At 38.7% G+C, this 144,179-nt stretch overlaps 5 protein-coding genes across 17 annotated transcripts; 2 read left to right on the plus strand and 3 right to left on the minus strand.

Annotated features, from left to right (window-relative positions):
- Nucleotides 1-3,454: 3,454 nt before the first annotated feature.
- picalmb (phosphatidylinositol binding clathrin assembly protein b) lies at nt 3,455-22,945 on the plus strand. 13 transcript variants are annotated; one of them, XM_062418825.1, is made up of 23 exons: nt 3,456-4,299; nt 9,181-9,323; nt 9,441-9,516; nt 9,597-9,699; nt 10,257-10,350; nt 10,534-10,645; nt 10,760-10,866; nt 10,969-11,010; nt 12,579-12,664; nt 12,823-12,946; nt 13,065-13,198; nt 14,121-14,221; nt 14,377-14,529; nt 14,929-15,012; nt 16,233-16,325; nt 16,556-16,666; nt 18,192-18,308; nt 18,399-18,429; nt 18,547-18,646; nt 18,802-18,861; nt 20,021-20,125; nt 20,506-20,611; nt 21,531-22,945. In XM_062418825.1, exons 1-22 carry the CDS (start codon nt 4,170-4,172, stop codon nt 20,596-20,598), a joined length of 2,199 nt encoding a protein of 732 aa, XP_062274809.1. In that variant the 5' UTR covers nt 3,456-4,169; the 3' UTR covers nt 20,599-20,611; nt 21,531-22,945. The 13 variants fall into 13 exon arrangements, with proteins under 13 accessions (XP_062274797.1, XP_062274798.1, XP_062274809.1 ...); XM_062418813.1 differs by lacking the exon at nt 14,929-15,012 and having other exon boundaries at nt 3,455-4,299; nt 12,823-12,961; XM_062418814.1 differs by lacking the exons at nt 14,929-15,012; nt 21,531-22,945 and having other exon boundaries at nt 3,455-4,299; nt 9,441-9,504; nt 12,823-12,961; nt 20,021-20,173; nt 20,410-20,594.
- A 20,959-nt stretch (nt 22,946-43,904) lies between these two features.
- Nucleotides 43,905-46,402, minus strand: si:dkey-4p15.5 (zona pellucida-like domain-containing protein 1). The gene is made up of 9 exons (XM_062419860.1): nt 46,303-46,402; nt 45,988-46,214; nt 45,650-45,834; nt 45,460-45,532; nt 45,278-45,375; nt 45,113-45,193; nt 44,843-45,014; nt 44,649-44,751; nt 43,905-44,041 (listed from the first exon to the last, which is right to left on the minus strand). The coding sequence occupies exons 1-9, from the start codon at nt 46,400-46,402 to the stop codon at nt 43,905-43,907; spliced, it is 1,176 nt and encodes a 391-aa protein (XP_062275844.1).
- Nucleotides 46,403-54,341: 7,939 nt separating this feature from the next.
- On the plus strand, nt 54,342-60,560 carry hspa8b (heat shock protein family A (Hsp70) member 8b). The gene is made up of 9 exons (XM_062419535.1): nt 54,342-54,460; nt 56,533-56,742; nt 57,034-57,239; nt 57,536-57,688; nt 57,913-58,468; nt 58,553-58,755; nt 58,838-59,036; nt 59,125-59,357; nt 59,475-60,560. Exons 2-9 carry the CDS (start codon nt 56,538-56,540, stop codon nt 59,670-59,672), a joined length of 1,953 nt encoding a protein of 650 aa, XP_062275519.1. The 5' UTR covers nt 54,342-54,460; nt 56,533-56,537; the 3' UTR covers nt 59,673-60,560.
- A 543-nt stretch (nt 60,561-61,103) lies between these two features.
- On the minus strand, nt 61,104-62,363 carry lim2.3 (lens intrinsic membrane protein 2.3). Its single transcript, XM_062419464.1, has 4 exons — nt 62,189-62,363; nt 61,466-61,615; nt 61,251-61,385; nt 61,104-61,165 (listed from the first exon to the last, which is right to left on the minus strand). The coding sequence occupies exons 1-4, from the start codon at nt 62,361-62,363 to the stop codon at nt 61,104-61,106; spliced, it is 522 nt and encodes a 173-aa protein (XP_062275448.1).
- Nucleotides 62,364-67,623: 5,260 nt separating this feature from the next.
- On the minus strand, nt 67,624-115,787 carry zgc:77784 (uncharacterized protein LOC402947 homolog). Its single transcript, XM_062419862.1, has 26 exons — nt 115,733-115,787; nt 107,434-107,760; nt 96,672-96,829; nt 95,154-95,274; nt 94,936-95,074; nt 92,809-92,936; nt 90,357-90,481; nt 87,546-87,717; nt 86,904-87,109; nt 84,838-84,919; nt 84,517-84,685; nt 80,887-81,053; nt 80,443-80,564; nt 80,017-80,233; nt 79,435-79,553; nt 77,090-77,267; nt 76,254-76,472; nt 75,145-75,187; nt 74,914-75,050; nt 74,531-74,818; nt 73,353-73,491; nt 72,364-72,695; nt 69,695-69,811; nt 69,165-69,344; nt 68,689-68,813; nt 67,624-67,635 (listed from the first exon to the last, which is right to left on the minus strand). The coding sequence occupies exons 1-26, from the start codon at nt 115,785-115,787 to the stop codon at nt 67,624-67,626; spliced, it is 4,077 nt and encodes a 1,358-aa protein (XP_062275846.1).
- Nucleotides 115,788-144,179: the final 28,392 nt, after the last annotated feature.

Here is a 144,179-nt window from a genome sequence, read left to right on the forward strand (position 1 = left end):
TGGCCTCACGTGTCAGACTCAGATCCGGACTGGAAAACATACAGGCTCCCGCTGGCCCTGAGAAACACAGCTGGCTGCAGGTGTTTGCGATTTAACTGCAGCTCACCTGCCCCTCTGATGAGGTAGGGCTGAAATCAAATATGAAGCAGACAAGTGGCATTCAGAGCAAACAGGATCAGATGGCGACATACACATGAAATGAATACATATGGTGAACCCATTATCATCTAGCTTATTTTACAAATCCCACCCTACAAATGACCTATTTAGCCAATGTATAGCCATGTGCTCTACTTCTGTGATTGTGTTTCAGTCACACGACTTTCTTTAAGATGTAAAGGTATACTGGAAATCATACACGAAAACAAATCACACCCCCAAAACAATGTGTATCTTGATTTTCTTTATAGACCAGTTTCTCTTATACAACACCTGTTAATTTCCCATTCAAGTCACAAAGTGATGCATTGGAAGCTACCTTATTTCACCATATGTTCAACCAGTTGTTATGTGGCAGGAAATCGTTCTTTAATCCTTCATCATAGCACCGAGCATCTCTGGGGAACTCAACAGTCGTCTCCTGAGCTTTGTGAATGTTTCCTGCAGGTCGTTGCGCTCAGAGACTATTTATGGCCCAGGACCAACCGCCACTCTTAGATCTGCCTGATAGAGCCATCTCTATCTGATCAAACTGAAACATCCAGACTCAACAAACAGACATGTACATCGCACAATCTGGGCTGCATCAAAAAACCCGTGAGAGCGTAGCTGTAATCTGACGCTCCAGTTTTAACACAAGCAGGAAAGTGAAGCCCTCATCAAAGACCCTGCTGTGATTTGATCCTCAGTGAGTTATGTTTCCAGAAACCTCATTTTACCACAACAACACGACAAACGCATAAAGTATTTGGGTAAAAATATATTTGTAGTACAGATGAAGCAGAGCATTTTTACACTATGTAATGCCATTAATAACTTTGATTTGTAGAGAAAATGATTTATTTCTCAATGTGATATCTTCTGATGATTTGAAAAGCGAGGAGATGTTTGATGTCTCTATCTTTTGTTGGGCTGGAAGCATGCGTAAATTCCCAGGTCAAGAAGGAAAAACCGCAGGCTGACTGATTGTTTATGTATGAAACATTACCCCTCTATTAGGAGGAAAACATGTGAGGAGCACTTCTTTTCTTTAACATGACCTTGTCAAGGTATTTATATCTTTCATACTGCTCTTATATCCACATGCACACTGTGTTTACCTGAACTGGGGAATAAAAAAGTAGACACAGAATGAGGCCAATTTATTTGTTTGTGGGGAGTCATAAAAAACTTAAATCAAAACATTAATTTAAAAAAGATCTTTTATGAGGCAAAAGAATCAGGCCAACATCTGATGTGTTGCTGTTTGCAAATAAAAAAAAGATTAAGTCCGTTATCATGATTTAAAACGGCTTTTAATTAATATTTATGCAGCAAAATAAAATCTTCAATTTAAGTTGTTTTGAAAACTGACAGGAAAAAGTGGATGATTTAGATCCAAATTTGACTTAATTATTTACAGAGGAACTTTTTTTTCGGGATGTCTGAATTTAGATACTGTTTCATTAGTGTATCAAAATTTAGGCTGATAATCAAATTTACAAGTGAGAAATTCAATATTCTTCATGTTTGGAGATAATCGTGGCACTATGCTGCCCCCCTGTGCTCTCTGTGTCACATTGCTTAACAGCTGCAGCCTCGTTCTGCTCTTCTTTCCAATTAAATTGCTGCTGGTGAGGAGAAAGTTAGTGCCAAAACAGGAACTGTCTCTAAAATATTTAAATATATAAATAGGTGTGTAAATATGTTACACTTTAGACCCTCAAGCCTTGGCAGTTTATTAAAATTTTGAATTCATTTTTTGCATCCTAATGAGACTACAATGTGTGTGCGGATTCAAAGAGAGACATCAGGTGAATATTTTAGGCCTCAACTCAATATTTTCTAGAAAATCAGGGTCCCTTGAACATCAGTAGTTGCTTTAAAGAAACAAGACTATAAACAGGAAAATGTTGTAATCAAAATCAGACTTTCTTTGATGAATGAAATTACTTTGCTGCAAAACTAATTAACACATTCAAATTAAGCATTTCTTGATATCCTCTTTGGATATAGCGGGATTCACAATCATACTACTACTACAACCATAGGTTTATATTTTAAAGACTTACTGCATAAGATGTCTCAATATACTATAACTTTCTATTAATATACACCACATATCTACAACAAACTCACAGAAAACTTAAGGTCAGTACCAACTTCTTTTAAATTAATCTTTTGTTTGCCTCAGTGTTGTTTTAAATTACATGTTCAAATATTCATTAATATGTTGCACTGAACTGTAGCTGTATTATAATTTTAGCCCCACTAATGTGACTGATTTCAATTTTCTTATTTTATACTACTTTATGTTTTATTTATTGCCTTGAATTTTATAGCTTGTCATTATGCTTTTTTATTACTTACATAATGCATTTTGAATTTGCCCTCTGGTCAAAAGCTGCTATACAGATAAACTTTCCTTAATTGAAAAAGAAGACTTGCTTTTCAACTTCTATAGGAGAGTTTTAGTTTGCTTCATACAGGGATAGTGGTCATTATTTCAGCTGCCACTTGATAATTTGGGTGAATTTAGGACGTATGGATAAAAAAAGAAAATTAAATCCAAAAAAAAAAATGCCATCATATAGGGTGGATTAAGGTAATGTGGGACATTAACTAATGTGGGACAACTTTTTCTATTCAGTTATTCTAAAGCTAACCAGTATATGCAAACTGTGTAAGTTATATTGTTTAACATTATACAGGCTACCAGTTTTTTTTTAACTATCTGATGCAGAAAGCAAAATATAACGTAGGCCAACAAAATTAAATGACCAAATATGAGTATACACATTTCAGAAAGTTTTGACAGATAAGGCTGCTTTGTATAAATTAAAAGTATTTCTAAGCCTAAAAAAAAGTGTCCCAGATTCAAAATCTACTAATTCTGAAATGATTTGATGCGAGGAATATTAATATATGTGCCATTTTCCTTTTGAGTACAATAAAAATTGTCTTGACTTTACAAGGAAACATCTCAGGGATTTCATAATGATATTAGGTGGATTAGGTGTATTGGATTCATATGGAAATATGGTGAACAAGTCCGAATTGCAAAAAGTGTCCCACATTACCCTGATCCACCCTAAGGTCACTATTTCACCACATATGAGCTATTCCCTGTAAAATTAAAATTAAAATGAGAAAAATGAAGTGCTCATTCCTGCACTGTCAGGCCTGTTGCAGCCTGCTCTCATTTCCATGTGTCCACTCCTCAATCAATACAGGCTTCATGCTCTCATCCAGGCCTCTGGCACTCCTGTGATTGAGCATTTGTGTGTGTGTTTTTTTTTCTTCTTTTTCTCCTCCTCCTCCTCAGCTCCACACTGCGGTCAGCTACACCTGCGCCACAACCAGCAGGCCTTATGGGAAGTCATCGGTGTAACATCTGATTCAGGGGTCTGCAGGGCAGTGTTGAGACAATTTTTTCAACCCCCCCCCCCTTTCAAAACAGAGCAGGCCCGCCATTTCCTCCCCTCCTCATTCAGTGGTCTTTTTTCTTCTTCTTCTTCTTTCATAGCGCTTTTTTAAAGAAGGCGAGCAGCGGCGACGGCTGGTAGGCAGCGGGGATCCGGTGTAGCCACGTCGGGATGAGAGCGACACACAAGCCCCGGTTGGATGAGTCAGCGAGTGGACCTTACAACCACCGCAAACCATACATCTGAAGCAGAATCAAGAAACAGACATTACTAAAAGACATATATTTTCTTTTATTATTATTGTTGTTATTGTCAGATTCCTCTCCTGTTTATTCCGCCCTCCCCTGGTCCAAGTCTGCCATAGCCTAGTTGTATGTGTGTGTGTGTGTGTGTGTGTGTGTGTGTTTTTTTTTTTTTTTTATTTCCACTAAAAAAAAAAGAAGAAGCAGGGGGGGGGGGCCCAGCAAGGTTGTGGACGAGGTGGATGTTTTACTTATTTTTTTAAAGTATTTTTAAAAAAAAGCTCCCACATCCGAAGATAAACCACAGACGAGCCTACATTAGTACAAAGTCTTTTGTTGCAGTCTGTTCAGTGAGGGAGCGAAGATGTCGGGGCAGAGCATCACGGACCGGATCACTGCAGCCCAGCACAGTGTGACGGGATCCGCTGTGTCCAAAACAGTATGCAAGGCCACCACTCACGAAATAATGGGCCCGAAAAAGAAACATTTGGACTGTGAGTATGTTTTTAAACCGAGTGAAATCACTACTACTACTCCTCCTCCTCCTGCTGCTGCTGCTCAGCTACACAAGGCCTCAAAAGCCTCTCAGGCTAGCTCCTATGCTAACAGCTAACTTCTTGCTCATGTCAAGGAGATTATTTTATTTATCATTTAACATCGAGGACAGGCCTTGTTAACGCGCCTCTACGCACTATTGAGGGGTTGTTAAAGATGTAGCAATCTTTTAATAACACATGCAGATGTTTTTTTATGTTAGTTTGTATCATTAGCTTGCTGTCAAACTAGCTAGTGTCTTTATGTTTGTCATATTGAATGGCAGCTTTAGCTTAATGTGAAGCCTGTGTGGTAACTAATGTGGATATGTATATATATATTTATGGAGCTAGTGTCTTAACAGGAGAGCCTTTAAAAATAATACTACACATGATAAATCAGTGTGCACAAGTGGGCCCCTGTACTCACAGGCCCTGAGTTAACATTGACAGGAATGCTTGCAATCATCTCCCATCTTGGTGCACCTGCAGCAGGACAAGTGTCTGAGTGTTTTCAGCAGCCTCATAATGAAGTGATGGAGTAATGTGATGCTTGCCTCGCTTCAGACACAATGAGGTGACACTGTAAAAGCTGGGTAAACATTACAGTATAGTGTCTGTTTGTCTGATTATGGAGGCTTTTATTTCAGGCACTAGTAGGAGTTTTCTCTTGTTCTCATTCAGGGTACCAGCCTGAGTGTAATGCTGCTCTGTATACACCCCTGACGTCAGCATAAGGGCTTAAATCCTGGTGTGATCGTAGTCTTGATGCACTCAGAGGAGTCACTGTGTGTCTGTGCTTGAGAGACGCAGCAGTAGATTTTCTCCACATCGATCTTGCTACTTGAAGATGCATGATGGCTGTAATGAAAGTGGTTTTATTCAGGGCCTGCGTCATCATAAGAGTTCAGTGAGAGTCCAGGAACGGGGTGCATGCTATAATTTAGCTGTCTGTAATGTTTCAGGTTGTCTCTCCTGCAATGATAATGATATAATGACTTGTAGTGAACATTTTGGCCTGAAGTTGCAGGTTCCACACCTGTTGGGCCGCTCAGGCGACTCCCCCGAGGTGAGATGAGTGAAAGTTGTGTGGAGTGAGACTCAAGAAGAGAGGAGCCTGCTGTATGTACACGAAGATAGTAACGCTTGTTTAGTGTGGAAAAACGGAGGAGGCTTGACTAGATGAAGCGGGCACAGCAGCAAGTTTCTTTATCATAAGTTTAGATCGATTCTTTGTGACAACTTAATGTAAGACTCCATAATATATAATGTAAGGACTGTTTTTGTGACTTTTATACTTTTTATTAAAGAGTTGACAGGAAATAAAAGGAGAGAGAAATGGAGAATGACATCCGGCAAAAGGCCCTTGATTTAATCTCTACTTGAGAATTTTGAGAAAGTGTTGGCTATGAAAGAATACACAATTAGGGCTGGTTATTAGTTGAAATGTCTGCTACCAATGCTGATACAATATCTGAGTTTCAGTCCCCATAACAAAACAACACTTACTTTGAGAAATATAAATGTATTTTTTAATAACAATTGAGACTGTTTCAAAGTCTGATGCTGTCAAACAACAAGTGACAAGAAAAAGAGGAAGAAACTTTTCTAAAGTTGGGATTGAAATTAGTAACATTTTTGTTACAGATAAAGTACACAAGACTAGTTTTCGGTGCTTTAGATTTTCTCGATACGCTCTGCTCCAGAAGATTTTAGTCAGGATCATGACAGTTTTAAGGTTTGACACACAATGTAATGTAATGGTAAGGGCTCTGTAATAAATCAGTGTTTAATGCATTTAGAGGCGTAACTTACAGTTATTGTCTTGTTAGCTGTAAATAATGAGACATGGTTGTTTTATCATTTTGTAAGAGATTAAGTTGATGTCTTTAAATGTCTTATTTGAGAAGATAAATAAAGCAAAGAAAAGAAAACACTTTCTCACAAGAAGAAGCTGAAGCCAGACAGTGTTTGGCTTTTCTGCTTGAAAAGTTCCTTCTGTGATGAAGCGATTATCAAAACAGCTGCAGATAAACTTTTTGTCCATCGATTAATTGACTAATTGTTCCAGCTCTATTTAAAAATGTTCGATACTAGTGCTTAAATGATACTTTGTTTTGGTACCAATACAAAACGATTATTTTTGATGTTGTCTTACTTTGAGAAATATATTAAGTTTTCTACAAAACTCCTTTTTTCTAATTGAATAAAATTTCTCAAATGTTAACATCTGTTCAAATACAAGCAAATGTATGAGAATTTGGCCTAAAATACATTAAAATGGGACACATTTGATTTAAAATAAGGATCAATATGATGAAAGACCAGACATTAGATGCCTGCTTTGGGTCGTGACCTTTTTTTAAACTCAAACAGAGCAGTGCTGAGGTTTGATTATCGTTTTGATCATTTACAATATACTGCCATACCTGAAATTTAAGCAGTGTTGTATCATGACAATATGATAACTTACAAAGTGATACTGTATTTTTAAAAAGTCATTTTTAACTAAATTAAACAATAACAAAACTAGTTTCTGACACTAGTTTTCCATGTGTGAACACTTTGTCTTCTGTGCATTGAAACACAAAATATTTGTTAACATTAAAAACATTTAGAACATCTTAACATATCATTGGTATTATCCTGATTAATTGATTGATTGTAATTTATATAGATTTTACCATGTAGCTCAGCTGCCATGGTAACGGCTGAATTTTGTCACACACAGTACAGCAGCATCCTGCATCGTCATGGCTGTCACATGAATGCATTTGTGTGCCATGAATTAATTAGATTAGGAAACAGTAATGTCAGCCACTGCGAATATTTAGCAGGCTGATTGTGACATGACAGAGCTGTCAGTTCATCCTCCTCCCCCGTATTCTTCCTCTTCTTCCTCCTCCTACCCTGTGCTCGTCTCCTCTATGTTGTCGTCATCGTCGTTGTTGTCTTCCTCTCTGGGCAGAGCAGCCACCCATGCTAACTGCTGCTGCTGCTTCTCTGGAAGGTTATCCTGTCCTACTTAGAGTCCCCCTCCTTTGAAAAGTCAAATATAGGACAGAAAGGGAGGCCCAATTACCCAGTCAGAGAGATGACTGCTGTGAATGGCAGGGTCATCAGCACCAATGCGCTAACTTCGTTCAATGAGCACATGGGTGCAGAATGAATGTATGAGCTGTGTGAAGAGGCAGAAGAAGTGGGACAGCACAGAACATGTGTGCTTTACAGCTTCATCCACTTCTCTTCATGTTGGTCACTTACAGCTGGGATTTCTCATCCAATTAATAATCATTATGAACAATATGAGTTTCTACCTAGACAGCAGTTATCCCTGATTATAACAGGGCGAAAATAGGAACGATTTTAAAAATCTTTATATAAAACATTCATATTTAATATTTTATTAGCCTTTTTGAACAGAATAATTGCATTGTTATAACTCAGGTTGTTTTCATGGGACAGGAAGGTTTCCAGCTGTTGTGGACAGAAGAGGTGGTCTGTACCTCAATTTAAAATCCATTTTCTCCATTTCTGAGGGCTTTAAAAGTATTTTCCACTCAAACCTTTTCAGTGATCTCTTGAATGAACCTGGGAAAAAACCTCCATTTCAAAATCAGGTTTGAGATCGAGAAGCTGTCTGTGTGGGACATTTTGGGGATTTGTTGATGCTGCTCACAGATTTCCAAATTGAACACGATGTAACCTGCTGTGGAGGACACACGAGCATGAGTCACATCAGCTTTTGGCTCAATAATTTATTTGGGTATCGCATCTGTGGTCACTTTTCTCTTTTATTTGTAGTAGGCAGCAGCAGGTGTTTGTCTGCTCACCAGCTCAACATGAGGCTTGTTTGACATTAAATTCACCTAACACGGTGTTATCTGTGACTAACAGCATCTTTGTTGATGAAAGCAGGTTTCTGAATTAAGTTTAAGATGTTTATCAGCATAGAAAATAAACACACCGATCTGCAATACTCTGTCACATCTTCAGAGACCTTCTTTCAGTTCATTTTAAGGAAGCACACCTGCAATAATGTACTAACAAAATCAGATATCACAGTGCTTTTTACTTAAAAGCTCAATATCCTCAATGTGATGCTGTTTTGATTATGACTGTTCGTTTCATGCAGTATTTGATCTGAACTGGTGGGTGATTTAATCTCAGGTTTAATTTAAGAAAAAGATAAGTAATGTAGAGGTTTTAAAAAGATGCATAACTGGAGATTTTCTTCATGAGAACCTTTTAAAAAAACAAGAAGATATAGAAATACCCAAATATCTTCTTTTTCATAAATAGCGACTAACAATTATCTTCTCAACAGGTCGATTAGTGTTCATCAGAAAATTGTGAAAAATGTTTCCTGAAGCCTAACATGATGTCCTCAAATGTCTCATATTATCCACAAACTGAAGCTACTCAGTTTACTCTCATAGTGGACAAAAATCCCTGAAAGTATTCAGGAGACAAGCTGGAAACAGAGAATTTAGACATTTTTCTTTAAAAAAAGCAAACTTAAAATGACTCATTGATTATCAAAATAGTTGGCGTTTAATTTGCTAGTTGGTTAGTTATTGATTAATCATCTAATCACTGCAGCTCGTATTATATTGGTGTTCTTTCAGCCCTGATAAAGGTAAAAAATAGTAGCTGAAAATGTTAAAGAAATCAATTATGTAATTCTTCTGTAATGTAATAATGATGGATGTAAATGTCAGCCAGGGACAATTTACACATCACCACATTGCAGAAGATTCTTGATTTTGATTGGTTCTCATAAATAAACTGCTTTATGATGATCAGCTGGACATTTTATGAACGTGTCATGTTTCTCTTCAGATTTGATTCACTGCACCAACGAGATGAACGTGAACATTCCCCAACTGGCTGACTCGCTGTTTGAAAGAACCACCAACACCAGCTGGGTGGTTGTGTTTAAGTCGCTTATCACCACACACCATCTCATGGTTTACGGCAACGAGGTGAGACACACTATCTCATTATCATCTAACAACACAAGAAACTGGTTAGACAGCAAATTTATAGCAGATTATTTAATACCTTGGTTGTGTTTGTCTATTTTTTCCCCCCTCATGCAGCGTTTTGTCCAGTACTTGGCTTCAAGGAATACACTATTCAACCTCAGCAATTTTTTGGACAAAAGTGGGTTACAAGGTACCATTATTTCATACTTTTATTTCAATTATATTGTTAGAAATGATGTATGCTAATGATGCTACTGCCTTTTTTCCTAGGTTATGACATGTCCACATTTATCAGGAGGTATAGTCGATACCTCAACGAGAAAGCTGTTTCATACAGACAGGTTGCCTTTGACTTCACGAAAGTTAAGCGAGGGTAAGAACAGAAAATTTTGTATTCTACAATATTAAATCTTTAAATGTCCTGTTTTGATGGTTTTATATTTTGTTAAAGAATATTTGCGCCTTAGGCTTATTATTGAGTTATATCTCAACTATTTTTATTATTAATCAGCCAATGTTTAGTTTGAGCAATTGTTGAAAAATACACATCATAAGAACCTTGTGATGTGTTTTGTCAATTTGCAAAGCAATAAAACAGAGAGAAACAGTAAATGTTCCCAATTAAAGAAGCTGGAAAAAGTCAGTAATTGCATTTTTCCATGATGAATGACTTAAATGATTGATTATAGAGCCTTGCTTTGTGAAAAAACAAACATAAAAAGTTCAAATATTCCACGCTGATATAATTTCAGGCTGCAATTTTGGTGATTTTTAAGGTTTAACCTGAAAAGAAACTCAATCACTTTAAAGCAGGAGTCCGTCTGTTTATCATTTTTCAGGAGCTGCACTGCCTGCTTATTATCCTCTGTCCATCCCCTCTCATCCATCTTTCCCCTCTCCTGCTCTGACTCTCTCCATGTGTCCACACAGAGTGGACGGCGTAATGAGGACCATGAATACAGAGAAGCTGCTCAAGACCATCCCCATTATTCAGAACCAGATGGACGCCCTCCTCGATTTCAATGTGAGTTTGGGGTGAAGCCTCCTGTAGCTCCGCTGCCTGTGTAGTAAAAATCACTGAAGCTGCTGCATGCTGAGAACAAAGGGAGAAGCATTGTCTTAGTTCACCTACGCTGCTTTTGTACGTCAACAAATTGAAGATAAATGTCGAGCTTGTGTGCAGACTGGGCTGTTTGCTTTCCCTCAGGTCAATGCCAACGAGCTGACTAATGGAGTCATCAACGCAGCCTTCATGCTCCTCTTCAAAGACTCCATCAGACTCTTTGCTGCTTATAACGAAGGCATTATCAACTTGCTTGGTGAGATCTTCAAGGACCACTTTCACTTTAACCTTCTCTTTGATTTTGTGCCCTTTTATATTTTGTGATTGGTCATTCAGAATTTAATCGCTGTATTGATTTGTCACCAAACAGAGAAATACTTTGACATGAAGAAGACCCAGTGTAAAGAAGGTCTGGACATTTACAAAAAGTTTCTTACCCGAATGACCCGGATATCAGAGTTCCTCAAAGTAGCAGAGGTAAAAACCACTGAAGATTTATCTTTCCTTCTGAGATGCACCTGTCGTCTGTCAGGAATGCAGAGAAAAGATTGTAACCCGTTTGTCTTTCTCATCTAACAGCAGGTGGGCATCGATCGAGGAGACATTCCAGACCTTTCTCAGGTAAGCACCGACCCTCGAAAGCGTTCAGAAAAAACAGGCTATCAGTAGCTTTTCCTTCTTTCTTTCTCTTATTTCCAGCTCTAACTGCTTTTTTCTTCTATCAGCGTTGTCTTTTGCTGCCTTTACACTGCATGGTACAGCTCAACTCGACTTGACTCTACTTGCTTGGAACCGTTCTTTTTTTTTTTTTTACGGTTTTCCATGGGTGAAAGTTGTACATAGACTTGGTATCATCTTTATCAAGGTGCCAAGCGAGCTGAGCCAATACTAACCATAGCGGCCACAAAATGTGTCTCCTTGCTGTGACAAACAGCCACATACTGAGAATCAAAAACCACCATCCTTTCGATATCCTCCATTATTTTTGTGTGCGTTGCGTTGAAGATGATGTCACAGCAGTTTCACATGGTGTGACCATGACGACCAGTTTCTTTGAGGGTGTACTATCTGTATAGGGCTGTGTGATATGACCAAAATCTCATATCTCAATAATGATATGTATCAAAATCCAGAAATGTACCTAGTACCAAAAGCAAGTAGCGTCAAAGAGAGTCGAGCTGAGCCAGTACCATGTAGTGGAAATGCGGTTTAGTCCAACTACAGTACACAACACACCCAACACAAATGTTCTTTAAAACGAGACACTGCATGATTTCCTTATTGAGCGCATGTTGCCAGAGGAGATGGTCTTTTCCTGTTTCTTGTTCTTTTCCTCCTTCCTTTCTTCTTCTTCTCTTTGCTCCTTCTTCTTACCTACTTCTTCTACAGTAAATAAAGGTGTCAAGTCCACACTAAGAGTTTTAAAAGTGTGATTGCAGTGCACTCACAGTACATCTGCACAGTGATAGCTTAAAGCACAAGCCATTGTGCTGTACTTATTCAACAAGTATTTTACCCCAGAAACCTGCAGCAAAAAATCCATCCCCCTCTCTGACTGTCACCACCTTTATATTCTGTATTTTCCCCTTATCTTTCCACTTTAGTTCACAGTTTGTGTAAGTACTATCATTTCACTCTTCTTGTATGTCCGTGACTTGCTTCAGTGTTGTCTTTTTGCATGCTTCTGCTCTGACTCTTGTCTCCTACATCGTGGTGAAAAACAGTTGAAGGAAAAAACACTCGCTGTGGTAAATTCTGTTTCACTTTCGTCCCGTTGAGGTGTTAACCAGTGTAGCTTCATGTGAAAATGGCTGCCCCGTTGTGCTTAGACACAGCCGGTTCAACAACAGCCCAGGTTGTTGAAAGTGCTGTGAATGCTGTCCGTCATCCCACACAGATTTTACTCTCATCCTAAGTAGCTTTTTGGCTGGAATGCAGTCATTGATCAGTGGTGGGTAATTAATAGTCCAAAATTGGTAGATGGTCTGCACATGTGTAGTAAAAATTAATATATATATATGAATTATGAATTGGCTGTAGGTTTTTATAGTGTGGTGTATTTTGTGGTGTGTAGTATTTTCTTTTCTAGCTTGGTTGCCCACCACTGTCCTTTATGGTCTCGTTGTCCATTCAGACTTCATTTTCTGTGCCTCTGCAACATGCTGACTGTGTGCTTTCTATCACGGCAGGCTCCCAGTAGCCTTCTTGAAGCTCTGGAGCAGCACTTGGCCTCTTTAGAGGGCAAGAAGGTCAAAGACTCCACTGCAGCCAGCAGGTACGTTAATCCTCCCGTTGCTATTTTATGCTGGAATCTCTCGCAACTCCTCTCACATTTTCCTGGAGTCTCACAGCATCCCTTTCCTTCTGTCTTCTTTCTGGAAGATATGAAGCTTTATTAGATTTATCCGGTGTGAATTTGTTTCCTTTCTGCAGGGCCAGCACTTTGTCAAATGCAGTGTCGTCGCTGGCAAGCACGGGGATGTCTTTCACTAAAGTGGATGAGCGGGAGAAGCAGGCGGCTCTCGAAGAGGAACAGGCCCGACTCAAAGCTCTGAAGGTGGTTTTGCTTTATGTAAAAAGAAACTCTTACGCATACCTTAACACATGTTAAACAAAGATTTTCGCAGTGTGTCTGTTGCTGTTATGTTTGAACTGGACTCTCCTAACTTGCTCAGGAACAGCGGCTCAAGGAGCTCTCCAAAAGGCCCTCCTTCGCTACCACTGATACATCGCCGGTCTCCACCACCGGGGGCACTATCAGCACAGCACCAGCCATTGACCTCTTCTCCACACCAAGCTGCTCTAATGGGTACTGCCTGGATTTACAAAATCCAACATAAAACATGTTTAGTGTTGAGATGATGGACAAAAGCAATGAAAATGCTCTCGTTTTTTAAGATCTCAACGATTGTTAACTGCATTTTTTACTTTCTTCGGAGCTGAAACAAATTCAGTCGAGTAGTCAATCAAGAGAAAATCACCTTTTTAAACTAGATTGATAATCAACTCATCATTTCAGCTGACTTTCAAGCAAAAATGCCAAAACATTTTCTTAAAGCAACTCTTTAAATGTGACAATTTGTTGCTTTTCTGGATCATAAATCATTTATATTTTTGTTTTTTTTAATGGTTGGATCTATTTTTAGGGCCACTACAAGCAATTATTTTCATTAAGGATAAAGGGAACCCATTCCTTTTTTGATTAATCCATTAATTGCTTTGTCTGCTCTCTATAGTTTCTTATATTTTGGGTTAGAATGTTTTAGAGCCCATGGTGATTTCTTCAGATGACTTGTTTTTTACAATCAATATTTGAAAGAAATTCGGTTTACCATCATGTACGATACAGAAAAGCTTAAAATCTTCATTTTTGAAGCTTCAAACGGCAAATGTTTGGAATTTTGGCGTAAAAGAATTACTTAAAAGATTATTTGATTGTTTCTTAACCAACTAATTGTTACTGTTCTAGATATTTGTATGTACTCAACAATTAATGAAGAAAATAGGGAAATTTCTAAGATGTTTTGGGCATTCATTTATACATATTTCCCCAAAATTCAGATTGATATAATTGGTATTTTTGGAAACGTTGAGATCTCTGCTAGAATTTGGTTTTTAACAATTTTTGGTTTATAATACTGTGAAATCTCTTTAATCCCTTTTCAAAGTTTATGAATAATGATTGCATGAGAACAATGAAGTTTAAAAAGATGCTTTTTCTCTGTCTGCAGTGCCGTGAAGATGGAGAGCGACCTCTTTGACTTGCAGTCAACTTTCCAGCCGTCCATGCAGTCCGACTCAACAGGGCTTCCAGTGGCGACAGCGTGGGCAGGTAAAGAGCTGCCTACTCAACACCAACAACCAACATCTGTTTCTGGACTTTTGGGACCTGTTCTGCATGCTCTTTTTTTTTTTTTTTTTCGAAGTCTGATGCCCTCCTCTTCCTTTCCACTCTTTTTTCTGTCTCTCTTTCCTCTGCCTGCGTAGATCCTTTCACCTCTGCTGAAGCTGGAGATGATTCCATGCCAAACCTTAACCCTTTCCTCTCAAAAATCGTTGTTGATGCCACTCACTTACCTGTCGTGTCTTCAGAAGGTGTTAGCTTTTCCTCTAGGACATCTGGTCATGAAATGTTTGGTGGTAACGACTCATTTTTCTTTGTATCTCCTCAAAAGTCTTGTCGCGCTTCTTGCTCATTTTCTCTGTACAAGCATGACTATCTGGCATGTTTACTGTGCTGCTGTAGTTTAAATGTTAATTAGCTGTCTAACGTGTAAAGTATCTTTCTTCTCTTGTCTTGTCTGTACACTGCGCCTCATTGCAGTCCATACCAAGCTCAAATTGTTTATTAGTGAAAGCACCTCCTCATTTCTCTTATTTAGCAAACCAGAATCCTTCATGTCCCCCTATAGAGGCCATATGCCCATTTGCTCTCATCCCCTCTTTAAATAAACAGTTTGGTTCTGTGATGTGACATGCCGTAGAGCTTTTAAGTTGAAACCTGTGTTTCTTTTACCAACACTATGTTTGATTCTCCAGATCGTTACAATCCCTTTATTGACACAAACTCATCCGTTTCAACCAATTACAAACGCACAGTGCGGATAGAACACTCCATCTCAGGTACTACGATGGCTCACCATCCCAGCCTATGTTTCCTGAGCCCTGGAAAACATAGGACCCTATGCAATACCCTGAGGGCCCTTTTTTGAGATTTATATTAGAAATGTAGACATAAATGATTTTTAGAGGTATAGTTTGATATATTGGGGAAACAGGCTTATTTGCTTTCTTACCAAGAGTTTGATGATGATTGATACAGCTGTTGTGTTTGTATTGGTAAATATGAAGCTACAGCCAGCAGGCAGTTAGCTTAGCTTAGCTCAAAGACTGGAAACAGCAGAAAAACAACTAGCTTGGCTCTGTCCAAGGGTAACAAAATCTTCTTACTAGCACCAATAATGCTCACTAATTAACACATTACTGGAGTTATGTGCCGGACTATTTCATCCAGTAAAGGCGTTACTGGTCCCAACTAAGGAATAATCTGGCATATAACGCCTCGTAACATTGTGGTTTTACTCTTCAGTTGCTTGTAGGCAGAATGTTTTTACATTTGGACAGAACCAAGCTAACTATTTCTTTGTGTTCTCATGCTATGCTAAGCTAACTATCCACTACTGGTAGCTTTGTATTAGAGCTGCAACGAATAGTCGATTAATAATTTAGTCAATCAACAAAAGATTAATAGACAACTATTTTGATAATCCGATAATTGTAATTTTTGGTCAAAAAGTTTACTTGTTTCAGCTACTCAAATTTGATGATTTATTGCTTTTCTTTGTCATTTATTTTAGTAAATTGATTTTCTTAGTGTTTTGGGCTACAGGTCAAAGTAAGACATTTAAAAACTTATAAACTAAGCTAAAAACAGGCATTTTTCACTTTTATTTTATATATATATTTATAAATAAAACTATTAATCAACAAGTTAATCTTAATCGATAATGACAATATTCACTAATTGCAGATCTACCTTGAATTTATCATGCAGACATGAGAGTGGTATTGATTTTCTCATAATGTTGAACTTTTCCTCTAATCCCCTCTTCTTGGTTACTTAAATACTGTTTTGAAATATTTTATCCTAATACAAATTCCTAAATTTGACTTTAGAATTAAGCACTATAAAAAGTGTTATACATGTTGGCGTATCTTTTTTTCTTGCCTGTATTTCTGTCATTTTCCACCTGTCTCTCTGGCCTGGCCCTGAAACGCCTTTTCCATTTGCTCTTTTTCTTCCTGTTTTTCTCTTTGTGTTCCTGCTTCCTGTGGTGTGTCAGACTCCTTCTGTGGTCCAGTGTCCATTGCCCAGCACCTCCCACATCAGGCGTCCTACCCCACTGAGCCCTCTACTGTAGCAGGTCTATTCAGAGGTAGAGTACTGAAGGCTCTCCCCGGCACATTCAGCAGTAGATCATTACTAGTTTTATATCCTGTAGATAAAGTTGTGGTATTCCACTCTCTGTTCAGGTATCCAGTGACTGATATATGATCACTGTACTTATCGGTCAGTGTAGAAACCAAAAAGCTATAGCAGCGTCCCAAATTCATGAGAAATGATTCCTGTAAGTGTAGCTGTCTTATTTTTCATCTCTTTCTGAAGGATACTCAACACCACAGGGCCCTCCGCAGCAGTCAGCAGGGGGACTCCAAGTGGACTTTGAGTCAGTTTTTGGAACCAAAGCTACAGGCATCAACAGCCTCAATTCTGAAGGTGAGAATGAAACACTTTTGTGTACACGTGCAGGTGAACGCACCACACCTGTGCAGTAGGTTTTAGTAAGGTGGACGTGCTTAATTACAGTTTGCACATGACGAATCAAAAGCAACACAAAACTAAGTCAAACAAAAGTCACTAAGCTGAGAAAAGGAGTCACGCAGAAAAGAAGGCAAACGAGAAGAGTTGGATGGACTGAAAAGCATTCTTAGGATGGTCCACTAATTTTTCAACTCATTACTGCTGCTTTTGTCCAAGAGAAACACTGCAGGTGACCAGTAGCTACGACTGATTGAAGAAATACCAGGAAATCATGACATTAGTCACACAATAAGCATATTGTTTGTCTCAGAGAACAGGGCTGGTCCTGACGTCAGATATAGCTGAAACACCTGCAACAGAGGTCCAGCACGATCTTGCATGTTCTCCAGAGACTATTTATACCACACGCTGTCAGTATCTGCAAGCATCCTAAAGAACAGAAAGTCATTAAATCTTCGTCTCTGACAAAAAAGGACAAAAAATGGACATCAAACCATACTTACTAAAATTGGTTCATAATTTCTTTAAAACAATGAGTCCCCAGCTCTTTAACCACAGCTCTCGGAACGTGCTCTTAGTTGTTTATTTGAGAGGTTGGCACAAATTTTGGGTAACATTTAGCACTTGTTCCTATTTAGTTTGAATGCACTTACTGTTACTTTGCACTTAAAGTCACTTTGGACTTTAATATTATTTAACCTTTTCAATTCAATTTTCATTTAATTTTCTTGTTATTGTAAGGCAAGGCAAGGCAGCTTTATTTATGAAGCGCATTTCATACACGATGGCAACACAATGTGCTTTACATAAAACAAACATTTAAAAGTAAGAATTGGAAATAAAAAAACATAAAAACATGCAATTTGAGAAATAAAAATGAAACCCAATAATAGTGAAAACATGGAAATTCAAATTTTTTCGACCACACGGACAACCACCTAACACTATCTCTTCCATAGATCCTTATCAGATTGTGGCAGTCTTATTCTGTCCTCTTTCAGATTCTCAAACTGATTTATAGAAGAAGAAAAAACAAGGGAAACTGCAAATTATCTCATCTAACTAACATAATTTGTTCTTGTTTTTATAGGTCTTGAGGAATGAGACTATTTAACTTGTTAAGCCTGATGTTTTTTTGCAGTTTAGTATCACTTTATTCAAGTTAACAGCTCTTAATGCAGAAAGAGACAGCCCGGTCACATCTCCATCCATCTCTCTATCTTTATTTCCTGTCATCTGTCTATTCTTTACTGATGTGGAAAAAATTGATTAGTTAGTTAGTTATTGACAACGTTTAATATATTTGTAAAGTGCAGACAGTCAAAGACAGAAAGATTAAGTCCCGGGCTTATTTCCATCTTTGTCATTGTAAAACTAAACAGACAAAATACACAATAATTTGTAAAAACGATGTTACAAACTTACATTTTTGAACAGGTTCATTACGTGTTCTGAGTTAAACCTTTGTATGATTCGTCAGATATTGCTGGAGGCATCCTGAAACCGACTCTTGCCGGATCCAACCTGCTGTCCAATCAGCAGCCAGAGAAGCTGGTGTCAGATGACCTTGACTCCTCACTGGCCAACCTTGTCGGCAGTAAGTAATTAAAACTGCACTAATTAAAGCTCGTGTTTATAAAGCACAAAATGTTTCAAGGCAGAAATCTAATACCCAATTTTCTTTCAGACCTCGGCATTGGAAACGGCACGATGAAAAAGTAAGTGTGACGCGTTTGTGTCTTTAAGCGGTTGCTCCGCTGTACAGAAACAGCAGCAGCTCTGTGCTCTCAGGGCAGTTACAAGCTGGTGCTAACATCAGCTGTCTTAATTTATAGTGACATCCACTGGAGTCAGCCGGGGGAGAAGAGGATGACCGGCGGCACCAACTGGCAGCCAAAGGCAGCGCCGTCCACGACCTGGAACCCCGTCTCCATGGTGACACACACAGACTTTTAACTGTAGTGCTCATGCTGTCTGCCTCTGCTGTGTTGCTGCCTTCTCTATACGCTCATATTTTACAAACAAATAACTACTGTGATGTTTATTGTTCTATGTTTTTTTTATTGACTCGCTTTTCTGTGTCTCCACAGCCATCGTCAATCATGGCCTTCCCTGCCACCACACCCACAGGCATGATGGGATATGGCATGGTCAGTATTACCTTACTGCAAACATATAAAATGTACTTCCTGCTCTGTACATATTTGTGTTAAAGTCAAAAAATGAATCAGAAACTGAATGTTGTTGAAGAGGGTTGTGTTAGGTGAAAGTCTTTTATTTTTTACCTGCTTGTTAGGATTTAGAGTTAATTAAATACACATAAACTGGGTCAAGTGAGCTGCTGTGTTACTGTTATGAATATTTTTCTCAGCTTTATAAATAAAGTAAAGACTGGAGAATTTGTTTTATTTAAAGCACCCTCAATAATAAATACTAAATTTTACTGGTAGGGACAAGGTTGTTTTTATTAGGGCTGGGCAATATGAACAAAATCAAATATCACAATATTTTTGAGCAAATATCTTTATCTGTATAGTGGCAATATTGTAGGGATTACTGTTGGTGCTTTCACAAAACTTTGCACAATGAGAAATTTTTGATAAATAATCATCAGTAATGAGGATATAATGATGAGGCGGGTAAATGCAAATAATAAAACAACTGTAACAGCAGCCTTTAAAATCAGGAAAAGACAACACTTGTATATTAGGATATGATAATATCATGATATTACATCCAAAATCTAAAACGATATTTAGTCTCATATCAAGGTAGTGATGTATCAATATATTGCCTAACCCTAGTTTTATGGTTAAGAAAATTAACTTTTTTTATAACCAGTATTTTGAGGCCATAGTTTATCTAGCCCTGGTCTGGTCATCTTATTGCCTCACTCCTGGTGGTATAACATTGTAACAGTCCCTTATACCACTTAAATGATGTTGAATTAAAGCCATTCTGTGTAGTTTGACGCCCCCATTGCTCAGACACCAGTTCAAGCAGACTCGTTTGATTTATCAGTAAATTGATCAGCAGAAAATGAATCTGCAATAATTCTGAGTAATGCCCAAATTTCACAGCTTCCCTTTTTACACTGACGAAACAGGCGATTTAAATATGTTAACTTGTGCTCTGATAACATTATGAAACTGACTCATTTAGCTGTTTTACTGCTACATTTTACTATTATTCATTTTACAGACCACACAATTAATGAAAAATTTAGAAAATAATCAGCAGATCTATTGATAATGAAATAGTTCTCAGTCGCTGCCCTGTTACTGAACATTTCTGTGCAACAAACTGCAGCCTCCACAAATGGGCTCCATGGGGATGATGAATCCACCCACCATGATGTACACCCAGCCTGTGATGAGGCCACCCAACCCCTTCGGCTCTGTGTCTAGTGCTCAGGTGGGTGTGCAGCAGTCTGACCACTGCACGGAGCTGATGCACGACAAAGTCAGTATCTATTTGCACAGTTATCAGGTTGAGTAAATAGGTGTATCCATTGTTCTGTGACGTGAACCATAGTTAGTCACTGTGTAAGCCTTGTTGTCAGTGTGAATACTGTGATGATGACAGTTTTAACAATGGACCCTTCACTCTGTTGAGCAGAAAGGGACAAAACTGTGAATCATCTCCCTTGTTTTTCCCCAACAACTCCTTTTTATTAACCCTTCTTTCATACATCACAGCTTCTCCAAACTAATCTCATCCCTCCTCCAGTCTCTGTACTGACTCTCTGACTTCTCCTCTGGTCCTCCTACTTCCTGTATTTCTTCCTGTATTAGCCCTCCGCAGCCTCTAGTCCTTCCAGCCAGAGTCCTCTCCGAGCCCCTGGACAGGACCCGTTTGCACACCTCTCTCTCAAGGATTTCTTGTAGAGCATCTCTTTAGGTACAGCATGCTCTTTGCTTGTGGATGCACCTGCATGCCCTGCATGCTCACTGTTAATACCCTTTTGTGTGTTGTTTATCTTTTACCATTAGCATACTTTGTCATCTCCATCTGATTAGATGCTACACGTGTTTTTCTCGGTTATTGTTGTATCTTAAACTTTGTTCAACAAAGTTGTTTGTTTGTTTTGAAGGATTTATCTTGACTTTAACATAGCCAAGCACATTTTGACCCTTTGCTCTTTCACTGTCATCACATATTTCTCAAACCTGTTTTCTCTGAACTTTCTAGCCATTGCTGAATTGACCGTTCACTAAACCCCATCAACCTTTGTTGCTGTTGCCACATTTGTTTGTAATGTTTGTTTATATAGCAGTGGACTCCGTTTCCTCAAAAAAAAAAACCTTATGAATGTATGAAGAGGTCTTAAATTGAATGCACAGTCTTAAATATATAATTTTGGATTGGCAGTTTGCAGCATCGTAGCTTTAACACAGTCACTTCAAGGAATTAATCATTTTTAATCAGTTACTTAATCTATCCATTTTGTCTTCCTTATTGAGGACCAGGTCACATTATTTTAATTTACTATATCCTTACAAATTATTATTGTTATAGTTATATACTGCTAAGTACAGAAAAAATGTGATGTAACGACTATAAGTAGTAAGCTAATTAGCCAGATATGCTGTCTCTTGCAGCTTAATTAAAGCAGATGAACACACTTCTTTATCTACTCTAAACTTTTGCTCGTCTTTTTATTACGGAAAGTCTAAAAAAAGAAAAAGAAAAAGATGCCAGCGTGACAGCCTGTGGAGAAAAAGGGTTTGAGTGAACAGTCAAAAATGGACGTAATGATTTTTTATACTCATATTCATGTTAACCTTTCACTAATGTTGTCTGTTGTCTTTTTTTGCAGATGCAGTTCATGTAATTTGAAGGAAGTGTCTCTCGGAAGATGAAGCACTTAGCAGCAAAGCTTTGTCCTCGTTGCAGTCTTAACTCTTCAGAGAAACATTCACACACCCTCCAAATACAGACATGTCAAGAACACAACGGTGCAGCGACTGTCAGAAACCATGGTAACCATGTCCAAATGACGTTTGGCGATAGCTCACACCCATTATTCTGTAATTTGTCCGAGACGTCGAGTGATGCTGCTGTCTAACCCCCTTAAGAGGATTCCTTATCCAATTTACAGTATAATCTGTAAAGCTAGTTATGGGTGCTGAGAAACTTTGATGTTATGTATTTGGAAATACTGTGGTTGGATGTAAAGGCTTGATGTTGAGCGGGCAGGGGGGTGGAAAAAAAAGGAGAGCAGTCCTTCCCTTTCTTGATCCGGTCATCTGTCATCCATTCCCTACAGTTATTTAACTGTCACTAAGTAGTGATGCTAATGACGTTTACACCTGTTTAGTTTTTGTCTTTTTTACCGTGTTTACAGTAGACATTCCTTGTGTGTTGTTTGTATTTATTTATGATTATTGGTTTAAGATTGGGGGGGAAAAATATTGTAAAATCTACAGTACATTGAACACCTGTGGGAGTGCTTCAGCGTTAAACAAGGATCTCAGACTATCATTAAGAGGTAGAGTGAAAAATAGCTATTATATAAATTACACCTATTAAGCGGAATGATAGAGCACTAAATATTCTCCGAGTTTTGTGTTAAGAACATTTTTTACTAGATGAAAGATTTCACAATATCCATTGTACTTAAAGTGCAGGGGTTAGAGTATGGTCAGTTAACAGTATATAGTCGATTCTGTGCCTAGGGTTTTGCAATGGAACAGTTTCCTGTCTAGTTGAAAAACACTTCATCCACAATTCTGAAGCGTCGCACTCGGTGGTGGGCTCCATTTGCTTTAAGCTTGGCATGCCATTGACTCACTGACCGTATTCAAGGCTGCCTTTACTCTGAATGTGAAAGAGTTGTCTTCATGTTGCACACATCTTTCCACACTACAGATCCTCAGTGGGAGGGGTGGGGGTTGGGTGTCTGCTTGTTGGTTAGCTGTCGCTACACTAATGGAGGGAAAAAGGGTCACAGATTTGATGTAAATTAATTGTATAAAAGATCCAGAGGATCAGGGTGGAGTGGAGGAGCACTGTTGATCGGTGCTCTGTGTATATAAAAACTGACTGTTCTTTGAGTGCAAAGGTGAAAGATGTATGAAATATGAAAGCAATTCAATCAAATTTGACTCTACCTAAGTTTAATTCAGGATATTCTCTGCGTTTGTCTCCGCAGATATTTTCTTTATGTAATTAGAACGTGTAGCAGACAATGACTGAAGTCTTTTCTTTCTTTTACAAATAAAGAGCAGCTTCCACAAACTTTTTCTTGTCACAGTGAATGGTGAATGGTTCAGTCAAGTTTATACAACATAGAGCTATGTTGATAACTGAATATCATTTAATCGTGTCCATGAAAAATGAAGATTTGCTAGCAGCTTCTCAAATGTGAGTAAACTGAATATGTTTTGATTTTTGGGTGTTGATCAGACCAAAAAGCATTTGAAGACATCTGGGCAAATGAACTAAAATGGGCATTTTCAATTATTTTCAGATTTTTTATAGACAATATTATCAAGAAAACATGCAAATTATTCTGTCAAAAAAGAATTGTTAGTTGCAGCTCTATAACTTGCGGTAATTTTACCCGAGCGAGACAGTAAACAATTACTCAATAGACGTAAATAATTAAATGAAATTTGCCCTGAATGTATGTGGGGGATAGAAATGCCTGATCGCTCCCAAGATAAATCTGTCTTGGGAGCCACCTGTTCAATCTTTGTAGTATTGTTGGAATAATACATGGATCCTGATTTGTGTAGTAATTTATTATGGAGTCATTATATGTACTTTCTAGTTAAAATATCTAAAATGATGTTACAATAAAAACCTATGCCTGGCCAGATTTTAAAACAGTCTAAGCATGAGGTGATAAAGTATCCTTAAGGAACCTGTCATGTCAGCTGGTATTATGCTTTAGTGGTGCATGACAAACCAATGCTGAATGTGGTATTTTTGAGGGCTGGTCAGTAGGAAAAGTTATAACACAACAGGATGATATACGGTTATAAATATGTGTAAGAATGGTGTCATATATAGAAAGGGATATAACATATGTAGTGTAGAAAATATAGTGTCAAGCACTAATTAAAGCACCAAAAATGATTGTTATGGGAAACACACACTTAAGTGGGAATCATCTGTCACCTAATAGGGTGACATGTATTGCAGTGAGTAGTGTTAAAGTTCTCCATTGTAAAATTATAAAATAATAATATTACACATGGAGATCATGATTTGAGTCACCAGCATCTGCCACTGAAGTATGGTTTCCAGCTATTTCTATTTCTGCTCTTGCTGCTTTGATCCACAACAAACCAGCAGGACATCAGGTGTAAATGGGCATCAGAGTCACAGTGTGAATACAGTCTGTCTACTCCAAACACCTTTAAGGCCTTTAAACTGTAGCACACAGGGGAAAATAGCAGTACTGTGGTTATGTAATTGCCGTTGGAAAAACACCTCAGCTCCTCTTGGCTTGATGCCTGTAGGGGATGATCCACACCCTTTTGTCAAACAGATATATGTGGAAAGTGAGGACATCTGCTGGACGTTGCCGGCTATTACAGCACAGTTGGTTAAACACGCCCTGAGAATTTACTTGGGTTTCATATGATTCATAACTTTTAATCTCTCAACAGCAGCGCAAACACTTGCCTGAGATCTAGAGATGTAATATAGAGGAAAAAAACAGCTTTCAAATGCTCAGCTGGCTGCTAATGTCAGGACCTTCCCATCCTCACAGCCTGAGTCCGCCCTCCTCCTCTCACCTCCTGTCCGAGGAGTCAAGCACAAGCAGCAGCGGCAGCAGACCCGTGGAGGAGGTAAAAAAAAAAAAAAAAAAAAAAAACGTTATTTCGCCTTGTGCGTTTTTCTTTAACCGACACAACAAGAGTGGAGTTAAAGTTTAGGTGGAGCCTGCAGGTGTCCTGTAAGTGTTCAGGTAGGTGACATTTCAAATACTTGTGACCATAAAGTAAGTGATGCCTCCAGGAAAAAGAAAGTTGTCTCCCAGCTACTGAGAGTAAGGTATGAAGGAACGAACAGGCGCTAAAGGTAAACTTCACTTGTCACTTGTGTTTAAGTTTGTTTGTATTTTAATTTATCTTGAACAGGAGCATACAAACTAGGTAGCTTTAGATCACAAATACTCAAAAAAATGGCATTAGGCACATGATTCAACTATTTCTAACCATAACTTTTGGCAATTCATTGTTTGGGCTCCATTCAGCTCTTATAATTTAAGAAACCTATTTGAAATAGTGAAATTCTGTACAATGGGATTCTTCTAAAGCCAAACTTAACAGTGGTAGACACAATGATCAAATAAATTAAAATGTAATCCTGTTTGTCAAACAGAGGATAACAATTTACAGACAAGAGAACATCTCAAGTCATGTGTCCTCAAGCTTGTTTACTTTTATCTCAGATTCTGCTGCCACGCAAACACACAGACATTTTTGCTATAAGTAGAAAGTTATTTTTTCTCTGCAGAGCTGTATTATTTTGAAGTCAGAGTTGATCTGCCACTCTTACCTGCAGTGTCAACAACCAGTTTCCTTAATATGTTAAAGAAGCACTCAGGATACAGTTCAATACTTGTAACTAGAGCTGGGTGATATGGACAAAATCAAATATCACAATATTTCTGACCAAGTAACTCAATATCTATATTGCAACAGTGTTGTAAGGATGACCATTGGTGCTTTCACCAAACGTCTATCCAATGAGATTTTGAATAAATACTCACATGGATATAATGAGTAAGTGGGTAAATGCAAATAATAGAACAGCTAGAAGAAAATTACTTTACTTTAATATAATGCAGCCTTCGAAACTAGAACATATTTGTAAAGATGATATCAAGTCTCTTATCACAATATCTATATAATGTCGATATATCGCCCAGCCCTACTTGACAGTGTAACACAGATGCAGAAGATAATAGTACCTTTTCAATCATTACTTGGAGGAATTGTTGGCACTGGTTCAAGTACTGCAGATGTTACTCCTTTAGATGAATATGCTGGGTGCCAAAGTATTCATTATCCATAATCAGGAGCATGTTGTGTCGAAGTCACTGCTTTTTTTTAACCTCATTTGAGAAAGCTAATGGTACAACTTACCAAACAACATTTAAAAGACTTCCTGAAAGGTTTACAGAAACTTTAACAAAGGCACAGTCATAAAATATAGTGAAATATGGGAACAATGAGCAGAGCAATGGCTGTTATGGGTGTGACGGTGTTAATTTGTTACCACGTGATTTGTCTGACAGTGACAGACCCAGCTGGAGGTTGCTCCCTGCTGCCAAGCGTTTCCACACCTGCCCACCGAGAGAAGCAGGAGGAGACACCATGATTGACCTGAGCCACCTGACGGAGGAGGAGCAGGGGGTTATAATGGCCGTGCTTAGGAGGGACGCTGACCTGAAGAAGGCAGAGGAGGAGAGAGTCAGGTAGACATATCTACATCTGTCAGTCCTGTTTTAGTGAAAAAATAAACCATGACAACCTAGAACAATATTTAAGGCATTGCTGTGGAGATTTTCATGTTTCAAACTTTACAGCATTCAGCTTGAGTTACTTTACATGAGCCAAAAAATGTTTTGCAACATTTAAACTAATGTCATGTCATTGAGCTAATGTCATTTTATTGATTCAATAAGCGCTCCCAAGTCCTTTCCATCGCCTGTTTTGTGAGAGGAGGCCTTTGTGGGACAGTAAACATACTGGTGAAAATGATGATAATAGTCTGGCCATAATAGAATAACACAATAACAGCTCGGCCGGATACAGACGCTGCCTCCATCGCTGGGAAGCCTCAACGTGAGAGTAGCAATTAGATTACAGCCAAGTTGCAGTCCACACGAGGAAAAGGATCATGCTGGTCTGACAGGACAGAAATAGAAACCCTCAGAGGCACAATGATGAGAGACACCTCACCTGTGAAGAGTCTGATGAACAGTTTAATTTGGCAAGTATTGTATCCCGATACTGCCTCTTTAGAGCTTCGAATTGAAGAAAATTAAAGTCAGCTGCTTCTAAGCTCTCCGTTGAAGCAATGGGAGGTGTCAAACATTCCTCACAGTGTATGTTCAGGGCATGTTAAGACAAACAAGTGCTCTCGTATCTTTTCTGACCTCTCCCATATGCAATGAAACAAAAGGAGAAACTTCTTCATCACCCCCATGGAGCCATGGTGCAACAGTACAGGTCAACTGCAGCAATAACAACAACAAAAAACAGACGTGCCCTCTTTGAAGATGTGCTACACTGTGCTACGCTCTCAAAAGTCAAGAATGCCATGAAACACTGTGCTTTTCATTGTGAGTTTAATGGAATTGGTGGGCAGACTTTTTTATCAGCAAGGAGGTTGAATGCTCGCTGTGTCTCGAGTGGTCTGGTGTAAAAGGATTAAGCCAACAGCCTGTAATAATGTGCTACCCCTTTTTCCACATGACCGCTGTGGTTTCAAGAGGAAAGATGGGTTGGATTGGTCATTTTCAGGCGAGGGGATTTTTTTTTTCTCTCTGTGATTCAATTTGAACTTGATAGAGATGTTTTGCAAATTCTTTCCTTTTAGTTAGACCATGTGCACTGTTATATAAGACTCATAATAAAGCAATAAAGAGTAGAAATAAAAAAATTACATGATGTACTGATGATAAACAATTTTAGAGTTCATAAAGTTTCTCGGTAGATTAAATGATAGGTTCAAGGATGGCTTTTTTCCTAAATGAATAGTAAGGTGCCCGTATGAACACTGACACATTTCTCCTGTTCATACTGACCATTAGAAGTTCCCTTTATAATGTGCTTACATTGTAAATGATGGGGGACAAAATCCACAGTCCTCCCACTGTGCAAAAGTGTATTTAAAAGTTTATTTGGAGCTAATATGAGGCTTCTTCAAATAAGTCAAATCATGTCAATATCTTTCAAAGTTTCTGTCTTTTTAACGCCAAAGTCCCTCTTTTTGTTACAATCCTCTTACTTCAGTACAACAGGGAAACAATGTCCATCAAGACACATTAATACACATAATTTAAGAGTTACAAGGACTGGATTTTGTCCCACATCACCTGCAATGTAAGCATGTTTGGAGGGGATCTTCTAATGGTCAGTATGAACAAAAGGAATGATTAAAGCAAGCAAAAATTAAATGTTCATATGGGCACATTACCACACTACAGAGTGAATTTTAAAATTAAAAAAATTAATAGATTTAAAGAAAAGTTTGACTCCTAAGAACTTCTCAGGTGTGATGTATCACAGTTTTGAGGCTCTGATATCCTTGATGGACTACACCATGTACATCCATTTAGCATTTAGTAATTTCCAACCTAAATGAAACTATGTCCGTTTGAGCAGAAATCCATTGATAGATTTCATTTGTGCACATGACTGAAACTACTTTAAATCACCCTAAGAGTTATTCTTCTTTATCTGCCTGCAGTGATGCTAAAACTGAATTAAAATGGTGTCAGATTCTCCATTCAGTTCAGCTTAATGTAAGCGCCTTTGTTTTTGTTCACTTAGAAGAGAGTATCTTTTTGTGTCTTCGTAGCCTCTAGGCTGGAGAGGTACAATATCCTGTGTGATTGTGATATACTGTTCATAACTTCAATTCAGTATGAAATGGCATTCATATTAACATATATCACAAAAGGACTATGGATGACTTTAAAGGGAAACCTCTTGACTTAATCCTTAGTCTCCTTTGTGTTTTTCACACTAGGAAACTAGAGACGCTACAGAACAGTGACTCACAACCAGACAGCCATCTGAAGTATTTGACCGGAGAGTGGTTTTATGAGGCCAAGTCTCGCAGACACATGGACAAGATCCACGGCTCAGAAATCATCCTTGCCTCAATGAAACAGAAGAAAGCTGGTGGTTTAGGTGTGTTCATGCTATATTATAATGCAGCTCCCATGATCTGTACATTACTCTGTGATTGATTCTCATAGCGCTGTGCTAACCTTGTGCTGTGTAAATGTTAGATTTAAACATTGGTTTTACCCCAAGCAAACATTGTATCATTACATGTAGACAATAGACATGTGTGGAATCACAAAAATCACTGTACAATAACTGATACAAAAGTATAACTTTCTGATTTCCCTTATTAAGATCTGCATAATGAACACTATGTGACTGAATCAAGGACTAATCTATGGAGTGCAGAGGTCACAAATAGGGCTAGGAAATAATACTGTTGTACCAAACTAGAAACTTTAATTCCATATTGTTGTGTTGACAAACTTGTGTTTAATCAGTTCATTTCAACTTTCTGCTGCAGAAGGATCTCTTAGAATTGAAAGATCCAAGACACCCAGCAGTCGAGGTTCAGATACCGTCGCTCCACCGAAACCTGCCAGATGTTTGGAGGCAGTACAGCCGCAGGAGACAAAGTACACTATCCATCTATCTATCTATCTATCTATCTATCTATCTATCTATCTATCTATCTATCTATCTATCTATCCATCTATCCATCTATCCATCTATCCATCTATCCATCTATCCATCTATCCATCTATCCATCTATCCATCTATCCATCTATCTATCCTTCACTTTCTTATTTTCATGCCCTTAAATAGCCTGACAGAGACATCCCACAGTGTTGACTCTCAGTTGTAAACAAGGAGATTTCTCAAGAGAATTCTCCAGATGTAGTCTGACTGGGCCATTAACATCATACATTTCCACACAGACTGTTTAATTTTACAGCTGTCTGCTTTTCTCAATTTTGGCCAAATTACATTAAATGACTCTTGATCAGTTTGAAATGTTGGTGCAACTTCACTCTCTCACTCTGTCTGTCTGTGTGTGCTGTCTTGTGACTCAACATGTGTCAACAAAGGCGGTGCTAGGGTACATGTCTGTTTCATAGCCCAGCAGCAGCTACCGGCTCACAGCACTGCAGGATGTGGTCTGAATAGGGCCAGTCTGACTTAAGAAGGAAATACAGACCAGTTTGGCAAAGTGTTTAACTCAATAGCGCTCTCAGCATAATCACTCCAAATGAGAAGTTGCTGTCAGTCTCAGGGTTGTTTCTGGGATTTTTCCACCAGTAACTCCTCAACTATGGTGTTTTTTTTAAAGTTATTTGACAATTATCGACACATTCTGAAAATCTATACATTTTAAAATGTTGCAATTTGGAAGCTGCTTTATTGTCTATTAGACTTAAACTTTGGGAAACAACACAACATGTACAGCTAAGTAACTTTGGGCCACAGCTGACACACATTTAACGTACTCTTTATAAGAGCACAGTCAATATTTGATTTGGCAAGGCTTTACTTTGTGCACAAGGTTACACATGTCTAACACACAGCACACTCAAGCTTGTTAGAGCCTAAAATCTTATGTAGCCTTTATTTTATTAACATGTATTTTAGATGCAAGTCAGAAAACTTGATACTGTTAAATAAACATTGTGAGTTTATCAAACAGGAGTTCCTCCAGTATTTAGTTTGGTTTGGTTGGTTAGACATCCCTCTCTTTGATATTAGTATTATTTACGAGTCAGCAAACCCCAGTCACGCACACTACAGTATATGTTTCAGCAAAACTCCCACTCACTGTTGAGGTACTTGGAGTTTTGTGATGGGCGGGTCATGTTCAAATACACATCATAAGTTGCATTGTTTTTATTTTTCCCACAGTAATGCGGAGAAAGAGAATCTGAACTCAGCAGTCTGCTCTCCAAGAACGGTAGGCATATGTGTTAGAAAACAAACTGTTTCAGTTTTTCTCTTTTTACAGCGATATCAGAGCTGTTCTAACTTTTTTTTTTTTTTTTTTTAAAGCCAAGGCACAACCCGTTCAACCGTGCTTCCCTCATTGTTGTGGAATCACCTGAAAATACAGAGGTGTCATCAAAGAGACGAGACCAGGAGTCCTCAGAGACAGGTGTGAATCAACATGTCAAGCAGACATACGCATCTGTAAGGCACATGATAGTGATAGTAGTGCAGTATAAGATCCGTGATGGCACAATGTCATCAGTGCATCAGACTGACCCTATCATGTTTTTCTGTTTCTGTCAGAGCCCGGACGTCCGCTGAAATATCACCCAGCTGGTGAAACCAATCAGACTTCAGGTGGCTCCATCACATCGGAGGGCTCCTCTGTAGGTTTTAGGCCTGTGCCCAAGAAGAGGACATTTCTCTCAAGACGAGCATGCAGCCAGTCAGAAAGCAATGGTTCAGACCCTCAGGTAGGGTCAATGGGGATCGTCCCTGCCCCAAGACGGAGCCTCCAGCGGGGATCTAGTGGAAGCTCAAACCAGTCCTACCTGAAGGGCCTAGATGAAGTGCCCCAGAAAGGTGCAGCTGCAGTTTCTAATCAAGTTTCTCAGTCTGCTCAGCCATCAAACTCTGCAGATGAAAACCCCTGGCAGCCACAAGTTTTGTCTAATTCTAGTCTGGAGAGAGACAGAAACCCATCCTCTATAACCAGAGACAGGTCATTGGAAAATACCTCTTACAACTCTTACCCAGTATCCTCAATTAAACTCCCTCATCCCTCTACTGCTACTCATGACGTGAGCAATTTTAGACCAGCCACGTACACCAGAGCCGACACATCAGTCGACAGAGAGATCCCACAGAAGAGTGAAGACAGAGACAAACAGACCCAAAGAGAACATGCAGTGGAGAACACTGTCACCCTACCCAACATCAGCATTCAGGATTCAGACTTCAGCAGCAGTGTGGGAACAGCAATGAGGCAGGAGGAGCTGAGTTTGACCCACAGCACTGTGGGTAAGTTCAGTAACAAGAAGTACCTCTCCTTAGTTAATTGTATGTTTTAGCCACAGTTTTAATGCCAACTGAGGCAGTGCTTCCTAATAATTTTGGCATATGGAGCCTGAAAATGAAGGAATGGCTACCTGTTTTGACTTGGAAGCAGTTCAACCTATAACAGTGATATTTTCAACTTCTTTCGTTTGAAGGCCTTAGGAGATGACAGTATGCAGTGTTTCACAAAAAACAAATATTAATATAAAATATATAAATATATTTGAGAAATTCAAAAAAGGAGTGACAAAATTGACAGATTTGTGTTCTCTCTTCTTCATTTAGTTATCTGGTGACTTTTATGTATAAATAAATGAATGAATGAATGAATGAGTTTGAATGTGAAAGGTCATTGCATTTAGGTAGGCACCCAATAAAAAAGGTCCCATAAATGTCAATACCTATTTAGGAAAAGCTACAATTGAATGAGATTAGTGAAAAAATACTTAATTCATTTTCTAGTTGAGAGATGAAGCAAACTTGCAGCAGGTGGTAGTTTCTTATTATATTCAGAAATGTATTTAATTCACTCTCCATACCTTTGTTTACAGATGCAGATCCTCCAATATCTTACAATCTCAACTTCATTGATAAGTCTGTACAGGAAGCACAGAAGAAATCAAACCAGACACATGTGTTCAAATTATCCACTCAGACTTGCAGCCCTGCTGGTGATGAGGAGGACTCCATTTCGAAGGTGCTGGACTGGTTCAATCGCAGCACAGGCAACGATGATTGGCTAAATGCAGGAGATGTAACCAAGGCCGCAAAGAGCTCTGACAGATATCAGGTAGAAACTAACACATTAAGAAGTGAAGATTCATTAAGAAAAGGTGAAGGGGATATTATAAATGATAGAAAGAAGGAAACACTAGAAACAAAGAGAAGTCCCTTACAAAAGCAGACTCATGAGTCTAAAGAGTTAAAAGCAACCGACAGAGCAGAAAACAAGGAGCCGACAGAAACACAAGAAGATGTGAAGAAGGATATCAGAGAAAGAATGCGGTCACAGGAAGTGAAAGATAAAGAAGAGGAAAGCGAACCACCAACAATCTCTCATCTGAAGTCATTCTGGGAGAAAAGCAATGCAGGTCCTAAAATACTTATCAGTAAATCAAACTCAACAGGCAACAAAGAACAGAAAGCTGCTCAGCTCTCAGTGGGGAAAGAGGAGGAGAAAGCGAATAAACCGAATAGAGTGACTGATACACCCTCCACTCCTAGAATATACAATGGGAAGGGAATCTATGATAAGTACGACCCAAATGATGGGGGTGAAAGAGAAGAACAGCCAGTTGTCAGTCTACAGAAAGATATCGGGGACAGTGAACGTGTTAATGTAAATAATAACCAGCTCTTACACAGTGTCCACATGGGGACACAACAGATTCCTGTAAGTCAAAGGAGCAATAATGACCAAACATACAGCATAGATTATTTAAAGTTACCAGCTAGTCCCCAAGTAGCTGACAGAAGAGGTTCAGAGACTGAAATCTTAAGTGTTACCAGACTCAGTCCACAGCGACAGACACCCAACCAGTCCAAACTGAGTCCAGAGTCTGAGAGCATCTCTGCAGTCAAACCAAATCCACAACCTGACAGTATTTTCCAGTCTAGAGAAACCTCACTGCAGGAAGAGCTGTCAAAGTCTAGTCCTGTGTCTCAGCTGGATACAGATCTCCAAACAAGGGACAATCCAGACTCTGAGAAGCTGTCCAAAAATAGCCCGAATGTGGACTGCAAGCAAGATGGGAATGATATACAAATCACCCCTAAAATAGAACTGCGCAGAGGTTCAGTTGATGAATTTAGGATGAAGGACAGTGAGGACAAAAATGTGCAATCAAGCACGTCTCCTAAAAGAAAAGAGGATGCATCTAGTAAAGACAGAACTAACAGTCCCCATTTACATAGAAAGGGTGTTCCTCATCAGGAAAGCACTGCAGAGAGGATAAAGCAGCTCAAATCTTTCTGGGAGCAGGAGAGGAACAAGCCAATGTTTTATACCGGTAAGCCGAAAGCTCTTGGGGATGGTAAAGTCGGTCGTGGTGCCAACCTGGCAAAGCTGAATAAAAGATTTACAAAGTCAGAATACGACCTGAGGTCAATTGGAAATGATTCAGGCAGTGATGACGAAGACTCTGATAGAAATCACCCCAATTTTAATTTCAATCAGAGAATGGAAAAGTCGTCCCCAAGTCTCGGCACAAGCCGAAAACAATTTAACACTCTACGCGAGTTCTGGGACGAGGCTACTTCCGATTCCAGGGGATCATTTTCCTTTGAAAAACCCAAAAGCCCCAAAAGGAAAGAGCAAATAAGTGCCCAGCATCCATCTCAGGAGTTAAAGTTTGGAGACCCTGAGCTTTATCGCTTATCCTCAGCAAAATCACCTCATGACAAAAGATCAGCAAATGACAGCAAAAGCAACTTGTCTAATTATGTGACAGCTGAGTTGGGCCAGCAGAGAGAATCCAAACGGAGTTCAAAAGACTCAAACAGAGAGGAAAAAGCCACAAAACCACAAAGTAATCTGGGAAAAGATAGTCGCTCTCCCAAGAGTAGAAGAGACAGCTTTAGCAATTCAATCGGTCGTGTAAATTCTTTGCGTCGTGCCACCAGCATGTTTGCTCTCAGTGCTCCCGAAGAAAAAGATCAGGGGCAGCTAAAAATTGATGTAAGCCCTGTCCATTCACAGAGCAGGAAGCTGAGTGTAGACTGGATACAGACCAGGAGGCTGAATGCAGAAAAAGGTGCTGGGCCGAGGAGAACATCTGAGGACAGTGAATTTCTGGTTCCACGTGCACGGGCATTTGTTCCCAGAGACTACCGGCATTACCTGGGGATGACAGATAAGACAAGTGTGCACACCTCTCTCGCCCCAGCTGTGAAGGACGAGGGGTCAGAGGGTAAAACCGGGTATGAATTTGACCTTGGGGGGCCAGTGAGGACCAGCACCCCGGTGAGCTCCGAGGAGCGTTACGGCAGGAGGAGCAGCAAGACGAGTCAGCGCCCCCTGTGGACAAACTACAGCAGTTCGGATGCAGGTCAGGAGTCGTCTATGAGCAGCACTTCAGAAACCTGGTCCATGTCGAGGAACAGTTCAAACCGTGAGAACCAACTTCAGTTTGGTTTTTTTGTTTGGTTTTTTTCCCCCCGTTTTTTTTAACAGTGTCACACAAAGACTTGAGTTTGTTTTTACTGTAACTCTAAGATTCAAAAACACAATTTACATCTGCACGATATTCTATCATGATATGCTATAACATAAATGCTATATGTTAAAGCTAGTTTTCAAACTGCAAATTTTCATCCAAACGTCATATATATATATATATATATATATATATATATATATATATATATATCTTTATACATACGATTAAACTTGAATCAAAAAAACTTTAACATTATATATGTATATAACTTTTTTTTAAAATTCTCACATATCAGACAACATATATGCTGCCACTGATGTAATTGGGATAGACCAATATTGGCAGATAATATCTCAGCTCTAGTTTTATTTATCTTGAAGTATTATGATACTGTATATCACAGAATGATATTATAAAATCTGGGTACAAATGAAACAAAAATAGAATAAAAGGTTTGCAAAGCATGAAGTAATTGCTAATAACATCATGAGATCTACATCTCTACCTGACCATTAAACACAAATAATTTTCCTCGTTTGAACAATAATTTTAAGATAGTTCAAGCGTCTGCTGTTTGCATACTCCTGGAGAATTGTGATCACGCTGTTGGATCCAGCAGTATCCTTGGTATCATGTCCGTGTTTCTGTTATCTGTGTTGGCACAAGCAAATCTCTGTAAACACTGAGTGTACCTGCAGTCAGCTGCCCATGTTTAGTTTGTGGGCTGGCCGATACATAGTTATGACTTGACTGTCACCACCCCACTGTTGCTCTAGAGACAGTTTCACCCTAGCTTTCTTTCACAGTAGTACTTTCACAGAAGCAGGGATGATACATATTGGTCATGCACAGTATTAGTATACAAGTTAATGGCTACACGAATTAGAGACTTGTGTCCAATAACATGCAGTATATCAGTAAGGATTTAGACAAAACCAGTTCCTATGTTCTGCTTGAAATACCTGGACATGCACTCGTTTCACTTGTTTTCATTTAATACAGTTTGTGAATTTGTCATTAACTCAATTTACACGGCTTAACTTCAAAATTTGGATATCTCTTTGTGTGTTTTGAGTGCAGGTGTACACACACCAGCTCCGGTGTGACACAGTGTGGTTGAAAATGCCAACCCTCTGCTCTGATGTGAGCAAGTAAAAGATAAACAAGGGTTCAGTGTTCATTGATACACTGTTTGTACAATATCATTATTTATTGCAATTTCAATGGGTCTGAAAACCAAGTCAAGCATGAAAATATGTCACGTCGCCAGCTAACGAATGCAGACAGGACATGCCCGTTATGACAGTAATTACAGTTTTGTTTTCCAACACATAGGTGAAAATGATGATGATAACCAAAACCCTGTTAGGAAAGCATTGCGGCGAGCAGAAGCACGGCCTAAAAATCTGGCTAAAAGTATGGAGGACATCACAACATCCTTATCTCCACGTGAGCATTTTTTTACAACCTCCAAGTCAAATTTTCCCCAAATGAATACATTTTTGGTGACTGTGGTTCCTTTGTATATCTCTCACAGGACAAGAAAGACGACAGGATCCAACTGTTGAGACGAGGCGCAGTAGTGATGGTAAAAATCTGCCTGATTTGTGTCATTACATATATTTGATCAAACATGGTGGTACATTAGTCTGGATTTTGTATCTTTTAGCTTCATCCATCACGACGCCCTCCTCATCCTTATATTCGGATCCAGACCACCTGAAGAAGATGAGCAAATCAGTTCCTTCATTTTTGCAGAAGGAGGTAAAACCATCACTGCATCTTTAAGTCCAGTTGTTCAATGCCTGCTCGGCCTTCCAGTGCACAGAGCTTTCTGTGCTTACTGTCTGTGTTGCAGGATGACGGTAGAGATACTGACTCCACCTGCGAGGACAGTGACCACCAAGGAAGATTAACGATGGGCAGATCAATGACTAACCTCACCAGCTCGTCAGGCATGGCGTCTGTGTCTTCTGTATGTTCACACACAAGCAGCATGACTCACTTATGTATGAGCACACTTCCCACACAAATATTGATCAATCAAACTCCACCACTCATTAGCTTAGTATAAGTAGGTCATTGTTAGGGATTAGTACCAACCCATCATTTGTTTCCATGTTAACAGTGTGTCATTAAACAAACCACAAATTGTTCAATTAACTTTTTTTGTGCTCCTAGCTGAGCGGAAGTGTGATGACTATGTACAGCGGGGACTTTGGGAATGTGGAGGTTCAGGGAAACATCCAGTTCTCCATCAACTATGTGCAGCGGCTCAGAGAGTTCCACATCTTTGTGGCCGAGTGCCGAGACTTGGCTGCAGTCGACCCAAAGAGGGGCCGCTCGGATCCGTGAGTACTGTGCTGATGAAATACACACAGAACAAATTCTAGGATTACCATTTTTATGCTGTTTGGATTCAATTCGTTGATACGTCAAGAACTGATGAAATACACACATATACTCTACTAAGGCTCGTAAGCATCACATCAAAGGCAGGAGGCGAAAGCGAAAGCTGCTTGCTCATAACATAAGTATTTTTTATTCTATATGTGTGGAAAACATATTTTCTCAATTAGCTCCCAATGAATGATAATGTTGACCTCTAACTGCTGGATGTGTAAATAAGTGACTGTTTGCTAAAAGGTTCACTATATCAATACAAAAGATGATGATATGTTGGTGTCGTGTTCACAACTAGTCTCTGCTGCCCCCAAGAGGCCAAAAAAAATCTGTTAACGCAGGTTTAAGGTGTAAATAAAATTGCTTCATTAAAATTGTGTTTTGTTTTGCTTTTAAAGGTATGTTAAAAGCTACCTGGTTCCTGACAAAGCTAACCTCGGGAAAAGGAAAACATCTGTAAAAAAGAAGACACTGAATCCAACCTTCAACGAGATCCTCAGAGTAAGAGCACACAGATATTATGCCAGTAGCGCTAAACATACACAGACACTTTCCCACACTGTAATGTTTAATACTTGGCATGCCTGACAATCAGCAAACAAAAGCAGCTCGCTCCTCTCCGTCCCTGCAGTATCGTGTTCGCATGGAGTACCTCAGAACCCAGACGCTCATTCTCTCCGTTTGGCATAATGACACCTTTGGAAGGAACAGTTTCCTGGGCGAGGTAGATGTGGACCTCTCCAAGTGGGACTTTGACCACACCCAGATGAACGACTTAGCCCTGAAAGCCAGGGTAAGGAAAAACAAAACAAAACAAAGCACACACACAGGCTCCTTTATTGGCAGTAGTTGTTTTCTCATCAAATAACAGTAGGTTATTTAAGAATATTGTCAGTCTGCTCATTTCCCTGGAGTCTGTTTGAGCTTGCAATATCACATGCTCTGTAGTTGTAGTTGTAGTTGTATAAGCTGTGTGCAAAGAAATTTGGGATCGTCATGATGGATTTTGGATGAACTGTTTATGTAATGTATACTCTCTCTGTATATTTCAGACAGCAACCACTCTAGCACCCTCAAATGGGCGAGGAGAAATGAGACTAGCCATACGTTTCCTGCCGCAGATCATTCACAGTGAAGGTCTGAATATAAACTGCTGTATTTAAAGGCCTTGTTATATATTCCAAAAAGATCCACCAAGGTATATAAGATGGTTGTCTGTCATTTGTTCTTCAAAGGATTAGCCAAGGAGGTACCAAGCACCGGAGAGGTTCACATTTGGGTGAAAGAATGCAAGAACCTGCCTCTAATCAGGGCTGCCATTGACCCATTTGTTAAGTGGTATGCACAAAATATCCTGCATGAGTAAGGATGACAATGAAAGTGTTCTGCTTCACTGTATCAATCTGTTTCCTTTTCCCCCTTATCTCAAGCTTTGTGCTACCAGACACGAGCAGGAAGAGTCGTCAGAAGACACGTGTGCTTCGGAGGACGGTGGATCCAGTGTTTAACCACACAATGGTGTACGATGGTATCAGAGAAGCCGATCTAAATGAAGTCTGCGTAGAGCTCACGGTGTGGGACCGAGACAGACTAGCCAGCAACCTGCTGGGGGGCCTAAGGCTCGGAGCTGGAACAGGTAAAAAATGACAGGAAGCATTTGTTAATATATAAATCTACAACTATAACTCCTTTAACGTTAGTTATCACTTAAAATATATGAAGGGAAACTAGGGGTATGGGATGTCATTCCCCTCCTGTAAAATTATAAACGTGAATAATAAAAAGTTGAAAAAACAACAACTATAATTCCTATATAAATAGGATAAAATATATTTTTATAATTGTATTATAGGGTCTTATAAGATACTTATTAATGTACTGCTTATAAATGCTAAATAGGGGTACTTAAAGTGTTACCCAGATGTAAAACTGCTCTCACATTTATATAAGGGGGTATATGTCTAAAAGGGACTTTATTCTCCATTTATAACTCACTGTTTGGAGATTTTTACATAGACAAATACATCCAATCAATCAATCTTTAATTGTATAGCGCCAAATCACAACAAAGTCATCTCAAGGCACTTTACACATAGAGCAGGTCTAAACCGTACTCGTCAGGTTTAATTTTAAAGAGACATAACATTTCCACATGAGCAAGCATTTGGCGACAGTGGCAAGAAAAAACTAAATTTTAACGTGAAGAAACCTCAGGCAGAACCAGGCTCAACCAGTTGGGGTAGAGAGGAGAGAGGAAGGATAGGAGAGAGAAGCACATTGAAAATCAACATTGAAGTTAGAAGGTCCGGGACAGGAATCTATCATCCTGACGATACAGTATAGCTAATAATTCTCAGTAGAAATTCTGACAATACAACAAAACATTATAGGGTCTGTTAAATGAATTGTGAATGATTTTGGAGACTGCCTGTGTTGTCCAAGAAACTGACTCATACAAGCACAAAAAGCTTCAGAGGAGACATTTAATCAAACATCTAGACCTGCATGTGTCCACTGGCTGTAAACAATTCTGGTTGTGCAAGGAGAAATGTCAGTCCTTATTTACACACTCATATCTCAATCACTTAGATTTTTACACCTTACAGCATGAGTGGCTGAGCATGTTTTTACATTGTGCATGTGTAGGAAGATTTAAGCTGTTACAGCTTTAAATCTGTGACAACTGTTGGTTTGATGTTTACATGCACTTTGTTTTTTTCTTTTATGTTCAGCGGCTGCTACAGTGGAAGATGTCACTGCTTCACCGCTCACTCTAACTGGCCCACAATAACCCACAATAGTCTAAAAAGCATAAAACTGTAAATTGTTGTGTAGAAACCAAAGTGAAAATAAATAGCAGTTATGTCTCAAATTAGCCATTTTAAAGTTTGAACTGAATTTCAGACTTGTATACAACAGCAGCAAAGTGAAGTAATAAAGAACAAAGATTATAAATCAATAGATATGTTTCCAATCCTTGTATTTTTCTGTGTGTCTCTGTAGGCAAAAGTTATGATGCGCTGGTGGACTGGATGGACTCTACTCCCTATGAGGTGGCCCTATGGGATCGCATGATGGCTTCTCCAAATGAATGGGTGGAGGACGTGCTCCCGCTAAGAATACTGAACTCTGCCAAAACTGCTTTCAAATAAGTAAAAGCTTACCACACTGGTATACATACAGCAAACATAATATATTCTGAAGAGGTTAAATTCTGTCCAAAAAAGCTTTGTAAGGATTTTAAAAGTCAGACAAAAAATAGTCACTGGATTGAAAAATTGTAATAAACCATGTTGCTGTAATTTTACAGCAGCTTATGGTGCCACCTAACAAAGACATTTTCTAAAGATAATGGCTTGATGAGCACTTTGGGGTCTCTCAACATTTTTGTTAAAACTCCTCACATGCACAAGGACAAGGGGAAAATAAGTTGAAATCCAAATGGTCGACACAAACACCTCTGGAGAGTGAGTTGTCGAATAACTTAAATAAATCCAGATCCTGGAACAACTGTGAGTACTGAAAGTCTTTATTCAGGAGGGTAAAAAGAAATTGAAGACACCTACTGGAACATGACATCTTTTGCATTTGTCATGGTGTTTAACCCAGAATGTTAAAGGGCAGCGTAATGAGAAAAGCATTTGGACTTTACTTGAAGGGAACGTGTGCCAGTGCCTCTGGTCAGGGGCAGTGACAGGAGTATTAACCTTAGCATACACGTCTGTGATGGTGGGAGGGAACCGGAGAACCTGGTGGAAACCCACACAAAAACGGGGAGATCATGCAAAATCAAAAACACAAAGGACCTGGGACAGCTGGGGTTCAAACCCAGGACCTTCTTACTCTGAGATAGCAGTGCTAACCACTGAGCCAATGTGCAGCCCTTATATACTTTTATGATGTTGGATATGTATTTTTAACATGGTCAAAGTTCCAAAACTTGAGGTTAACATATGTGGAAATGTTCTTTCAACATGTTTCATTTGCAATGGTCCTTTGTAACTAAGATTGTTGCTAAGGTGTTTCCATCTGTTGTTTGCGTTGTTCCATCTCATGTAAGGATGTATTTGAGAAGTTGATATTTCTAGTAAAGAACAAGTAAAAGTAGTGAAATCTGACTACTACTGCCAGAAGTTGGCTGAGATGCAACTTCTGGCAGCTAACCACTCAGAAAAGGGGGCTCACAGAGACAGGAGCTAGAAAAGGCCTGTTTCAGACAGAGGGTGAACTGAGGGGCTGCATCCTTTGAAGCTATATCCGCCTGTCAACAGGTGTCCTCATTGTAATCTATACAACAATATACATCCATCACACTACAATAAAAACATTAAGAAACTGACTTACATATCCAAAGGTTTTTATAATATTTACACAAAGCATTATCTTGATTACTTTGCTCTATACGCCTCGCTTCTGTTCTTTTTATAGAGATAATTATGTTTGAGCCGAACCATTAGTGTTTTTAATTACATCTTGCATTCTTGAATAAAGGCTTTTATTATAATAGAATCCGAAGTCATGCTCTTCTCGCTATCCAGAGATGTAAATGATTACTTGCCCCTAATGTGCAGCACACGTCTTTACTTCCTGAATATCCCTTAATTATTTTAATTCAGTGTTTTTCACTTGGCCAAACATCACAAATATGTTGGCAAACAATAAAAATGTGCTGCAGCATTCATAGTAAGCATGTATGCATGTTTTTATATTCGCAATGCTGTCCATTTACACAATTTCACAATGTACAAAGTGTCTCAAGTTATGTTTCTTAAATTTCCATCACAATGTTGAAATATTCAGTGCACTTTTCTTGGAAATAGAAAAGAAACACGCTGTAACTGTACACTTGAATCAAGTCCTTCATCAGAGCATGTTACAGAAGAACAGTTTAACCTGTACATTTCAATTTCTGTGAGAGGGTGTTCCTTTTGGATTTTAGCACTTTTCATTTAAGGATTTTTTAATGTTAATAAAGACCTCAACTAACGATTATTTTCTCAAGTCATTTTTTAAGTGTATAAAATATAATGAAATAGTGCCTGTCACAATTTCCAGACCCCAAAGTAACATTTTCAAACATCCTCACATTTGAGAGGCTGGAGACAGCTAATGTTTGGCATTTTTGCTTGAAAAATTACTGTAACAATTGATCTATTACCAAAATAGTTCCCAATAAATGTTTTTCGATTTACTAATCTATTAATTAATCGTTTAAACGTTGCAGCCAGAATGTTTATTGTTTTTCTTTTTTTTTCTAGAAAAATGTTGAAGTTTTATACCTCCTATAACTCTGACATGTCCTCTGTTAAGTAATATTAAGACACTGTGTTATGTATTTTTCATTGCACTATACCTTTAAAATAAACCATAGGATTATGTTCTGTATTTATTGTATGTCACCTCGAACTGTCTTTACAGCCTTTTATTCACTAAGCGGTTGTATGTATCCTCTGAAAACTTTGCTTTTCAGACTAACACTTGTTTGGACAGTATTTTTATAAACTTTATTGATTTGACAGCATATCTGAGATGTGAGAAACTATTGCACTTACAGTACAGTATATTAACCACAAGTGGGATTAAACAAATTATATGCAAAATAACTTTCACATGGCTTTTCTTTTAAATTATTGTTTAAATTAAAGATAAATGGCAGGTGAATTTCAAGGTCATTATGGATTTTGGAGGGAAAGTGGCTGCTCCAGATTAAAGTTTTTCTACTGGATGAATTGACTCAAAATTTTGTTCAAAGGTTTGTGGTTATTATCTGGGAACCATGAATATCTAAACAAAATGCCATGGCAAATCATCAAATAGTTTGTGATAGTGTACACCAAAGTGGTCAACTAATTCCCATTCCCATATGGGATCCATTGCCCACTGAAATGTTATAAGTATTAGAAGCCTTTGGACAAGATTAGTGACAGGGGACCTTTTTGTCTATTGTTGTAACTCCGTCCCTCTCACAAGGAATGCCTTTCAACATCCTTGAACCTTGATACAGTTTCTCCCTCATGATTACTGCTGTTAAGTCAAATACACACACGCTTGAGGGGTAGTTTACACATTTTCTATTTGTTAAAACACCAATAACACTACATTTTGAGGATGCTGATTTCAGTTTTCAGTGTAGTTAGTGATGAAAATACTAGTGATGGCTTTTAGGTTTTGGTTTGTTTAGTGGTGGATATTACCAAATAAATATGTAATTAATCAAATCATTTAAAAGACAATGACACCCAGATAACCTGAAGCTTTTGAGGCCTCTGAAGGCCGCCACGACAAACTCAAACACAGTCTTGTTTATATGGTACAGCATATTAACTTTGTTAGCCATCAAATTATATATTTAATGTCATTTAAATTAAAAAAAATAAGTTTAGTATATAACCTGACTTATAACATATTTTTCTGATTCAGTCTGTTCAGCCATAAGAGAAGGTCAAAAGTAAGAGTTTAATTGTGTGTTTTATCAAATAATAAAGCATATGTACATTCTTCATTATTCTCACTTTAAACAGTTTTAAAGTGTACCCTCTCTGAATGATTACAATGGTTCGTGAAATACTTCATAATGGCAACATGATTAAAGCTAACATGTTATAATACACAATTATTGTACAGATTATGTGCCCTCATCTCATCATTAATGCACTGTTGTTTGATTCTAATGATTACTATGTTTCAAGTCTGACCACCTTGTTATAATGTTTGTGAAATGGAAAAGCTACAAAGTAGTATGACAGTATGATGTGTCTGACTAGTGTTTTACTATCTCTGCAGTTTAATGGCTTTAGGTCGGGAGAGATGCGGAGGGGCTCCACTCTCAGTCAGAGGATGTTACTGGATGATTGTTTTTTTCTGTCTGATGTACAACACGAAGTAAACAGCCATGGCAACAAGGAGAATAGTTAGGATGACGATGCAGACAATTACAGCCACTACAGGGCTGCTGTAGCTGCTCTCAGATGGCAAACCTGTGTGAATAGGGAAGAAGCATTAAGATAAATAAATGCATTAAAATATCAGACAAATGATACTTGGGTATGGGTATATTATTAAATGTTACTAATTACACACTCTTCACACTAAGACATTACAGTGTATTTACTCAGATACACACACATACACACACAGTGACAAACACATCAGATGTAATGAAGATTCCTACCGTAAGAAGTTGCGTAAGTTTGAGCATCTCCTGAAAAATTTAACCAAGACTACAGTCAAAATCGACAAGATTCTGTTTTTGTAGTATTACTGATAAAATGAACTGATAAGATCAATACTGCTTTCACATCTAAGAGTGAAGTCAGTTTTCTCATTTATCCTTTGGCAAGAAGCAAATGGGTGAATTTCTGAAAATCTCACAACTATTTGTTTTTACATGCTATATATATAAGTGAGTACCACAAAAAAGATGGCCATTATAATAACAGTTATAATGGATTTAAATATTTAAAAAAGACAAATCCTGAATATTACTATATTTTACACATTTCAACCTTTTGTCATCATGTAAAAAGTCATTCTGATTAGATGAAAGTCTATCTTTTTATGTGTTATGTTGCCTGAATGCTGTACCAGTGCTCTGTTTGCCCACAACTATGGCAGGCGAGCTGACTGTAGCGTTGGCCAACACATCCAGGGCTTCTCTCTTTCTCCGACTTTGGGAACTTGAACAATCCTGTTCAAAATTTGAAAAAAGACATTCAAAACTCTGCTACAGGATGTACCTGTTTGTGACCAATCAAAATGATATATCTGTCTAGACTCACAGGCATTAGTGTGCTACACGTGGACACCTCACAGAGCCTGGTGACACAGTGCAGGTAGAAAGTGGAAACCGTCAGATTTTTGTGCTCCACAAATCTGAAGGCCTCAAAGGAGAAGTGCGCTTTCTGAGACGCCCCATTGAGATCCACCTTAGTCTGTGCATCACGTGTACACCTTGAGTAAAAAAGAGACAGGTCATGTGACTGCACATGGGGAAGTATGATTAATTAGTTTGGAGGTGAGTGTCAGATCAAGTACTACATTAGACTCACCCTACAAAAAGGTCATAATAGGTGTTGAGTGTAGGATATGGACTTGTTGTTGCATAGCATCTGTCCAGCAGAACATTGAACCTTTAAGGACAGAAAATTACATTTTAAGTGTGTTTTCTATTAATGTAATGAATGGAAAACTGGAAACTGTAAAAACATAGTTACCTTTCTGTTAGATTGGTCGCTTTAACTGCCACATAAATCTTAGTCTTCAGGTTGAGTCCTGTTGGTGGAACAGTCATCATCTCTAAGTAGTCTTGATCCTGTTCCACAGAAAAGTAAGAACAGAAAAAAGTTATAAAATCTTACACTCTATGTACAATTTTATAAGCTAGAGCAAGTCTTACTTGGTAGAGCTGCATGCTCAGTGTGCTGACGAAACTCCCATTATTGTCTCGTATGGCAAGACTCACACCAGATCTGTGTGGAATGAAAAGAAAGCCATAATATGTATGAGAAATTATAATAAATCAAAATGTAGTGGTCCTTTCATGTACAAGTGCAGGTGCTGTCATGGGTGTCACATGGCATGCTCACACGCCCAGCTGAGTGTTGTTCAGGAGATACTGCATCGGGTAGAGGCAGGAGAACTTGTACAGGATCTCCGGGCGGTAGGTGATCACACCCGCAGAGGGGTCTATAGAAGTAATGCTACCAGAGATGTTGACAAACTGGACATTTGAGAAGTCGGAAAACACTCCAGTCCCAACTTGGGTAATTATCTATCAAAAAACAAACATATATGTAATAGTTTAGATTTATCCTGAAATGTAATGTTTGATGCATGCATTCAAAGTATTATGACATGGTTTTTATGTTATGCTAAAACAAATCAATTTATTTACACTTTGGAAATTAAAGCAATTGTTGCACACCTTAAAGTTATTTTCGCAGACAGAGTTAGAACTTCCATTAATGGGGAAACTGAATCTTAGGACTGGTGGGTTAACGCTCCAGTCAGGAGTCCCAAAACACTCAGGTTTGTTAAACTGATTGTTGAGGACCATCAGGGACTCATTGTAAAGTGCTTGGTACACCGGGCAAATGTAGATGCTTAGGTCCATATGCTCAGTGCCGCAGACCACAGTGATGTCCGAGTTTTCTGGGAGAGATTAAAAAAGGGGAGGATATTGATCAAACTGCAATTGAAGTGTGAATAAATAGAACATGCCAAAGGAAATGCCACAAACCTGGATCTCTGTTTGTATCACTAGTAATGCAAGCATCTGGTATCTGTGCCTCAGTTCTCAAAATTAGGCCAAGCTGGCACACCAGGATGACCAGCCACATTGTTCCGGGCCTGTGACAAAACATCAAAACAATAGGAAACCAAAGAATTCCCCATGTTCTTTAGCAGGACGGGGCTTTGAAAGAAAACTTTTCAAAAAAGGCCACATTTTTGACATCACAGAATAAAGATCAACCTTCCTGTCCACGAGTGAAAAGCCTACAAAGGTAACAGGGTTTATTAAGCCCATTATGTAACATACAGAGAGTAGCCACTTAAAAGAATAAGGAAAGATGGATTTCTATCTGGACTATGTCACAAGTTATATCTAACTATACCTATATATCATTTTCACCAGGAAAAAGACATGAAATTCCTACAATAGTAACATTCAGATGTATCAAGATTGAATCAAGAGATGGGAAATGTATGTGCTTCCTCATAATCTCAACATATCTTGCATATTGAAATTGGCATTACCGATTTAAATGCCACCCCAAACAATCCAAAAAGAAAATCACTGTATCTGTAAAATGTAAAATGTTTTTGTAGTAAAAACATTCAAAAATAATGTTTCTAATGAATATATTTACATTAGTATATAGTTTTTGTTTTTTTACAGTACATTATAAATAAATATTGAATACTACAAGGGAAAGCAAGGGACTCACCTGTAAGTCTTCATTTTGTGTCTTGCTATCGGCTACCAGAGCTCTCCATTTATACTGTCCCCTAAAGGGGCGTGTGAGGGAACATCTCTGACAATAGTGTAACCTGAGCTGGTTTTTTAAATTTTTATTTTTCGCAGAATTACATACAGTACATTCAATTTGAATAACAATTCATCTAAAATAACTTGTTTTTTCACACAGCTTGGCATGTCAGCTGGCCTCAGTTGACCGTCTGTTGATTGTAACCTCTCTGTTTTTTCTTTAAGGCATCATGAGCAGCACTGTCAGCTGTCACGTACTGTGGCAATTTACTGCTGTGGGTTGACTGTGTGTGACAACAGTTAATGTTATAAGAAAGTAAAGTAATTTGGTGAAAACAAAGGTGATAATATCTTAATCAGCGGCTATGATTACTATATGATGTGTTGTTTTAACTTAAGGTATTCATCAAATGAACTAATCCTATCAATCACAAATCGATACATTTTCTGTGTTCAAATGTTCACATTTAATCTTGTATTAAAGATTTATGAGTCATATTTGAAACAATTAAACTTCATGCTATATGTCTACAGCTTGGGTTGATTATTAATTTGATGTTATTGATCTCAGCAGTGATTTTACTTTAGCTTGTCCAAATACTCCATAAGGTTAGACAGAAAACTTCACTACAAAAGCTTGATATTTAAAGACAGACACAGGAAACTGAACCTGGGCACTTTGTGTTCATGAATGAGTTTAAGTTTAAGTTATTTAAGTAATAACAAATAATCTGATGTGAAAATGGTGTAGATGAAACTGTGTATTCCAGAGTTTAATTATATCATGTATTGGAATAGGAACAGGAATATTCAAATCTGCCAGAAGCACATTGAAAGCAGTCAGATTTAAACTTCCAGTAATGCATTAGAAGTCATCTCACAGTTAGAACAAGATATACAGTAACTTCACGTGCTGGGTAGTACAACATTAATGGCTTACAATGATGTTATGCAATGGAAAAACACTTGATTGCTGTCTTGGTTTATGGGCAGGGAAAGTGTTTCATATGAAACTATATTGTACACATTACAATGTTTTATTTTTCATAAGCCCATGAAAGAGCAGGATCAGTGATCTGACCACAAGCTTCCTTTTTGGAGATCTTCTGATGTGATAAAAGTGTCATTATTGTTGTTCAAGAGTGTGAGTTTTTTCTTGCAAGGCCTTAGGCTGTAAACTGTAAATAGAAAATCTCTGTGTTTTTTTGTACAGTCTACAAATAATAGACACACCTATCTGAGACACGAAAGGGACTTCTAACTTTCCCGGTCCCTGAAGAACATCACAATAGACCTAGAGGATACCGCCTGAAAAAGTTGCCTGTTGGATTACTGGAGACGTATCCAATGTCAAATGCCAGTTTTAATCTCTTTTGTTGTCTAAATAAGCATTTGTCTGCAAGCCATGCCATTAGTGTTACTGAGGGCACATTTCATCAAAACTTGGACCCAAAAGCCACAAGTCTGGTCACCTTTGGGATATACTCACACGAACAGGGTACAGTGCTGTGGCAGATTTAGGTCAGGACCCATAATCAAAAACACCATTGAACTGTATAAAAAGGGAGTTTATACAGAGAGTGTTTACTTAAAAGTACAGTTCACACAAATGTAGTCCCATTTTCTCTTGAGTCTCAACTTGAGTCTGTATACTGAAGACCAAAACTTAAAGCTGAACTTTAAATTAACTTCAATAAGCCCATCGCTGTGAGCTTTTCTTGAATGCAGGGATTATAGTGGCTGGATGATTTTAGCTTACTACTGATAAACTAAATGGACAAAAGTATTGGGAAACCTGGCCATTACACCAACAGGAGCTTTTATCACATCCCATTCTAAATCCATAGGCACTAATATGGAGTTGCTCCCCCCTTTGCAGCTATAACAGCTTCCACTCTTATGGGAAGGCTTTCTACAAGATTTTGGAGCGTGACTGTGGGAGTTTTTTGCACATTCATCCTTAAGAGCATTTTTGTCGTCAGGCACTGATGTTGGACGAGAAGGTCTGGATCGCAATGTCCATTCCAATTCATCCCAAAGGTGTTTGACGGCATTGAGGTCAGGGCTCTCAGGGGGCAATGGAAGTTTTTCCACACCAAACTCACTGTGCCCCCAGTGCTTTATGCAGTGCTTTGTGCCCCAGTGCTTTATGCACTGGGGCACAGTCATGCTGGAACAGAAAAGGGCCCTCCTCGAATTGTTCCCACAAAATTGGAAACATAGAATTGTCCAAAATATCTCGGTATGCTGGAGCAATAACACTTCCCTTACACTGGAAATAAGGGGCCTAGCCCAACACCAAGTCAGGAAGGTAATGTTCTCCTGGCATGTGCCAAACCCAGACTCGTCCATCAGGCAGACATAGAAGTGTGATTCGTCACTCCACAGAAAAGGTTTCCACTGCTCCAGAGTCCAGTGGCAGCGCGCTTTACACCACTCCATCCAACACTTGGCATTGTGCTTGGTGATGTAAGGCTTGCATGCAGCTGCTCAGCCATGGAAACCCATTCCATGAAGCTTGCACAGTTTTTGTGTTGATGTAAATGTTAGAGGAAGTTTGGAACTCTTCAGTTATTGAGTTCACATAACGTCGTGACTTTTACGCCTGTACGTTGACCCTGCTCTGTCACTTTCTGGCTGAGTTGCGGTTATTCCTAAATTCTTTCACTTTTCAATAATGCCACTTACAGTTAACTGTGGAATATCTAGCAGGGAAAAACTTCACAAACTGACTTATTACAAAGGTGGCATGCTATAACAGTACTCTTGAATTCACTGAGCTCATCAGAACGACTCATTCTATCACAAATGTTTGTATATGAAGCTTGCATGGCTACATGCTTGATTTCATACATCTGTGGCAATGGGTCGGAATGAAACACCTGAATTCAATGATTAAGAGTTGTGTCCCAATACTTTTGTCTATATAGTGTATATCAGTGTCTGTGCAATGGCTAATTGGCCAATAATAACAAGACATTGTATTACAGGAATTCCAAAGACATGTTTGAGGTCATTTAGAAACAGTGTCACCATTACACAGTTTTTCAGAGCACTTTCAAGTTTATTTTTCTACTGTAAAATGTTCGGCTCAGTAGATATCTCCATCAATTCTGTAAAAGCCAATGTTAAGGGAGTAGGGAAATACAATCATTAGCTTCTGGTAGAGAAGATTAATGTATGATGAATATATGTTGCTTGTGATTGTTTATGATATATCTTTATGTTGAAAAAGTTGTCAACATACTAACAATGGATTCCTACTAGTAGCTGAAAAGGAAGTGCTAAATATAAATAATATGGCACAGGACAGTTGAGGAAAAGACCCAACTATCCATGTCTTACTTGGTGAGTTCAACTTAAACTTCATCATCACCACCCAAAACTACAAACCAAAAAAATCTAAGCCAGAGGTTTTCAAAGTGGGGAGCGGTCCTCCCCAGTGGAGCTCCAAACTGTGTCAGGGGAGACTCAATTAAAAAAACATTACATTAGTTAGTTATCAAAAGGAGATCATGTAGAAACACCTAAATGTGTGTGATTTGGTTAAACAGATCAGTTCAAAGATACAGTAGTTTTGGGGAATTTTACTATTTTCCCAGGGTCAGACACAAGTTAATGCCTTAGGACACATGTTTATATATTTGGTGTAATGTAAATGAAACTAAGCAAGTTAGCTGAGGGGGTGGTGAGGGGGCACTTTTTTCCAAGCTTAGCCTGAGGGAAGCCGACAGTCTCAGACTTTGAAAACCCTCGATCGAAGCTCAAAGGTCCACTTCCTGGTTTTTGGAGCTTTCACTTGCATCTCAAGCACTTGTTAAGAAAATGGAGATGGCTCAGGTGTCATTGCACGATCAAATTTATGGTCCAAGGTTGGTGTTTGATGAGATTCCGGGCAACCCCTGATTGCTAAATGAAGTCTGTGAGATGTAGTCGAGCTCTGAAAGCAAGTGGACCTTTAACCATAGATTTGTGGTTATATATACTGCTCGCAAGGTTAAAAAAACTTGTGTGCACAAATTTGACTTTAACTTAAACATAACACACACAATACAGATTAACAAACCCTTTTAATGAAGCATTTAACACAGGTTTTTGCATGCACATCCATGTTTGTTAAACCTTTACAGTTCTCAGTTTATTCTCAGCATATACAGTAATGGCTCCCTCCATATACAGTATCCATTAGACTCGCAGGGTTGTGTTTGGATATTGAGCTTTATCACGTGCACTCCTTACACTTCACAATGCTGCAAAGGTCGATGTACACAACACTCTCATGTGTCCTTGAATGACATTTCAAGAAATTTGAGCTATAATAGGCATCATATAGCCTCAATGGGAACAAAAGTGTGTTTGGATGTTTGGATGATGAAACATGAATGGTGATCATGTATGTCTCGGGGGACAAAACAAGTGTCTCTTGAACAAGTATGACACTAAAGGCAGTTCAATGTGCATCCACTAAGAGGGCTCTTAAGAATATTTCAGAAACAAAAAATACAGTTCACTAACAGCCAAAATGACATAATGCAAAGGCCACAGTGAACAAACAATGCTTTGATTAAGTCTGATGTTTCATGATTAAATGTTAAAAAGCAGCCGATGTTAGCCTAAGCTATTGCAAACATGTACTATACCAACCTGTGAATTCACAAGTTAACAATAAAGGATTGTTAAATATATTTATAATATATATATTTTGATTTATTTTATTGCATATAAAGAAAATAAACATAATACAAAAAAGTAATACATGCACAATTTTCTTATAGATTTAAATAAGAAAACAATAAGCCAATAAAACCCATAAGGGTTTTGTTGGGTGGCGCTTCAATGCTGAGACATACAACATAAAAACTTTTTTAGAGTTCTCTTTATTGTATTGTATAGATTGTACTTATAATTCGATCAATTTTATCTGATCTTATCTTTTACTTCTTTTTTCTTTTTTGATATACTTTAGGGTCAAATTAACTGCACTGTATTGAATTGTTTAATTATCCATACAACAGATTTATTTTCAGCAGCAGCTATTGCGTGTAATAAAACCTTTCTGCACACTGAGTCACACTCTCAGGCACATGCAACACCAGAGCGATAACATGTTGCGACTGTAACATAGGAGGAGCCCGTCTTTTAAGGTCGCATCAGGACAAAACTCTTGCAAGATTTGTAAACCAATTTTTGTGCTTGTTACAAAACTTGATGTTATGTGACCCATGTTTTTGTTTTTTTACCCTAATATCAGTATCTTTTTCTCTCATGGATATTGATATTGTATTACAGATGTGCATTTTAGACATAATAACCTTAATTTCTGTGTCCTTGATGCTTCTGAAATGACTCATTGCGGTTAAATATGGCACTAAGGTGTGGTGAAGAATGCATTTCTTTTCTCCCACAGACCACATTAGCTAACTGATTGACTGTAGGCAAAGCAAGGCAAGTATATCTGTACACATTTCAGCAACAAGGCAATTCAAACTGCTTTACATAAAACACTAAAAGCATTGAGACAAAGTGCAAAAGAATTACACCACAAAAGGACAATTTAAATACAACCAAAATCAGACATTTAGAGCTAAGAAAGTAGAAAACTAAAATAAGTTAATATAGAATAAAACAGTTACAAACAGGTGGAATGTATGAATATTAATAATTATTTGATTTAATCAACAGAAAAGTGTTAAGCCTTGATTTAAAAAGTCGCAGCAGACCTGTAGTTTTCTGTATGATTGTTCCAGATATATGGAGCATAAAAAAATGAACGCTGCTTCTTCATATTTAGTTTTGACTCTTGGGACAGAAAGCCCACCTGTCTCTGATGACCTGAGGGGGCTGGATGGTTCATAATGTAGCAGAAGCTCAGTAATGTATTTATTTTTAAAATCAATTCTTTGATGGACAGGAAGCCAGTGTAAAGATCTGAGAACTGATGGGATATGATCACATTTCTTGTGAGGACACGAGCAGCAGCATCCTGAAGACTTATGGCTCGGTTCGTGACTTTTAACATTACAGATTGAACCTGAGTGCTGACTTATAATCGTTCTTACTCGGCTCCAAAGACAATTGCTTTGTGTTACTGGTGTTCCTAATATCTTGGCCCCCTCATGTATGTTAATGGAGTGGACAAAATATTAGGAACACCATTCAATATAAGGCACCCTAATAAACCACCATCACCCACTATGACCTCAATAATAAACATAAATCACCTTCTTGACAATGTCAACAAAAACTGAAAATGTATAGGCTTGATAAATGTGGAATCTGTAGCAGAGCTTTTGTATTTGATTGCATTAGATTGTACAGGTGTACCTAATAAAGTGGCCAGTGAGTTTATGTTTCAACAAACCAGGAGAAGGCCAGTGCTAGCTAAGTAGTAAGAGCTAACACTGCGTAACTAGCTGTTACAGGATAACATTGAATTGGGATTTTCTTGGCTTCTCCGTATGTTCTATGTACTGCCCTTTCAATGCAGCACCAACATTCACTTCTCTGACTTTTAATATCATAACTGTTCACTTTAACATCAATAACTATATGATGCAATGTCCCACAGTTTACACAGTTTCTCTTATTTTAGTATCCTACACTCTTTGGGGAAGTAGCTACAGGAAATCTTGAACAGTGTATTTAAATTTTTATTTTTTAAAAATGTTTTTGTTGACACCCATTTCTGCCAATGTGATGAAAAAAGTTAGGCCAAGTCGTTATAATGAGAAACTATCTCAGAATAATGACTTAGTATCTCAAGTTAATGACTGAGTATCTCAAGAAAATGAGAAACTATCTCAGAATAATAACTTAGTATCTCAAAATAATGAGATACTATCTCAAAAATGACTAAGGACCTCATATAATAGCTTAGTAACTCAATATAATGAGATACTATCTCAAAATATTGACTTAGTATCTTATATCATTTTGAGAAAGTTTCCCATTATATTGACGTACAGGATCTTTTTTCCATCACATTGGCTGAAATGGTCTTGGATACAGAGCAGCTTTTAGGCATGTTGCCACTACTAGGCACTTTCCACATTAAAGGGGGGCGTGGTGGCTCTGGTGACAGAGGTAACGTAGCCTATGCCTGCTCTCTTGTTTTCCATAGTCTTGATAGCAACTGCTGTTCAGCTCTGTTATCCATATTTTTAATTGGGCCGTTTAGAGAGGCAGAGAAATGGATGAAGCAGGATTGGCCGGCATCGCTCCTCCTGTGTTCTAGAGAGTTCTGAGTGGGGATGTTGTTCAGGAGGCGCGGCCGCTCCCGCATACCGACAGACCGACTGACGGACAGCGAGACAGGCAGCGAGGATCAGGGACCTGTCATTCAGCGAGGGGCCAACCTGCACTATTATTATCTGTCACTGTACACCGTAGAGCCACACATTTAACGGAGGTGAGTATTAGTTTAGTCGCGTAAAAATGTGTTGTAGTAACTTTAACCGGTCAGAGAGATAACGGTGACATGAACATTAACTACATTTATCAGGCTTACGTCATTAAGTTGTTAAATAAATGTTATTTAACGTGAAAGCAAAAATAAAAAAAATAAAAAAAATGTTTGTAGCCTATGAGCCAGTAAGCTGAAGCCTGGCTTTGCTCTCTGCTTTTATTCAGCTGCAAATTGTCAATTTCACGAACTTTACTTTTTTGTATGACCCTTTTTATGTCGTTAGTGTGCACAGTGCACAATGGTTAAACATGTGATATTTAACGCTAATTGGGCTGATGTGAGCTTAAAGTTGGACAGAGAACATGGCGAACAACAGGTACTAACTTAACAGAGTGACATGATGCTGCTAACTCGCTTGTACGTCAGGATTTGTTTTGCAACGTTGCCGATCTGTATCAAGAACAAGAAGATGTATGTTATGTATTTGCGTCTGCAGGAAATGCAACGTAATGCCTTGTAAATGCTGCAGAAGTTGCCAGAGAGTGATAAGAAAGGTCCAGAAAGTTCCCAGCCTCTCCAAATATGAAGTGACACGCCCTCTGGCCAGAGCTGCTGATAATGATGCAGCATAAACACACACACAGTCTCTTTGCCATCTTTTCTTTTATGCCCCTATTTGGAAAAGAACATTTCAGCCCCTGCCCTCCAAACCTCATTTATTTTCAACAACCATTAATAATATTGGGGGAACTACTGTAGGATCCAAGTTGAATTGGATTGAAGTCACTTTTATTAACATGCATGTATCTCATTAGTTTCTGACGTGCAAATGTAATATTTAAGTTCAGTTTTGCTCAGATTTGCACACAAAAGACAAAAACCTCTCCTTCTATACTGACAGGAAACTTCAGAGCCTGGTAGGTTTCCTCATACTTCTTATATGGCTTCATATTTGGCTTGATGAGTAACATTTTTTTCTTTTCTTCCCTGTCAAAAGTCTTGTACATGACACTCCCATAGCAATTATTTTATTAACAATTAATTGTTGTTAATTCTTTCAGACGATAAAATATTTTAAAACTATTGAAAGCCAGACCATTACAGTTGCCCAAAGCCTAAATTGATGCCTTCAAATGTCACACAAGTTGCACAATCAATTCCACAAGTCATTGTTACAGCTCTTATGTACACTTTGCTAAGCTGAGTCTTAAAACACTTGCTATCATCAGGGCACAGATTGGTTATTCACCCCTAGTCATGTGCACCCCCTCTGCTATGTCCTCCCAGGGGGGGGACCCATCCTCCAGTAAGAGAATCACTGCCTTAGGTAGCAGTAATGGCCTCTTATGTGGGCTTAATATAGGCTGGCATTACAGTAAATTGATGATCTGCTGCTGTAGCAACACTAAACATGGGGCCTGCTCCAAGAAGCTACAGCTTATATAGATAAGTTTGCTGAGTGAAACATTGTAACTTTTTAAAAATTAGATGATCAGATGACTACTAAACCCAGACATGGTGTAGACCTCTGAAAATTTCATAAAATATCTCCCGGAGCCTAAGGACACATATACTCGTGGTTTGTTTTGTCTGACTAGCAGCCATGAACCCAAATATTTTCAGTTCATTATAATATAAGAAAAAAGAAATCTTCACAGTTGTTGAAGCAGGAATTAAATGTTTACAGTTTCATTACTACAATTAAATAATAATGTAGTGAAACAAATTGGCAGTCAAGTCTAATTATCAGGCTAACCTGCTTTTTGGAGCAGACTCAACCCCCCCCTGTTGTCTGTTGTTGCCATGATAAAGTCAGCCGCTGGCATGCTTTCAAAAGTGGGGAGGCTAGAAAACAGGTGCTGTGGACCCTCATTTCACTGAGACAGTTTGTTTCCACTTCTGTTTGAGTAACTCAGACTCTGATAATAGCCTCATTACCCCATACTACAAATGTACATCATGCTAGCTAACCACAGTGCTTAGAGAGGGCTTAAGTTGCTCATCTGTCATACATCTGAATTGTCAGTGTGTCATGATTTAACAATTCATCTGTGATATTTTTATCATTATCTTAGGCACCATGTCCAAGGGACCAGCAGTTGGTATTGACCTGGGCACTACCTACTCCTGCGTAGGAGTGTTTCAGCACGGCAAAGTTGAGATCATTGCCAATGACCAGGGAAACAGGACCACACCCAGTTATGTTGCCTTCACTGACACTGAAAGGCTGATAGGGGATGCAGCCAAGAACCAAGTGGCCTTAAACCCCAACAACACAGTGTTTGGTAAGAAACATTTTCCCAGACAAAATCACTAATAAGATAAGATAGATTTTATTTGTCATTCAGATTATACACTATAGGTACAGTGCACATCCAAACAAAATTCTATAGCAATGGCTCAAAAATAGTTCAGAATATAAAAAAAGTGCTTATATTAAAAATAATAAAACTGGGGAAATGAAAAGAAAAACAAAAAACTATGTATATATAAAATATATACATATCTAAACAGTATAAACAACAGTGAATAAGTGATGTTTCTGCTTATTAATTACCTCTGTTGTTTCTGCTCAGATGCCAAGCGTCTTATTGGGCGTCGGTTTGATGACAGCGTCGTCCAGTCAGACATGAAACACTGGCCTTTTACAGTCATTAACGATACTTCACGCCCAAAAGTAAAGGTGGAGTACAAGGGCGAGACCAAGACTTTCTACCCAGAGGAGATCTCCTCTATGGTGCTGATTAAAATGAAAGAGATTGCAGAGGCATACCTCGGCAAGGTAACCATGCATGCTTTATTTTTTGTAAAATACATTTTACAAACTTTATTTTTATTTGTTAATAAAAGAGGATGTTTGCTTCTGTGCTTCTACTGTACTATTACTATTCTACTATACTTCTATTGGCTGCTGTGTCCCCTGCAAAAACAGAAACAGAACAGAAAGAAGTATTTGTGTCCTGTTTACTACATTTGCAGTGTTGTCAGCTGAAATTTAACCTAATATGATGCAAACATTTTAGAATCAGTGTCCACAAAAATATTTAACTACGGTGATTTTGCATTTTCTCTTTGCAGACTGTAACAAATGCTGTTGTAACCGTACCTGCCTACTTCAATGACTCTCAGCGTCAAGCCACCAAAGATGCAGGGACCATCTCAGGACTTAATGTCCTTCGTATCATCAATGAGCCAACTGCTGCTGCTATTGCTTATGGCCTGGACAAAAAGGTAGCAATATACATGTCAGTGCATGCACTTTTAATAACAGTATAAACTGTGATTTTTAAGACTAATTTTTCACTAATTTATGCCAGTTTTTATACTATTATACTATATTATACTACACTATACTACACTATACGATACTATATTGTACTGGTGATATTTCTGACCAGTAAAGTGTAGTAGTCTTGTACCGTGTTGTGAGTTTTAACTTAAAAAAAAAAATTTAGGTTGGATCTGAAAGAAACGTTCTCATCTTTGACTTGGGCGGTGGCACCTTTGATGTCTCCATCTTGACTATTGAAGATGGCATCTTTGAGGTGAAGTCTACAGCAGGTGACACACACTTGGGTGGTGAAGACTTCGATAACCGCATGGTCAACCACTTCATCTCTGAGTTCAAACGCAAATACAAAAAAGATATCAGCGACAACAAGAGGGCTGTGCGTCGTCTGCGCACTGCTTGCGAGAGGGCCAAGCGCACGCTGTCATCCAGCACTCAGGCCAGCATTGAAATCGACTCTTTATATGAGGGCATCGATTTCTACACATCAATCACCAGGGCCCGGTTTGAAGAGCTGAACGCAGACTTGTTCCGTGGAACCCTGGAGCCTGTGGAAAAGGCTCTTCGTGATGCCAAGATGGACAAGGCCCAAGTCCACGACATTGTCTTGGTGGGAGGATCCACACGTATTCCCAAGATCCAGAAGCTGCTGCAAGACTTTTTTAATGGAAAGGAACTCAACAAGAGCATTAACCCTGATGAAGCAGTGGCCTATGGTGCAGGTATAACAATTGTATGCCTATTAATATAACAATTTCTAAAGAGCTGCACATTTAAACTCAAAATCCTTCGATTTGTTTCTGCAGCTGTGCAAGCAGCCATCCTGTCAGGCGACAAATCGGAGAATGTGCAGGACTTGCTGCTGCTGGATGTGACCCCCTTGTCTCTGGGGATCGAGACTGCTGGAGGAGTCATGACTGTACTCATCAAAAGAAACACCACTATCCCAACAAAGCAGACCCAGACTTTTACCACCTATTCTGACAACCAGCCTGGTGTCCTTATTCAGGTACGACTACCATCTCACCGCTGTCTTTGGATTGAAAAAAAAAAGAAGAAGATTTAAATTTAACATGATATTTTGCCCACAGGTCTTCGAGGGTGAAAGAGCCATGACCAAAGACAACAACCTTTTGGGTAAATTTGAGCTGACTGGAATCCCTCCTGCCCCTAGAGGAGTTCCTCAGATTGAGGTGACCTTTGATATCGACGCCAATGGCATCATGAATGTGTCTGCTGTCGACAAGAGCACTGGGAAAGAGAACAAGATAACAATCACCAATGACAAAGGTAACCTGTGTAGAACCTAATGACTGTATCTTAATTGTGTAGCCGTGTGTTTGAAATAAAATCTATCCTCTACTCTGCCATCTGTCAGGTCGATTGAGCAAGGAGGACATTGAGCGTATGGTCCAGGAAGCAGACAAGTACAAGGCTGAGGATGATGTACAGAGAGAGAAAGTGACTGCCAAGAATGGCCTGGAGTCCTACGCCTTCAATATGAAGTCTACTGTGGAGGACGATAAGCTAAAGGACAAGATCAGTGACGAGGACAAACAGAAGATTCTCGATAAGTGCAACGAGGTCATCAGCTGGCTGGACAGAAACCAGGTAAGGGTTAGAAGTATAGTCTGGGCTGCTGGTTATAAACTTATGACGTATCAGATTTTATTTAGTTTTCCAGCTCTGTGACAGTGCAAGTTGTAAAGTCATTCTCTCTTTTCTCAGTCTGCAGAAAAAGAGGAGTTTGAGCATCAGCAGAAGGAGCTGGAGAAGGTGTGTAACCCCATCATGACCAAGCTGTACCAGAATGCCGGCGGGGCGCCGGGGGGGATGCCAGGTGGGATGCCAGGTGGTTTCCCAGGATCTGGTGGTGCTCCTGGAGGAGGGGCGTCGGCCGGCCCCACCATCGAGGAGGTTGACTAAACTAGAGGTTAACTAGACTTGCATGAGCTTCTGCTCTGAGCTTGTTGTGAAGGGTGACTGTTCCGATACCATTTTTTCCCTCCCGATACCGATTCTGATACTTGTGCTGTGGGTATCGGCCGATACCGAGTACCGATACCGATAACAGTGTGTTTAAAAAATAATAATAATCATACAAGCCTGGGTGACTGTGATATGATTATCATTGTGGTTAGGCCTGGCTCAGGTGAAACCCTTTGTAAAACATGAATGAATACAGCAAATGGAAGTCATTTATTTTTTAAATAGAACAGTATAAATCAGTAGTGCAACAGCAACTTAACTAAATAAATATAGGAATAATTATTCGCCGTCTTACTGGTGGGAACATCCACTGTGAATTACTGCCAAACCGCCGACACGATGCGCTAACGTTAGCTCCTTGTAACAAGTGTCAGACGTCAGGTGATCAATTCTTCTTCGCCCCTCTGAAACAGCAGCTGCCGGTGCCAGCACAGCGCAAATGTTTTAAGAGTGGCGAAGAAGAACTGTGTCAGAGCTAACAGAGCTAACCAGTAAATAGATTCCTATTTCTAATAAATTACGTGGTATCGGATCGGTGCCTGGACTTCAGTACTCGCTGATACCGATGCCAGCATTTTCGGCAGTATCGGAGGCATTTCCGATATTGTTATAGGAATCAGAACAACTCTAGTTCTAACTCCCAATATTCAAAAACATTAACCACCTCTGTTTTGGAATTGTTTTTATACATTTTGCACTTTTCACTGTGGATTTTTTGGTAGGCGGCCTTTCCAGGTTCCATGTTGCATTCAGTTAAACCAATTAATGTCTGCTTTACCACAGTGTGTTTTCCTTTCTAAGTTGGTTTATGAGGCTGAAATGGTTGCTATGTCTTGATACTTTGCACAATATGACTAAATAAAAGTGTTTCTGAATTTGGAACCAACGCTCATCTTTTGATCATCAAAACATCTTTTCACAACATTCTGATATTGATTTTAGAAGTCACTGAATGTAAAATCTGTGATACTACTCACATGTAGAGATGCACACAGATGTCTTTTTTTTAATTACAGTACAAACTGAAATAAGTACATGTGGCACAGACATGTTTTCTATAAGTGGAAGATATTTATCGCTAAAATGCAAGTCATTGAGTTGGGTCTGTAAGTGACAAGTACAAGGAGCTGTATCATCACCAATCGTGGTGTCACAGACTCTTTAGCACTTACCTGCTTCTATTTAAATTTTAGTAACGTACTCTATCAAGACAATGTAGATGACAGACAAGATCATTTAGTTTTCTCATTTATTTAGCTTGTTCATGAATATCAAGGTTTACAGAAAATGGTTAGAAAGTTAAAGGGAGTGTTTGTTCCTCAAGGCCATTTATCGTGTATGTGTGAGTGTTTTGAAGTCTTTAACAGGTTAGCGTGAGTTAGTGTTTCTTGGACATTCGTGCATCCGGTAGGCACACATGTAGAAGATACCTATAGGAGAGAGATAAGGTTAATCTACAAAATATGAGCATTCAGTTGAGGAAAAGTGCAGTTGTTAAAGTGCCATGATTCATACCTGAGAAGAATGTGAGCACCACTGCCACCCAGCCCATTATATAGGACCAGGAAAATCGCCAGCTGCCATAGCGTTTACCGTAGTAATTGACTGTCACTCCCGTGTAGACAGCCATTGCCAGTAGCACAAAGAAGCCTAAACGGGATAAAAACATCAGGTTTAACTGTAACATCTACAGGTATGCTAGAGCAAAAGTGGTCAAATGAGTAGCTTACAGGAGATGAAGAAGAGGATGCCAGCTGCAAATGTCTTGTCAAACCCGTCAAAGGAGGAGTAGTGAATAAAGGCCATTACGCCGATCACAATGCCAATGAAACAAGCCAGCAGAGAGAGAATCATGAAGGCCCGGGTGGCATCCCAGTACGCTGTGGGTGAGAGAAGATGAGGTAAGCCTGAGAGCTGGTGGAGAAGACTAAAAAATATGTCAGCTAATGATAGGGGGTTCAACATTTTTGATGTCTCTCTGCTAATGTAATACATAATCACCAATGTTTCATCCTTACTGGAGTGACTGTCATTTATGGTTTTCTTTATTCATGATGTACAACGTTAGCTTCCCATCTAGTGTCTGGCAATGTGTTTGTGCCTTATTAATTGTATTAAGATATATGACTGAAAATGAAACCTTTTTACCTACATGACTGGTGCAAATAAAAGTGCAAACTATTCCTTTAATGTCACCACTATAGCCTGTAAGCTTATAAGCAGGAATCTCTTAATACAGGAGTCCTGCAAGAAAAAACAAAGACTACTCGGTTACATTTGCATATGGAAAAATATATTTTCAACTTGTCATGCATTGAAATCTAAGCCATTTTATCAAACACTCCAACACAGCTCTAAGGAAAAGTAACCCCTCCTCAGGGTTAGTGGTGAGGTCACGGACTGATTGTCAGCGAACTAATAAATATAAATGAGGATCTTCCTGGGTCTCTTACCAATGCTGTCTGTGTGTGTCATGCATTTCCCAGGCACACAGTACCGCCACAGGCCCTGGTGCATGTAATTGCTGGAGTGACGGTACTGCATCCAGTAGTCAGTTGCTGTGGAGACAATGAGGAGTATGTTCCCGACTCCGGCACAGAACAACCCACCTCCCATGAAGCTGTACATCCTGCCAAAAAAACACTGACTGACACACAGAGAGAAGCAGAGCAGGGTCAGGGCCTCAGCACATCTGGCCCCAGCTATACTGATTACAGTGGGGGCTTCCTGTTACAGAGCACGGTGCACCCTGCACTTGGGATATGAATAAAATAATATCTAAATACATTCAGCAGGATGTTGTGCTGGAGTTACAGACATCTGATTATAGAAATATTACTCATTAGTCAATAACACTGAGAGGAAATGTACAAGTGGACAAGCAGGCAGCTCAGTCTGACAAGTCATTAACCTCTAACACTGACAGACTGAGTGACAGGTCCATTAATACAAATGCATTTATTCAAACTCACACATTTATTTTAATTCTTGTTAAGACCATAAGGTTTCCAATGATATGCTGAACATTGGGAAAATGTGTATAAAATGATGCGCAAGACATCAAGATTTTAAAATTTTTTGATTGGCATACAAAGTACATTCATTCCCCGATTATTTATGCTATTTAAAGTAATTTTCAAGGGAAAATTAGGGTTCAACAGGTTAACCACCAAATTCAGCAATGATAAAAAAAACTAATTTGTATCTAATAAAAACCTGCATGTTGCGCAGTTGCATACATACAGCATTTTACACATATTTTCTGTATTGATTACCTACCTTTGTCTTGATTTCCTTAGAAAAAGTCAGAGATTCCAATATTTCGGGTTGCCAAAGCAGAGAGGAGCCCAATATTGCCCAGAGTGGCAGGAAAGTTTTGTTTGTGCACAGGAAACCAAGCGAACAAACGGGCTGATGGAACAATAGAGCATGCTGAGCCGCAACCAATCACAGAGGATGAGTTTTGTGTTTGAGGGAATCTGCTGAAAATACAAAACTGTTAAAGCGCTGCGCACAACTCAGTAATACTGATGACACAGGGCTTTCAATTCAAAATGCTACACAACTACACACAGTAAACTCATGGCCGGCAATAGGCTTACCCTTACTATTGCTGGAAAAGTTCATTAGACAAAGATTATTTTTAATTTTCTAAAAGGAAGTCTGGTGTCATTTGTTGATTGCATTTCACTTCAAATACTGCTGCCTATTTGTTGATGCCAAGTCATTTAAATACAGTCCTCAGTACCAGCTTGGATACAATGTTATTGAAAGTTGTGCAATGTATTCATTTACATGTAATATAATGTAAATGAATACAAATCATGTGATATAAATAATGGAGATACTAAAGAAACTGTACTGACTGCCCCCACAACTGTGGAAAGGAGGTGTTTGTTAATTCATAAACTGTATATATATATATACATATATACAGTTTATGAATTAACAAACACACACACACATATATATATATATATATACATATATATATATATATATATATATATATATATATATATATATATACACGTGTGTGTGTGTGTGTCTATTAATATAGTAATCTAAAGTAGTATGTGATAAAATAGTGATATAGTAATTTATTAGGTAAGTAATATACAATATAAATATTGCTAATTATTTACAGTTTATAAAGATCAGATTGTTAGGATGTATACTGCCAGGTAGTACTGTTTTTGTACTGTAGAGCATGAGTGCAAGTTACTGTATTTATAGAACTGGACTTAGTTGCATAATGACAGTATGTGCAGCATATACAATCCGCTAAGACATTTCATATGACAATTAAAGGATATCACGTACTGTAAGGTTGATAAGGTAACAAGCCTTCACTGCTCTCCACATGATATAAATGTCAGTTCTTTAGAAGCTCTTTTGACCACTGTTCAGAGTGAGTTTGTATCTGCTGATGGCAAATTACTTTGTTCAATTACTTATATGGCAATCTTAATGATCATGCTAAAGTCATATCATATTAATAGTTTAGGCCTGTGATATCATCAGCCTGACTCCTCTACCTGCTTGTGGTAATACTTTTACAGTTATAGCTTGAAACAGCAAAAATGCCTCTGTGCTTTTTTGGATTAACTCTTTTGGAGCTTTTGATAATTTACATTTAATTTTACTTAAAGCGTAGTACCTTTGAGCTCCAGAAGACTTTACTGACAACGTTATGATGGGGTTAATCACAGTCATCATGCATGTCTTACTTATTACCACTAGGTGGCGCATTTTATTAAGTCTTGTATCAAAGGTTGAATCACCACATGCTACAAAAAACTTTTTTGAGGTTCCCCCTAAATCTAACTACCAGTTTCACTAATCAGTTTTCTGTCATCTGTCATTTCTTGGTGACATAGAATTGTTGACATATTTCTTTCTATATCCATAATGACAATAGCAGCTTGCTGGGGTTTTTTTATCCCACATACAGGATCAGATACAGATGAACACCTGTGGAGCTGACAGTGATTCAGCATCTTGATCAAGTACATTTAAGCTTGCAAAGGGGCTTCAGCTAATCATTTCCTGTGATCATGTTATTTTGGTTTCTTTTTTCAGTATTTCAGTAGCTTTGTATTTGTGCTATACCACCTCTTGCGGCAAAAGCTTATAATAGTTTTAGGTTTATATGTTGACTTCTTTGCTCACCTTCTCATTTGTTTTTATGATCTCTTTGGTGTTTAACTGATTCTGGTTGGTAAGAGGTGTGTTTATTGTAGCTGGTAGTTATGTTATTGTGATTATTTTCATCCTAAACCTATGAATATATATTTTTACCAAACCATAATTTATTTTTTTCGATTAGCTGAGCTATTCCACAAGCTTTCCACTCACCCCTGGCAACTGCAGAAGTACTCCCTTGGGGTAAGTGTAAGATTGGTTGGGAATCACGGTTCATTTTGACGTCCTCCTCCACTCAGAGATGTGCTCTGCTAATCGGTACTTGACTTGGATGTTTGATTTTCCATGTGTAAAATGATTTAGGTGTACAGTTTGGCACAGAAGTGTGAACATTCTTATTACAAGGGGAAAGGTTTCTCTGTGCTCACCTTAAATCTGAGTTTAAGTAGCTCAAGAATGACTTTCTGGCAACTCCACTATTTTGGATGTCAATCATGGACCTGCTTGTAACATAAACTTTCAATCCTCCAGTACACATGCACTAAGAATGAACTTTTCAGTGAAGTAGGAGATATCTCGTGCCAAGTTAAACTCCTGAAGTAAAAAATATATGCATAAACTGTGGATTTTTTATTAAATTTTTTATGAGGTAATTGACCTTTTATTTAGATAGTTAGATAAATTAGTTAAAATACATGTGTTTTGTTGTTGTGTTTTGCAACAAAAAATTACAGAAGATGCAGTAAATACCCCCCAAAAATCATCCTGTGGATAAAGTAGAGAACATTTGTGGATATTTGTAAACTGGCCCCAGCAAACTGATTGTGGCTGGTCGCCGTCTATGTGTGTGGGCGGGGTGTGTGTGTGTGTGTAAACCACAGACACCCTAATCCATGCTACAGGCCTAAAAGCATAACATTGTATAACCCTTCTAAATTGCACCGGATTACCATTATCCTCCAAGCCTGGTGGGACCCAGTGGGTATTTGCCAAAGGCAGTGAAGTCCAACTCACTTTCCTCTCCGTCCCATGTACTGCCAACCTTCCAAAATAATGCTTCAACCAAGATCTGCACACAGGAGGCTCAAACACAGCAGATAAAGGTGCAGACATGAAGAAAGTCTTTCATATCCCACTGCTGTCATGTTTCACAGAGATGAAAGTAACCTGCTCTCATTAAGCCATATTCAAAAACTAGCATCCTCACAACTGATCTGAAGATGGAATCATACACTAGTTTTATAGTGTTATCAGTATAATGAGAACATGAAATTATGAACTCCAAATTCATTCAGACCTCAAGGACATTTTGGCTCTAGTGGAATAATCACTGGCAAGGCATTTCAATGAAGCCGTATGACCACAGAGCCAAAGCACACACACACACACACACACATTGTGTTTCATGTCACACAGAAGGACATCTTTTGTTCACTTCCATCACAAAATAGTTTGTACGAGAATGATTTCAGGAGTGTCACGAAGGTAGTATTTTTCAGTAGAAATGGAGACTAATCAAACACAATTACAATTTTATATATTAACATGACAATGAATCTACATGCTGTGAGGCAGCATTTAGTGGGGATTGTCCTAAATGAGCATACTATCATGCTCACATGACAATGTGTTTACTATGTTCACCATTTTGCATGCTGTGGCCATTTGGTATACCACTAAATACAAAGTAGAGCTGATTAAGACTGATGGGAAACTCATGTTAAAGGTCAGAGGTTCACCAAAGTGATTGAAATTCATCCTGAGGGGGACATGAATGCATTTACTAAACTTAATGGCAATCCATCCAATAATAGTTGGAGAAATTTTACATGTCATGTTTTAGTCATGGTGCTGTACTACAGGTCTGAGAATCACTAAAATAATAGGGATTCATCTTCTGGTGACCATGAATAGTTTCACGGTCATTTATTTGATAGTGTTGAGATATGTTAGTCTGTAGGCTACTGAATTGTCGGGCCAGCCAACAAACCGATATGTTGTTCATAGCAACCCAGTGTACTAGGTTATTCATAGAGCTGCAGCTATGTACTGTAGGATGGCGATAAATGTTATAGCTATCCTTTTGTAAAATTCGGTTTATTTCAAAAACGGACAGATGCATTTTTTGTAACAAATATTTTATTGGTCAGTTTAAAAATCTCGACAGAACTAACACACTGGTGATCTACAGGGGCACCACAGTACACAGTCACACAGATGAGAGGTAAAACACACACACAAACACTACAAACATGCACTGACACACTCACTCACACACCACACACATTATGGTTTATTAACATTTTCTGCTTTATGTCTTTTCCAGTCTTGCGTCAAACACGTTATCATCATCATCATCATCATCAACGGTTTCATGGTCAAGAGTAAACAGAAGATACATTCAATATTCTGTATAAGCTGTACAATGTGTAATAGTTACATTTACTCCCATTGCCTAAAAATACAATGTTTTTTGAACCCCCAGATCCATTTTAGTAATATATCCGATCACACCTTTTAAAAAAATGCGTAGGTGTCTATATACAAGGAAGAGGAGTGAAGGTAATCACAAGATAAAATTAAAAAAAGAATACAAATAGTTTGTGAAAAGGCAGATGGCAAGCCTAGATGCTTTCCCTTTTGTCTTCAGTTTTTCATCGGATACCATGGCGACAGATTGATGGTTCGCAAAGAAAGGAAACCCACGGAGGAAAAAGGAGGATTTCATGTAATCGGCTTCTGTCTACATGAGGTTCTGAAAAGAAACAAACACAACACAGTGAACCTTGAGACAGGTGCAAACAACCATGCTGACAGTGTGATTAAAATACAGGTTAGTTCCAGAAACATGGTTGTTCTGATAAAGTGGGCAAGTAATTCAGATTTCTTGTGTCGCATTGTGTTGTGTGAGATTTTAGATCAGATTTTTATGTGTAAAAACAGGCACAGGTATTTCAGAGATTTAAAGAAAAAAGAAAAACATTAGAAAATTGTGTGACACAAAAAGACACAGAAATAGTACCTCATTGTACAAATTTTACTTTGTTTAATTACGATTTGAGATACATTTTTTATGATAGTTTCTTTCTATTTCTATTTTATTCCACTACATTTCAGGGGGTAAATTTGTACTTTTTACTCCAACAAATTAGTCTGATAGCTGTAGGTACAACCTTAAGATGTCACATAAACATACAGTATGATCAGTGTATACATTTTGATGCAGTGCTATAGATCAAACCGTCAAATAGGGCATACATTTGTTACAATTAACTCATCTCAGCCAACTACGACATTAAAATGTTGCTTACATATTAATGTATCAGGACTAATAATCTATTTTGAATGCATGACTTTTACTTCTACTGGGTATTTTTATGTTGTGGTATTACTTCACCACAGGTTTGTGAAGTTTCTAGTGATATGTTTTTGTCAGCAGCTTTCAACTCCACTCAACTATAAAACTTTGGTTTTTCAGGTCCTTTAGTTTCATACAGACAGATTTTCAGAGGGATGTCAGTTTAATAAATAAATAAATCTTATTTGTTAAAGCATGCATGCTTAAAAAAAGAACACCACTTTTATTAGGCTTAATAGTCTTTCTGTTCCCCATAAAGGATTGGGAAATGTAATTTAGGGGAAAAAAAGTTCTTGTCTGCAAGTCAAACAGCCAAAGGAAACATCTGCCATTAACTACCCTATGCAAGTTGACACATAACTCAAACTGCCCTCAGTTGACTTTTGAACACACTGTGACCCACACTATGTAGACACAATGTCAGTTCAGCTCAGTTCACCAGTTCTGTACCTCATCTCTCCTCCGGCCAGCGGTGGAGGGCCGCGGAAAGGCTCCTCCACCCAGGGACCCGTAGCCTGACATCTGGACCTTGGGCAGGAAGCTGGGCTGTCCATACTGGATTACATTATTCTCATCTGCAGATGACAAACAAATCACTCAAAGTTACAGCTGTATTTATATAGGTTAAATCCTAAGTGATGAAGCAGATTGAAAAAAGACCCCCCGCTACTAAGAGCAGAGCTGCTACGATGAACTAATACATGTACATACACTGGCGGCAGTTGTTTTTTTTTCTAGGCCAAAAGGGATTTGTATGAAGCATCAAAACAATATTAATACATATCCATTTCAGTTCATTTGAGTTCCAGCTGTTGAAGCAAGATGATGTGTATCACAGAAATAGTTTTTCTATTTTCGGTTTATTGACAGACACACAATGATAGAAGCTTAACAGGTGAGTATTGTATATTATACATGCTATATACCCTGTGATGACCATTTTGAAGGGCCTCTCCTCTGGAGTGAGAGATGTTCTCCCCTTTTCTGAAGAGTGAGTGAGTCCTTGCCCTCTTTTCTTTCGCCATCTGCTCGGCTGCGGCTCAAAACGTCAGCCAAGAGCTGCAGGGAGCTGTCTGCAGGAGGAGGCGCTGGTGGAGGGGGGAGTTCTACATGTGATTGATAATTGGTGATAAACAAATACAGAAATATTGCTTTAATAGACTGAATGTCTGTGCTAAATTTCATGTCATTGCATCCAATAGTTGTTGAAATATTTCCCTCAAAACCACAGATGTGAACCTCATGGTGGCACTAGTTGAGATGTCACAATAAGGATGAAAATGTTTGACCACCTAACTGTCAGATTGACATGCCATCCATAGTGCCACACTGCTAGCACAGCCAAAATGCTTAAAAAGAGTACTATGACTAGGGGTTATACCATTTCCTAGTACTTCCCCTTTCTTTTTAAAAAAAACTATAACCAAATCGAGGTCTGCTACAATGTGTGTCATACCTGCTTGGACGTGTAGCTCTCGCCTCAGCTGTCCATCCTTGGGGGTTTTCTTCTTACTCCTGGATCTGTGTGCCTGGGCTGCGGGGCTCGACTCGGCAGCTGGAGCAAAAGATTGTCCTGACAAGAGAATGTGCTGATGTTATCCTCAGGAAACTTTATTCTCCATTCTTTATTTGGATCCCCATTAGCTTCCATAATATTATTACATACCTTCATTCAGAGTTTTTCATAATTTTTTACAATCATTTAACGAGCTGCACATTTTTTTGTTTAAAATGTTCCTTCTTTTTGAGCTTATAATAAAGAATTCTACACCCTGATTTATGAGCAGTTACCTTGACCTTAAAGATCTCAACTCATCATCAATCCATGGAGCACCACTTTGCTTAACAGACCTTTCTAAGTGGAGCATGCTCATCCACCAACCACTGATTAATCCATGAATTCTTTCAAAGCAATGTTTACATCATTTTCCTGATATACATCAGGCCACTTTAAATCTTTAAACATCATTAAAAATCATTGGTAGTGAGTGGCCAGCAATAACAAGTATTGGAGTAAATTAAGATTCAGCATTAGCATCCACTGATATTATGAATCCCCCCCCACACACAATTTGTGTTTTTCTTTTGTTTTTTTTAATTAATTATTAAAATTTTTGATTGCTTGTTTTGTTTTGTGTTTTGTTTTTGAATGTGTGTATGGTCTTGTATTATATGTTATCTTTTTGTGACAGCAGAAAGCTGTGATCATATGTTGCCCTCTTGATGAGTATTTGTTTTGCTGTCTCAAAATGAAAATTAAAAATTAAAAAGAAAGTTTAAAAAAAAAAAAAAAGAGTCTGCATTAAATTATTCATGTAACCTGTGGTAAACAATCCTAATGCCAGACTTGGGCTTTTTAATCTTTATTGTTAAAGCAATCAGATTATGGTCATGGCATCCCACTGCCACGCTCAACTCATGTATATTAGTAAAAATATGATCAATACAAGTTGAATTATTAACACAGATGGTTGTAGAAATTCTTGTGGGTTAAGTCACAACCTGAGTAAGATTGCAAGCATCTATCAAAAGAAATCAACTTCTTATGTAGTGGTAATTTTTTTGAAAACCAGTCAATATTTAGGTCACAAAAAAGGAAAATACCCTTACACAAATTACTCACATATCTATTCAATACTAGAATAGGCTTTCAGTATGCAAGGTCAATCTATAGCTGTATTACTTCAATGTCAGTACTAATATATTGTATATCCTGAACATAAAATGCAACTCCACCACCATATGTGTACCCGTCTCTTATATATCATTTTTTATCCTTCATCAGCCAGCTCAGAATCATCAAATGTAGTTTCCAGGTGTGTTTCTGACTTTGCTTAAACATGAAATACTGTTTGAGGAGCAGATCCTGGTAATCTTATGAGCCTTGTTCCTGAGGCTGCATATACTTAAGGTGAGCTAATACCAATCCCTTCCTCGGCAAACGTAATAACAAATATGTAGTTTTATTATTTGGACTCATAAAACAGCATAAAAAGTTCCAATTCTTTTAGAAAAGGAACATTGAGCCTTGAAGCGCTTTAAGCCATTGATTGAGTTTGTCCACTCCTGGGTGTGACGAGCAGCTTATCATACTTCAGGCTGGCTTTATCACCTCTTTCTCGGGCAGCTTTCAACTTGGCAACAGCTCTTCCCTCCTCACTTCCACAGCTTCTGAGAAGTCTTCAATTACATAGATTTTTGTGCCCTTTAATTTCTTGGCAGAAGAAAGGATACTCTGTCTATCTTTAAAGCACACAAGTTTCACAACAATTTTCCTAGGTTTCCCCCTCCATCAGTATCCATATTCATGACATCTAGTCCCAGTTTACTTGAGAGCATTTGTTGAACATCTCTGATTAACTCCCGTTCTCTCCTTTCTCTTCTGCAGTCTTCCTGCACCGCTTTCCAAAGTAGTCCAGCTTGGTAAACATTACACCTGTTCATGCCTAGAATTCATTATGTTGTTTTCAAATGACTTCATCTTTGTTTTAATCTCCTTGTATCCCCTTCTTGTCTCTTCAAACTTATCTTGGGTGAATTCCAAGCTGGTCTTCATCTCCTGTACATCTCTAAAACCATTATCCAGTCTTTTTTTCAAGTTTTCCTGCTGCTGAAATACCATCTCTTATATGTATATATGTATAAAACTCTCTCTCTGCTGTTCCAATTTAGGGAATAAACTCAGTCACCACTGACTCATCCTAACAGGGAGATATTTTAATATGTTTGGGAGGCATGATCTGTCTCACCAAGAGTTGACAGATGTTGGAGATGTTGATATCCAATCTGGCCTGGAGGCCTTTATGTCAGAGGCCCAGTAATCCCAGAAGTCCCTCAACTTGGACTACAGCCAAAAACAAAAAAAACTGAAGTACTATTCCACAATGTTGAGAGAAAATACAGATAGAAATCTGGTAGATTCTTGTTAGATTGTAAATTTGAAAATTGAGGGAAACCAAGGAATACTAAGCTTCACTTTGAATAAATCCAACCTGATTTCCATGTACAAATATTTTCTGTTAGGTAATATCATAACCTAAATTATACATGACACTGTGTGGTTGTGCACTGACTTTTGGGAAGTTGCGTCATAGATTTGATCCATTAAACTGAATTTAAACTGACCTTTGCTGAGGCTCTCTCCCTTGAAATGGTCTGCCCATTGGCTAGTGTGGTAAAGCTCATTGGCATCCTGGGCTTTGGTGTTGGTAAACAGATCTGGGTTGGACTGGGAGACCTGGGAGCCCAAGTGGTGGCGGGCCGTGAGGTCAAAGTGCTGCAGCCGTGGACTGTCGCTGGGCTTGAGTGCGTCCCGCTGAGGAGAAGACATCAGAATTGCAGTGTTGGACAGCTCGTCTGGTTTAGGAGGCAGGCTGGAGAGTTCCTCCCTGGAAGTGTCCATCAGGTAGGTTCTGGCTGGCAGCGGAGGACACCAGTCCTCATCTTCCTCCTCAGAGCTTGAGGACAAAAATGGCAGCAGCATGAGTGTGTGTATTAGTGGGAAACACTGAAATCTACTGTATATGATGTCATATAAAGTGTTGGTTTCACTTTATAGTGTATTTAGTTGACATTTTGTTAATAAGAAAGGAACAATTTCTATTCATATAAAAAAGGGAACTGATATAGAGTTATAGAAGACTAGAACCACCTCCGTGATTCATGTTGTCACTTCTGTGCTGTCAGGCCTAATTTAATGATGGATGTGTCATTGAAAATGAAAAGTACTAATCCAGACTGTCAGATGGTGGCTAATGTCATTACAAAAGACACGTCACAGTCAGAGCAGCCCCCCAATCCCACCCCGTTATGTCCACAATCTAATCTGTCAGAACCAGTTAGAGGAGACGTTCCCCCCTCTATAACCCCAAAGCGCAATCTACTCACTGCCTGCAGATGCAACTATTGTTAATTCAAAAACTCAGACTCAAAACTACACTCAAGTTTAGTTTGACAGCCTTGGCAGAGTTACAGGGCAGCTTTATATCCATCTGCCTTAACTCTCTCTGTCATACACGTGAAGTCAAAAGCTTTGATGCTAATAATAAACTGAATAAAAATTAAAAAGCAATTTTTCTTCTATATATGAGATATATGGAGTGATTAGGCCTCACCTGTGTTGCTCTTCTTCCTGCTTCGTCTTTGTACGATCTCTGTCTTTGTTGGCAGGAAGAGGAAGCGACAAAACATCCACCCAGGTGAGAGGAGTTGACTTAGACGTGGACCCGGTTGACCTCTGCTTTACCAGTTTGTCTATAAACAGAAAGAAAGAAAACCAAGTGTAATCACTGTTTTTATGATCTCCGCACTGAGCTTATGAGGTTAAAATGAGTCTGCTTTTTAGATTAACATGCCCAACTGAAGGCTTTTAAAGAGCGCTTTTCTATTTGCTCTGTTTATGAGTGCCTGAAGGCCGGTTTCTTTTTGTTCGCCAGTTTTTTCATCTTCAAGAGCACTTAAAGGTTCCCTGGAATTATTCCATCATGTGAAAATGATTAAGCACTTGGTTTATGCATTTCTTTACATTATTAGTTAAGGTATGTTTTCATCTGAATCTTGTACAAAGTTAAAGAAAATGTTCATAAAAACATTTATATCAGTGTGTATTTCCATCAACTAATGGAATGCAAATATTCCCAATAGGGGAAAGATTATATTATGTAAAGATTATATAATTCATATTGTGTCAGGAACTGTTATTTCAATGAATGTCTCCTCTGCCCATACACTTAACCATGCAGTATGTTTTTCTTCCTGTTTCAATACATTGTTTATTTTCTTTCTATTTCTTTCTTTATTTTTCCACGTGCAATATTTACATATTTCTGCAGTTTGGGGGCATTTTCATTCAGTTTTGTTAAATACAAAAATTCAAAATGCACATAAAAACATGTAAATGGAAGCATACTGTATATAATGTTGAGAATATATAGCAATGCTGGTGCAGGCATTTCGCTATAACTTACTTATTCTTTGAGTAGCAATATATACATTTACACCAACACCATAAAAAAACCATATGTATAAAAACTGAGCATTAACGTGCCTCAAACTGTGTAATGACTGACAGTTAAACCATTGTTCAAAATCAGTGCACAAGGTATATTACACTGTAACAAGTAACCATGGCAACAATAATCATACATACTACTACATATTTCATGTTGCTTCAGGCTATTGTCACATTAAAAGTAGCCATGGTATAAGACATTCAATAACAGACCGTAACTGTTCACACATTTTCCCTTCTTTTATAAAAATAAATAAAATATACAAATAGAAAAAACCTCACCGTTGTTTTTCTTGGTATACTGCAGTTTGGCATACTCAGACCCAGACTGACCAGACTGGATTGTCCATTGGTCCAGGTCCTGCTCCAGAGCCACAAGGCCATTGTTTGACAGTATTGGGTTGCTGCTGTAAGGGTCTGGCCCCTGGATGTAGGATGTGCTGGAATAGGTGTCGTAGTACGCCAACAGATCGTCCTCAGCAGCTGTGTTAATGGTGCTGTAGATGGGACTGTCGTTGGACGCCGTGCTGTGTTTCTCTGACTGGGTCGGGTAGTTGATGATGCCAAGTGCTGTACAGCAAAGGACCATGTTAAATAAACATTATCTATTAATAATTCAAAAATGTCTAATTTCACAACAACTTTTACAGTCGAGCAGATCTTACTGTTATAATATCTTTCAGAGTCCAGCTTGCCAGAGCAGCAGTTGACAGAGTCTTTACTGTTATGGCAGAGGTTCGGAGTGGGCCAAGAGTCGGCCAGCCAGGGGTAGTTACCCATATTTGATCCCATCAAGCCAGGCCTGGAAGCAGAGATGAGATTATATCAACACTTCTTATACAAGAACAAACACAGTGGCAAAAATTATCTGGATGAAATCATATTCTTCAATTTACCCTCCATTGATGATTCCAGATCCTTCACTGTGAGCGAAGCCAACTGGAAGAAGTAAAAATGACTTGGTTATGAATATTGTTTTACAGCAAAAAAGATAAAGACTGTTTCCAAATATGTAATAGGACATGTACAAGATTTTGGGACAAACCCATGCTTAATTGCAAATAAATGCTTTATCCCATGTGGGTTTCAGAGAGCAGATTTTAATTGATATTTTATGAAGAAACCAGTGTTGACCTACATTCACTAAGAGGAACACAACAGATGCATGTACAATGTGCCTGCAATAAAATGCAGAAGCCATTTGATGAATCAATGAAAAAGTTTCTTGCTTCTGGGCCAAAGCCATCCAAATTTACAACATGATAATAGAATCCATGCACTAAAAGGTGAAATAATACAATCTATACTCATTTGTAATTACCACAGTGAAACATTTATGGAGAAATCAAACTGTATCTGTTTGGCCTTGAGCTGTCTATTCAGTATTTATGAACATGAACAAATATCTCTCAAAGTCAGAAAACAACTGATGTGTTTATGTGCTAATGTGCCAAAGGGCATGTTCTAAAATAAACTGCTTAATGTCGACATACACGTCTGTGTGTTTGCAATGTTTCTTTTATTCCTATCACGAAAAAAATGCCTAGTGGGGATAAATACATTTTAATTAACTGAATATGCGACAAAAGTGAACGCATCACTTTGTGAAATACAAACTGAAATTGAAAACATTCGTCACTGCTCAAGATATCCCCAGCAGTCTATTAAAAACTTGTTGAAAACAAAATTTGACAGCTTGCTTTACAACAGCTTTTTCCCTCCTGCATTGTCTCCCTTTTATGAAATATATAATTTAAGAGATGTGACAGAAACTTCTGACAGTGTTTTAAAACCTGAAATCCTCATAGGTCATGTCATTTGAACCTTTTTCTACTTTTTACAGTTCATTTTTTATGGAGCGATCTGTCTGAACTCAAAGAGTGAAAGGTGCTGAATGTGTGTCACATTTCAGAAATTCAAATTAAGTTAAATCTTACAGTTAATGCTTTGAACATCCCAAATCTGTCATAATGCCAAAACCCAGCTGAGCTTCTTTTCCACTCACCTGCTGGGGTGTATGCGAAGGAGGTGGTATAGTGTCCCAGCTGCTTCCGCCTGCGGTGGCGACAGTACATCCAACCACCGAAACCCATCAGGACCAACCACGCAGCCACACCCAGCCCTGCGATGAAAGCCGGCTGGCGGACAACGCCTGTGATTTGCTCTGATATGCTAAGATTACCGCCTTTCTTTACAGTCGTGGATGACGTGTCCACTGGCACGGCTGAGTGGATGACACAAGAAAAAGGCATCAATATTTCATACAGCCCTATGATTCAGCAAAGTCAGAGCAGAGCGTAGAGTCATTATCTTTATCATGAAAAACAACCTTGCTAAATGATTTGATTCCACTCAATATCATGTAGATTATACACAGAATAGTGACATTTTGGGGAATACTCTCAGTCACTTTCCTGCTGCTAATTAGATGAGAAGACTGATACCAATCATGTTTATGAGAGTGGTATCGATCTTTTCATCTAATTCTCAGCAAGAGAGCCAAATGTTGAACTATTTCTTAGAAAATTGCAATACAGTATTCTAGTGGAGCAGGATCTTAAAAAGACAAGTACACACATAATCTGGGCTACAACCTGTCTGGATAACTGGCTACGTACCTCACAAGACAATTTACTTTTAAAAGGATAAAAGGGGAAAAATTCCTGACTGACACCTTTCTCACACTAAAAACATCAGTGTTGATGGTGCTCCAGCGTGAAGTTATTCACACAATCAATACTCTACACATTCAGATTTCACCTGTGGTAAACCCGGCCCTCTGCAAGCGCATCTTCTCATATTTCTCATTCAGTAGTAGCTGTAACAGTTTGAGTGACTCACTGAGAAGCAGGCTGACAGGCGAGCTTTGAGCACCCACACCCAGGCTGGTGACAGCAGCCACCATGACGGTGTAGTGGACGTCAGGCAGCAGGCCTGTCAACAGGATGGACAGAACCGCTCCATCCACTGTTCGGTTTATCTGGTTCTCCTGCTCCATGCTGCTGCTCAGACACCAGACCTGATCACCACCAGACACGAGGTGTTAATGTTTGAATTTTAAACCATGTAAACACATGAAGACATTATTTCATCCAGTACACTCTGCGATAAGATGTAGCCTGTGATTATCATAAGACAGACTACGATCAAAACTTGGGTTCTTTTCATTTTGACAGCATTGAAGCTTTATCTGATAGTACACGGTGGAGAAAGACAGCAAAGATACAGAAAAGATAAAAGAGAAAAGGTTGTCAATGCAGTGACAGTTAAAAGCCAGACTTTAAACCGTAGTGTTGCAAATACATGTGCCTTTTGGCATCACAGTTTATGTGTTGAATGTTACTCTCTCATTGAAATGAATGCATTTTACTGTGATACATTACTGTGCTATATAACTCTGTGGCAGAAGAAATATTCAAATCTCTTACATACAAATAACACAAAGTTAAAATAGAAATCCTGCTTTCAAAATTCCATATTTTAATATCAAGTCAGTAAACTGACAATCTAATGTGTGTGCTAACCAGACTAAGCTACTTGTCTTTTCCAGACCAAGTAATGCTGTAGCAGTGAGTTACTGAACTGAATAATAGTGTGTTATACTGCAAAATGATTTAACTTTTAACTTGTGAAAAGAAGAAAGTGTTATTTCTTCTTTCAAAATGTACAATCTTACCTTAAATGTATAAAAATGTTGATACTCAATGTGCCTTGAATATCAACAGTACTGTAAAAGCACATATTTTTAAAAATGTGAATACTTTATATATTTCGTATTCTAATAGCAAGATAACTAGTGATTATAGTTGGTAACAAGTGTAATATAATCTCTAAAACAGAATGAAGAAGTAGTAAAAAGTAATATAAAATAGCTCAATTAGTAAATGTACTTCATTTATCTTATGAAATCATATTCTACAATAAATAATTTGATGAATAATCAAATGTTAAGTTTTCGGATGAAAACGCTTCAATTGATCCATTTTACTTCAAATAAATTCCTTCAGAAATTCCTTCTCAATAGCGACACCTGTGGACGTTAAGCTTGTATGGTCGTGTGTGTGCTCGCAGCACAAGACTATTGCAGGTGATGTTAAAAGGTGATGGACCAGATTATGTTCTAGGGTAGGCTTAAGTGAATAAAGGTAGGATTTCAGTCCTGATTTAAAGATTTCAACTGAAAGTGCTTCTTTAACATATAATGGAAGGCCATCTTGGAAGATAAGGGGCATGGGAGGAAAATGCTCTGAAGCCAACTCATTTTTTATTGGTTGAAGGAAAGACCAGAAGACCAGAATTGAGAGGGGGAGCCGGTGTTTACAGTATGTTGTAATTAGCTCAGATAGGTGGGGTGTCTTATAAGTTAAAAGAAGAACCTTAAAATCAGCTGTAGCTTGTACTGTACTAGTAACCAGTGAAGAGAGGCCAGAATAGCAGTTATATGGTCAAATTTTCTATTTTTTTTAGGATTTTAGCTGCAGCTTTCTGAACGTGCTCAAAATTTCTGGTAGCACAACTGGGAAGACCAGCGAAAAGGTGAGTTGTAGTCAAAATGTATCCAGTAATACACATTTCATTTCTTACATTAAAGCCATGGGATACTTGCACTGAACAATCGTTGTCAGCAAATTGAATGTTTAAGGGGATTAAGTGTGATCCTTGCCGCTGGCAGATGAGCCGCTACATACAAAAGGAATTTCATGATCAGACTTGTGCAGCTCTGTCATAACTTTCTACATGCAGAAGAAGATGGGAAGAAGAAATCAGAACAATAGAACTGTGTGTTCCACTTCAATGTGTTTCTTTTCTGGAATAACAGCCTGATGATTAGTTATCAGTGTGCTTGTGCTAAGAGACAGATAATCAGATCTCTTTGGGGTTTTTTTTTCACTGAGCAAACAGATGACAGGGACAGTCAGTGTTCAGCCGAGAATCTGATAACAAAATTGAGTCTCTTACAGCATGTACTGGCAGCAGATTAGAGGCAATGAGTAATTGTTTATTAAAATCAGTCTTTTTCACAAGTATCTAGACAACACTGAGTAATAGCTGCCTGAAAATAACAATATAACACCCAGGATTAAAAGGCTTTTTAGCAGTCTACAGCTGGCGTCACTGATTATCCGCCTTACAAGCCGAAATAAACATCAGAGAAGGCGACAGGAGTCAGGTAGCTGCAGCCTCACCTTGTACTCTCGAATGCTGCCGCTTTGAATGTTGTGTGGCGGAGGCTCCCAGGACACACTGACACTGGAGCTGTTGGTGAGCTGCACCACTGATATAGCCTGCGGAGGTGCATTTAAAACTGCAGAAAGTGACAAGAGTATTATCAGTATTATGACAAATTGATATGAGAATTATTTCTAATTCATAATCTAAATGAAAAACTCTAGTTTTCCTGTGCCTGTGATTGATTAATTTTCTCTACTGTGCTTTTGGGTAATGTGTTACTGCAGTGAATGCTCTTCAATACATTTTAATTCCATTTCATTTACTTATTCCATAACTACTTCGATTTAATTTTCTTCTCATTGTGTTTTTAATATTCTGTCACATTTCTTTGCCTTTTTAAAAATTCACTTTTCAAAGGCGGTATACTGTACAAATACATTTGCACATTTGTGTATTTAAAAGTGTTAGAAATGATACTGAATTATTCAAAAGTATGCAAACAGAAAACCTCTCATACTGGTGGTGACATCATTAATAATTCAGGAAAAATATTAAACTGTTTAATCAGATTTTCTGCTTAATAAAGTTCATCTTACCCTCCTCAGGGGTACGAAGCAGAACCATGAGGCTGTCATGTCCCTGCAGCTCATTGAAGTAAGGCCGTATCTTCACCTCATACTCTGTTTTACTGTGTAGATCTACTAATGTGGTACTGTGGTCAGACATAGCCTCAACATCGTGGACCAACCAGGAACTGCCGATAGTCCGGTAAAATATACGATAACCCTGAATGTACCGAGACTGACGGGCAACCTGTAAAAAGTTGGCAAGAAAAAGTTTCACATTTCCATCAGTAATCAAGGGCAGAACCAGCTGTGTTTGCACTTTAAGTTAATCTGTTTGTGTCACGTAATGTTTGGAAGAGTTTTTGAAGTTAATGTTTGGAGATTAGCGTGTCCTCCACATGCTGCAAGCAAACTTTGAAAAGTCAACTTTTATCATCAGCAAAGTATTCAACTCACAGTCCAAGAAATCCTGGCGCTGGTAGGAGACAAAATCACAGGCTTCTGCAGGTAGACAGAAACCTCTCCTAATTCTCTCTGCACCTGTCTGTGGTCCACACCCTGTTCTGTAGGACTCCCATCTGAAACAACAGCGATATTTCCATTCAGTCCAGATTAAAAAACAGCTGAATAGCAGCTACTAAGCATAAGAAAGGAAAAAAGGCTTTTGATGAAATTAAAAAAATAAATAAAATGCTCAGGGCAGAAGAGCATCACACTGAGAAAGCAATTAGTTTGGAAACTAAACATACAAAGCAAGTTTTTCTAAACCTTGGAGCACATTATCTTAATGCCAGCCCTACATCCAGTATCTGCCTTGTAAAATTAGAATCTAAAAATCAAGATTATAGGATAATGCCAAAGTGTAATCAGAAAAGGATGATTTCTTCTTATGTAACTCACCCTGTGTCCTGACAGGCTCAGATATTGGGCTGGGGTCACTGAGGCCGTACGAGTTGACTGCTCGGACGATGAACAGATAAACTGTGTTGGGGAAGAGACCGACAACTGTGTGCCTCTCCTGCTTCACATGGTCCGCCACTGTTTGCCAGGTACTGCCCACTGATTGGCTGGGGAGCAAAAGTCATATTGTTTTAACCAAATATTGTCCTAAGAAAGACAACTATTGTGAGATAAAACAAGTGAATTTGATTATGACTCGATTAAGGATTCTGTGTAGGTCACCTGATCATGTCACACTTGAAGGTCAAGATCTTTATCAAGTGATGTTTGCTGACGCTGGATAATTTGATACACAGTTAGCTGCCAGTCTATAAAGTACATTTTCAATAGGAAACGTGCTGTCCTCAGTTTGAACATAAACATTGTTTCACTCCTGTTATCTTGAGAGCACAGCTTCATTATCGTGTTATCTACAGATAACAAGGTAATGGGTTTGATCACAACTGCCACACTGATAGCAAAGACAGATGAAATTGGGACTGGCAATGTCAGACGGCAAGATCTGAGTTTTGCATGTTGACTAAAACACAGACTAAAAAGGCAGTTTTATTAAGAAATGTGAATATTTGTTATAGATTAGTTCAGATTATGAAAGAAGTAATGGGATGAAGTAGATGGGCTTAGGGCTGCAACTAATGATTGTTTGGTCTGATTATTCTTTAAATTATATTTGCATAATTAGCAAATAATTATGAAATGCCAGAAAATGGTGAAAAATGCCTACCATGTCACAAACCACAAGCTCGTCAACCAAAGCGCAAACCATTAAAAAAAAGATAATAATTTTCACACAAATATGAGATTGGTATTGATCTTCTCATATATCTCTCATCAAAAAAGCAAATAAATGTCTTTAAATAACCAGAACAGTGTGATGAATGCAAAGTAACCCTAAAAACTAAGTTAACTATGTGACATTTGTTTATACCCAGTTCTGTGCATCTAAAAATACAAAGTCACGGCCAGTCTCAGCTTCAGGACATAACAATGACAAGTTTTATTCCTTCTTTTTATTGCAGTCAGTTATAACGATGGCTTCTGAATTGGTCCGTTGAGGATGCAGCAGCCTAATGCTGTGCCGAGACAGGAACTATCAAGCAGCATGAGCACAATTTAACATTTTCCTCAACTCCATGGAGGAGAAAATGGCAAGGTAATTACAAGAAGCAGACCACACATGTCTCTGTCATCAATGATTTCTCCTCTGCCAGCTCTCTCACCAAATGTTCTCCATCCCCAATGTTGCCATGTAAATAGAATCATACAGCTTTTTATAAATGCTGTATCTGTAAATGCTTAGGTATGGGGATGACTGTGGCTGCTTTTACATAAATCTTAAATCAAGATTCAGTTCTACATGGAAACAATAGAAATGTAGGTGTTATGTGCTGTATACAAGGAAGGATACTAAAATATTAGTTTGTATCTTGGTGTTTGTTCCTGGCGATGCTTGAAAACAAACATTTCCAAGCAATTTGATAGCGGTGGAGCGTACATCAGTGAGTGGATTTTCAACCATGGCTTCATGATCAGCTCTGTGTGTAAGTCTGCCACACTGAGCTTTCTTTCTGCACAGAGCCAACTGGACTCTTCTGCGTGTGTCGTGTGTGTGTGTGTATGTGTGTGTGTGTGTGTGTGTGTGTGTGTGTGTGTGTATGTGTGTGTGTGTGTGTGTGTGTGTGTGTGTGTGTGTGTGTGTGTCTCTGTAGACTTGGTCTGTACCCTCTCTGCTGCTTTTATAATGAGTGAACCCTCCAACTGGGCTAGCATCCCAACCCCCCTACCCCCCTTCTGTTGCCCCAGGACAGAACAGAGCTGCCGAGCTGACCACTTCAATAACTGTCTTCTCTTTCACTCACTGTCTGTCTGAGCTGCTATGGCTCTCCTTGGGATGCCATGGCTAAATACTGATGCAGAAGAGTGTCACGGTTTAGCTTCAGGAAGTCATTTAACAGAACTGTCTCTCCCTGAGGCAGAAATCAGTCATTACGGAAACATAATGACTTGACATGAAGACACAGATCTTTAAGTGGGAATAGTCAAAATACTCGCAAAATAAATCTGAAACTGAAGGAGCGTGGATACAGTTAGTTAAAGTGTCTACAATCTTTTCAAGATAGTGGCATCTCACGAGTTAGCTAATAAGGCTATCAAGGTATAAATATTATAGTTTTATAGATTCATTCATAAATCATATTAAAAGGGAAGTTACACCAATTTTACACGAAAACATCATTTTACTAGTCACAGAGGGTACTACACAGCCTGTGAAAACAGTTATGTAATATCTCCTAGAGGAGCTTAGCCAAGTCTGAGAAAATGTCTCAAATGACATCACTTGAGTTATCTCAGCTTGGGCTGGAGATTACACATTTTTAGCACTGAGTCTGCATTACAAATGGTCAAATGGTGGGTGTAGAGTTTGACAGATATAAAACATTAAGGAAATTAAGGATATAGCATTTTGTTCTTTCTGGTCCTATCTTGTTCAACCTACATGTCCGGCATCCACTTCAACTCGAGTACATGCCCAATAGAAGTTCTCAGACTACTCCACCATCGTCAGCTGCATCACATATGACAACAAGGAGTAGGACAAAGCCCTGCTGGAGAGCTTCATAGGCTCTCATCTTCATCATCATCATCATCTTCAGCTCAACATCAGAAAGACTAAAAAGCCAGTGGAGAACCACTGGCGGAGCAAGAAGAAGCACTCAGCTCCTATCATAAGTTCTTCCTGAGGAGGCTCAGGTCCTTCAACGTGTACAATAGGCTGGATGTTTTTCCAGTCTGTACTAGTCAGTGTCCTCTTCTTTGGGAAGGGTGGTCTATTTATTAATAGACTTTTCATATGCTCACTCATTCAGACATCCAGAGCAGATATCTAGTGCCCGCAGCTCAGTGCTTTATTTTTTTATTTTTTATTTATTGTAATTCTCTGGGTTTGCTTCTGACCTCTTACCTGTATCTCTCCTGTGTTTCATTATCATTGCTGTTGCTGCTATGACACCTGAATTTCCCTCTGGGGATTAATAAAGGTTTATGTTATCTTATATTTGGAGCTTGATTCACATATTAGAGACTAAAACTCTGCATATTTTGGCATCTCTTGCATTGATTTTGAGCATTCCTTTTTCCTAAATAGTCTTTCTCTGAACTTTATGGAAGTGTAAGTTGTTCAGTCCGATTGTCATTAACATGGCAAGCAAGCAACACATTGCTTGGTACTCAAACTATGTGCATTTTTCCACTTCCTCTACATTCCTACTGTTCCTAACGCTATGAATGTGCCATTTTTACTCCCCCCCCCCCCCCCCCCCCATTTAATGATACAGAGAGATAAGCTTCACAGTCTAGTGCAGGACAGATGAAAATGTTAGGTTTGTCTGAAAGTTATCAACTCAGAATCTAAAGTACAGTCCCAGTCAAAAGTTTGGACACACTTGTTCATTTCAATGGAAAACTGTCTCTAAACGTTTGATTGGTACTGTAAAATGATCAGTCTTGAAAAAAATGACTCAAAAGGGCACTCAGTACACCAAGTGACAGCAATAAGCTTTAACTGCGTACCTGAAGGCCTCGATAATGTAGGAGGTGACAGCGGCTCCGCCCTCATGTGGATTGGACTGCCAGGTGAGAGTGACAGTGTTTTTGGTCACTTCGGTGACCACAGGTTTCTGTGGAGGCCCTGGCAGCTGGATGAACTCAGAAACTCTGGATACCGAAGAAACTCCATCCTCTGTTAAGAAAGACAAGGTAACACAATATTACACAGATGATGAAATACTTGAGCAAAATTGTGAGTGTGTAGTTTATTATGCACAGAGGTGTAGTGTGAGAGTGACAGTGTGAAGTGTGACAGAAAGACAGAGTGTGGAGAGTTTTGAGCACCTCTGACAGTCAACATCCCGCTCCAGCTCGACTCCCCTGTGGGGCTGGTAACGACGCACGTGTACATCCCCGAGTCGGTGTCCTGTTAAAGAGTGGTCAACATTTGATTTGATGTTTGATGATTGAATGTATTTTTTGTACTTAAGACAAATTAAATTTTTTGATGTTCAGCTGATCCGCTGATTAAAGAGTACATGTTTCACTTGCATTTACTGGAAGTATACCAAATTAACTTTTTTTCCGGATTATAGAGAAAACAAAGACAGTTTGTTTAAGGAAATGTATGGGAAATTATACAGAATTTACAAAACCATAAAGTAAACCTTACCCACTGATATACATTTTTAAAATAATATATATGCAATTAATTTTGATTTGATTTTGAAAACAGCACTCGTAACTGACTATCTTTACACTGTAGTATTGTGACTTTTTTTTTTTAATCTGCATTTTTATGGTAAATGTGTTAGCAAACAGTTGCCTATTTTCACTTTCAGCAGATAAAGAGAAAGATTAATATTCAATTTTGAGTCACGTTTCGAGACATCTGATGAATATACACATAAGTCCAATTTTCTCTCTCCTTTTAGCTTTGGTTTGGTCTCCACCAACTCACAAGGCAAACATCTGAATCTTCAGCCACTAGATGCTCTGCTGTGTTCACCAGCTAGTTGATGCTCATGAGGGAGATGAGAGTGAACCATATCAGTAAAGTTATGGGGCAGAAAACCTGAAAGCCACTTAAAAGCATGTAGAGCTTTAGAGAAAAACTGCAGAGATGCTCATCATTATGACTGGAGTGACCCATTTCACATTACACATTTATACTTGATCCATTCTTAATATGAAAATATCAATTATAACTGATTTAGGTAAAGGGTGGAGATACTGCTTAGACCACAGCTGGGTGGTTTCATCCAATTTACAAAAAAAAGCCATGCATACCTAAACTGTTTTACCTCAATAGTCCTCATCTCAGCTTCAGTCATCTAAAAGCTCCAATGCTACAAACCATCAGGCTCCACAGCACACTCTACCTGCCCTCCTGTTTACATTATGACTTGTATATGCCTGCATGCTTCACTGACACTCTTGGTGTTCGCTCTAGCCTTGTGCTGGCAGAGAGCCAGTCTGCTGGAACTATCATCAGACCATATGAGATCATCCACTGCAGTGTTGACCTCTGGCTGACAGACAGCACAGCGTGTGGGCAGGTGAACTTCTTTAGATGACTCCAACTACTACTAAAATATTGATGGCGGGTAGGGCCATCAGCAGGGTAAATATTTTTAGTTCCTCACTCGTCATCTCCATATCCCTTCTTTTTTTCTCCCTTGTCATCCCCTTGATGCCACACTAATGCATCTCTTCTGTTCCATTGAGCACATTGGCATGGCAGACTTCCCCCGCCTCAGTGGTGCACTGGACCAAACCTTAATGCTCCAAGTTTGCAGAGCACCACTGCTGAGAATGGCGCAGCCGGAAAAAACAAGATGAAAAAGGAGGTGAATCAGCAAAGTCCTGGCAAGAGATTTAATTAAAAGCCGGTTAGATGATTAATCATCTATTGCTGGTCAATTAACGAAAATGATACTGCTTCTTCTCCGTCCTCCCTGTTCTTACTGACCTCCAGGTGGGGTTATAACACAATGGAGCTACTGACTGCTCCTCCATCAAAGCAGAACACATTAGCATTTACAAACAAGCACCTTCATTAACATTACAATTACACACCGCATGAGCACATAATTGCGCTGGAGAGATATGCACTGCCTTAGAGAGATTGGTCTTTGCAACTCAGTCTCACCTTAATTTTACAAACGAAAAAAGGAATTTATAATGGAAAAGGAAAAAAAAATGTTGCCATATGAGCTGCGGAGAGAAGGTAAAAGTAAATTGGAGGTCAAGACAGGAATGTCTAGACAGTCGGTGTTCTAAGCCTTTTTGTAAATTCAATATCAGTTTTGTGTTTCAAAAAATATCCTTTTCGTGCCCTTTGCAATAAATGACACTCACTTGATGCAACCCACCACCTCCCTCCCTTTCCCACACACACACACACATACCTTTATGTCTTTAATTTGCAAGGTGCCATTCTCCACCAAGGTCAGTCGAGGTTTATTTCCCTGAAGTGTCTCTCCATCCTTCTCCCATGAAATCTTGACTGAGGGCCCTCCGATTACACGGCAGTGCAGTTGCACCATCGAACCTCGAGTTACAGTCTGGTTGGCTGGCCCTTGGCGAATGATTGGTGGGATACGGCCTGAAGGGCCTACCAGTTAGAGGGGAGAAGAGGCAGAATATTATGTTAGGTGTGTCATCTTTCTTCTGATTAACGATACACAAGCAAAAAAAGAGGAGAGGGAGAACTCACAGAAGGCCTCCAGAACATAAGATTAAAATATTAAAATGCAAAGGGGGAAAATACTTGAGATGCTTAGTAGGCAGAAAACAATAGGCTGCAAAAAAAGCTACAATCTGGTGCTTACAAGCTGACTAAGGAAGAACATTGACTCTGAAATTCATTTCTCATTCAGCATGGAGTCTCCAACTGTGTTATTTTTTGGTCTTTATGAGCCTTACTGCTGCACACCTACTAAGTAATTAATATGTGTTCCCTTCATTTCTTAGATTGTACCGACTAAGGAGTAGACCCCCCCAGAGTCAAACATGACTCTGTCTGGACTGATGAATGAAGACACACACACCTCCCTCCACCTCCAGCAGCGCCTTAGTCAGCACACTTCCCGCAACGCTGATGGCCTGGCAGATGTAGAAACCAGAGTCCTCTGGGTGGACATCAGTGATGGTCAGCTCTCCGCTCATGGAGACAGAGTAACGACCAGACTGTGACGGCGGCTGGCCCGGGAACAACAACATCTGACAGACACAGCAGAGAAAGAATCTATGACACTGATGCTGCTTATTTTTATGATCAGTTAACCTGTGCCTTTTTTTTTTTAATTACATTAATTTTTCAGTCTACAAAAGTTCAGAAAATTGCTATCAACAGTCTAAACCCCAAAGACATTCACTTCGCACCAACATAAAAACAAGCAAAATCCTCAATCTTCAGAGGCTGGAAGCAGCAAATATTTGGCAATTTTCTATTGAGTAGACTAATCATTCAAGCACTAATACTGACAAAAAGGACCCTGACTCAACATTTTAGAAAAAGGTATTCAGACAAAAATGTTTTCAAGTTGAATCAAAATAATTCCATTTATCTAACAATAACAATGTTTTTAAGTCCAGGCAGATTATTTTACAAGAATTGGGCAAACCACTTATTTTAATAATAAGAGGTTTGAGTGCCGTTTTGTAGTAGTAATTTCAGATTGTCATGCTTCGCCAGCTCTGGTGACCAACAATTAAACAAATGAAACAAATTTAAACCTAAGAACGTCCATTACACATGTGTATATTGGGGAGCATGTCACCAAATTGTGCGCACAACATCCCTCGTGGTCTAAAAATATTAACTACCTTTACAATAATGGAATGGTAGAACTAGAGAAGAAAACACAGGAAATGGAACACATGGAAAATGAGTCTTTAGTAAGTTTCCTACACATCTACTTCAGAATGCCATGATACAAACTCATATAAACGACAAAGAAATATAAACTTGTCATGGACTTTTTGTGTTTTGGGGTTTTTGGCTTTATGTTTATTACAGATAAGAAAGGTTGCAAATTATATTTAAGGAACACTTGAGATACTGTTGTTTACTTTTTGACTCTCGTTGACAATTTATATATGAAGAGGATTATGCATTATTATATTGTAGACTTTTACTTAATTCATGGAAGACGTTCTGCTTTTGATTTGACCTCAGTCCAGAGTTTTTTCTTGTTTTCTTCCCTGCACACCTGCCCTGCATTCAGTCTTGTTAACCCTGCACGGCTCCCTGTGTCTTCCCCAGACAATCAGCTCCCAGCCAGCCCTTGTGTCTTGCCACCTGTCCCTTAAGTTCATTTAAATCCTGGGTTTTAGTTCAGTCTTGTTGGATTCTGACTCTGTGAAGATAATTTTTCTTCTGTCCTGCTCAGTTCCTGCTGCCTCCTGTGTTTGAGTCCACCTGCTCCATGCTCCACTCCACATGACAAAACTATAGCAGCTGTTGTGCACAATTTTCCATTTTCAGAAGGAGGGTAAACCATTTTTTTATGTATTGGCTGAAAAAAGTGTCAAAGATTCACTTCCCATGACAGCATCTGACTGGCATTTGACAGCCAGCATAGTTGGGAGACGCACTTCAGCCTTTGCAATACACTGCAGAGGCTACCTCATAGTTTAGCCAACAAGCATTGATAACTCTACAAGAATTTCCAACAATAATTTTAAATATTTGTAGTTCATTGCTAACTTAATGAGATAGAGATAAAGAGAACAAGAGAATCATTTTAGGCTACTGGAATTACAAAAGTAATCTTGTACATTAAATAAACAGCAGCATTGTTATTCTTTTTTTTTTTGCGTAAATAACACATTACATGTTTTTACTGTGGAGCCATCCAGGGAAAATCCCATCAACTTCTAACCAAACTGCACAAAAACGGTCAAAACTTGAAGGGACAAATGCTGTTTTGATGTTTTTTTGGATGATGCCCACTAACAGACGTTTTATAGATTACCCCCCATTCTGTTTCTGTAAGTGAGATGGATGTGAACAAGGGGGAAGGGATGCCCATCAATCCATTCAGCCATCCATTTTATTCCTCTAAGAGGCTTAGACTTCAGTGGAGGGACCAAGGTTATAAGGCTATAGATAATCCCCCCAAATACAGCAAAAAAGCTCTACAAACAGAGAAGCCATGCCTCCACCATCCCACAGACTCAAGCTTATTCATAAAATCTGCAGCCCAACTTCCTGTTTGCTCTCAGACAAGCGTCTGAAATCATCTGAAGCTGCTCCTCCAAGTCAGTGATCCCAGCTGCTGCTGAGCAACAGGGTATTTATAGTTGGGTACAATGTAAAAAGGAGGACAGTATTTTTCTGCAGGTTTGCCCTGAAGAAGCAGTTTCCACACCTGGTGTACTTCCTGCAAATCCTCCTTCAACCCACCGAATCACTACTCCCTTACACTGTGGTTGAAAGCAATAGAAAAATTTCTCGCCAACGCAATACCACAGTGCCATCCAACACTTTGTCTCTACTCATATCTCTGAGCCAAATGCAAATGTGCTGCTCTCTCTTGTTCGCCTCTCAACTGTTTCGCTTGGAAAATGTGTTTTGATGAAAAAAAGTCTCAGAAAAAGTATGATTAAATCAGAGAAATCCTGTCCATGTTGAGTCATTTTCACCTTTACAATAAAGAAGGTGTGAAATTATTCATATGATAAACAATACAGTAGAGGTAAGGTCCTGAAAAAAACACATAAATAACACCCTGAGACAAATGTATTCATATGCACTCATCCAGTATTTCATAAACAGGAATTTACTGTAGTGAATGTCTCTGTCGCTGCAGTATACAGAATTAGAGGATATCTCATTCCCTGTTCCAGCCTCTTACCTGGCTGCCCTCTTTCTGCCAGAAGATGGCAGGTGGAGGGTTTCCTGTGGTGCCGCATTGGAAGGTGATGCTCCTCCCCTGGGTGGCAATCTGGTCTCTAGGTTTTGTGGCAATCTGAGGTGGTACTAGACAGGAAAAGAAGTGTAACCACAGATTAAAAGCCTTACTTTTACATAAACATGTGTTCAACACCAAGCTTTGAGGTCCTCTGTGTAATTAATACCCACTTGCCAGCACTCATCATTGCTCTTAACAAGCAAGATTTTAAAATTGTCCCTTTAACCTCCAGAGCTTTTTGATCTATCATTGCACTTTCATCTTTAATGAGAGACATCACCTCTGTGCCCTCTGAAAAAACAAATTATCACAGCACAAGGCAGAGCTTCCCCGATGACATTTATTCAGTTATTTTGGGAAAGGTCTGGGCAAAGCTGCCATTTTCGAGTTTGGGTCAGACCCTTACTTTAGCTATATCATCGCATCCTCACTGACCGCTGCTTTCTACCTCAGTCTAAAAAATTGTCTCACACTTCCAGCTGAATGAGAGGCTTCTCCAATCTAGATTCATCCAATCATACAAATCTCTGCCCAGCGCATATGCTCAAAGACTCACATACACAAGAGAGCACGCAAACACATATTTGGCTCCATACACAGAGAATATGAATCATCTGTGTCGTGTCTTAATGTTATCACTAAAAACATGTTCCCAAACACAGAAGACATCTCACACTTTCATCAACATCAAAATGTTTTATGTTTTTGTGATTTTTTTTTTCCCTCAAGAGGCTGTGCAGCCTGAGCACATCTGATCTGATAAACATATTCTTTGGTTGTATTAGATTGGTGATTTGTGACTTATCTTTAGGATTTACAATAAGTATTTTTATTTAATTTTGATGTGTCATATTTTTATATTGTGTTATGTTGCAAATCAGCAGAAGTCTAGAAGTTGTTAGAAAAGGAAACAGCAGGGGTGAATTGTTTTTTTCTTCCTTGCACATGTTGTGCTCTGTTTATTTAGATACAGTTGACTGTCTGTATTTTTCTTGTTTACTATTTTTTAAAGCTTATGGAAAGGTCTGAGTTGCATTATGGGAAGTGCGGGATCCAGCAGTTTTGGAGTTTTATCTATATAACAGACTAAAAGTCAGGACATCTAAGCTTCTGCAGCTGATTTTGACCTTTTTGTTTTTTAATCTGTCTGTTGTTAGTCTAACAACGGTAATGGAAGTGCATTTAAAATAGCTGGAGTATCCCTTTAAAAACACTATATTAAAAGCACATGTGTCTAGCCACCCAAAATGATTAATAACAGCACTAATAACAAATACCACAATGAACAAAATGTTAAATGGTCAGTAATGCAACCTGAGGTCAAACGTGTCCCTATTTAAAAATTAAAACCAAGACCGCCATTTATAATTAAAAGCCTTGCAGCAGCATTTTGAACTGCTGTATCTGTAAATGAGAGGGATTTATGTGGTGTCACACTATCCTGACACACTCCCCACGATGCAGCAGATGTGTGTTTGATAAGAGCCCTTAATCTGGTGTACATTAAGTCACTGCATCTTATTTAATGCCTGAGTGCAGCAACAGGCATGTTGTCAACATCCCTGTACCGAATGGAAGAATTTATTTACACCATTAGGCAGTGATTGTTGATTTAAAAAACATTAAAACGGCATACAGAAAAAAAAGCAAAACAAATGGCTTTTTTTAGGAAAAGAATTAGATGGAAAGTGAACTTACAGAACGGGCCAACTGGAATGATGATAAGGTTTGAAACATGATGGAGAGAGATGGAAAATTAATGAGATGGATGAAACACTGAGCTACAAAACAAAACCGGTGATGGCATGAAAAAAGAACAAAAAGAAGTAGAGTGAATGGAAATTGCTCGGTTTGGATTTCATTTACACTGATAAAAGCATTAGAGGATGAAGTCGTCTCAGACTATTTAAACCAAGACAGAGAGACAGAAAAAAAGGGCACGGAGAGTGAGGCTGAGAGAGGAGGGAGATAAAGAGACAGGAAGAGAGATGGAGAGAGTCATGTCTTATTAATACTGGGACTGCTCTCTGGCAGTGAGTTAAAGCACACATTTACCAAACATCTGTCAAATGGCGTAATCCATACGGTTTAGCATAAGCTCCTGGCAGCACCGCTGGATAGGGACTCAGAAAGATACACTGATACAAAAAACACAGAGCATTGGACAGGAAATGGGAACAGGCTTTTGTATGAAGCTGTTGCCATGTGCCTGTACGCTGCCTTATGCATGAACATGGCTCTAGGTATGAGATCTTTTTATGCATGCCAAAGTGTGTTTGTGTGTGTGTGTGTGTGTGTGTGTACGTGTGTGTGTGTGTGTGTGTGTGTGTGTGTGTGTGTGCGCGCACGTACTGCATTTTCAGCTCATATACAATATGCATGATGTGTTTCTTACCGTGGACCTGCAACATGGCTGAGGCCTCTGTCTTGCCCACACTGTTCTCAGATGTGCATGTATACGTCCCTTCATCCTGCTCTTTGACACGGAACAAACGGAGGCTGTTGCCATTGCGGATCTCAAACCTGGGAATGGGAAAAAATGAGGTAGTGAAAGATCTAACAGAGAGTGGAAAAAAATCACCATGCTACTTATCTACGCAAAGCGAATAAAATCTGCCAGTGGCACAAGGTAATGTCATTTCTTTCCTTGTCAATCAACCTGTTGCACGGATTTTTTTTCAATCAAGTGACATTATCTTGAAACAAGTGGAAGAGTGTGCTTTATCTGCCTGCGATATTGTCAGTAGTGCCAGCAAAAATTCTTGAAATAGTAAAATCAATTAAAAACAAGTGAGATTATTGTACTCCATTTCACTGATTTAAGAAAAAAACTATTCTTCAACAGTAGATTAAACAAGATGTTCAGATGGACTTTGCATAACAGAATTATTTAAACAATAAATAAATAACACATCAGCACTCGTATCGAATTCAGCTGTCTTTGCCTATGCAAGGCACATATAGTGAAACAAATCAAATTTAATTAACTTTATTTTATGGACTCACACACAATAAAGGAGGAAGAAGAAAAAAGGCAGAACACTCTAGTCTGACCAAACATGAAAAACAACAGTCAGATGAAATTCTTATCTTCACAATCAATTCTCTGTTCTCAAAGTGAACAAATAGACTCTATAACAGAGTCACCGTGTCACTGTGACCCAGTGGGTGCTGTACACCTGGTGCAGATTTTAGCTGGATGAAGCAGTGTTGCTATTATGCACCATCTCTGAACTATGCCTACGTTTATGCATAAGGTGTGTTATCACTTCCTGATATGTGGGGACATTTATGATGACAAACATATGACCAACACTTCACGATCTTGGAACAAAGATTAACATCCTCTTGCTGCCCTTTTTATAGCTGAACATTATACGGGAAATCCCAACAGCCAGACTTCAATGTCAATTGAAAAGATGTCAGATTTACACACAAATGTTAATGCTCAATACTGTCACTATTAAGTGTTAAATCATCTGTAAAAAGATGACTACTATATCTGACCTCACTGTTAGAATTAAAAGAATAGTTTGACATTTTGTGAAATGCACTTAATCACTTCTTATCAAGAGCTGGATGAGAAAGTCTGTTAAATATGAAGCTGAAGCCAAAGGACTCTTAGCTTAGCATAAAGACAGGGGGAATCAGTTAGCCTGGTTCTGTCCAAAATAGCAAAAATCAATCTACAAACACCTCTTAAGCTCACTAATTAACAGGTTTTTGTATGAATTAAACATACGAGATAAAAAGGTGTTACCTTATCTTATCTTTATAAAGCTAAGCTAACAGCCTGCGTGCCGTAGCTTCATATTTACTGTATATAAGAATGTGGCATCTGTCTTCTCATGTAACTCTTTGCAAGAAAGAGAATTACTGGCAGACTATTCCTTTAATAGGATATCCACTAACTCATTTCTATCCACTTCACATTTAATTGTCTCTACACTATTCTGTGTGACATTCAATCTGATGTCAATGTCAACACCATAATTGGGGAATGTACTCAACAGCTGTTGCAGATCAGCAATGCAGGGAGAAAATATGAGCAAATCACCTGCATAAAAGAGACAAATTAATAATAAAACATCACTCCAGTTCAAACTATAAAAATGTAGCACTTTTTAACCTACACAGTATGCACAATATACTTCCAAGATTATGAGACTGTGTTTATGCCAGTGTTATATTTCTTTCCACTTTTAAGGGTAATATAATATTGGAAAGTCACAAAATTGTAATTATTTATTATAATTATACATTATATTGAGTTTAGGATGGTCACACAAGGATTCAGCCAACTAATGAATCCTCTTTGGTCTCTTCCATTTATGAATTTATATGAGCAGTCTGATAGGAAGGTATGAATAAATGAACAATTACTCCACATATGTTTTCTGGGTCGTATGTTTTAATAATCCAATATGTGACTTGTCTCTGGTAGAACTGTATTTCTGACTCAGTCTCATAAGATGCTGTAATGTGCACATCATCAGTCTGAGTCTTTGTCTGTCATTCTCACCTCCCGCGGGGAAGCTCCCCTTCCTCTCTGCGCCATCGCACAGTTGGGGCGGGATCTCCATGGACCTCACACAGGAAGTCGACAGTCTCCTCCTCCATGACCACCTGGTTCACCGGCCTTCGCACCAAAACCGGACGCTCTGCAAAATGAGAGAAGGTGTCAGATACATTCATCTTATGTTCCTTAATGCTGCTGCACAAATCAAAGCTGGAACAGACCGTAGACCACCAGCTCAGCAGGATCGCTGTCCCTCTCTCCAACCATATTAGTGCCTACACACACATACATGCCGGCGTCGCTTTTCCTGGTGTGAGCGATCATCAGTTTGCCCCCACGCACCTGATAAACACCAAAGTGACAGCAGAAAACATTAGTCTTCCCTGAATGACAGATAACTATCATCATATCTTTTAACAGAGAACACACTTGAATACTCTTGTGCTGCTATAAGTCATTAATCTTTTATATTCAATAATTTCCAAAAAAGCCTTTCAACAACCGCCAGAGATTGTCCAGGTGCTGTTTTGACGCATGAGTGGAAAAAACAAAAGTGACAGCAGAATCATAGACATTTTCCGGTCCATAGAAAACCAAGGTGACTGCATAAAAGTATGGTCTATTGAAACTATTGTCACTGCAGATGTGCATCTGCAATTGGTACAATACATTTCTTCATGACTGAGTGAAAAAAAAAGTATTCATAAAGTAGCCGTGAAAAAAAATAAAAAGACCAGAGACTTTGTATTGATGCTTCAGATTACAGATACTGCAGTAAATGTCAATTCTTTATCAATGAGATCGAGTAAAGCAAGCAACAAAATGGAGCCATATAAAAGAACTTACAGTCTGATTTGCTCCTTAAATTAGATTGAAATTTTTTTTTAGCACTTTATTAAAATGATATGTCGCCTACATCGAGTGAAATGTTCAACATTATTCAACTATTTTAGCAAATACTGTAGGTGTCTTGTGCGTCACTTCATACCCATGCAAAATTAAGCCTGATATAAGGGTCAATGACGTATAAGGATTTTCAACAACTCAATTTTAGAATAATAAAAACAAGCATATTTAATGCAGTAGTTCAAACATTCAGAATGTTGTGTACCTGACAATTCATATTACAATTTGAAAGTGATTTTAGTGGGGGGTTTTCAAGATTAATTGGCACTGGCCTGAAAAAAAAAGTCATTTGGTGCGACCATGATTCATCTTGAAATATCTTATATAAATAAAAGATCATCATTTACAAAAAATTTTAAAAAATTCAAATACTTTGTTTCCAAACACTTTATATTACTGAAAACTGAAAGAAAGATGTGAAGCGTCTTAAGTAAATTGATTTATTTCAAGATGAATCGTGGTCGCACCACATGACTCTTTTTAAGGCCAGTGCCAATTAATCTTAAAAACCCCCCACTAAAATCACTTGATTTCAAATGTATAATATGGATCTTCAGGTACACAACATTCTGAATGTTTGAACTACTGCATTAGATATGCTTGTTTTTATTATTCTAAAATTGAGTTGTTGCAAATCCTTATACGTCATTGACCCATAAACTGAAGGTTGTCTTTAGAATAGTTGGGATTTCCACCACAATTTAACCTCAACTTCATTGGACGACATACTGTATGCTTATAAAGATGGATCCAGCAGCATTTAAGAGCTGTGTGTATGCCCTCATTATTTTAAAACTGGAGCATGGTTTGCTCAGTGTTTCTGTTGAACTCACAGACATGCGCTCATCCTTGGTGCTGACTCGGACGTTGTTGCGTTTCCAGGACACTGTAGGCTCAGGGTGACCACGTGGAGGCAGACACTCCAAGACAGCAGGCTCACCAGCAGCCACCACCACATCGCTTGGGGCCTGCCGGAAATCATCTCTCAGGACTGAGAAGAAAACACCAAGAAATCTAATTAGCAGAGGCCCTGCCTGTCTGATGTATTTAAAACAAAGCCTGGAAATCAGACCCACAGATCGGAGAGCAGCTGCACACACACAAGCACTATCATCAAAAGAGGGGGACTCGTTTGTTGAGTTGTTTTCTAGAGTGAACCATCTTTTTGGAGAAGGTTGTCTGAAAACAAGCTTATTGACTGGATTATTGGGTTTGCATGTGCATGACCGCTCAAATTCCTGGCAATGTCCTTGTTAGACTGTGCGCTGTTTTAATGTTTTCCCAGGCCTGTGTCCTACTCTGCTGTCTCTCCTGTCAGAGCAGATGAATAATGCACACCTCTCAGTCCAACACGGAGTAAACAAATAACAGTGCATTCATAATTTAGCTCATGTGTGAGGGAGAAAAAATGGCCTCTGCATTAATGAAAGGATTGTGTCTCTGATTCAAAACGCTATCTATCTTATAAATCTGCAACTCAGCTCTGATTCAAGTGAAATCAGCACCAAACAAGAAAAAGCTTATCCTCATGTCACCCCTGAAGTTTGCACCCAAGCCATCCTGTGGACGCGACAGGATGAGAAGTTTGACGCGGCGACCTTTGTTATCTTCTAATCCTCTGCTGTGATTGACAGATGAAAGCTTCATTGTGAACTGTGAACTGGAGCCATCTCATGAGATCTCCTGTACAATGGGAACTCATATTTTCGGGATGCTGACAAGCTCACATTGTCAGACGCACACACAGACGGCTCTACTCATCATTTTGGACCACATCCTGTAGCTCCAGCATACAGGCTTTTTTCTCAACCAAAGTGTACTATTGCAGGATAATCAATCAATGCAATCTGATTCTACACTTTCATGAATATTTTAGCAATCTTTCACAGCACATATAAAAAGTGCAGTTTAAAAAAATGTTTTATTGTTCTACAACATTGACTGAAAGTAAATTGAATGTGACAGAAATTATTTCTTTAAATAGAAGTGAAAACAGACCTCAAAAAGTGCAATTATAAATGTTTTTTTTTAATTTAGTAGATACACCTTTAGCAGAAATTGTATCCTTGAGTGTCTAAGAGCTTTTCACATCTGGTCATTGCAATTTTCCCCAATTTTTATTTTTTAATATTGCTGAGGCTCTGACAGGGTATATGAGGATGGTGAGTGAGCCACAAATTCTTGACTGCATTGAGATCTAGACTCTGACATGGCAAGGTTTTCCTCCATGGATTTCTCTTTATGTCTGCTATATTCATTTTACCCTCTAGCATCCCCTGTGTGGTGCTGCCACCACCATGCATCACGATGGGATTTGTATGTTAATGATGATCTGCAAATCAGACAAAGTGCCAAACACGGCTCAATTATGGTCTCATCAGACCAGCAAACCTTCCTCCAGCTGTCTTCCGAGATTCTTCCTACGTTCCTTCACGGCAAAAGAAGTCACAACTTTTGAGTTAAGGCTTTCTCTTTGCCGCTATCTCATGAAGCTAGTGAAGCACCCAGGTGACTGTTGTTTTTCACACAGTCTATCCAGTCTGAGCCACTAAAGCTCGGTACCCCTACAGGGTTGTCATAAATCTCTTGGTTGCCTCCCTCACTAGTTTCCCTTTTGCACGCTCACTCTGTTTTTGAGGACGACCTGCTCCAGGCAGATTGACAGCTGTGCCATATATTTGCGTTTCTTAAAAGAGTACTCCACCGATTTAGCATTGCACTCCCATAACACTGTCAGATTCACAATGGGCAGTTTTTAAAAAGCATGAAAATCAATGCAGCAGAACCAGAGGTATCGTCTTTATTATTCAAAGCATTCCTCTTCCTCCACAAAACCTGGTGCCTACATTACCCACAATCTCTCAACTACATAGATTTAAGTGTTATATGCTAGGACTAGGTAATGTAGCTTACATGAGGAGTGGGCTACCATATTTCATTATAACTCTGCATCCCCAGATTTTTTCATTTTAACTTTGCATAGCTATAGAGACTGGCTTACTTCTTTCATATACACAGAAGTACTCCCCATGGCCTGTAAACAGACTTCGGTGTATAACGTAATGTATCAGTGGAGTTCCCTTTTAATTATTGGTTTCAATGCTCTCCAAAGGAAACCTTGGATATTTTCTGCTATCTGCTCTCTGACTTGTGCTTTCCAATTACCTTTACACTGAGTTTTGTCTTTGTTTGTATTCATAGAGGAGATTTTGATGATCTCCACTAAATTAACCAGTGATGATCTAGGCATGTCATATTAAATTAAAGAGTTCTGGCAAACAAGTATTTTGTATTGTGTATTTTTAAGTAATTTATATCATTTTGTAGAGATCTTTACTTCGACATCGTCTTTTTCTGTTGATCAGGGTCAAAAAGGACATTTAATCAGCTTGAAATCAATATTGTAAGAGTGTTTTTTTATAGGCATTGTACACAATCAATATGGTTTGCTGTCAATCTACAGTAAATATGAACCCCTCTTGCACGCTTCTCAATCAACTGGTGTAATCTCAGTTTGTCTATACTCATTAACAATTAGTGGAATTGCTGTAATCCATCTAAAATCGACTTAACTAAGCACTTAGTTCATCATAAGCCAATTACTCTGAGTACATAATGAAATCTATGCCACATTAATTGTACAACAGTACGCCTGACAGGTCTGTGTCAACATGGCAGCTCTGGCCTTTAATACAACATCAATATTCAGCTCAAATAAAATCTCACCTGAAATTACTTTATCACATCAATTTAAAAGGTAGAAAAAAAATCCTCATTCTTGTAGGATGGCCGTAATTGTCTTTGGTAAACATCTATGAATATTATAAACCATAGTTAGGCGGCAGACAGCTTTGCTTAGGTCTGAGGTGGACATCAGTCAATCAGAACCTCATCTGCCTTTTTCTCTAACATGCGCTGTGAACCTTATTGAAATTAAGTGGAAGTTTGCCCTCTTTACTGAGTGGGGGAATCTTTTTTTAATGCCATGACATTTAGGCTGGGTAAAAAGTGTTAAATCTTTACAAAAAATGAAAAAAAAAAAGTAATTATAACTCACAGTCAAACATTGTAATACATCTCATTGGAGGTGATTAAGCATCAATGGTGGACTGAGCAGGGGTTTATATAGCGTGGACATCTGCCACAGACAGGTACAACGTCCTGAAGATCCTCACAAAACAGGACAATTAAAGAGGCTTTGCTGGTAGACTGTAACCAGTAAAGGCACTCACACTCCTCTTAAAGGCCTGTTCACCAAATAAGCCCGACCCTGTTCACTTGGCTGCCTGTTTCAAATGCTTTGCAGAGCTGAGGGGCTAATTGAAAGCACTGCCTTATTTTTAGACCTCCATCTGTAAGGCCTGGTTAGACGGGCGAACAGAGACCTTTGTTTCACTGCCATGGTGACTGAAGTGAAAAAGTTATGGGCAGGGAGCTAATCCCTGAACTGCACGCACACAGACAAACATCCACGGATACAAATTTGCACAGACACACATGCACACGCACACACACCTTTAGCATTTTGAAACCCCTCGAGTCCCTGGGCACAGACTTTGAGAAAGTGGGGCATTTGAGGGTTGAAACACATGCCAGAGAGCAGAATATATTCCTGACATCACTTCCCCCCAAACATTGTGCAACACAAGCTCCAAAAAATTTCTTTGAAGCTGTGTTCAAGTTAATGTGATCCTTACTTGCTCCTGACTTTAAAGAGTTTCCCACGGATGTTTATGTGATGATGATTCCACCACTGAATTGAACAATCTTCTCAGAAACACAGAGACGGGCCCCCCTCCTGAGGGGCCACTGTCCCTAACTTAACTTTTCAGGCATAATACGACTAGATCTGCCGAATAATCTCCTACACCAAACCCTTTGCCCTCCTTTCTGTCCGTCGGCGCTCGGCTCAGACAGGGAGTGTGGTTACTGTGGGGTAGCTGAGGGTTGACCCTGCCTCTGGAGAGACAAATCCTCATATTTCCCAAGGCACTTCCTCTAAGCTTAAATAATGGCAAAGCAGGGCTAAATGACTTTCAGCAGTTTCGTCATTATTTCCGAGGGCACTATTCTGAGAGCATCCATTCATTTTCATAATTTTAATATTTCAGGGATATACAGATTAGGAGATTTAATCTCCCGAGAATATTCATCACTTGATTTTTAAGTGACATTTATCTCTATAATACAGTGTTTAGCAGAGCACAGCGCTATGACTGCAGAAAGGCCATCTGTTAGTGTTTTTTTGAGAAATGAGTAGTGGGAAGAGGGGAGATTAATCATAAGAATAATAGCATGTGTGGTATTCTCGCTTTGTATATACAGGACTGATTTTTTTTTAAAAACAATAACAAATTATTGTTGATGGGGCTTTTATTCTAATTGATTGTGACTGTCTAAAATGAAGCAGCCACAGGGCGAATTACTTAACAGTTCACAGACCATTTACATACCCTGCATCTACATGAAGAAACATGATGGGTGAGTGTGACAGACAGGTCAGGGGGGGAAAAGCAGAGTTTCTGTGCTAAACATGAGGTGACAGTGAGTGCGGCAAGCACACAGAACAGACAGTGTGGGCTGGACAGATGTGTGAATGATTACCACGCGCTGTGTTTTCTCGGCTGACAGGTAGAAGGGTGGACAGGGAGGTTAAAGGGCAGAGGAAGTGCACATTTTCAGAGCCCAAACAAACAATCCGCTGCCTGACTCCTATTGTTCTTTTATTTCGGAGAGCATTAAACCCGTTAGGGAGGTGGTCTAATCCTATTGCCATGATACTGCCCTGTCATAGCTAATGGAGGCTTTGCCTACAGAGAAGAGAGATTGCTTTAATCCATCCATTGTCTGATTGTGTTGATGGAGGATGAGAAGGGACTCCGGGGCCAGTTAGTCACTCTTGTCTATAAATTCTTCCACTTTCCAAAAATGCAATGATGTTTCAATCACAAAGACTGTTGTAAACAGACAAACACATTTTGATTCATTACTTAAGGCTTGCCTGGACTTACACACACCATAGCAGAGGTGATTTACAGTACACAATTTAGGCTGTCAATTTTAGTCCGCCCAAGAACAGTTCTAAACGGCACATAGCCTATAAACTATATCCATCAGGGATCAGGGGCATCATACAGTCAATTTTTTTTGAGGGGGCACAGTTTCATAATGCATATGTTAAAATAATAAGGCTGGCGATTTTCTATATTGTTCTTATTGTCAACAAATCTCAAGTTTTTTTTGTGTTTGTGTGTGTGTGTGTGTGTGTGTGTGTGTGTGTGTGTGTGTGTGTGTGTGTGTGTGTGTGTGTGTGTGTGTGTGTGTGTGTGTGTGTGTGTGTGTGTGTGTGTGTACCAAAGTCTATCATATTCCTTGGTGCCATAGACCTCTGATGTTGTCCAAAAACTATTAAATGAGCCAATGTGGGTGACATATTCCTTGTCTCTAAAGGTTACGGCCGCATTCATTTGTTTAGAAACATCTCCAAAGAGTAACAGCGATATGCGTATGTGCAGTGACATCTGACTTACTAGGAACATCTCTCCTGACAGGTACAATCTTATCACTGTTATTACACTTTGAAGTCATTTCTAAACAAGCTACAGTAACAACTCTATTCAGGAACAAAGGAAAATGCCACCCACTGTGGCTAATTGACATGTTTTTAATGGTTTTTGGACAACAACACACACAATACTTAGAAATAAATAGGTTATCATTGTTGGTTTGGCTCTGCACATGAGATTAGTTGACAATAAGAAAAATGTCATTTAAAGTTCAAACAACAAACCAAGTTGATACCAGTAGCCTAATTATCTGCTTTGGTTTCTATGCTTATGATCAAAATGCCCCTCACACAGTGTATCTACTAAACTAAATGACAGTTATTAACATTACATTAAATGTAATCTTGAATAAGAAAGCAAAATGTCTTTAAAGTCAAGGGTAATGTTAGCTGGTTAGCTAGCTAGCAGCCTTGCTCATTTATCATTACATTAGTAAAGAAAGAAAAAGAAAAAATTGAATCGTCCATCCCGTTTTGTAGGACGCATTCCAGTGCTGCAAAATCAAGTTAGCTGACATAACTATAAACAACAGAGGACAACAAGCTAACACTTACTTGTTAATTTTAATTACTTGTGGGTTACAAGTTTTTTTTTTTTTTTTAAAAGAAGAGTGCTTACATAATTTTAAAGACACTTTTTAAGGGAATTCTGAATCAGAGTAACTAAGGAATTAATTCAAGTTGTTTTATGACATGAGCTGAGTTTGGTTCCTCACACTGTGGTTAAACAATGACAGCAATTTGCAACAATTTGACACAACTTTCACAGCTGGTAGTAGCACCTGCCCCCTCAAGTTAAATGGGCAGCATGTCTCTGTCAGTGATGATATAGATCAGTGGACTGTCTCAAGTGAAAATGGAAATGGAATACATTTTGTATAGCACCTTTCCTGCTCATCAGGATCTAATACACATTCACACACACACACACACCTCTGGCGCAGCCATCGGGAGCACTTTTTGGGTTCAGTATCTTGCCTAAGGACTCTTCAACATGCAAACCGGAGGAGCCGCGGATCGAGCCACGGATCGAACCACGAATCTTCTGTTTAGTGGCTCTACCTCCTGAGCCACAGCCACGTAGAAAACGTAGAGCAGAAAAAGCAAAAGAAACAAGCTGCAACTAGAACTTTGATTCCCTCATAATCCCTCATCAGGAGTAAGAGGAACATCTGGCTCTAAAGCCTAAAGTTTTATTTTTTATTTGTCCTACTTTATTCTAATCCTGCCACACCATGTGACTGTCTCTTCACTGAGACAGGCAGACATTAACATTCATGACTTTGAAATACACACTACTACTGTCCTCCCTCGGTCTTGTTTTATTTTAAAGCCAAAACAGTTTGGAGGAGCGGAGGCATGGATTTCAATCCACTTCCACTGTCTCATTATTCTGGTTTTTCAACAGCCAGGAGAGTCAGCTGATCACTGGCAGCTTACAGTAAAAGAAGAGAGAGAAAAAGACAGAATAATGACTGCTGCTGACATTTTTCAGCAAAGCTGCCTCCTTACTATGAGGTACTCTAAAAAGGAGCAGCTATACAAAGAAATATAACTTGTGGACCTCGGGGTGTGCAAAACACACAACTAGTTTCTCATATTTATTGACATACAAAACCATAACGAGTGAAAGAATCTATATGTAGGCTGCAGATAGAAGTCTTGATCATCTAAGAAAATACATTACGCATCTTTCACTGGTAATTGATGTGTAATTAATGTGGCTAAAACCAAGTTAGTGTCAGCACTCTTGCTCCCTAATCAGAGCCGTACTAATAGTCGAACAGATGCATCAGTATTAATTACTGCTCAGTGGGAGTTTAGAGCTCTTCCTCCTCCCACCTGTTGTCCCTCAGACTCACACAGCCTTCACCACCAACACATACACATTTCTGCAAGACCACCAGCTTAAAACTGGCTGCTCATTAACACTGCACCCCCCCCCCACCCCCACCCCCCACACCTCCCTGCCAGAGCTAATTGGGTCACTATTTACCCCACAGTCAGCACAACTTCACGCACAGGGGAGGGGAGGGAGTCTTAGACCACCACCATGCTGTCTTGGCATATGCCCCTGCTAGCCGGAGGCAGTGAGATTAGAACAAAACAGCCATTTATTAATACCGTTAGTCACTGTGTGCCTGCAGGTGAATCATCCCTTTACCGATATGACTGTACTGTAATCTGCAGCTGCACACATTATCAGCCATTTAAAAGAGGCAATATGACAGTATATGCTTCATATCTTCTCCCAGCTTGGATGTTTGTATTAGTTGCAGCCGCTTATGGTTCCCAATATACTGTATATCTGTGGAGGCTGTCCCTATTTTTGGATGTGAGCTACAGATGAGGTCAGTCAGCCATGAGCACTTACACACACATACACACACACATGCGCGCGCACACACATGCTGCCAGTAAAGAAGCCTCAATATGGTGGAGCATAAGACTGTGCTCAAATTGCTGTTTTGTGTTTTTTAACGAGGACAATTCGACCTTGCTAATCTGTTATGCTCCTTCGCCTAATCAACCCACTGACTAATCCATTTCCTCATGGCAAAGAGAGCCGCAGTTCAACCCAGGGCTGAGCCACACTGGCACAATTAGGAGAGGAGGGAAGACAATGGCACGTGTCCTGGACCGAGGAGGAAAAATAATAGACACGGCTCCTAGTGGGAGCTTTTTACTTCAGTGCACTTTCACCAAGATATGAGAAAGCTCATACTCCCCTGCTGTACTCCTCAGCAGCAGACACACAGCTATACATGCATGCTCACACACGCAATTTTGTTGGTACACAGAGAGGACTCTCAGGTGATGCAATGATAATATGGCCGCCATAGAGGGGGTCCTCCACGGGTCAGTAACAATGTCTGTACAGCTCCTCGAGTGCGATTTGCTGCTGTTCTTTGTCATATATGACAGTTAACCAAATCTCTTCTGGGTTTGGACAAAACAAGACACCTTGGACTCCAGGAAATCACAATGGGCATGTTAAGCTATTTTATGACATTCTCTACAGAATAAACTATTTATTGCCTGAAACATAAAGGTAAATAGTAACTTGCAGCCTTAATTTTCTATGCTGCGACTTGATCTTAAGTCAATTGTTCCATTTTAACTATAGCATATTAAGAGTATTATAATATTTTGTCAGCCTGGTTGTCATTTTCCTATTTTTGTCCATTATTCATGATAACATTTCATACATCGCCTCCATTGTAGAAATGTGGGATTCTGGCAAGAAAGATAAAGATGAGGGCGAGTCTCCTACAGCTTTCCAAAACACTTCAGTTGAACAGAAATCATCTCAAACACTTGTCATGGAGTCTGACCGAGAGTAAACACAGAAAGTAGTGTCCTGGAAATCCCTGCCGCTGTATTGAACTGCATAGCATAGTGGATCCATTAAGCACAATGACAAGTGTTGGAGATTATTTTTTCTGTTAAACTGAAGTGTTTTGCAAAGCGGGCTGCTCACACTCCTTTCCCCAGGTGACACACAAATCTGATACCATTGCTCTCTTTTTTACTATATTTTTAATCTGTATACACAACCTTAATGTGTGGAAGTCACTGAAATAATCTTGATGCTGTGGCACTAAAAACTGGGTCAGAGGCTCACTATTATTGAGTAATAGTAACTGGTAGCAGAAACACTGACTCACACCCTGACAGAAAAACTGTATTTAATGTGAATTTGTCACGTCATGGTCGATACACAGTCCTCCACTACTGATATGATGTGCTCTAAGTTAAATGTAACCATGACCACTAGTTAAAATTGATACAATTATGAGAATAATACCCAAGTAAATTCCCTGTAATATCTTAAGAAAATACGTAGTATCATTTAAAAACTGTTTTACTTTACAACCTCTAATATCAAGAATAGACTATTAAACTATATTCTCCAATTTCACACAATATCTAATCAAGCCCTTATCTTCTACATAGTCAAATACTGCGTTTGATTTAAAGGATAGGTTGACAATTTTTCAAAATTTCAAAACAGTTGTCAGGTTCCCATATAAACACTTTCTTTTCATACTGGCCATAGCAGATCCCCTCCAAATGTCCTTACAATGTAACTGATGAGGGTCATATTCCACAGTTCTCGTTTAGAGCAAAAATATATTTAAAGGTTTATAAAAGATATGAGGCTCCGGTAGTCTGAGTTAAGTCAAATAAAGTGAATATTTTTCACAGTTACACTCTTTTTTTAGTAAAAATGTTCGTCTTGTATCTCAATGAACAGTGTTTTCATAATCAGCTGCAATGGAGGGATCAAACAAAAATAGATTTTGGCAGAAAAAAAGACAGTCACTTTGAAAGATATTGACTTAATTTGACTCATTTTCAGTGGCTGACACTGAATATATATATACATATTAGCTTCAAATAAACTTAAATGCATTTTTGCACAGAAGGAGGCTTGTAGATTTTGTTTCCCATCACTTACACTGAATGTGCATTGTGAAGGGATCTTCTAATGGTCAGTATGAACAGGAGGAATGATTACAGCAAGATATTATTAAAATGTCAATGTTATTTCGGGCATCTGACTATTGCTTTGTGAGCCCATTTTTTTAAAGTTGCTAAAATGTTCAGCTAAGTAACTAACTGACCAAAATGCCGGAAATGTTATTGATACTAACTGAGCAGATTTTTTTCTCAAGCAGCAATTAAAGACCTAACAAAAGCAGAACAAATCGCTCAAGACAAAAAAACACATTCATTTATTGTCAGAGTGAGCTAAAATTAAGATATCCACAGGCTGATTTATCTCCACCCACATCACCATTTTTGTTGGATTTCTCCCTGCAGTCTGGTTCTTTCATATCATTATTTTTAAGCACAGCAGGCAAATCTAATCTCTAGTAGACCTCCATAAAGCTGCCAGACAGCTGTAAAAAGATCTGGGACACAACTGTGAAGCATTTGTATACTAAACATACACACAAACATCAACTTATAGCGCAAACATGCACAACATTTTAAGGATTATGATAAAAAACAAAGCGCCTTACGAGCAACTTCCAGTGAAGCATTACGACTGATGGCCTCTCCCAGGTAGTTGCGGGCCACACAGGTGTAGACGCCCTCGTCTGGTTTGCTCCGTCGTCCGTGCACAATGCGCAGGAAGAAGAGGGAGCCACTGGGCAGCAGCATGCGGTGAGAATGGGGGTCATCTTTGTCCGTCTCCACGCGCTCGCCATCCTTGTACCACTCTATAGTGGGAGGGGGTCGGCCCTCTGCCTTACAGTTGAGGGTGGCAGGCTCCCCCTTGGAAACAATCAAATCCGAGGGGTCCTCCACAATCCGAGGAGCGCTGTCTTCAAACCGTGCCCGGGACCCTGTGAAGTGGAGATGAGGACAGATGTTATCTATCCAGCTGACCACCTACCATTCATGAAAACATGTAATCTCTTTGTAGCAGAGCAGATAGCAAAGAAGCCATTTGGGAAGCAGGAATATTTTTCTTTAGTGATGCTGGACAAAGACACGGACTGCGTGTTGCATGAATTTGCATTTAGCAAAGCAAATCGTGTATAATCTCTCTTTGAAGGCTTCGACTTTGAATTCAAAGTGAGTCATCATGTATTCCAGTAACAACCTGTGGCTGTCAGATCACTACATGTGATATCCAGTCACTCTTTCTACATTCTGCAAATAGCAAAACAAAACCCGTATTGTGTTCTGTGAAGGAATACAGAGAGAGTATTTTCACAGGGGATATAACCTGTGCAGTGGATGCAATCACCCATATAATATGGAAATAGCCAATCTCTGTGTCAATCAGAATTGTTGCACAGTGGTGGATGACATTTGGTGGAAAGCATTTAAGGGAGAAAGCCGAGAGAATGAGAGAGGCATAGAAATATAGATAACTCCCATATCTCACTCTCTGGGGATCCATTAATATCTTTCCTTTGGCTGTGAGGGAAAGACATACTACTTCAAGACCTAAGGTAAGCTTTTAGAGCAAGACCAAATGTCTCTAACAATGTGTTACAGTTGGAAAAATGAATAATTCAAATGCCACTGCTTTTAGTTTGGTTGTGAGGAACAGATGGTCTCTCCCTCTGAAAAAAAAGAAAAAGAAAGAAAGAAAATGGAATGGTCACTGTGCCACCGATTATTGTGCTATTGTGTCTAGGCATTATTTCCAGCACATAATCTAGACTGCATGAAAATTCTTCATTATCGTCGGAGAGGAGCAGTCAGGAGTAACCTAATGACACACATGTTGTTTCACATGCTGCGGTTACATTATACTTAAATCTGAGGCATCAGGATAAATCCTCACTTTTCAGCTGTAAGCAGATTTATTTCTTTTCATGAACAGATTTGATCCACGCGAGCCAGGAGTCGCCATCATGGCATAAACCTGAAGTAAACATCTGAAGAGCGATATGAGCACTAACACCTCTGGGTCACAAACCAGGACAGCTCAAAATGCTAATGCTGTATGTGGATGAATACTAATCGAGCTGTTAAGATGTGCCAAGGCACCTTAAGCAGGTCCTGACACAAAATCATACTTTGTTTACAAGTGCAAATCATTTCATGCTAGTGTAGGCCTGACAGCTAATCCTTTGACATATCATAATGTACTTTGTAGATTAGATTTCATCACATCTGTATGGCATGTTTGACTCAGATGGGAGTAGATATTGACACATTTGACTGTGTTCATCTACATTATTTTGATAAGAGCTTTGTTATCCTGCTGGTGAACCATGTTTTCAGAGGACACAGAAGAAATCACCGCCAGTATCAAATCACATCTCATGTAACACGGTTACATCACTCTGGACTCCCTTCCTCTTCCATCATAACTGGATTACATCACAAAAAAAACAAATACTAGGAAAGAGCTGACCTTTTAAAGGGGTACTCTGGTAGCTTAGCATTGTGCTTCCATTAGATTGGAAGACTGTTAAGAGAAATTTTTAGGGAGGGTGGTCAAAAACCAAGCAGCAGAGAAAATATCCTGACGTTCAGTAATAGTTATTAGTACGTAAACCACAGCAGTGATAAAACTTTCTGTTTTTGGTTGATGCTTCAAAAATCCATCACTCGGTTGTGTCTTATGTCAGACTGTCTAGCTGATTAACTTTCACATCTTTCCAATTCTATGCAGTTTGTTGTGCAGGCTTGCATAGAGTCTCCAAGCCCAAGTCCTGATCCCCTAGCACAACATTATCAAGGTTGTGTTTTCAAATTTAATATTGAAATGCTCCCCCCAGAACCACAGAAGACATTACACACAGAGTAATACTCCTCCCAGCCACAGTATATATATCCAGACACTGAACACAGATCAACTCAGAGAAAGCTTCTTCCTTTAGGCCATCAGGATGTTGTCCTTTGACTTCTGACACTTACAATCAGTCTTGTATTAAGCTCACCTTTCAACTGGACATACTGTATGTACATTTTCATTTTCATGCACCATAAAAGAAAAGGCCAAATTCGAAAATCAGTTTATTAGACACAATGTTTCAATCATGGACGCCTGTCCAACAGGTGTTACAGTAGCTAACACTTGGCTTTTGACATTTGTATACACTGAAAAGTCCCACTTTTACACTGGACCATTATACAATCTAACATTTTAATACTAATATTAGATTACATTTATAATTTTAGAACTCTGAACTTTTATCCTTTATATTTCTTTTTCTAATTATTATTTTTACTAATACTCTATTAGCTGCTCATGGATATTATACCCTGATTTTGTATGAGCATGTGACAAATATAACCTTTAAATATTATCTTTATCTTAAACTAATTTCCGTGTGTAAAATTGGTAGAGTGCTCCTTTAATGTTTGTAGATGTTGTCTTTACTCATCATAATGTTTAATACACTCAAATCTTTACCCTCTTTAATGTAGCGCATATTGCATAAACAGTTCTTGGATGCTTACACTTCATATTAATCCCTTTTAGGACATCCAATAGTCTCTAAGGAAAGCTGAAAAAGAGCTTTATGTTTAGGAATAATTTACCAACAAATTATATTATACTGTTATTTACTCTCAGGCTAAGCTTGGTTACTTCATTGCTCCACACACTCAGTAAAACCATCAATCTGACATTAACAATGCCACTACCCATTAACAATGGGTCATTTTAATCCATTTGTTACCCACATTTATTGCTGCTGTAGTCAAAGCTCCCTCTTCTCTAATGTTCCCTCTCCAGTGTTTATGAGACCCAGCTGTCCTTGTACTCAGTGTGTCAGCACATGCTGTGAAATTGTGGTTTCTTTCAATCTTTTTGAATGGCATGAATTTCACCATGACAAATTCTTGTATATTAATTTAATTTGGTGGTAGCATTTTTTAATGAGAATAGATATGCCTTTAAAAATATTAAAAGTATCCAATGCCTGCAACTATACAGTCCGGTTCAGAATTAATTTCAATTAACTAAAAGCTAATTTATTAAAGGAGTAATAATGAGGGTTATTTTGTACTTACAGCTACAGCTACCCTGCTGATATATTACAGCGAGAGCAGTCTTGTCAAAAGACGAAAAGCTAACAACTTCAGGTGGTCAAAGTGACAAGAAACAAACCGCTCCTGTGCTATCAGTGAAAAGTCTCGGCCACCTTGAACACGACAGCAACACATTTTCTTTGTGAGAATAAATATTTTCACAGTAATATTTGGTTCATGACAGGAAGATTGCAGAGCTGCGGTTGAAAGCACCTTTCTGCAAAAAGAAACTCTGTCAGCCCTGTTAGTGACATGGACAAATAAACGATATAATGATAATAAACAATAATGGGGACCACTGTGAAGCTATGTGTTTAATCGGGTCACAAACACAGCTCATTAGAGCCTGCAGTAGGGCCTCAGAGCATATGGGAATTTAAAGTGTGACTTGATTTGTGGAAAAATATTAATCTGGGGCATTCTGGTGTGAAAGGACGCGGGCTACTCATATACTACAGCAAATTAAATAAACACAGGAAAAGATGTTTCACAAACTACTGCTTCTATTCATTTATGCTGTTACAACTCACAAAATGTACAGCTTTGATCGATATGGTGCAGTAAAGTACAGCATTTTCACTATATTTTCACTTCAATTTGCTGTACATCCAGCTTTATGGAAGTATTCAGACACTTCAGAATAAAATAGCAGGGTCATGTCTGACTGCTTTAAGTGGTTTTTTCAGCGATTTATAAAAGTGCTTTAAAAGGAACAAATATGCTTAGATTATTTAAAACACACACACACACACACACACACACACACACAGAAACACACGCACAACTGGACATGTATGTATTGATTCAGAGCCTTGTATTGAATGTTACAAACAAATCACTGTTAACACCCAGGGTAGTTACAAAATGTGCACCATCTTTGTACTGAAGCAGTATCATTGTGGACAAATCAATGAAACTCTTTTAAAACTGTCTGAACTTCAACGAACTTCACAGACCTTCAGCGTGAGGGTAACAGAATGCAAAGACAGCCAAGATAATCCATAAGAGTGAATGGCAGTCAACCTTGAGCTGTCATCCAATATGCAGGGGCTCTGTGAATGAGAGCAGGCCTGCTTCATGCAAGGTTATCACTCTCCAGTACACTGTCAAGCCATGCTGTGTACAAATTAATGTGTCAGGGTGAGAGGTAGGGGTGTTTTCAGTGAGAAATACAGTAAATTGTATTTAACAATTCTTATTCAAATGTTGACTCTTCCAAATTGAAGCTCATGATTGCTCTTTTTATGTGCTCTATAAAACAGTTCAGTCTATTCATCAGTGCCATCAATACAATTAGAGCGATCTGATCATCAGTGTAAGGATGATTAGATGCAGTAATTGTCATGATTGCATCTGATCTGTGAGAATTTCTTCATTTACTCAGAGCACAAATGGAAAATCCACAGAAAGCAAACAACCACAGTCAAATGAAAGGCCATTAGTGCCGCACACAGCTCTGATAGACAAGTTATCGCATTGGTCCTAATTGCAAACTCTGACACACACCCACGATTGCTCGTGGCGTCTCCTATATTTCTGCCTCATCTAACACACAGTTAGCAGGGTAACAGCTGAGGGGGTGATCAAGCTCACATCTTGAAAACGCTGTTGATTCAGCCTATATTTGGCATTTCTTGGCTCCTAGCTGTGGCATTACATAACAGGGGACGCTTTCATTAATTAGTATTTACAAATATTAACCCTGCATTTTCCCCAAGGGCAGAAGTGTACTGCCGTCACGCTAATGTGTGAAAACAACAATGCTGCATGAGGGGACGTCCTGCTTTTGCTTCAGAGCTTGATGCCTATGGCGTCAGTCAGGCCCCGAGCGAACATTTATACAACAACTTGAACCTGTCTGAGCTCACAGCTTGACATCTGCTGACACAGAACCTTCTACCTGTTAGACGGGCTGCTCATAGACTAAGGGAGACTGCAGGATGTGGCTGACCAATGACATTACTTCATCACTCAGTCATTTGTTGACTATGTTCAAAATCGCATACTTACATACTGTCTATGACAGACATTTGGCACTTCCCTGTTATAAGGATGAACAAGCCTCTTTTAGGGTGAAAACAAGAGCTATAAATGTACCGGGACTAAATTGGAAAAAATTGTGGCAACATACCGAAACGATTTTGCCTTTCTTTGAACACTACACACTATATGCAACATTTTGGCCAAACCAGTATCCAGCTTAACTGTACATGTGAGTTAAAATGAGACACAGCACAGTAGCAGCAGCAGCAGCCTAACAGTGTGTCTTTAGGGCTGGTAACTTGCTGTCTGCTCAGATTCACTCCTCTCTTTTTTCAATTTAAATTAATTTACATACTTAAAAAAGGCCAGAAACATTCAAGGAGTTCTTGTGACATTGCCAAGTAATCTCTGTGGTAGGGCGATAATGTGCCACAGTGAGCTAAATTTCAAGCAAAAGAAGTCAGGTTTGATTATCTCCTGGCGCCAGTCTGGGCTTTTTGAGCCTTTGTTTGGCAACTGTCCTCCTCAGCCATCATCTAATCTCTGAGTGATGTCATCGCTGACTGTACCAGAAGTGGGACATCATCAACATGACTCAAGCTGCTGCCTGCTCATACAGCACATTAGACGACTAACCACCTCCTGTAGTGGTTTCATCATCCACGGTCATTTCATCGAGACGGACTGTGAGAGGCTTTAGTCAGCCTTCAGCCATATTTGTCACTAAGTAATGAGAAGGAGGACAGAGTGGACACAAATCACCAGCTAAGGGTTGTTTAGCATCGATTAGTTCCACACTGAGTGCGCCAACAGCTGAGATTGAATACAGCTAAAAAAAAAAAAAAATTTCAATGTGATGTACTAGGGTCTACACTGATGCCGTGTTAATTGAGATTGTATGTGTGAAAAAGAGCTGCTGTGCTAAATTGAATGCAATTTGTTCAGGAGACTGTTGTTGTCCCTCTGAATCACACAGAGGCTTGAGAAAACATAAAGCAAACCCCCACCACAGACCAGCAGAGAAGAAGTTATTGGCTGGACTCAATGAAACATATCTTTACACTTATAAAGTCTCACATTTCTCTTTTCCTCTCTCCACAAAAAACTGAATAATATCCACCAGTGGGAGGTTTTTGTCTCAATGCAGCTCCTGCAGATATGATCAAGCCAGTTTTGAGTCCCCTTTTCTCTCAATTTTTTTCATGATAATACCCAATCACCCTACGGGAATGCACCGTATGACAGAAGTGGGAATGACAGGAAATACTCCAGATTAATGGCTGTAGGCAGATGGTGTGGGTGTTGAAAAGTAGCTTTAATGTTGAGAGGTGGCACCCGTTTATAATAATGAAGCAGAGTGAGTGGCGAGAGCAGTCACAGGAGCCACGGAGCTCTGGTTTTATATTGTTAAATTATAGTATATCATTAAAATGATACAAAACAGAGCTAGACCGATGTAGTGGCCAGACTGATACATCAGCCGATATTAACTTAATGCAGATATATTGGTACTTACATATCACCATATTGCCACAAATAATAAGAGAGTGCACTACAGAAATATCAAAGATATGTTAGAGCTCATTTAGAAACAGACACCATCATTGGTTTGTCCACATTACTGCTCTGACAAGTTTATATTTCAATTGTGCAGGACATATATTGGTTGATTCTTTAAAGCTGCCTATAATCAATAATTCTCAATGGATTGCATGTCTTCTTGCATGTGAATGAGCTTGTAGTGACAATCTCACAGTGAATCATCACCCGACTCTGCAGCTCTACAAAGCCTTTTAGCCTCCTTTCAAATTGAATATATACTGTTTTGGTTCACTCTTGCAGCTCTAATCAGTGTGAATTTGGTCATAGTACATAGTAAAAAAAACTCTAAAAATCTGCTGTACACAACCACCAAACAGCAGGCAGACAAAGTCACTGACTAGCTGGTGAACATAATGGAGCATTTAGCGGTTTAAAGTTATCACAAGGAACTTTCAACTGGTTATGAAACAGTCTCATGTTGCCTTTATGTGACCTACATCAACAAACTATTCAACAAACATCTGCACTCTCATGAATTGTTTTCTGAGCCCTGCTTTTATTTGGGGCTCGGATTAAGTCTCAGAAATTTGAGCTGTTATTAGAGCAACGGTTAAAAAAATATAATCTCTTTCTCAGAGGTAATCAAGAATGAGCTCTTAAAAGCATTGTTCATAACATGTGTGCATCTCCAAAAGCATTTCTCTTTTTTTTTTTTTTTTTTTTTTTGGGGGGGGGGCAGTGGAGGCTTTTCAGATATGACACTCTCCCTGAGATTTTCACCACTGCACTAAAAGTGACAGTTAAAGGGTTTCACTTTTGCAACAGTGGAGCCTCCTCTGACCCCTCCAGCTGCCTAATGCCTCCCCGTGAGACCACCTCAGAGCTTGGGGGGTAGGGTTGGAGGGGTGGGGGGTGGGGGGGTACTGGGATACTGACAAAATGTACACCTTCTTGGCATTCACTGGTGGTATTTGAATATTACAAATTAATGCATGTGTGACATTTTGATTTATAATTCATTTTTGTTGGAGGATGCGTTCAGTTGCCACAGCTGTCCAGCTAAACATAACATTTACATCCATCAGGAGGGACTGACATCATGGCAAGACAAGTCAAATACACCACGAGGCAGAGTGTGTGTGTGTGTGTGTGTGTGTGTGTGTGTGTGTGTGTGTGTGTGTGTGTGTGTGTGTGTGTGTGTGTGTGTGTGTGACAGAGGGTGGGAGAAAGCAGTAAGCATCTTATTCTATGCGTTTTAAAGCCATTTCTGCGTATTAACATTCACATTTTTACCTGATGCGATGGTGATGAATGAGACAGTCACAAGTAGTAAATTTCCAAAGTTCATCTCCACACTCTCCCGGTGTCAAATCCTCTTGAGTCTGCAGCCCCTCTGGCAGTCCACCCAGAGTCAATTGATCAATTATATCACACCTCCAGTCGTCAAATAGCGCACGAATTTTACTCAAAGCAGGTAAAATTAACCAGGAGACTGAGCCGCAGCTGGATTATTTCAAGCGAGTAAAAAAAAACTTTGATCTCACTCCCAGAAACCCATGACAGCAGCAGGAGAGGCAGCAGGAGCAGCAGCCTGGAGAAACCTAATAACAAAACTCAAGCATTACTTCCTCCACGCATGGCCACGCACGCTCACACACTCTTTCTAAGATGCACTACTGATGCTGACAACAAAAACAACAAAAAAGGAGATTTTACTATATTGAGTTCCGTCATAAATAAAATAATTCCCTTGCTCTCCTCTCCCTCATCTCTGATCCGGGCGGTTGCAGGTTGCGGTGTCAGTTTGAGCGAGTATGAAGCGTTGCACATGCAGAGCTGCGCACTCCCAGCTATCCGCAACAAATCCTCGCCAACCTCCAAGAGTCAGTGTTTTAAAGAGACAGACACGACATATCTCTCTCTCTCTCTCTCTCTCTTTGTGTGTGTAGTCAGTCTATAAACTATATTAGAGGGTAACATTGGATAAAACTTGCCCTTTTCCTGTTCTTTTTTAGTATTTTAAAACAATTTTTAATTTTGGGTTATTTTTGCGTTAGGGCTATTATTGGTGTTATTTTGTTCATGAATTAATTGTACTTCAAGGTTTATGATAGGGAATCAAATTTGAGTCTAAAATCGTTTGTTCTTGCAAAACTCCTGATGGAAAATAAGATCAAATATGGAAAATGTGTAGTTCTTAAAAATGGGGTTAGGTGTCTTATTGAAGTTCAAATGAGCCTTTGGTTTTGGGTTTGTGGTGCTTAACTTGAGAGTCTGAACTCTCAAATTGGAAACCAAAATAAATCTGATATTATTTTATGGATTTAATTTTTTCTTTTTTCTTGTGGAATACTGGATGTTTTTACGTTTTCATGCCTGTAAAAACCCTTCAAATCAAACAGTCTGAGAAGGAGAAATCACTCTACTGTTTAACCTGCATAAAACATATGTGTACTTGAGAGGTCACATGTTGATTTGTTTCATTTTTAGCGGCTAAAAGTCTTATAGGCTGGAAAAGATCAGGTTATAGGTCAACTTTTGGGGTCATGTTTTTATTAAGCTTACAGATATAAGTGATGTCGAGGTTTAGTGGTGGGAAATGGAATTTTCTATTCCAGCAAAACTCTGGACAGTCAGCAAATTGAATGAAGGAGTCCTGAACAGAAGTTATATAATACACTGCTAAAACTAAACTGCTTTCTGGGACGATTATTTCATAACTTCATATGTGTAGTTTTCTTTTTTTACTCATTCTTTCTATGATGATTTAAGTGTCTTTGTAATGGAGTTTATAGGCAGCCCATTTATCATTAAACTTTCGTATCATATATACAGTACACAAGAAAACTGAGTACATCCCTGTGCAATATCATTAAAATGTTAAATGATTGAAAATTGTCTCATCTCACAATAATTGTAGTGTAGGGTATTTGATCTTATTCATAATTAACAACAAACAGGTTAGATAGATTACATTGAAAATACAGGCCTCAAAGTAAATCTCGGAAAGCGAGTACACCTGTGACCACTGAAACGTAAATGATTACACCTGTGACTTCCAATTAAGACTAAATGCCTGAACAAGGTTATAAAAGAACCTGTGAACTTTCTCAGTTTTGGTCTTGTGCATCATGGCTCCAGATGGTTATGAACTGTCTGAACAAGTTTGAAACCAGATTGTTACACTGCATAAATATGGGAGAGGGTACAAAATGATCAGTAGGCTACCAAACAGAAGCTTAAACACAGTGGTTAGGAGGTACAGGAGGACCCATTCTACCAATAACAGAAGGTGCAATGGCCATCTTCACAAAATTATAACATGCACATTTCACTATTTATGCAGCCTTGTATTGAAAAACAGATGGGCAAGATATCCTGGCTTGGCACAAGGATTATCTGTGGAAACTGATGTTTCAGTGACTGCTCAGACAGTGCAAAGGACATTGCATAAAGTCAACCTCTACAGATGATGTCCAAGAAAGAAAAAACATTGCAGACAGACAGACAAAACAGAACAATACTACAAGATTAAACTTGAACATGAAAAGGAGCCTGATGAATATTGGCAGCACATTCTTTGGTCAGATGAAACCAAAATAAATTTGTTTGGATCAGATGGGGTCCAGCATGTTTGGCATGGACCCAGCCAGGACCACCACAGTGGCTGCATAGTGTGCATGTGAAACATGGAGATGTGAGTGCACTGTTATGGGGCTGCATGAGTGCAAAAGGTCTAGGGGAGGTGACATTTATAATGGCACTATGAATGCATGTTTGTATACCCAAATACTGAATGAAAAGATGACCCCCAGTCTCAAGAGGCAAGAGAGGAATTTTCCAACATGGCAACTATCCCAAACTGCAAAAATCACAGATTATTTTTAGATTATTTTTAAAAAGTGAAAACTATGACCTGACCCAGTATATCCCCTGACCTGAATCCAACAGAACACCTCTGGAGTATTTTAAAGTGGAAGGAAGAGAAAACAAATTCCCTCCAGCAAAGAGCAGCTGAAAACAAGTATCTGTGTATAAAAGCAGAACATCTTTTCACAGATTTGTCCTAGACTTATATCATCCATGCCCTGAAGGATTGAACAGCGGGCATACAAAATATTAAAACTAAAAGAATGGGATCTCACTAATGAAGGGTTTACTGATTTTTGTTGTAGTTCATTTCATAAATATGGACCTTTCGTTATCATTTAATTAGTCCAGCATTCTGTTTTTCAAATGAATTCGCTTAATTCTACTGGGTTTTGTCTAAAAACAAATTAAAATGGAACATTTTTAATTACTTACATTTTAATGATATTGACAAGGAGTGTACTCAGTTTGATCCCCTCAGCAATGTCGACTGCCTTCTTTACCTATACTACTATGACATTAACAAGATAAATGTTGTATGTTTTCATGTGTCAGATTTCTTAAATACTGCCCAACACTTTTCTTTGGGTATTTTACAACCAACTGTAGTGTCACTTTGAACACTGCCCACACATCAGCCCAAAAAGTTCCCATTTTCAGACAATCCCACCATACGCAAGTGTGATTTATATTCTTTTCACACAGTCTGCAGCATTATTGCATTAATGTGTGCACATTGCAATAGTATAAAATAATGTTGTGCAGTTTATAAAACCCTCTGAGACAAATTTGTGATTTTGTGCTGTATAAATAAATTTGACTTGACACTCTAATACTGTAGACTGCCATTGTTTATTAAGCAAAACAACATCAACACCTCGACACAGTCATTGTTACTTTCTCAGTTTCATCATCATTGTCATAATCAGCACTGCCACTGATGGAGAACGTTAAACTGTTTGTTGAAGGCCTGCTGTGACCTCTGATTCTCTGCTGATTTATTAAGCAGCTGTTGTTTCACTCCCACAATCTGCCTCCACTGGAGCCCTCAGTGCCCGACCGGGTCTTGCTCTTGGGAAGTTGTGGACACACATAGCTCCCTGGGGGGTAGGAGCTCTGTTTCACTTACTCCCCCTCCTCCAGCACAGACCAGACTGGTTCCTCGGTGCCGTTACTTCTTCTCCCTCCACCTCATTGTCTCCATGTCAGGCTGGGAGAGCCCAACATGATGGAGAGTGACTTTTGGACGGTCAAACGCCTGATCTCTTTTGTCCCTCTTGAATGGGACTGGAAATTGGGCAACAGAAGAGGGGTCCAGATGTCTGTTGTAGGATGTAACACAAAGAGATACCCACAATGGCTTAATTCTCAGCTTCAGTGGAAGTGTGGACCTTATTAAGGGCCACAAAGACTAAACGGCCATAAAATAGAGGCATCTCAACAAGAGAGTGGCTGGAGTCTTGGAGGTGTCAGTTGAGAATATTGTTTTTATTTTCAACTCAGAGGAGTCATCTAGAGATTCTCTCAAATCACTTTATTTTGCTCTGCTTTGAAGCAAGAGTCATGCCTGGATAGCATCGCTCAGTTTGTGTTTTCTATGCTTTTTCAATAAAGGCATAAACTTGCTGTTTGGAGAGCTCCATTCTCCATTTCCTTTTGCTCATTGTGTTTCCTGAAATCACCTTAATTGTGCATTGTGTAGGCTATTCTTGCAACAGTTTCTTTCCTCCTAATGGTAAAAAAATACTTTTTTGTTGTGTGAGTGTGTAAACTCAAATGTATCGCATTTTCAGAAATCAGCCTATAAATGCAAGTTTAGTCAGTACAAGTGGAACTGATGTCCCTAAACATCAATATAATCTTTCCAATCAAGAGAGAGATCATCCAGACCCTGAGGTTTGCAGGTTTGCAACATTTGAAATAAAGTTGCTGCTCCCTGCCAATCACAGTCTACTATTGTGATTATAATTTGCACAGAAGAGCTCAGTCTTTACATTCGTGCAGTACACAACATTTTAAAGGTATATTACATTTCCAGAAATATGTGTATTAATTTTTCCTGCTGAGTTAGTTAAGAAGGTCGGAAAATCTCGACGTTGAATTTAAAGCTGGTGCCAGAATATGGTTAGCTTAGCTAAGCATAAAGACTGGAAACAGAAGCAAACAGTTGGCTCTGTCCATAGCTTACTTCTAAAGCTCAACAATCAGCTATGAACACATTATATCTTATTTTTTCTGTGCAAAACATGAAGTGTACATTACGCGGGGTCATGTGTTCTTTGCTGGGAGCAGTGACTTCCTGCCATTAAGCTCACTTTATGCTTTATGTGTGTGTGTGTGTGTGTGTGTGTGTGTGTGTGTGTGTGTGTGTGTGTGTGTGTGTGTGTGTGTGTGTGTGTGTGTGTGTGTGTGTGTGTGTGTGCGTGCGTGCATGTGCGTGCGTGTCCGTGTCTGTGTGTGTCTGTGTGTGTCTGTGTGTGTTGATAGCACAGGGAGGTACAGATGGTGGGATGTGGCAGTCTGTCTGACTGCGGTGAAGAATGTGAGATTCAGCTGTCGGCCTATAGCTCTGACCTTATGTGTATCTGTTCACCGTCTGGCTCCATCTTATTATGACGAACCCCATATTGCTCTGCTCTCACAGTACGATTGGTAGAATTTCTAAACAAGACACTCCCAAATCTCAGAAAAAGGAACTCTGATGAAAGCATATATTCCTCTCAGGACAGGCACGGTTATGCATTTGGATTGTCTTCTGTCACAAATTGCCTCAGCTGAGCTCCTGTTATCTCTCTTCACATGGCAGAGAGTCTGCGTTGCTGACCTGCGAAGATACCTTGTCAGCAGGTTTCATTAGTCATAGGAGCAGGGCTTTTGTTTCCCTGTGGTGTGTGTGTCAGAAAGAGAGAGAGATGGAGAAAGTGCAAAAGACCTTCAGATAGCCAGGAGGACTCCAGAGTTTATTTATAGGTTGAGTGCCACAGCAGCGCAGGGCCAACAGCAAGTCATTTACATTCAATGCACCAGAATGCGAAGGTAAGCAGCTATCGCAGCAAAATTTGGCTTAAAGGCTATTTTTTTATGTTTCAGGAGCCTTGCCAGCAGAGGGAGCAATATAGGCAACACAGCCCGTCTTTTGTCATAATCTTAAATGGCAGTGTCACATTGTCTAAGAGTTGTTTGTACTGAGCTGTGCATGGGGCTGGAAGAGCCCTGGAGGAGCCCCGACTCCAGTTTGGATATAATGAGCCTTTGCAGGGCTACTTACGGCGCAATGCACTGTGTGATAAATATTACAGTTCCTTTCCACTCATTCGACATATATTTTTTTCCCAAATGAAGGGTCATGACAGTTACAACTAAGATGAAATGTAGTTTGCCCCATATTCTTTAAAGTGTGTTCTCTTAAAATATTCAGATCGACTTCCTCACAACTCTGTAAATGCTGTAAGATGTACAATTATTTTACTGTCTAATATATTTTGTTGTGTATGGAAGCCCATTTCTGCCAAAAAAAGAAAAAAAATCATTGAAACCCTCAATTATGAGTTATGAAAGTCAAAATGTTTGCACTTTTTATCTTGTAATGCAGACAAATGGTATACTTATTAACCTCCTGATTTTGAGTCAAAATTGTTATTGGAAATAAAACACGAAAATAATGAAACGGTTAGTTATTAAACACAAGGTGAATTATAAAAAGTCCCATTCTGATTTATTTAGTCAGAAATGTGAGATGTTAAAATATAATTAGGGCATAAAATGAAAATCACCTTTTTAAAAAGTTCAAATTTGACTTACGAAACCAGAATTATGAGATATTAAATTATAAGTAGGCGATAAAAGGTCAAAATAATTAAGCCTGTCCTTCTGATTCAGAATTATGAGACGATACATCAAAATCTTGACTTTGTATCTTATAAATTTGATTTATATGTACAAGTTCTGTAACATCATATCAAAACTTTTTTAAGTACTTGTCTTTTTAATGATGCAGTAAGCAGAAGCAGTGATATCAATCGCAACAAATCATAATTTACCACATGCATGCATGCATATTCACAACTTGAAATGACTTAATTCATCATCAACCTCTCATTTCTATCAAGTCCTGGTGATCTGTCAACGTGCTGCTGTGGCTGCTGTGGATTTGTTATTTGTATGATGAAAATGTTTGTAGTTTTAGACAGCAGCTCTGTTTGCTGTTTTAGTGCCTTTGTTTGGAAAGTTCTGTGTATTGCTTTAGCGGGGTAAAATGCATTTTTAAGTGAACATAATTAAACTATAACTTGTTTTGTGAGATGGTGAAACAACTGAGATTTGATGAGATGAGCTCCACTTAAATCCCCCGATTCTGGTATTTGCAGAAATGAACAGGGTAAAAAAGACTTCTCAGTTTCCACATCTTCAGCTACTGATTGCTTGGTACAAATAGACCACTCATGTAATTGCCACTTAAGCTTGAGAGCCCATTTATCTATTCTGCAACATTATACATCAGAGGCCTCAAGTCTTGCCTCTGCTCCTTGTTTCTGTGGTGAAAATATCAGACATGTTTTGCATCCGCTGCAGTTAAAGCAGACTCAATCAACTGTGCTTGTGTAAGTTTAATTTTTTTGTTATTTTGTACTTACACTATGTATTATGTGCTAATTGTATCTGTTCACTACCAAATGTACCCACACAGTAGCAAGTGGACATTTGCAACAACCTCATCCAACAGTACATGATAATGATTTATTGAAAAATAAGCCAGGCAGAGTGATTAAGAGAAGGGGGAAATGATTATTTTAGATGTAGCACAGTGGTCAGATAATAGTTGTTTCCAGCAGAGGCACAGGAGAGTCCTCTTCTGGCCTGAAGTCATAACTGCACATCTTTCCTGGGAGATATCGGTGCTGCTCAAATCAGTGTGAGTGCCAGCAATGATGCATGTGTTTTAAATTGATTTTTAGCTTGTAGGTTGGCCCCCATGCTTCAAAAAACAAAATAATTGTGGAGAAGTCATACTGATGCTGATTAATTTGTTGATCTAACTGTTGGAAATATGAAGACTCTCACAAGTTCACATCATAATCAGGCAAACTGTTCACAAAAACAGAACCTCATGCATTATTACATATCAGCGTGAATACAGAGTAAATACAGAAAATAGTTGGGCTGCAACTAATGACTCTTCTCATTATTGATGAATGTTACTTGATTTTAATTGGTTTGATGGAGAGAGAAAAAAGTTGACATATACAAAATGTTAGTTTTGTCAAGCAGTAATCCAAAAGCCTGATGAGATTGAGGCATCTAAGAGAGAAGCTGGAACCAGAAAAAAATTTGGGGCATTTGTTTTCTTTAAGAATGATAAGCGACTGTCAAAATTGATGATGATTAAGTTTCTGTTAATGATTAATCAGTTCCGCTCTATATAGCCATAAGGAGGTCTGCCTGGCTCACTGTCTGGTCAAGGCCAATCTATAGAGTTGAATATAATTCTCTCTTTCCAACTTCTTCAGTGTAAATACCTGCTGGTTTAGTCTTCTATGGGGTTTGGACTGTTGGTCAGACAAAATGGGACATTCAAATACGTTATCTTGGACTTTCATGTCATTTCCTGACAAAGTGAACTTTGACAATTGAGAAAAGAATCAACTCATTAATCCATACAAAACAATGTTCAACACTCTGGTGATGAATACACATTTTTGTCATTATTCTTTACATATACCAGGCTTGTGAGCTCAAGACTGTTACAACTAAAGAAGAAATGTAGTTTGTGTGATCTTTTACAATGTTTAAAACTTGCAAAAAAAATTCTGCAAATGAGATCATATGTAAACAATGTGTTGTTTATAATGTGTGTTAAGTATGGAAGCCCATTTCTGGCAAGAAAAGAGATGGAATGAGAAGTTAATCTTTCAAAACTCAGAAATCATGAAATCATTATCTAAATTATGAGATAAGAAGAAGATTCTGACTTAACTATCTCAAATTTTCACTTTTGATCTCATGATTATGACTATTTTTACTTCCTGATTGACTCATTCAAAACTAAGATATTAAGTTATATAAGTTATTAAGTTCTCCTAAATAATTAGGAGGTAAAAGGTCAAAATAGTGAGATAGTAAATCAAACTTATGAAATATAAAGTGAAAATAAGATAAAAGGTCCCATTTTGATTTAGTAAGATTTAGTAAGAGATAAAGGGTCAAAATAATGAGATAGTAAGTCCGAATTCTTGAATACAGATTTGAAACTCTACAAAGATTATTTATTTCTTTTTCCACTAAAAGTCAGTTGAAAGACAAAACAAACAGTCTTTAAAACTGCACCAAGACAACAGCTCAGATATCTTAGAACATTTGGACCTCTTTATGTGTATGCAGTCCTGCTAGAGCAACATCTGCGTATTGTATTATCCAGGATTATATAAACATAAACAGCAAATATCTTTCTGTACATATGCACCTGATTTTTTTTCATTATCTTTCTCAGCTTGTTATCACCGACTTTTGAATGAAATTCATCATGAGATATCAAGTCAGAGCCCCATCTCCAGGCGACTGTTATTAAAAACTGAAGGAAGAGTCTCGTCTGAGATATACAGTGACACTGGTGAGGCTTGGTTGTGATTTCTCATAGTTTGAATGTCTTTTCATGTTCCTTTTTGTTGTCTGTAAATCCTAATCCAGTTTGTCTTTTTCCAGAAGAAAACATTTTGTTCCTTCAGAGGCCTGGTTTCAGTTTTAGGATCTCAGATGTATGAAAATAAAAATCCTCAGAAAACAGTTGTCTTATTTCAGGCTCTCTGTCGTGCTGAGCTGCAAAGCTGTTTCAATGTAAAGTATCATAGTGAGTGCATAAAACAGATGCAATGCTAGTGTGAAGCAAATTGCCAATTAAGATTGAATCAGAATCACCACTGTTTTCAGCCTTTGGAGGGAAACAGAACCAGGATGGTGCAACTACACAGTATCATCATGCTGAGTCACATTTCAGTGGGTTGCAAAGGTTTCTGCAAATATGTGGCTTGAAACAAAATGTTAGAATGTAACAAAGAAAATAGCATTGAAGTTGTTTTATTGTGCAGCACATGCAGAATTACATTATGGCTTCCTCAAAAAAATTAATCGTTGATACGTGTCTTAGGCTCAGACAAGGTCATTTTCATATTCCTTATCCTCGTCCAGATCTAATCTCCTCTGTAATGACGGTAAAGAGTGATAAATGACAGGAGGCCCATTTCACAGAGGGCTCATATCACCAAACATGTGGCAGACATCCAGCCTTAGACACACACACACACACCCACACACACCCACACACGCACACACACACACACACACACACACACACACACACACACACACACACACACACACACACACACACACACACACACACAAACACACAGAGCCCGACTGAGATTACTCACCGGCCCGACTGTCAGAGCACTCTGCTGCTTGTCCCCGCTGCACAATATGAGCATGTCAGTGCGACTCCTACATTTTTAATGGAAATGTAGGAAGGAGGCAGTCATGTCCACAGCAAACTAATAGCTTCGATTTCACAGTGAGAATTCTTCAGACTCTTGTCACCTACAAACACTGATGTTTTCAGCACATACGGGTAAGAAAATAGGGTTTTTGCAACAGAGAGAATGAATTTATAAGAATTCAATAGTTCAGAGTCATTCCAATTCACATTTTGATATATGCTAGTATTCCTGTGTGAACGTTACTTTCATGTCTGATATTTTTACGTGAGGAGATGTTTTCACATGTTGCCAGATGAATTCAAAGTGTCACATCCATTTCATGAAGAGCTGGCAGCTGTATTTAGCATGGGACACGATTTGCTCAAGAGGTAACTGAAGTGATTATAGTCTATGTTTGCTCAGATTTTGGTGTAGGAGGATTTTTAATGTAATTTATCCAAACGTCATTCTTCTCATCCTTCTAATTGTACTATTATTATAACCTTTACATGCTTTTTCAAATTAGATGGCAGTATAGTGAGGTTGTTTTGTCAGAAAAGCACTTATCAGTGAACACCAGCTATCAGAAACCCAACACTAGGCCAAAATTGTTTCACAGAAATGTACAATTAATGGTAAATGGACTGTACTTATATAGCGCTTTTCTAGTCGTTATGACCACTTAAAGCACTTTTTACATTACATGTCTCATTCACCTATTCACACACATACACTGATGACAGGGGCTACCACGCAGGGTGCCAACCTGCTCATCAGGAGGAAACTAACCATTAATACACATTCGTACACCGTTTGCACAGCAACAGGGGCAATTTGGGGTTAAGTTTCTTGCCCAAGGACACATCAACATGTGGACTGGTGGAGATTTTGTTGGCATAGACGCCTTTATTTGCCTTGTAAGGTGTCCTTGAATGCTTTGAAAGGCGCCTTTAAATAAAATGTATTATTATTATTTATCAATAGATCGACAGGAAACATGGGAGAGAGAGGGGGGTGTGACATGCAGCAAAGACCTCCGATCGGGATTCGAACCGGGGTCGGCTGCGTATATGGCATGCGGTCTAACCCCTCGACCACCTGCACACCATTAGTCATATTTCTATTATTTAATTGTTGCTGTGCTTCTCTTTGCATATCTCTCTCCTTTCTCCTTCTCCCACTTTCTTTCCCAACAGGTTGAGGAAGATGGTCGCCCACCATGATGTCAGATGTCTGTGTAAAGTAAAGAGTCTAGATCTGCTCTGTGTGAAAACTGCCCTGAGATAACCTCTGTTGTGATTTGGCACTATATGGATAAAACTGGCTTGACTTAATCTTTAAATACATGTCTACGCTCATCCGTTACAGATCACCTCAATCACATGAAATAAAGATTGGCATTTGTAAGCTCACATGGTTATATTCTATATTTTCTTCTTATTGTGAACAATATAATAAAAGGAAGAAGAAAAAATAATAATGAGTCTCACTGTAGAAGTGGCTGACATGTTCCTTTATTATAATATAGATAGGCACTGTAGTATATTTTGAGGCAATCCCACATTTACACTCTCCTGCTGCCATAACTGTTCACTAAAGAGCACCAAATATGCGTTAATACGCAATGGTAAATAGTCCCCAGAAAATACACTATTTTCCTCTGTTTGAGTACTTTTTGGTGAAAACTACACTGCCCAGCTGTGCTGATTATTTTGCCCAATTTCCGAAATAATAACATATACTGTATTTATGACATGTTTTTCAATATTTATGTCTTCAGTGGGAGTGAATGAGTTTGAGACTGAGTGCAACAGACACAATGTCAGAAGGTATTGAATGACTGACTAACACACTGTCAGTTTTGGACTTTTCATGGACATTGTTGGTAATGAGAAAAGAAATCTCAATTCAGAAATCTGAATAATGTCAGCGTTCTCCTTTAACAAGCAGCTGCAATAGAGCTAATGTCAATTATCAGCAGGACCTTTCATGTAGATGAGGAATCCAGTTTCATCAATATGTAATAACAATTTTAGACAATTACAGAAGACCTATTTAATTTATTTGAATATACTCTCTGGACATGTCTCCTGTGATTGTAATAAATTGTTTGTGATGTGTTTTTCACCAAAAATGTCCAGTTACCTTGTCAAAAATCCTTAAAATGACATCTACTCCCTCATTGAAATCCAGTAAATATTGTTCATTTCAAAAGGTTGAAGATGTTTCCTACATCCGTGTAAAATTCATTCTTAGTGTTTGTGCACTGGAGGCTTCAGGTCTCTGTATCACACTTTAAGTGTAAGTTGTTTATGACACTCGATTGGCTCCAGACTGGATGTCACAAATCAAGCTTGTAGGTACGCTTTTAACTGAGATTTTCCTCATTCTGACTGTGAAAACATCTTTCTACAGTAGTTTCAAACTCTGCACATACATCATTCTGCACAGTGAAGCTTAAACGTTCAAATGAAGGAACAAGAAGAAAAACACATCTGTGACTGGAGGGGGACTAAAATATCAACATTCCCATTCTCAGCCAAATGATTTTATATTAAGGTTAGTAAAAGTGTATACAGACTTGACTTTTTCAGCATTAGGATTATTTTGTGAGTAAAATGGTTAATGGTCAGTGGTTGAAACTTACAATTAACAATAAGGACCTGAAGTTTGATTCCTTGTTGTGGCTTTATTTAAAATGATTCATGTCCTCAACCATTTGTGCATTTCTTCTCTGTGTTTCCTCCCTCCATCCAAAGAAGGTCAGGAGCTGTTAAGACCTGGCCTGGGGAAATCTTGGCACAGCATGAAAGAATTAGACTCCCCTTTTCTCAGCTTCCAAGAACCACAAGCAACAAGGAATATGAAGCCTTTTGAGCCTTTTGGCTTCAGGATGAGCTAGAATCTGAATTAGGTAACCTAAGCTTACCTAATCAAACAAAAGGAACAAAAAGACAGAGCCTTAACCTAACTCCTGGTGTAACCAAACAGGAGAAAAATAGAATTAAATTAAATAGAACTTCTACCCACCCCTAACATTTGGGCTGATATTTCACATTAGCAAATCTACATACAACATTTCACACTGAAACATGTTGGCTGGCCGGTTGGTTGTATGTGTAGAGAGGTGAGCCCACAGGAGGTGGAGCGAGCTGGCCTTAAAACTGCAAACTTGGAGGCATGACCCAATCAGCTCCCTGCAACAATCTACAGACTCACACAGACCCTTTTTTAAACCTGGCATTAACATGTGTCTCGGGCGATCCGATCATCAGCACAGTGCTAAATACAAGTGTAGATATCAGGATGTATTGTGAGCCAATCACTCAAACCACTTGCAGAGGTGGTCTGGGACACATTTGACCGCATATCTATTGGAGTGTAAACACTAATAGGAAAATATGTCATCAGTGCTGGATGTGACAGTTGTTTTGGTAAAAGCATGTCAGCGGTTGAAATAAGGAGCACAGGTGTACATGGTTGGACAAATCTGATCAGTTAGAATAGTCCACACATGTATAGCTCTTGAAACATTTTTATTAGCTCTTACCTCTTTAGCCCGAATTTGTCTGAAATCTCACACTTGTGTGATGTGATAACTGTGCGTGTGGCTGTTTGACCTTCTAGCAGAAGTGACGTAGGCAACATCGAAATCTGGACACAAGCGGTCAGCTCAAGACACATAATAGAGACAGGTATGAACAGCAATGTGTCTTGGCTGCCCATTTGTGATGGGATGTGTATTAATACCAGGTGTAAACAGGGCCACAGGCACAATCATTCAATTAGCCCAGCTTACCAGCAGCCCATCACACACAAGTACTACAGCAGGATCACTAGAGAAGGGGAGTGAGATCTAAAACACATGCAAAGAATTAAAGCACATACAAATAATAGGCCACGTTTAAAAAAAGAAAAAATTCTCAGATGACCTCTGGGTCATAACTGAAGCAGGAGGCTAAAATAGGCCCGAAGATACACGCATGAGTGTGAATGATTGTCTGTCCATCTGCATAAGCCCTGTGAGGCACCCCCCCACCAACCAATACATTTTAAAAGCAGGTATGTAGAAGTAATGACTAAATGTAAAGAGACATCAGCGGTTCAGCTGTAGGCCACTAGATGGCCCAAAAGTATTGACGCATTAAAGTTTATTTATATAGCACCTTTCACAGACACCAGTCACAAAGTGCTTCACAGTCAAATAAATAAAACAAAGACAAACAACAGATAAAGCACATAAGGGGAAACAGACAGAAATACCAGCAATCCATCACTCTGTTGTCTTCAGTCACTGTAAAATACAGTGGAACAAAATGCAACAAGGAGGACATTTTCTGTACAAAGACGGTCAGTCATGCCATGTAGGAGTAGACTGTCAAGGCTAAATTCATCTTCCCCATCTGGCAGCAAGATAACAGCATCTCCACCAACCTTAACAATGGACGTATTCAGGAAGACTGCGGGCAGTGTTTTTCCTCATCTTGATAGCCACTGAAACTGACACAATACTGAAGATACTAACACGGAAACATGTCCCGAACCGAATGCCAATGAAGATTAGATTTAGTCATTTCAGTGTGCTTTGTGCAGACATTCATCATGTGCGTGCTGCATGAAGGCACAGGTGGGGAAGTGGCCTTTAACATTTTTGTTGAATGGGTTTTCTAAAAATCTACCTGACCTAGTGAAAATGTAGCTTACTGAGGGGGAAAAGGGTGGAAAGGCCTGAACATGCAAGCTGTGCAGTTTCATGGGTGCTTCTTTCACTATGGGTACAAGCAATCAATTATTCACACGTTGCACTGACATAAAATTTCTAAAGTATATATGTTCAAGATTTACACATATTTGTCATACACAAAGACATAGATATGAAAGTTGTTTTTTAAAAAACAAGAAATACACATTTTGACCCTAAATATTTCATTCTTTTTTCTTTTTTCTTTGTGGTATTTGTCCTTTCAGGTGCAGTATGATTCATAAAAAGCAACACAACACAGCACTTACAAACTTTAAGTGTAACCTTAAAGTCTGACAACAATAGAAGAAGACAGGGGACAGCAGGTTCCACAATATGAGAACAACATAAATAAGTCAGGAGTGTAACTGCCTGTCAGACAGTACAGTAACTCTATTGAAGTAGATAGAAAAACAAAACACAATCATGCCTTATATATCTATCTTTTTGCGTAATTGAGGGTTTGGTGTCGTCATGTGTGCTTACAGTAATTGTGCACAGGATAGCATGTTGAAGTGAGGTCAGTACTTTCTGAAAACATGTGAAGCTTAATATCATGTAATAAATCCATTATATTCCATTAAAAATACAACACATCGACCTACTGGCATTAATATTTCACCTGACGACCCATTTATTGTGATCTAAGCTGGGTCCTCAGATTTATTCATTACAATGTAAAATCCCACAGCAGCTGTGGCTCTCTTGTATAAGTGGCTGCACAGTGTGTTCCTGCGAGACTTTTACCTGTGACTCTCCGTTCAGCACTGAATTAGACTTTGTAATACATCAAGTAATGCATGGTAATTGAGTTGGCATTACATTTATATAGACCAAAGTTGTTTGAGTGTTTTTTTTTTTAGGGGGTGAATTAATTATTTTAATGTTTGCAGATATGTAAGCATGTAACTTTGGTCCAACTTTTACTCAAACATTGATTTTTTATTTATTGAAGCTGCTCTGAGGCATTATATAAAGCCTCTGCTTTGGATCGCAAGTCCCCAAACAAGCAAATTAGAAATGTGAAGTCAGAGTATCTACTGAGGGCTGTTAAAAATAATATTTTTCATATTAACACTGAATCAAATGACTACATGTTACATGAAAGGGGTCGCTCAAAGTGATGAATCCACAGAGGATTTGTTCCTCTCAGCTCAATAAGCTTTACAATGTCTTCCAGCTCATTGTTTTGATTTTATGGCTGAAGTTTTACGTTTACTGCAGTTTTGGTTCTCTTTCACTGCTCTCACCCATGAATGAATAACTGATAATCAGCCTTTGTTTGAAATGACTTCAAGCATTTCTTGTTTGAAAATCACAAAGGTTGGTTAGAAGTATGAGTATCTACCAACCATACTCAACCTCATATCTGTTTTATTTGCTTTTTCCTTCATTCATATTGCTGCACAACATTATTAGTAGAGCCATTTAAATCAGACCAGCAGAGTACATGTAGTTCTGCTTTACGATCTTGCAACTCCAGCTTTCTTGGAGTTAAAATATTTTGTATTGCATGCTGTTATATTTAGTATGATATCTGTGCAGAAGAGTGTCAGCTTTGGGCTGAACTGTGACTCCCTCTCTTTATTTAAATAGTGGCATTCAGCCACAGTTTTTGAACTAACATTGGAACTTGAGCATCCTGCAAAATGTCACTGAAAGAGATGCCAAAAAACTAAAATGATGAGCCTCTTTAATAGACAACTGTTTGCCAACAAGTTTCCATATCAACTTAAAGGGTGTTAACATGTCAGTGTTGTATATGGGTCAATGACGTATAAGGATTTAGAACAACTCAATTGTAGAATAATAAAAACAAGCATATCTAATGCAGTAGTTCAAACATTCACAATGTTGTGTACCTGAAGCTCCATATTATACATTTGAAATTAAGTGATTTTAGTGGGTTTTTCAAGATTAATTGGCACTGGCCTTTAAAAATAGTCATGTGGTGCGACCACGATTCATCTTGAAATAAATGAATTTACTTAACACGCTTCACATCTTTTTTTACAAGTTTTCAGTAATATAAAGTGTTTGGAAACAAAGTATTTGCATTTTTTTAAAAATCTTTGTAAATGATGGTCTTTTATTTATATAAGACATTTCAAGATGAATCATGGTCGCACCAAATGACTTTTTTTTCAGGCCAGTGCCAATTAATCTTGAAAAACCCCCACTAAAATCACTTTCAAATTGTAATATGAATTGTCAGGTACACAACATTCTGAATGTTTGAACTACTGCATTAGATATGCTTGTTTTTATTATTTAAAATTGAGTTGTTGAAAATCCTTATACGTCATTGACCCATATATAGCATCTTTGTGCTGCCCCCAAGAGGCCCAAAACATCAGTCAATCAAAGTAAATTAAAGATCAATTTAACAGCAGCTGAAATATTGTTTCAGTTGAACTATGTCTCCACTTGCCGCAGTGATGTGAAAGTATCAGTATACTGTGACATTACTGTTATGTGTGGTTACAGGTGGACAGGCTACATCTGCTTTATCCTGTACAGGGATTTGGAGGGTGCTGAAACACAGACAAACAACAAGCTACACACACCTATTATAAGCGCTTCCCAGTCCTACTAAATGGTTTGTTTTTGGAAGTTGGATAACTCCTACTCACTCTTACAGTAAAGTTATCTGAAGTTTATTGTGACTTTTTACATTTCAAAGCCAAATGTTTCAACAAATTGTTAGGAGAGGAAACACATGTTTCTTATCTGGATAACTCACTTCTTGAATGAACTCCTGTAATATCAAAGCATAATCTGCTCCAGAACAAGTCAGACAACGGGGCAGTACATATTTAACTGCACTTGAGAGTGTTTGGTACACATCCGTTGTTATACAAAAGACAAACAACAAACAGGCTGATAATTAATGCAATACCAAAACCACAAATCCCACCTCAGCAATTGTAAACTTCAACTAAGACAGGTTTCCACAGTACATTTAAATGAGTATGAGCATTTTTAAAACATTTAACTGTACTTTGTTCATGTATTTGTTCAGTTGTTGTTTTATGTGCATATGAATATGTATCAATATATTTTGTTTGCATCTCCCTGGATCACCCTGGATGCTGAAACAATATATATAAAAATGCTGTTTTTCCTATATGTGATTTTGAGAGTTTTGCACTCATTATTCCCCAGGGTGAGATGGGGTCTTAGGTTTGGGCCCCTAAAAGGCTGGGGTCAGCCCTGCATTTATCACAAAAACAAGCGAAAATGTACATGTTAATTATCATTATAATATCCTACTCCAAGAAAAAAAGTAACATAATAACATTTTTGGTACAAAAATAGTCGTTATATTAACTGATTAACTGACTAATAAATGAGAGGTTTTGTCAGTGAGCTGTAGTTGAGGTTATGTGTGGTATTGTTGGCAGGGGGCGTCACTGAGCAGCTCAGGCAGGTGAATAAGCTCCTGCAGTTCACTGTAGTAGTGTGAGAGGGACCAAGAGCGACGCACACTCAGGTAGAGACGGACAGCAGAAGTAAATCAGACTGGATTCAACACAGACGCAAAAGATAAAGAAAACTTCAATGCGTTTTGACCTCTCTCTGCTTCGTAAAGTGAAGGCGAGCGGAGCAGCCGGTACGCTCTGCAATGCCAGCCGATGTTAGTAGGCGGGATGGGAAGAGGAGAGAAAGCCTCATGTGCAGACGTTGCCTCTCTGGTTTGTGTGACGGACAGTTAATTGCTACCTGAGGACAATTAGGCGGGAGCTCGGTTGGGGAGTGCAGTGAGTGTTTGGTATCAACTTTGAAGAAGCTCCTGCATGCTGTAGCAGCCGGTGGATGTTGAACCATGGAGATAAAGACGAGACTTCGAGCCATACTGATGATATTATGGATTTTTCAAGGTAAGTTTATTAATTTAGGCTACTGGACGGCTATTAAGCTGCGTGCTGCTGTCAATGGCAGGGATTGAAACCCTGGTCCAATTTGTTTGAATGACAGAAATGTGATAAATGTGTTTCAAATGATATTTAAGAGTTAACATTTTGGTTTCTCCTGAAACTCATGTCAGTACTTTTAAAAGACCAGATCAAAGTCCACTTTTGAACCAATCAGGAAGTTTAAAAAAAACAAACCCAAAACAGTTTCTCTGTAATCAACTTATTCCATACAGGACAGGATAATGCGATACTTTTGAGGCTTAATTGGGATAATTAAGGAGAGTGAAGTACAATAAAATAGACAGAAAGTACTGTACCTGTACTGTACTGGGGCCTTTAACAAAAGGATACACTAACACTAGATTTGAGCTACTTTGCTTGAACTGAAAGTGGGTTTCAATGCATTCAAATGCATTCATTCCCTTATTTATTTATTAGCATTTATGATAAGCTATTAGTCCACTCAGATACCAAAGATGTGTCATGATGAATCTGAACCCCTCCTGCTTTCATCCTTCAGGATATAATCTTGAATTCAAATGCAGGAACAAGCATGCTGATAATTCATGAAATATGTAAGTTTTAGTGCTGTGAATTCTGCTGGCATGTGGCTTTTTTTTCTCCTTTTTTTTTTAGCCAGTGGTCCCTTTTTAAGCACAGCAGAGTACACTTCATCTTAAGAGGGCATAATGTTGTTGCATGGTTGAATGCTCTGAAATGAATTTCAAGGAAGTCAAACATTGTTGCTTTTTTGCATTCTTTTGATGGTTATTGTCCCTTGTGAGGTTAAAAATAACATAAAAGCATACCTGAAAAAGCAGGATGTCATTAAAAAATTCTGCCCAAGAAGTCCCAGCTGTCGCATTTATGGTCACTTAATAAAATGATGGGCACACAGGTTCAAATCTTGCATCTAATATCTGCAATGTATGTCTGTTGTAAGCAACAAATGCTTACATAATTATTACTAATCAATTGTTTTGCACACCTTTTAGTAAACAGTTTTTGAATTTAAAGAGAGTTAATGTAATATAATTATCTCCATTAACTATCAGTTTTAATTGGTGTGGATTTTTGGGACTGGTGCCTATATTAGGGAGGAAAAAAAATTCTGATATCAATGTATCGACTGATAAAGTTATATATACATAAACATACATTTTTTGCTTTTGACACTTGTGACAGTGATATGTAATGGAGCCATGATATTTTACAGTTTAACAATAACCTTTATGGTATAAAATGATGTAATTGTGCTGAAACAGTAAACTTAACTTAATTAATTCAATAATTTTTTTAAAAACACAGAACAAAAAAACATGTATTTAAGTATTAAACTTGAATTAAGAAAAGGGTCAAATATACATAAGGTGCTATATATAACTTAAAAAAATTAAAATATTACAACATATCAGACACATATATGCTGATGCTGATGTATCTGGGATATAATATCGGCAGATAATATTAGCTAACTGATATATCAGTCGGGCTCTAGTTTTGTCTGTGCTAGTTTAACCAAATGGAATTTGTTACTTCACATAATCACAAACACACACACAAACTAAGTTTACTCGCTCTTGTCAACACATATTCGACATCATTCAGGCTCAACTGAAAGAAGCCCTCAAGGCTTGTCTGACTTGGCCAATCTTGTTTCTGTCAACTGTGCTGCTGCATCATGTCGTACCAGATGTTGGCTTTTGTCCAGTGTAGAAACCAGAGAAACATCTTGTGTCTTATATGTCGGGAATTTTTTTAGGTTCAAACTTCAAAGTTTCACTGAGAAGTGTTGGAAAAAAGGGACATAATATCAATCTTTAAAATGTACTTTTGGAAGCCGAAATTAGAAAGCGTCCCTCAAACAATGCAGAGGACACATGGCTTAAATTGTGTGTTTTTTGTATGGATTACTGCGTGAAACTACCGTGGAGTGACGTGGAGGTGGTGGAGGGGGTGGAGGGATACAGATACCTTGGAGTCCACCTCGACAACAGACTGGACTAGAAATTCAATACAGAGGCTGTCTACGGTAGGGACAGAGCAGACTCTGCTTCTTGAGGACGCTTCGGCCCTTTAATGTGTGCAGCAAGATGTTGCAAATCTTTTACCAGTCTGTTGTGGCAAGTGCAATATTCTTCACAGCTATCTGCTGGAGCTGCAGCATCAGAGCCAAGGACACTAACAAGCTGAACAAACTGTTCATGGAGTCTGGCTCTTTGCTGGGATGCCTTTGGATAAGCTGCTTGTGGAGAGAAGGGTTCTGCAAAAACTGGTTAGCATCATGGAGAACATCTCGCATTCCCTCAGTGACCTGCAGGTCAAACAGTAGAGCACTTTCAGTCAGAAACTTCTTCAGCTTCGTTCTGACAAAGAAACGCTACAGGAAATCAGTCTTGCCAGCTGCCATCAGTCTGTACAATGACTGTCCTCTGTGTTGGGAGAGAGGACTCCTCTGACAGTAAAGGCAGACTGCTCATCTGGACTTTAATCTATTTATTACAATATCCATCACATCTGTCATATTTCAGATTCATCTGTATACAATCTTTCAAGTACTGTCTGTACTGAAACATATGTTCATATACTTTAAAATATTATTTTTTGTACACTTTCAAGTGCATTGTGTAGGATTTAGTGGCATCTAGCAGTGAGTTTGAATCTGAAAAAACTGAAACCCCCTCCTGCCCCCTCTGCCCCTGCAGCCCGAAGTGTGTAGGGGAACCTACAGTGTCCATGATCCCTGTGAAAAACCTGAAAGGCCCTCTCAAGAGCCCGTGTTTGGTTTGTCTTGTCTGGGCTACTGTAAAAACATGGCGGTTCAACATGGCAACCTTCATTGAAGAGGACCAGCTCTCTATGTAGATATAAAGGACTCATTCAAGGTCTATCTATTTATCTATCTATCTATCTATCTATCTATCTATCTATCTATCTATCTATCTATCTATCTATCTATCTATCTATCTATCTATCTATCTATCTATCTATCTATCTATAAATGATTCAGTTTGCAGCTCACTGACAAGCGACTTCCACCACTTCCTGTTTAGATGATCGAATGGATTTCTTAATTTGCATGATGGATTTCTTTTTACATTTTTGACAGCAGCTAAGCCTGCGTGACTTTTGGCATCCTGCCTGTCAGAAACTTCAGAATTAGTGAATCAAGAAACTGCAGCGATAATGTGCCCGTCCGTCCAATTTAAAATGTGCAAAGTCGACTCTGCTGGTTTTGATGAAACAGAGCAGCTCATTGGCTTTGCATGAGAAGACCCATAGCTAATTGGCCACTAAACGCTAAAATAAATCTGTTAATATTCAGCTGCCTTCAGGATTCTTTTGATGATCTGAGGCAAGATGGTTGACTGCATATGCTTAACATTTTTTTTTAATGTTTTATACCCGTTGACAGCAGTAAATCACATTCAGTTGTACCATACAGAACACTCATGCTATAACACGTTACTGCTGCCCATCAGATTGTTCAAATTGGCCTGAGGACGGTGTCAAGGGGACCTGGCTCCCAGTCGTCTAAATGTAGAGTTAGTTTTGCGTGCCAACCTCACCTCCTCTTGTTGAAATGCCATTCTCTTTGGCGCAGCTATTAAAATATTATCATGTCCTCAGCTGATTGTGTTCAGTGACGGCTGGCAATAATGAGACGGGAGCCACTTGGCCCTGGTGTAAGCTCATGTTTGTGAGCCAGCTATATCCCTTTTCACAGAATAACTCACAGAGCTTAGGGTAATTCTGATTATGTATGGCATGATTAGCTAAACAAGAAATGAGATGGTCGTTGACCAGTGTTGGAACAAACTGTGTTCCCAGTAGGGTGGGGCATGAGCATTAATTATCAGTGCAAAGCTTCTCTTTGGCTGGTCTCAGTTGCTACCAGAATATGCTAATAAAGACTTGGTCATCAAGAGATCTATAAGTCAAAGTCAAGGTCTAAACCCCAGCTGACTTTGAGTTTGTACTTCTACATACCAAAGTATGTGTGTAACAGTGCAGTAAATAAAGTTATCTTGAAAGAAACTTTAGTAAATATCGAAAAAGCTGATCTTTAATGAAGAATCCCTGATCGATTCTGTCAATTGATATCCTCAAAATTGTTGAAGAAGATTACATTTAGCCACAATGTGTAAATATTACTAATAATATTAAAACAGCAGTTTGTAGTCGATCATTTGACAACAGCCAGCCATCAGGTTGTGGAGCTTCTTAAAACCAAAACAGCCCACTAAAATGTCTGACATGCTTGACATCTATTCCGCCAAATTGTTGACCGTTTGGGCAATAAATTGGACGTTGTGCTTTCTAACGAATATGAAAAACAATACGCTGTCTGGTACCCAAACTCCTCCTGATTCTAAAATGAGTCAGAACATCAGTTAAACTGGGGCTTACTCTATATAAGAGAAGCAATAATTAGTTTGTCAACCAATGAGTTGATTAATCAACTGTTTTGACAGTTGATTAATTGTTTCGAGTCATTTTTTAAGAAGAAAGGTTGCTCTGGTTCCAGCTTGACAAATGTGAATATTTTCTGTTACTTTTAAGTCCTCTATGTTAGTAAACTAAATATCTTTTGGATATGGACTGTTGGTCCATACAAAAGAAACAGTCCTGGGAAACAGTGATTGACATTGTTCATTGTCTTCTGACATTTTATAGAAGAGAAAAGAAAATAATCAACAGATTAATAGTGAAAGTTGTTAGTTGCAGCTCTAATCTGTACAGTGTCTGCCCGGCATTAATGAAAAGAACAGTTGATAGAGAAACATAGCCTGCAGCAGTATTACAGTCTGTAGCACATTGTGAATTTTGATCAAGACAGATCAAATATTCAGTTTTTTTCCGAAATTCAAACAGTAGTTCATATTTTTAATAAGAAGTAGCAGCCCTAGTATGTGACTTTGTTTCAGTCTATCATTGTCATATTAACTTGTTCCAGTAGTAAATCCAACCTGACATTACTGAGCATATGTATTCTGCTTTGAGATGAACAATAAGTGTAAGAAGAATAAGGTGAAGGATGAAAAAGTGTAGGAATTATGAAGATGTTAACTGGAATCTCTTCTCTTCTCCTCTCTTGGAGGCTAATAAGCTAAAAACACTGAAGTGAACATGCTGACCATCATTCTTCTCTGTCACCAGTACTATCTGCTGCTGAGAAAACATCCTGATGCCGTACATCTTCTGAATCACTTTATTGAGCCGAAATCTATCTTCCCTGGCTCAAACTGGTCAATTGCAACCAGTTTCAAGCACGGTTGCCTTTGTTAGGCTGACACATACCTTAGTGTGGGTGTTCCTTGAGGGAGCCTAATTGACCACAGTCCACTCTGTACTGTGGAAAATACACAAGACCCCTGTTGAGGGTAAAGACACTGATTGGAGGCAGAAAGAGCCGGCGCTACCTAAAGGATTCTCCCATGTAAAACTAGGTCAAATTAATTGGCTCACAATCGCTTGCCACACAATAAAGAGGGCAGTGGTGCACAGATTTTGATGTTCCTACACACAACAGATGCTGCATGTTTGACTTCATACTGACACAGATATATCAAAAGGTTGTATTGTCTGAGTTGAGGGTTTTTCAGTGACAATTACAGTAGTGGATGTTGACGGGTGTTGATTGGAGCTTTGCGTGCTGGCTCATTTACCTAATTTGACTTTGAGGCAAGTGATCCAAACAAGGACTTGTGGGACTTGTTAACAGTGACACAGTACAGATTTTTACACTTAGTTACATGAACTTTAGATTTTACAATGATGTTTTTCTGCAATTAAGGCAATATTGTTTGCAACCTCCTGCATCACTGAAGACGTTATGCTTGTGTTATGCATGTATTTATGCACTCACATTTTCTCATGGTTTTGTTACAATCTGCTGGTTGTGTCTGCTTCGCCGCTACAAAGATAATATAATTATATTTAGCCATGTGCATTAAATTCTACATTTTTCCCCTCCATACTTGAAAGAAAAAATAGCTTAAAAATACCATTATCATTATGCAACACACCAATCAGTATTTTGCGTACTGAATGTCTTGCTTTGATGTTTGGTATAGTACACTGCATTAGTGATTTGCCATCCACAGCACACACATTATCTAACTGTCCTATAATGCTAATTGTCCACCAGTGTATTTACTGAGTGTGGAATGATTTAGAAGCACTACTGAAAAAGTCTGGTGAAGAAAATGTTGGAGAGGCCGCTGTAAACATAATCAGCACACTTCTCAACTATTCCATGACTTTGAATGTTCTTTGGTTACTCCTGATGTTTGTTTATAGCGCAATAAAACATCTCCTGTGGCAGAGTTAAAAACTAAGCCAAAAATCAAGCCTAAGGGCTTAAGTAAAGGGACTAGTATGATGTGATCATGCAAACACAAGTGTTTATAGTTGTTCATGCTCGAAGGCAGTCTGAAAAACTATGGAGGACCGAGACGTAGACGAAGTATTTCAATATAGGGGTAACAGGACATATTTTAAGACAGTCTCTCCTGGAAGGCATTCACAGTGTTGCACTCAATTGCTCACATGAAAAGTGACAGAAATAGTGTCTCACTGCCGCATGCCTGCCCAATCATGGCATGAAATGGATGTGAATGTTGGTTTCAGAAATTATAGAAACGCAACTCCCACGGCTTGAGGCTGAAGCCAGTGTGGAAGTAGCCTCAGTGCAATGCCACTGATGGCTGCTAGATGCTGGCTCCAAAAAAATCCCTGGCTCCATCTGACTTATGATATTAAAAAAGTGTCATTTTCTCTATACTAGGTCAAAAAAACTTTCAGTGTGTCATTATGGTCTCAGTCCCTAATTTTGGGCCCTCTGTTTGTGGTTATTTTGGAAATGATTACTCCATTAATATGATTTGAACTCTTACAGTAGGCTTTGCTGTTTGCCATGTGAGCATTGATTGACAGCTGTGATTGATAGTGTGTTCAACTGCTGCTCTCCCTGGCTCTGGGACTTGCACTGAGTCAAACTATTGTCGCAATATTTTGCAAAGTTGAATTACTTGATAATGATACCTGACCTGTTAGTACAGTTTAGCTTAAACAGCAAAATTTAGCCCAAGTGTGCACTGCTCGGTGTTGCCAGAAAGCTAGCGTACTCTAAGGCCAAAGGTAGTGGGGAATGTTTCCAGGGAAATGAAAGACTGTGCAATCCTTATTTGAAAGGTCCTGGCTTTAAATGAAAAACATGAAGCTGACTAAAAGCTGCAATTCTGGGCTTCACACTGGCTCCAATGCAAACCAATGGGTGACATCACCCCTCGATATGTCCATCTATACAGTCTGTGATGCAGATCCCCAACTCCATCATTAGGAGGGTGTGAGGGTCTCAGTTTGTAGTGTCTCTCCAGAAACAGAACTTCGAGCATTTGTGTTGTGTTAATATTGAGAAACTCCATTACTCTGTACACATCAGCAGCAGCCAAAAAAAAAAGCCATGGAAATCACATTAACCTCTTAACTTTTCTTAACCCTTTTTGCAGAGGAGTCCCTCGACCTTTACTTTTAAGATATCTGAATGAAAATGGGTTCTATGAGCAGCTACAAGTCTTCCTTTAAAGACATGCCCACTTTATGCTAATCCCATGTCGTTTTGGGCAAAAGCCATTTTTTTGCATGCATTATTAATGTCTTATTTTTGCCTATTCTAAAAATGGCGTATTTTAATATTTCTGCACACTGGGGTCCCTAAACAGTCTTGAAATTGCATGAATTGCATATCAGTGGAAAGCTGAGAATCTTGTGAACTCAATGAGCCCGTTCTATACATGTGTGATGATGTTGGTCCCCATAGGAGACATTTCATAGTGTATAATATGACTTTCTGTGACCTCTGGGACAAATTGCCATAAGTGCTCACCATCAAATTGAGGAAAAATGCAGTTCTTACAGGAATCTCCAAATGTCAAAATTATTTGATACAAATCACAGCATTAATTGTGTCTATGGTCTTCCTCAAGGTCTTGGAGTCTTAATGTGAAAGGATATTTGACATTTTTATATCAGTACTAGAGTGGTCAAAAAGTGTTAAATTTTCACAAAATCTGTTTAACAAATGATATCAACCCAAAAAATTTAAACAACTTATGAGACCAGATGATGAGGCCATCATATACTTCCATCATGATGTTCTAAGCCCTTATTTACTCCAGACTCTCAAAATAAACACAATGTTTATTACAGATATATGACAAAAGAAACTTGACACACAGTGAGCTGTATCTCAAATTAATCTTCAGGTTTGCAGCTTTCAGATAATGTATACCACTTCTATGTGTTATGTATGTCCCCCTTAACATCCCCTGTCCTCTAAAAAAGGAAAAAAATGGGTCTTTGGTAGGGAAGTGGCAGTGGACGATGTTAGAAGTTGTATACAATTAAGTTTCAAATGTGTTGTACTATTCCAGCCTCCCACGCTGTGCACTTGAATTATTGAAATCACTTGGAGAAAGGGCTGCTCATATTGTAGTAATGGATTTGTTAAGATGGCGTTTTCTCATCTTTCATTCAGCAGCAGTGACCCTCACTCTCAAATTGCTTAAAAAATTGACACAATCGCGCTTTGTAGATTATAAATGTGTCAAGAAACATAGCCAATCTTTGTGCCTGAGAGCAAACATATTTATAAAATATATACCACCATTACTTTGCCCTATATCTCTAGTAAACAATTAACAGGCATGTTCAAATCCCAGCTGGCCCAGCCAGGGACTGATACTAAAACATTATGACTGCCAATCACCTGCTTGTTTACTGTATGCAAAGCACTTCTATTAGTAAAACCCTTGAGGATGAATTCCTTATCTGATCAGATAATATTTTTATGCAGTGGTAACACAGATAACAGATGCTAAATTATAGGTTGCTGATACTGCGCAAAATTTAGAAATGGCTAAAATCTCCTGTCAAATATGACAATGGGTTCGACATGTTATGAAAATACAGAATAATTGCAAAAGCATACTTTTACAAGTATGAAGCTGAGTTTCATGTATACCATTATCTGTTGTAGCTATTGCTTTTAATTTTCCCTTAACAGTATTGTGCAATTTCTGGAAATAAAGCTAGTGGTAGAATGAGACTTGTACAGAAACAACTTTGCTTCCTCCTCCCCGCCCTGCCCATCAACTGTGTGCTTATGAACACTCGCAGCTGATGTATTGATTTCTCTCCGAAGACTGGAAGTAACAGAGCTCTTCTGTTGGGTTTTACAACATTCACACAAAACATAGTTCTCACAGGTAAGGTGTTACAGTTAAATGATAGACTGTTGTGTACATTTTAATTGAAACGGTTACAGTGGCAGTTTGATCTATATTGCTAGTTATACTATATGTGTTGTGTTTGTTATGGTTATGCTATATCATTCTAATATAAGTTGCTACTTTTCATCTAATTTCTCAGTAACATCATTACATGGCTAGTGGAATATTTTTAATGGCATGGCAGTGTAGTCAACTGTAACTGTGCACTGTATATTAATGAGGTTAAGCTAAATAATAGAAAACACCTCTCCGTATAATGAAATGTAGTTCAACATTACCACAAATTGCAGCCTCCAAAATGATCATACAGTTGAATTAGCACCTCTATGAAGACCGTTTCAGCATTATAACCTTCATTAAGTGAGCATCTACTGCAGGACCGTTGTATTAGACTGCATTAGTTTTAGCTAGGTGGACATGATACACTGGAATCTAAGTCTTATTTCT

This window comes from Scomber scombrus, chromosome 5 (assembly GCF_963691925.1).
Source record: "Scomber scombrus chromosome 5, fScoSco1.1, whole genome shotgun sequence".
Classification (NCBI taxonomy): domain Eukaryota; kingdom Metazoa; phylum Chordata; class Actinopteri; order Scombriformes; family Scombridae; genus Scomber; species Scomber scombrus.

Bases quoted from the DNA above. Each gene is read 5' to 3' on its own strand.
- lim2.3 (XM_062419464.1), bottom strand. From the start codon at position 62,363: ATGTACAGCTTCATGGGAGGTGGGTTGTTCTGTGCCGGAGTCGGGAAC. The intron at 61,386-61,465 runs GTAAGCTACTCA...TATCCCGTTTAG, and splicing joins CATCCTCTTCTTCATCTCCT to GCTTCTTTGTGCTACTGGCA. The intron at 61,166-61,250 runs GTATGAATCATG...TCTCTCCTATAG, and splicing joins GGTGCTCACATTCTTCTCAG to GTATCTTCTACATGTGTGCC.
- hspa8b (XM_062419535.1), top strand. From the start codon at position 56,538: ATGTCCAAGGGACCAGCAGTTGGTATTGACCTGGGCACTACCTACTCC. The intron at 57,689-57,912 runs GTAGCAATATAC...AAAAAAATTTAG, and splicing joins CTTATGGCCTGGACAAAAAG to GTTGGATCTGAAAGAAACGT. The intron at 58,756-58,837 runs GTACGACTACCA...TTTTGCCCACAG, and splicing joins AGCCTGGTGTCCTTATTCAG to GTCTTCGAGGGTGAAAGAGC.
- zgc:77784 (XM_062419862.1), bottom strand. From the start codon at position 115,787: ATGAACTTTGGAAATTTACTACTTGTGACTGTCTCATTCATCACCATC. The intron at 96,830-107,433 runs GTAAGGCGCTTT...TTTTCTTCTCAG, and splicing joins TGCTTCACTGGAAGTTGCTC to TCCTGAGAGATGATTTCCGG. The intron at 75,051-75,144 runs GTAAATTGAAGA...CTCTGCTTCCAG, and splicing joins TCTGGAATCATCAATGGAGG to GCCTGGCTTGATGGGATCAA.
- picalmb (XM_062418825.1), top strand. From the start codon at position 4,170: ATGTCGGGGCAGAGCATCACGGACCGGATCACTGCAGCCCAGCACAGT. The intron at 11,011-12,578 runs GTAAGCACCGAC...CTATCACGGCAG, and splicing joins ACATTCCAGACCTTTCTCAG to GCTCCCAGTAGCCTTCTTGA. The intron at 15,013-16,232 runs GTACTACGATGG...GTGGTGTGTCAG, and splicing joins GATAGAACACTCCATCTCAG to ACTCCTTCTGTGGTCCAGTG.
- si:dkey-4p15.5 (XM_062419860.1), bottom strand. From the start codon at position 46,402: ATGTGGCTGGTCATCCTGGTGTGCCAGCTTGGCCTAATTTTGAGAACT. The intron at 45,533-45,649 runs GTGAGCATGCCA...CATTCCACACAG, and splicing joins AACAACACTCAGCTGGGCGT to ATCTGGTGTGAGTCTTGCCA. The intron at 45,015-45,112 runs GTGAGTCTAATG...TTTTTACTCAAG, and splicing joins TATTATGACCTTTTTGTAGG to GTGTACACGTGATGCACAGA.